General features: G+C 33.5%; 2 protein-coding genes across 3 annotated transcripts; both read left to right on the forward strand.

The window, feature by feature from the left end:
• The first annotated feature begins 31,937 nt into the window (after nucleotides 1–31,937).
• On the forward strand, nucleotides 31,938–107,336 carry LOC127848766 (cys-loop ligand-gated ion channel-like). Of its 2 annotated transcripts, XM_052381367.1 has the most exons (11): nucleotides 31,938–32,516; nucleotides 34,389–34,509; nucleotides 73,410–73,547; nucleotides 76,501–76,695; nucleotides 79,069–79,326; nucleotides 80,742–80,897; nucleotides 81,840–82,019; nucleotides 98,341–98,388; nucleotides 100,583–100,601; nucleotides 103,634–103,702; nucleotides 104,676–107,336. In XM_052381367.1, exons 1-11 carry the CDS (start codon nucleotides 32,365–32,367, stop codon nucleotides 104,783–104,785), a joined length of 1,446 nt encoding a protein of 481 aa, XP_052237327.1. In that variant the 5' UTR covers nucleotides 31,938–32,364; the 3' UTR covers nucleotides 104,786–107,336. The 2 variants fall into 2 exon arrangements, with proteins under 2 accessions (XP_052237327.1, XP_052237328.1); XM_052381368.1 differs by lacking the exons at nucleotides 31,938–32,516; nucleotides 34,389–34,509 and adding an exon at nucleotides 49,161–49,732.
• Nucleotides 107,337–119,412: 12,076 nt separating this feature from the next.
• On the forward strand, nucleotides 119,413–121,562 carry LOC127848507 (somatostatin receptor type 4-like). Its single transcript, XM_052381008.1, has one exon. The coding sequence runs from the start codon at nucleotides 119,872–119,874 to the stop codon at nucleotides 120,943–120,945; it is 1,074 nt and encodes a 357-aa protein (XP_052236968.1). The 5' UTR covers nucleotides 119,413–119,871; the 3' UTR covers nucleotides 120,946–121,562.
• The last annotated feature ends 7,753 nt before the right edge of the window (nucleotides 121,563–129,315 follow it).

A 129,315-nucleotide genomic window follows, 5' to 3' on the forward strand; every position in this document is an offset into this window, starting at 1 on the left:
CTTTTTGAACTTTTTTGAGTCCCCTCACACTTTATACTGACTGGGGACTGTCTGGCAATATGTACCGATGTATGCGTGAATCTCTACAGTTTCATTCAATTATTTTCATCTCTTAAACAAGGGCTTCCATAGACGTTGACGATTTCTAGTGTGTAGTTATTTTGTCAACTTTAACAATCGTTAATGAAACTAAAGCACATGATTTTTTTATAGAAACGAATGCTCTCAGGATTACCATTAACTAAATGACTTGCTAAACACGTAGACTTTGTAATAATTATATGGCTACGTATGCAACAATAACCTTCGCGGTAGATTTACCTCAATGTTTATGTTATATACACACATGCATACGAAGTCAATTGAATCGTGTCGATGATAATAATGAAGGATCACTTCTTAGAGTGGAAACGTATGCCTGATAGGTCTATAGAGGCAGCTTTGACTACTAGGAGCTTTCTCCTCGTTACTCGAACTTGTTTATCTGTTTCATCTTATGCATTTGGAGTATTTCCAATCTAACTGGCGCAAGTTTATGCATCTTGATTTAATCCTGTTAATAACATGTATGGAATATCATTGATTTGATATGTCGTTAATGTCTATAAATACAACACACAATTCTATATAGGATCACGCTGCACACATATGTAAAGTTCAAAGCTTTGGTTTCCAGTGAATACTAAGTATAAGTAATTATTGCTTGGAATGATTTGAATGTTGTTTCGAATGAAGTTTAAAACTAGAAAATCTTTTCATTTATTGATACTTTAATGTACATCACAATGCTATAAAGCAGGGATATATAGTCTTCACAAATGACATAACATTGCCCTTATCTACGTTCATGGTTGAACCATAAATCAAATTTATTCCTAGACGACTTGGCTGTAATATCACTTGAAAAGCAACACATATGCATAGGTAAATACATGCACTGGCTTCAGTGAATTGGACGTCAATAACATGTAAATTTGCTTTCGAGTATGATTTGTAGATTGACACGCTTTACGCGTTACTTGCTTGCATTATTGTTTACATGTCAGAACTTAAATTTTTGACCTACGACTTTATTATTAGCTTCTAGTCAGTGCTTAGTAACAACAGCAAACAATAACAACGCATAGCATTTTAATGCATAATAAAATACGTACAAATAATGCGGCTTTAAAAGTTTATTTAAAAAAATACAAGTTGAACACGGAAAAAAATTCAAAATGATCAATAAAATGTTTCAATTAAGTCCAGAGCTTTTAAACATGGGAATCGTTACTGATATTTTTCTCACTGAAAATCTGACGCTATCAGAGTTTATTTAATACGTGGTTGTGTTTTCATCATTTTCGCAACTACGTAATTTACTCAGATATGCAGGATTCAACACTTGTGTCCATATATCTAATTTCTTTGGATAGTTTAAACAAGTATGGCATGAAAGAAGTGCCAGAATGTTTTATGAACAATTACCATATGCTATTATGTGCAAAAACGTTAACCAGGTGAAATGTAAATATGCTTCTATATAATACACAATGCATCTGTTAGTCTGATGTTTATTATTGCAGTAAATCTGTTTGCCATGAAAAGCTTTCGTTAAACTGGACTGCTATAAAAGTGTTAGTTTGTATCAGTGTTATGTTTACAGAGGCTGAATGCGAAGATGGACATTGCTCTTCGATGAAACAATGTTTACCATACCCGAAAAGAAAGCAAATAATAATATTTGTTTACCCCGGTCAATGTGAAAATTTAAAATTTAACATTTATGTTAATCTTTTATCTATATTGTTTTATTCTTGTTAATACTTTTAATGCGTGGTTATTTTATCTAGAAATGACTATGAAGACCATAAGGCTTACTTACAATAAATGTAATGAAGAGGGAGCAGGAAATACAATGGGGAACAACATATTTTTATTAGAACACTGTAATATTTATCTCTTTACATGTAATGTACGAAAGCGATTGATAACGCTATTGTTGTTTTTGTTCCTGGCCACTTAAACGTAGCATTATTGGTATCGTGCCAGTAAGCATTGTTCGTGTCAAATCAATGTTGGTTAAAATGGTAGTGCAATTTATTAGTCGAAATGCAAGAAGCAAATTAGTTTAAACAAAATTAAAGCTCATATTTTACGACATTGTTTATAAATTAAATCCATGAATTTGTTTAACTGAATTTATTCGTTTTTATGCATTCCCTTATATGATTGCATTATCATTAGTCTTTCCAATTTTTCTGTTATGCTGTTTAAAAACTAGTCACGTGAACGGATGCTTAGTCTTGTTTTATACAGTTCTTAGGCAAATGTGTAAAAGAATGAATATTCAAATGAAGTTCATCAGCATGTATTGTCTATACCTTTTAAAATGCTCGGCCTTACTACCTAGGGAGAAATTTGAACATTATTTTGAATTTAAGCACCTTTTACAATCAACGCCGTAACTACAAGGGCATAAATACGAAAATTGTTGTAAACATTTTTTATTGATATTTAAGTGTAATAAAATGCAGTATTAATGGCACCTCGAGGACATGAGAGATGGAAACGTGGTCCAAGTTAACCAGGGACATATTTCTATGCCATTTTTCAAATGGTCGACGGATAAAGGGTAGAGGATGGAGCTAAAATAATTTAATAGGTTGTAAAACACCGGCTACGAAATATTATTTGAAACCAGAGATAATGTGTTATCATGATTTCAATAGAACAACAGTAGAGATTTTATTTGACTTCAGTGGAAATCAACGGACAATAGAAGTGCACTTTCTGAATTGTTCTTTAATGGCTGTTTATCAATAACAATCGGTCAATTCAGTGTTTCTTTAACCTGTAAATTCGATAGATGAATTAAACTCATGTCGAAATTTATGACAAAACTGGATATGAAATCTAGTTGTACTTGATTATCAATTGTGTTACATAGCTAAGTTCAAAGCAAGTGATATTTTCACGATTTTTTTACTTAATTTAGTTCATTAATATTTCGAGCAAAAATAAGTAAGATATATTTACCTTACGTTTAATGCACGAAAAGCATTCGATAAATGAAACACATCTGGTACTTGTGCTTTTATATCGTGGCTTGAATATTGTGTGCGAAAGATTCCGATGTCCTGAATATTGATATATTCAATTGAATGATTCTTTTTAGAGTCCCTTTCGCATTTTTAGCAATGAGAAATGATCTTGTTTGTTCTGTTTAACATGAGTTTTTCAAATTTAAATATGTTTAAAGAAAATAAATACCTATGCAATATAATATTTGATATTTTTTAAGAACATTTCTACTTGTCCCCGTGCATAAAAAACATGTATTCAATCAATCAAGACAAAAATGTTTTGAAATCAAAACATGGTATAATGTAAAGTGTTGTTGTATATTCTACATTGCTGTCATTAAAACAGGGAAAATGTCCAGTACCAAACTGATACACTGTAATTTTACAACAGTAGTATAATATCCCTGCACATATTGGGCTCTAAGTACGTGATACAGTTCACGAACATGATCAAAGTACAATCGTGTTACATTGACTTACTCCGGGATTCTCTGTATGACAGATTTCAATCGTGATACATGGCCTTACTACAGAAACTTCCGTAAAATCAATATTGAATAAAGGTTAAGGGTTAAATAAATCAGCGAAACACACCTAAGACTAGTGTGTTAACGAAGCGTTTTAAAACAGAAAATATATGACTTGCATGGTATGCGTGTACCTGTCATATGCTGATTGTTATTGGCCGCATAAAAACTAATTTCAAACAGTTAACACCTTCCTGATTCGCATTACGTATGTTACCAAATGTAAACGAGCATCGCAAGAACTGACAAACCCTCATAAAACTGACAGGATAAATAATTATTCAGACATAATTATGTACATTTCCGGTAAAAAAAAAATCTTTGGTCAATTGTATGTGTCAAAGCAAAGACATGTTTTGCATACTTTGGGGACATTTTGTTGTCATGTCGATGTACGGAATATTATTGTTTAATTTATCAGTGTCTGTTTTTCTGATAAAATATGCTTCTATCCTGATGTGGGAATCCAAAAATTTGGCAGTCAATCTCTTCGTGTTCTACGAAGCAAACTGTACTATTATGTTTGTATGTTTAATGACGAATTTTATATCGTGCGAAAAGCTCACGACGCCGAGTATTTAAGCCTCGCTCTGCGAAAATTGGTCACAATGCATATCCGTGTCGTCCCAAATCAGCCTTAGTAGTACGTACAGGCTTTAATCAGGGGCTACATTTAATATTTTCCGCATAGTATATTTCGTTTAAAAGAAGTCTCCTATAAAGAAAACCTCATTCAAGGCGGAAAATGTTGTCCCTGATTAGCATGTGCGGCCTGCACAGTCTTATCTAGGACGACACTTTACGAACACACATTTAGCGCAGATCTCAAGAACGAGGCTCATTTCCACATCTCTTAAAGTACTGTTTCGAATCGGTATCTTACCAAACGAATTTGCAAAAGGTGCGTTGAAGCGGCAAAATAACAACTACATGGTAATTATCAATTGTTAAGCTTTGTACACACAGGATAATTATTGTTGAATCATGATTAAGTTGAGCTCGTGAAATACTGTTGTACCAAGAGTCGATATAACATATTCTATACGCTCTAAGTGCTATCGAACATTAACATACATAAATGCCGTTCTTACTAGTCAAAACAGTTTTCAGTAATCCTTCATTTAGTTTTAGAATAAACTCCTTTTTTAAAATGCATGAAATTATTTTATGAAACTTTGCTTGTAACAATTAATTTGTACTAAACATAGCTTCTGGTATAATGAGACTGCTTTATCTCCTTTCTGTTGATCAATTACTTGAACATGACTTTTGTTAACCTTGCTTTGATTGAAATTGTTCATTTACATTAAGGTAATAGTTCATAGCACAAGGTAATCCATAAGTGCAATATTAATGGCTTTATTTCCAGTAAAGTTTAGTATTCATAATAACAATCATTTTGTTTTCCATGAACGTTGTGATAAATGGGGTGTTCATAACATTATTACATTGAACGTTATTTTTTGTTAAATCAAGTACATTAACATTGATAGAATGTTATGTTTATATGATACAAGGGGTGTTAAATTAGCGTGTGCGATCTTTAATGACCTTCAATGAAACGTTGATTCTTGTTTTGGAAAGCAGGCTGTCTTTTTTTATAGTATTATAATAAGTATCAGCATTGCTCGCTTACATGCACGTGTCACTTTGTGCCCTACATCTGCAACCCAATTCATAATGACTTTTATATGCACCCGTTGTTGAACGAGTTTGCTGAAAGGCGTTTGTGAATCGAACGTCAGTTAAACGATCTATTTACGCCCCACTTTCTGATAAAATCGCTAGTTTCTGTAGTCTATGTCAGCACCGGTTTATCACAAGCTTGTGCTTTGCTAGGTAATATAATGTACAGAAATATCTCTATGGCCTCTCAAAAAATGTGGGGGCGTTTTTAAGGCCTGAAAAAATGTGCTTTAAATGCAATTCAATTTCCTTAAAGAAGCAAAATTGCCCAGTTGTCATTTCATTTGAAAGAGCAAACGTGTAACTTTTGAAACAAAGCACAAGAGAATCAAAGAGACTTTATCATAGAGAATGAGACAAAACGTACATTTTAAATGTACAAGTGCCGAAGAAGTCTTAAATGTACTAGTTCAGGGATGTTCGTGTTTTATCGTTAAAAGTATTTACTAGAACAACAACATCACACGTATTTGCAATAATCTTAAGATATTCTTTAATCAAGAAAAAAGTAGTTAAAGTAAACGTTAGGATTAGCCGGGAATCGAATACGTATACTTTTTCATTTAACTCAAGCTAAAATTACAACTTTGCCATCAATATTTCCAACATTTTAACTTCCAGTATTTCATCAAGATATTTTTGCCATAAATTCGAACCGCCGATTGTCGTGTACACCTATCTATATTATGTTTGCATTTAATCCTTGAACAATACGATTTTTTATGGCCGCTGTCTAAATTATCATAAAAAATTGAACAAGTACACTGTGAAATCGATAATTTTAATCAACCGTAATCATCTATTTTGATTGTAGACGTAAATGTCACTTGTTTTCAAATTTGAAAGTTACATATCTCACATATGTGGTTGCACATGCAAAATATTATAATAAACTAAGTATATACAACTTAATAAATATATACATGTTTCAGGTTTAAAGCCACACACCTTGAAATGAACTACATGGCATAGTAAATTTAAGTATAAATGAGAAACATATTTTATCTATGCCAATTAGAATATATCGGTGGTTACAAAGAAGAAATCCGTCTTATTTTGCGCTTTAAAACTTAAAAAAATCGCGTTTGGCAAAATGGACGTATACGTCTAGAAATCCTACTTTCGGTTTTAAAAGCGGTACCGTTTGAAAAATAATAAATTACTTGCTAACTAGGCTATAGATTTAATTATATCTATGACAATTAAAATACATGTATATCTGGTGGTAACACGGTAGAAATCCGTCTATTTTGCGCTTTAAAAGCTTAAAAAAATCGCGAATGTCGAAATATACGTATACGTATAGAAATCCTACTTTCGGTTTTAAAATTAAAAACAAAAGTAAATTCCTTGCTAACAAGGCTTTAGATTTAATGACAATTTTGCACACTTTCAAATTGCATCTATATGTATTGATTAACACGTATTTGATTTCAAGGTGTGTGGCTTTAAATCTCCTTATGTCTATTATTCATGATGTAGAGTTATGTTGATCTAATAACAAAATGTTATATTATAACGGAATAACGGAATAAACAGACTACACAGTGTACATGCATATGCATCCATACTTAAATGTAGTCCTCGCCGACGAACAAATCACTAGTTGATAGACCTGTATCGTATTGCTTTTAAGGTTGAAATCACCACGGATAAATGTTTTTCAGTCGTTTTTAATTTTCGCTCGTTTAATACGCGCATGATTAATATTCCAACTTTGATGTCTTATTTATGTTTCAATCGCATAAATAACTACTCACTCCCGATTCATTATTTTATATACTTGAAATGCACGTTGCTAATATGTTGAACGATTGCAACATCAGTGTTCTAAATTAAACTAGCATTTCGTCGTACACACGTTTGCAAATTCATAATATTGCGCTGGCGAGACCTTTTTTATTAGAATTCTCAAGATAATGTAACTTCAAATAAAACACTTCTTCATATTGTAATAATGATAATTAAAATGTATATGATATGATGATGAAACTCGGCTTGATTTTAGATCTTTGTCTGTCTGTATGCATGTCTTTATCCTTTGTCTTTCCGTCAGTCAGACTGTCTGTTTGTCTGCATGTGCTCATGAATTAAAATGGCACGAAAAATACATCATATATATATATGGTATTCCGATTTAACGTTATGCAATGATAATGCGGGATGACAATTGAATTTAGATACGTGGAATATATAACTGAACATAAAGTTAAATTAGCTGAATTAACTATGGTTTGTCAGACTTATTGCACATTTCGTAATTCATAACGTTTTGCAAAGTCTGCGCCTTGCACGGATGCGCGTTTAAAAAAAGTTTATTCAACAATCTAGGCTTAAGAATTATATTCAAATGACAAAAAGCGTTGAAAGCAATGTTTTAAACGAAAAACATTGATCAGTTAACGTCGCGGCTTTGATTTATATAAAAAAAACGTACACCATAAAATCTATGTACTGCGTTAATGAGTGTTCATTGATCATTCATGAATGTTACTCATTACTACTCGTTACCTGTTATTGATTCTTGCCATTATGTGTAGCACTCGTGGCATTATGCCCAAGTTTCAGCATGGTTAAGATTATATATATGGAACACTAGGTTAAAATTGTACTGAATTGAAAATCACAATGCAATAAATCAAAATAAACGTATAAGTAAACGAATTAATTATAAACACTCAAAACATTATTCATCAATTATATTATCGATCATATGTGTAAAACTTGACATATAAGTTACAAGTTTAAATTTAAACCAACATCCTCTTGAATACGATATTCTTCTTTGTTTACTGTAGCGTTGCGTTTGAAGATATCATATTTCATAGTTCAAAGTTAGAGTTGTTTAATATGCGTACAAGCTTTCGTGATCGTATTTATGCTGAATGTATTGCTAAAACTGGTGTGTTGTGTAATCAGTTGAATGCAAATAAAGGTACGAAAAGCTGATTCGTTAGCATTGTTCCGATAAGCGTACACGCTATCGTAATCGTATTTATACATAGAGTATTGCTTAAACTGTTGTTTTGTGGAATCAGTTGAATACAAATAAAAGTACTTAAAACTGATTTGTTAGAATTGGTTCAATTGCGTAAAAACTATCGCCATGGTTTTTATCGTGAGAGTGTTTGTTAAACTGGTGTGTTGTTTAATCAGTGGAATGAAAATCACAGTACGAAAAGCTGTTTCGGTAAAATATTTTATTTAAGGAAAAAATATAGACCGATGTGTATTATCAATTTGTAGACTCAGCGGGGGATTAAAAACGTCCGGGCCAGCTCTGTCGTATGTTTTGTCTAAGTTTTATTGGCAGATCGTGTGCGAGGGATATGTTTACATGGGTAACCCGCAATTTATGTCTAGTTGTATGCGTAATTGTCACTGAGTCAGTGTTCAGCAGAGAAACAGCATGTAAGCGTTCTACTAAATGATGTAAGGTTGTTAAAGACAGACTACTTGGTGCAGAACATTGTAGGAAATCCCCTGATGACGGCAATTGTTTGCACTACACAGACTCGAAGCTCATTACTTAGACTGCTAGCGGTAGTCGTGCAATGTTCTAAAGTATGTTTTTAAATTCCAAACGTATGTCATCTGTAATGCATAGCTCTCGATCGGGCTGCACATCGTTTCTCTGCATTATATGCAAACGCTTACAACCGCTAACGAAAATTATCACTGCTTTCGGAACATAAATTTATTTGGTAAAGTCAACATAATTATGAACATACATCTTTGTCTTGATTTGCTTAGAACATGAATTGTCGATTAAATGGGCGAACGGTATCAATTAGCAATGTTAAGTGAAAGAAAGAATATTGGAACGAGCAGAATATAAAAAGATAAGCAAGAAAATTGCGCATGGTTAATGCGTTTGAAGGATAAGCCTGTGAGTTAAGCAAGACAATTGCGCATGGTTAATGTGTTTGAAGGATAAGCCTGTGAGGTGTTCAGACCAACTCTAAATTTCTTACCAGTTTTTCTGTGAGAAGAAATCTTAACAACTTTCTGCTCTTAATAAGAAGACATCTCATTGTGTATGAAACTAACAAACTTATCATAGGCTTCATTTAGACCAACCTGTGAAACTATTGTACTTTGGTTGATTAGTTGAACATGACTGGTCGTTTTCGATTAATTATGCCATCTACTTGATGCATATTAATCCACAATAATCTATATCGAACAAGGTTAAGTGGTACATACCAAAAAAAGTTAATGCTTCATTGTGTTTCTCAGTGTGTATTCCACGAAGTTGGAATTAATTATATAGTTGAACGGCATTTCAAATAGTCGGGTATGTTTAAATTAATGAATTAATGAGTTTGTGTTGAATGAGAGCATATGCTATTTGTTAAAAAGCTACATTCTCCGTTTTAGGCGACTAACGTATGTAATCATATTGTCATTTTGTCTGTACTTAAATAAGTACCTCATAGGAATAAACGTGGATTAGACAGAACAACTGTACAAAACAATACAATGTTACTCATTAATATAAAGGTATAACGTTGTTCTTCACAGCACAATGATCCTATTCATACCCAGACCATACGCACCTATTCCGAGAAGAACGTATGGCGTACATGCATTGTATGTCGGTTGAAAAAAGCTATTTACGTTATACTAACTTACTGATAAGCTCTCCAGTTAATGTTGTATATACGTCATTACAAATGCCGCAAGCTTGTGCTAGCTGATTTATTTTATTATCAGATATATCTCGGTGACGCTTTCACCATTAAGTCGGAGCGCTTTTGAGTTATGTTTGATTTACATGTAATAATAATATTATTATGCTTCAACATATACACATCATTGTTACGTGAAGAAGTTAACTTTCTAAATCACAATATCATACTTTCAAAAGAGCACGTGAGAGACGATTTGGACTTTGTACAGAGAACAATTAGAAGTTTAAAATGAAATTGTTCACAGATGTACGTGATTCTTCATCGAATGTATTTACCGCAAAATACTACAACATATGGTTTGCAATACTCTAAACATCTGGTTTAGCCGGAAATTGCACCAGCGTCGTTTGAGAGAATAATTTGATGGGCTAAAACTCGGTCATCTAGGTGTAATCGTCTGTGTGTGTTTTATAATTTGTTACTGAGACGGATAATTGTATATAACCGATAAAAAGCGTTCCTTGCTCTTTATATTTGTATCTATTTTGGACCATATTCTCGGACGATATTATTGAAATCAATAATCTTATACAAAATGTTAATGCAGAACAACTTTGTGTTCGTTTACCACCATGCATAAACGGTAAATAAAGTGATGTCTCGAATAAGTGATATCAACATAAATTGTATTGCCAATTATACTGATTTACTTGACATGTTCATTAACTTGTCCTGGTATTATTGTTATTAGATTTACATCCCCTTACGTTCGCAATAACCTTGAGTTATTTATGTTTCTATTAATGTCATGGGAGAGGAAGTAAAACATTGAATACAAAAGATGTAGGTGAACATAATTAACACAAACAACAACTAATGTTAGCTGTACAACTGCATTATGTATACGTTGTGTTTTAAACTTAATCGTTTTTATCTTTGGTAATTTAAACATCACTTATAAATATATGGATCGAGTGCTTCATTGCCATGTAAAACATCCATTTCGAACGGCAATGTATTAAAGCTTTGAATTGGCTGCAAACGGTCATCTTATATTTTAGTGAAATGACATCGTCGTCAATACGAAATAAGACCACAACATGTTTATGCTTGTTTCCGATTCTTACCATATTTAATTATTGTCATCTCCCTCATATTGTTTAGCAATTTATTTTGGAAATGTTCAAAGGCTAACCACAAACACACAATAAGCACCGTAAGTGAAAATTATATACGCATATTTTATAAATAGTTTAAATAACATATAAGCAGAAGGAGTTGTTTATGGAATAATTATAATAATTGCAGAACTAATTGCAGAACAACAAATCACTTTTTTCAAATTTATGCTTGATATTTTACAGAATATTATATTCGCCTACAAACAATGCAATCTCCATAACATTTCTGTTTCTTTGTACGTAGAATTCATAAACGTATCAACCCAATCAATTAGAACAAAAAACGACAACAACACACACACACACACAAAGAACAACAAAACAAACAGTGTTTGTGAATATGAAATGTACCAATGTTGAATAATAACTATATGATGCATTCTACGAAATCACTGCTAGTTTTATCATCTGCAAATGCAAAGAGAGATGGAAATTAAATCTTAAAGTAAAAATGGAACAATATTATAAATTTTGATATCAAACGTCGAATATAGTTGTGTGCCGGCAACACATTGGATCCATTTCCAGCAACTATGTGTTAACGATGCACTTTGTTCATTTAGTTTGATACACTTCAAATACACATTGACACTACCATTCCTGGAGAGAGCTTCGTTTGCTACACCACAATTATACATATACGAACACACCTTGTGAACACTAAGTTTGCTACACCACACCTATGCACATACGAACACGCTTTGTGAACACGAAGTTTGTTACACCACAACTATACATATACCAACACGCCTATGATAACTAAGTTTGCTACACCACAACTATATCTATACGAACACGCATTGTAAACACTAAGTTTGCTACACCACAACTATACATATACGAACACGCCTTGTAAACGCTAAGTTTGCTACAGCACAACTTAACATATACGAACACGCCTTGTAAACACTAAGTTTGCTACACCACAACTATACATATACGAACACGCCTTGTTAACACTAAGTTTGCTACACCACAACTATTCATATACCAACACGTATTGTGAACACTGAATTTGTTACCCCACAACTAAACATATACGAACACGCCTTGTGAACACTAATTTTGCTACACCACAACTATACATATACGACCACGCCTTGTGAACTCTACGTTTGCTACACCACACATGCACAGATGCGGCAATTCACGCAGACCGCTTAGTTGGATATACCAAAAATACACTCTGAAACCACTATGTCTTGAAAGCACTTACTTTATACACCACAAATACATATTGAAACCCCCATTTCATGGGAGCACTTAGTGTTCAGCACCACAAATACACACCGATTCAACCGTCCTTTCCAAGCGCTTAGTTTGCTACGCTTCAAATACACATTAACACAACCATGCATTGAGATCACTAAGTACACAGAAATACACATGCTCTGAGAGTACTTACAGGGCAAGCCTATAAATAAACACTTTTGGTCGAATTTCGTATCAAGACGTGTGCTCTAAATGTATTCATCTATGTAAAACACACCAAAAACCTTAGACCAAAAGTTTCGAATCAATCTATACATATCGGGTCGATTCGAGTGATAATAGCACTTTAAAACAACAAAACATGCTATAATGCAAATTGTGTTCGTTAAGATTTTTTTCACGGAAATTATATGCAAGAATATTATATAGTTAAGTCCGGTAATCTTGCGCGTCCGGTAATCTTGCGCACTTCGCATTTGCGAATCTCGCAGACGACAAATGGTTTTCTTTAGTGTGGCAAGATGGAATTTCACATTTTTAATAATTTACGGATTTAAAAGGTACGTATTCCATGCAAAATCAAATTCGATCATTACATTTAAACGACGGTTGCGTCATCCCTATGCATCGTAAACACTGGCCCACTTACGAAAAATTCGAAATGAATCACAAATTCCCTGCAGTCTTCAGCGTTTTCATACTTTAAAATAAGAATTCATAAATCCAACGTGTAATTTAGCATTCCATTGCACAATATCCGATCAGTTATGGTATTTTTGGCCATGAAAATATATCGCATCAGACCGACATAGTCCATTATTTCCCGTAGTAATTATTTCCCGCCATTCTGTCAAACCAATTTGGTATGATCTCCGCATGCGCAATGGCCTAGTTTTGATATTTTCTGTAAACTATGGAAGCATGATCGTGATACAATCAAACCCGTTATGCATAAACTTTTTTTTCACGCATACCGGTTCTTTTCTTATTAACTGTACACTATTACTAGTGACTATATTATTTGTTGATTTGTAGTGAACAAAAACTGCACTAGAAATCCACATTTAATTTCAATGGTATTACAAACTGATTTTAAAAATATTTTTCTGGAATGTTTTTTGTCAATAATTGGACACCATATGTCTACAATTTTGCCTAAACGAGGTCATTACAGAAAGTGCGCAAGATTACCGGACACTGTGATAATTTGAAAATGAGGTGAGTCATGTTTGTTTTGAAATCAAATCGGACAGTTCGTCACTGAATTAATCAGATATTTTTGTGTTAATAAGCACATCAATTTATTATTTCCATAATAAATTTAGATATTATGTTGTCAATTTATAAAAGACCATGTTTTTAAACCAATTGACCCTTAACTGCGCAAGATTACCGGACAGCATCGTATATATTCCATATTTATTTATTGGCAGGTGTCCATTTCGTCGGTTTGATAGTGAAGTGTAGTATTTTATGACTATTGGCTGCTCATTGTTGAATAAACTTTCAGAAATTGGCGCTGTGAATACATAAACATGCCAATAAGAACAGATGGCAACCGATACATGTTATTTCTATTTATTTCTATTTGGCGTAGTTCTGTTATCTAGATTTCGACTGTTCGTTTCCTTTACCTACAGGCAATACACTGTTGAACGACTTTTTCCTAGAGGACCAAAACAAAAACTGTTATACTTCTTCATTGGTTCAATTGAAAATTATAAGGATGCAACATTGATAGTTAAAATGTTGCCGAATGTACACAAGTTTAACACTCAACTTTCGTAGTCAGTAGATCGGGTTTGTGTCACATTATTAATAGACATAGTGAGCATACGTGTAGGCTATTGTCTAACATTTAACCATTATTTTCAAATTGCATTATGAGTACTTATATTATGTATATTATATATATATATATATTGCTATTGTCTTATTTTCTACCATGCATTATATACTAGTCATTGCAGCCATTTTGTATTGACATACAATTTTTCTTAAATGTAATGTGCATAAGCCAACGTTTGAGTACAAAAATTAAACACGTCCATAACACATTTCATCTCACAGGAAAATACGGTAAGTACGTAATCAGCCGGTCCGGTAACAGTCATTGGAAGCCAGAATATGCTAACGACTTCAACCCGTTTGCTATATCAACACAGTCTGACTTATTTCTTCTCTATACAAGTTTCGTGGTCAGATATTTTTTATGAACAAGACGTAATGAGATATTAATGTCTGATTTGAATGTGTAGACACAACCTAATGAAATACTAGAAGGCATTTATTTCTATCTTGAAAAACAAACTATTAAAACATACTATGCCATGAGGGGGAAAATCATATGATCGGATGTAGCGTCTTTTATATCTATGAACACAAGTGTGCAGTTAGAATATACGTGTACATTTACGAAGTGGATATTTTCAAAATGGCTTTTATGTTGCAAATATTGGTATGTATATGTCCACAAAAGTGCCTTGAAACTGTGACATTTACTATGTATTGAATTTAATACTGTGTTAGTAAGAATTAAACATTTTAAACATTAATATTCATGCACTGCATAAAACACACTTCATGTGGTGGTTTAGCAACACACAACTGAAAACTGAAGAAATAACATAAAACTGTGTTTTCTTGCTAACCTCTTCACAAGGTTGTTCAGTGCTGAAACGTGATCTGTTGTGTTAATTAATAAACCATCCTCCGTCTTTTGTGGTCGCATTTTCGTCGGTTTTTGCCGTTTTCAACCTAAGATGATATGTATGTTCCTAGAGTGATTCTTGTCATTTTGTTTTAAAGCTTCAGATAGAATCGGAAACTAGTCTTACTATGATAACAACGGGCTAGAAACAGCGTGAAAAAACTTTAAGATTTTTATGTCGGCGGATTAAAGATGAAAACAGGTTGCAATATATCACTTTGTAATGTATGCGACTTCAAATTGTATCGTAAAACCATTGTTGAATTTTCGAAATAGTGTATCGTACATTCCCATTTAGTGATCGCCATCTTATATTTGGAATTCTGAATTAAATGACCGTTGAGGCATCATTGACTATCTTTATGTCAGAAACCACTTATTTTATTTTAAAATAATTTAACAAACGTTGTTCCGAGGTATGAAACTTGTTCCCCCAATTGCAAAACAGGCAAAATCCCAAATCAAAACAGCTTTTTAATAATTACATCGAACTTATGTAAACGCGAATCTCTACCATTTCATTCAAATATTTGCATCCCTTGAAACAGGGCCTCTATTAATCTTGACGATTTCTATTGTGTAGATATATTTTCACACATTTAACAAATTGTATGAAAGTAATCACCTGATTTTCAATTTAATTGAAAATTATATTCTCAGGATGACCATATACTATACTCGTTAATATAGATTGCATGCAACACCGACCTTGGCTTTGTTAGAAGCCATTGTGAGTTCGCTTAAGGTTTATGTCCATATTAATATTATTTTCACGAATGTATACCAACTTTATTTCAATTATGCTGTTGTTAATGATAATGAAGGATAGCTGCTAAGGATGGATACGCGTGTCGTACAAAGCTATTTAGGCCACTTAGACTACTAAAAAAATTTTCTCGTTACTTCAAATGGTTATTCAGTTACTTAGTGTGCGTCCTAAGCATGTCTTTTCTTATTTGTACTTGTTTTTCATTTTATTTTATAAATTTAATTCAGCGATTTATATGTATAGAATATTGTTCATCTACTATTTTTCAAAAGTCAATACAGGATTCAAAGGGTTCTTGATATGATCATGTTGCGGACATGTGTAAAATTTAAAGGTATGGTTTGCAAGGAATTCAGAATTTATGTGCAATTATTCAATCGAATGCTTGGAATGACGTTTCCACTGAATTTTGAATAAAGAATAGCTCAATGTATTTGTGTCACAGTTCTCAAATGAACAACATACTAGTACTAAGTGCGAAGATCTAGTTAACAAAAGTGATAAGTGTAAATTTCCCTCATCTACGTTCATAGCTTAGCTTATTAGTCAAATCTATTGCCACTCGACTGGGTTGTGATATCACTTGAAAAGAAATGTATCCGCAAAAATATGCAGGGAGTATTGGAAATTGGGCACATATCAGTGTCTTTTTGGTGTATCTTATTGTTTAAACACTGAACGCGAATCATGCTGCTTATTTCAAAAGAAATGATAAGATGAGGCTGATATGTTTTTAAATTCTGCACTCATCGACTCACTTTCGACAATAGTATATCACATTTTAAGCAGTCAATTGGTACAGCACCATGGACTACCATTACAGCGCATATTCATAATAATAGAGTTGAATCCTTCTCGAAAAGTATAATCATGGGATTGTGTGTTTCTCACGGGGAAATACATTAGTTAAAAGCGCAAAACGACTATGCCAATGACGTTCAGACAATCACGAACGATAGCATGTTCACATCCTGGTTTATCACGTATACCACTATGTTACCTGAGGGTTTCTGATGGTAATGGTATGATGTGTAAAGGTAACGCTGTGAATATGCACAATCATTCTTAGCCGTACAATCTCATTTTTAAAAGCTTACATATCTCAATAACAACTATGATACGTTTTTTTGCTTTTTTCCCCCGGCTAGGTAACCTGACCTGGTGGAGTTAGCTTTTCTAGATAATATATACTTTGTACAGGTATAGTTAGCTTCGTGGTTTGGGTCCTTAAAAAAACGTTATGGTGATTTTCCCATGTTATATTTTGCGCCACGATTACAATCATGGTCTATATTATCGTGGTGATCCTATCAGATTGTATAGGGTATTATACGCTCTAAAGTAATTTACTTAAGTCAATCGTGCATTGTTTAGCGGTCCAATAAAAAGTTTTTCCACATCGTGGTGATCGAAGAAGATCTTATGCAATAAAACAAAACGTCACGTTATGTAACAATTTTTCGCGGTCTTTCGAACAAATGAAACCAATATTATATCGGGATGTATTTATGTTATGTTTCTTATCGTTAATACAGTCGTTAAAGATATCAAACCATTGTCCGATCTTATCGTAATCTAGAATTTATTATTGATACACGTAGGGTAACGTATCATCATCGAAAAGAGCGCACTATTTCTGGGAACACTATCTTTTCGATCGTGTTGAATTGAAACCCATGCTTTGACAATTTCAAAACACTCCAATCGGGGGACATGTAATCGTACTTTAAATGGAGATCAAATATTGTCAGACTGTGGCAGTGCCAACTGTACTTATCAAATCGTGAACAGATCGCAACATATGGAATTCAAGCTTGCAATTCAGAGAAGTTCAACGAGCAGTTACGTGTCATCAATTGTGACGCTTGTGTCGGATTCCACGACAGTTAAAAAGAAGCAGGTAAACTATAAGCATGGATTAATGAAATGTGTCTCAGAATTGTTTGTGAAGACGTGTGTTGTGGAAAGCGTAACTTATGTACTGGTAAAGTAATCGATTATTCTTATTTCTAGCGTTGACAAGACTGTCGTTCTTTTGTCTCCAAATGTATTTAAACTGCGCTTCAGTCATGTTTTTGTCTTATTATTTTAATTCGCACAGAAAAGGTTATCTCTGCAATTAATGACCGACGCACTTGATGGGCCTGTAATAAAGCCTTAAATCACCGTTAGTATGCACGCTAATATGACATCAGATCTAATTAAAGAAAAAAGACCATAGTGCACTTATTCGATTTTCTTCAGATAATTTGTTTATCCATTTCGTGTTTAGAACGTATACTATTAAGAATAAATTATCTTTATTATATTACCCATGTTGTTGTTCATTGTATATTTTCGTCAGTAAGATGGCCATAATCAACAACTTCTGCATTTATTAAAATTATATTGTGTGTGGGGTGTGGGTCATTTTGTCCAATGTTAGGATTATGTCAAGCAATCAAACTGGTAAACTCTTCTGGAAATTTGGTTCTAGCAAGGACACCATTACTTGTTTGTCAAAGTTAGTGTCCTTCCTATATAGTTCTTCTGTTCTGTTTAGATTTTCTCTAAGATTGTCGTTGCATTTAAACAGAAATGCCTATTGAAGCCGTTATGATTGTCAGCTGACCGAAAATACATAAAAAGCATGCATTCACTAACCCAATTCTAAGACAAGAATAAATAAACTTCATTCGGAGACTTAAGTCTTAAAAATGTTTGATGCTAATTATTTCTAAGTAGGATGAAACAAGAACATTTCTGTCGGCTTTTAAATGCGAACACAATTCGTTTACTGTTACACAAGTGGTCCCCCACCCAAGCATGTGTTCTTGAAGAAGCTGGCAAATGTTTGCTGTGGCACGACTGGTTGTTTGCCAACCAGTTATAATGTACGAGTGCACGCTAACAAACTCTTTCAAGACAATACCGTATTGCTTTAAATCAAACAGGCAATACTATTTGTCACAGAATGTGTATTTATTGTGCTCTTTGTTTTCCGATTTTCTGTGTTTAACTTCGCAATGAAAATATGTTCATGATTTATTTGCCAGTCATCCATTAGGGAAGTCAATGACATGTTTCCATACGGTTTAATGCTAATTTATTTTTGTCTAGCTGAATTCTCGCGTGCGTACTTTCTTCTGACAAAATGGGACTTCTGACGATTTTTAATGCCAGGAGAATAGTAAATAGCTGATAACATAAGTATTGTAGGTCAAAGCTTGGTTTACCTACCGTATTTCAAAATGAAACTTTTAACCAATTGACCTATATGAAAATAACATGAGCAACCTCCAATAAGCAATCCAAAATTTTATTTTAGAATACGTTTTCAGATCAATTTTGAATCTTTTTACGTTTGAATTGTATTTTTCAACTAACTAAATTATGATTCGTTTTCATTCGTATGTTATAAGACAAACCTCAAGTGCATTTCACATTACACAATTCATCTTTGGATATCACATTGCATTTCTTCTCCTTTTCGTTGATGTATTTGTGAAGTTATGTTATAAAATCCAGACGTGTACTGGTTAATTATGAGACAATGTTTGAAATGGTTGATTCTTGACAATAACCTGTAGTCAATAATCGGGTATAATACTAACCATTTTATTTTAAAAGGGGCCGTCCAACAGATAAAGTGTCGTATCGACGAGATTCGATACTTTGAGAAACTACGAGGATTGCTTATATAGCTAAACAATACATCTGCTCTGAACATGAGCGTGGATGGTCGAGTGCTCTAGGCGGGAGGCTTTTTACTCCAGGACTCCAGGGGTCAGTGGTTCGAGTCCTGTTGAGGGTTACTTTTTTCCTTTAAAAAAAATTGTATTCTTGTTTTTTTTTGTTACTGGAGATTTTTAGTTCAAATGTTTAAAGTTATCAATATAAAGCATTTTAAGCATTTAATGACAAGCTTCAATACATGCCAAAATATGTTGGACGGCCCCTTTAATTGTAGCTATAAACCCAATGGTTATAGTATAGTGTTGAAGCATCGTTATTACTTCAAAGGAATACTGAGGAAGATGGCTATACTGAAATACATATACGACATATGCATATAAATTGTGGCTTGTTTGAACTCAGCCAAACAAACGAAGGGGTTTAAATAAGAATACCCAACACATTATTTCAAATTGTTTTTAATCTGAGTTCTGAAAAAGGTAATCTCCATATGTTTGGAGTCAACGTCTATAACGAGTGTTTAAGTTAAAATAAAAACAACTACATAATGGTGTTTTTTTTGTTAATTCATATTATAATTACAAAAGTGTAAGATGCAATTAAACATTGAGTATCTTTACTCCTATTGCTTTCCCTGACAATTTGGCACTATGAGCGCTTGATATTTCTGGATTGAGACATTTGTTTGTTTTTTTCACACTTTTGCAACGACATATTTTCTGAGATATATAGGCTTTGACACTGGATTTCATTCCATTTAATATTTTATGTACATTTAACCAGGTACGCAATTTCATATAACTTGTTTCTGAGCGAGTTTAAAGGCGCCTTTTCACGTTTAGGGAAATTGACAAAATTGAAAAAAAGTTGTTTCAGATTTGCAAATTTTCGTTTTAGCTGTGATATTTGTGAGGAAGCAGTAATATGGAACATTTACTATGCTCTAAAATAGCCATTTTATGCATCTTTCGACGAATTAAAAACCTGAAAATTAGAAAGCGTTTCAACGCGAAACGAATTAATAATTTGGAGAGTTCTGTTGTTGTCGTTAAACTACGAGGATTGCTTATTTAAATTATAAAATACTTACGTCATTGTATTCGGAAGGATGGCTGAGTGGTCTAAGTAGAAGGCTTTTTACTTCTGGACTCCGGGGGTCAGTGGTTCGAGCCCTGCTGAGGGTTACCTTTTTTTTCTTTTTTTTAATAGTATTCTGGATTTTTTACATGTATCAATTTAAATAATTTAATGACAAACTTCAATATATGCCAAAATCTGTGAAACGGCCCCTTTAATCAACTGTGTCATGAAGCAAGTGTCATCCTGTTTAATAAATTATAACATTGTGCTATGTTGGAACTCAATAAAAGGTTACATAAAAGTGTGCGTCTGTATTATACACATTATACATGTACTCTGTCATTCTGTTGTTGCAGTAAATCTGTTGTTGTTGAGTGTTTTTTGCAGTGAAAAAGCACCTGTTTAAATGGAATGCTATGAACGAAGCCACACATTTTTTGTCGTTTTGTGTTGCCTATTAAATAAAACAGTTCTATTACAAATGTTATACAATTGTTACAACGTTTCATTGCCCTAGTTTTAAGAACGTATTTATCTGTTTTAGTTTTTATTTGTGAGGGTTAGTTCACAATTAATGCAGACGCAATTTTGCAAATCAGTTTGGACTTAGCTACGCAAGGAACCGTAACCCTTGACTGCCTGTGCGGATAACTGCGGTAAAATTTAGCAGACGACAGAATGCTAAAAGCGTCTGCTCTAACCACCGCATCTGCCTGTTCTCACTGGTACAGTACATACTGTTTATTTAAAAGCTTGTAAGACATCGTTGGCCAGTCTAGTGTTTATCATTGAAATATGTACATATTGGCTGCTTTCAGGGAAAACGGGGCTTAATGCATGTCAAATAAGATTAGCCTGTGCACACTGATTAGCTATATCAATGATTTGAAAAAAAAAACAACACATCACGACCTGTGTTTTAAGACACACTCTTTATAAATTTGAATGGGTTGTGGTCATTTCAAACTTGCGATATAAAACGGTATAACATAATTTTGAAAACTGAGGTGCGTCTAAGATTATACAACAGCGAACAAATTCATTCCCTTCAGCGCTTTGATTAAATTACATTACCAAAGGCAACCGTTTTATTAATTGTTTTACACTTGCATACCAATACAATTATGTCCTTAATTCTACAATGATTCTAAAGCGCATATATTAGATTATTACTTGCCTCTTTAATTACTAACAAGTATGCCAATAATAGGAGCTTTAAACTATGAACTACAAATCCGAGTTAATTAACTAATTGAAAGAAGTCGTATAAAAGACATAGATGTCGTGTAGACATTTGATTTATTACGCGCTTTCTCAAGAATTTCTTTCACAAATAATATTGTTATGGAACTGTGTGTCTGGCGCATTCGCACTAAACAAAGAAGAGTTTAAACAAAAATGGCCTTAATTTTATATAAAAGGAATGCAATAATTTTAAATCGATATCAATATTATGACATTTTTACTTCGCAACGCGATCAATATAATATATATTTTTTGCAATGCGATCAATATTGTTACACATTTTTTGCGAGGCAATGAACTTACGGACTCGTATATTGCCTGTGCTTTGTTGTTTATTGCCCTGGTCTTTCTGATCTTACCCGTCATAGTCAACTGAAAACTGTCCATGTGAAATGTGAAAACAGATTTGTCGCCTTTTTATTTCGTACAGACGTTTACCTCTTTGTTTGTTATGACAAGAATAGTCTACCACCCAAGCAAGTGGTCTTGAAGTAAATGCTAGAACTTGTTTCCTGTGGTTTAACAGGTTGTTTATGAACCAGATTTTTACATGTGTATGTTAACGAGCTTGTCAAATTCAATATTATAATTTCCAAAACAATCAAGAACTAATATATCTTCCACATGTTTATTGAACTCCTTTTTTAAATTTATGATTATCCTGAGTATAGTCGAGCGATATGATACGTTTACATGTGTTGCTTTTAGGACACATCCGTTTGGAAATTAGTAACAAGGTTTCAATCGATTTATCGATCTTATGCTTATTTAACTTGTTCTGGATAATTGCCAGGTACGTATGTTTCATTGAGAAACTAATCTTTCAATGATTGAATAAAAGCAGAATAGTGCTCACTGCAGATTACTGCTTGGTATATAATGGTATGATTTCGTTGTAAGATTTTTTGCAAATGGAAAAAACAACATTGTCTGAGGCTTAAAGCCACATACCTTGCCTCTGACTTTGAAATGAAATACATGTAAATCAATACATATAGATGCAATTTGAAATTGTGCAAAATTGTCATTAAATATATAGCCTAGTTAGCAAGTAAATTATTATTTTTCAAACGGTACCGCTTTTAAACCCGAAAGTAGGATTTCTAGACGTATACGTCCATTCATTTCGAAAAACGCAATTGTTTTTAAGTTTGAAAGCGCAAAAAGACGGATTTCTACCTTGTTACCACCAGATATATTCCAATTTGGTATAAATAAATTACATGTATGTTTCTTAATAATACTTAAATTTACTATGCCTAATTAGGTGTGTGGCTTTAAGAATTGAAAAGGTTTTTTACTATCATTTTACCGATCTTTGTATCTGTGTATCCGTTTAAATTAACTTAGTTACATCTTTAATGACAATTTATTTAAGTTACATCTTTAATGACATAATATATTTACAAGTTTGCATGTGCGTGTGTTTATTTTCCAGTGAATATGGATTCATCATTCATTCTTATGTGCCAATAATATGCTCTAGTTTGTTGTTAATGCGTATACAAATCACATCTAACCACGTTGTTAAATAAACACAAGTTCTGTATATTTATATAAAGTATGAAGCAGATGCGTTAATGGTTTACGTGCATTCACTGTTTATTTAACCCCTTTAGTGTTTTTCTGCTGCAATGGGAGTATATAAAAATACAGCCGATCATGTTTTGGTCTCAGTGTATACATTATGTTTCCACCTGAATAATTGCATTTGTGCGTGTTTATGATTGTATTGTAATGTCATACGTTTGCCTAACTACTGATTGTGATTACAATTGATTGTTCAAATGTATGCATAGAGTCTTGTTCACAATACACAAAGCTTTGCGAATGATCGAAAACTGAATATTGCTTTCTATAAATAATTCTGAGTGGTCGACGACAATTTTGTGAATTTCAATGATTTTATTTGTAAATGTTTTTGTTTTTATTTTTTGTAATACAAATTTATTCTATGCTTCTATTTTATATCCTTATTGCATGTTTGTCTGTTCATGTATGGCATATGCTTATGGCATTGTTATAGTTACTAATTCCTTAAACTATAACTACCTTTAATTTTCTGGTGATGTAAGCGGAAACACACTATTTGTTTCTCTTAGTGCTAAATAAACCTTTATAATGCTACAGTATAACCTATAAGTCAGATACTATATTTTGACAGCAAAGCTTTTTGGCGACGAATTACACATATGCCGATTATAAACCAGTACGTTTGTACAATAATTACACAGTTCGCTTATAGCATCCAATTTAATGTGAGTATAAAACTATGGGTTGAACACTTAGGTTCAATGAACAAATAATCAAATGCCAAGTTTATCATGGACAGTACAAGTGATGCCGAGCGGATCAATCTTTCAAGCCCCGTATTTAAAAAAGATGGTAGTGGAAAACTAATGGGAATTTCTGGAATTAATCAAATTCATCACGAATTAGATTGGGTCGTTTTATTGGCGTCGCTCTGGAGAGCGGCGACTAGTATGTAATGCATTTTTTTTTCGCTTATGGGAGGAGAAGTTATTTTACAGATCAATGTATATATTTTTGTTTTAAGAATATCTTGCATAGTGGTGATTTTTTGTGTAAATTAGTGTAAATAAGTACTGCATTTGTGCCTTTTACATTTATTACAACATTTATTGCCAATAATGCAAAGCTAATTGTTTTAATTAATAACTGATCCACAACTGATCACAGGGGAAAGATCACAGGGACTGGGCAAATACGCGAAACTTTCTGGTTTTGTATAAAAACAAAACATAATCAAAATATTTTTTTGTGGTTTTTCTAATTTGATTATTTAGTCGAGAATCGATGTAGTACGATATTTGACGACCTCGCGCAAGCAAGTTTATTGAAAAGCGTAGTGGTACGAAAACGCACAATGTATTAGTTTATTAATAGACATATAATAACGATCGCTATACACAACTTCACCAAATAGCAGTACATAAATGATGTCAGCCGGAAAAGCTCAGTTGGGAGAGCGTTAGACTGAAGTTGTTTACGCACCAATCATCTAAAGGCCCCCGGTTCAATCCCGGGTTCCGGCACGAACGGAACAGTTCGGCGGCTGACATTTTTTCAGTCAGGTTAATAAATATAATAAAGCTTTATTTTATGTAGACATTTTAAATCCATTTTACTACAATTGGACATTTTTATTAAAATTAATGGATGCCGCGTGGTGACAACGTTAATTAAAATTTCTTACATCACTTAAATATCTTATAAAAAAATACACGTGTTTTTATATTAACAAATAAATGCAAACAACACATCTATTATCCATGTATTTGTATGGTTGTCTATCATAGGACCTAAGTACTATCTCTACCACATATTGAGCGCAAAGCGCGACACGTATTATTGATTGTAACAATGAGTTGCGATAAAGGAAGCAGCCGCTTATCAAGGAGGAGTTGTGTCCCAGCAACCCGTTTCCCTAGAGTCAAGCACTCCTCGGTGTTTTTTTTTAAGAACCACATATAGAGCGCGAACACGTATTACTATCCAGGTGGTATGGGCCCTTTAGCATTATCCGACCATTACGTCCATAGTTATCTTCCTTAGAATTTGAGAAATTTTGAAATCGTTGTTCGAAGTCCAAAATTTTCATCCGATTGTTCCCAAACTTGCACAGGTTTTTTTTTTATCAATGCGGACCCAACCCAAACTCTCTATATGAGCAATATGGGACCATAAGTCCAGAATTATGTCTCTTTGAATTTAAAAATAAAAGTGAAAAACAGCTTTGTTAGGTGATTATGTCAACATTTATCATCAGATTCTTTCCAAACTTTCAGTGTCTTCATATCAAAGAGCATTTTTACCTCATTAAAAATGAGAAACATCGGGACAATAAGTCCAGAATTATTTTCTATTCAATTTGACAAAATAAACAATTTCCACTTGTTAAAAGATTTCACAACTTTCGTCTGAATCTTTCCAAACTTGTTAAGTGTTTTTATATCAGTATTACTCGAACCCTATTGAAAATGATGAATATCGGAGCAATAAATCTATAGTGATCTTTTACTGAATTTCAAAGTATAGTGAAAAGCAGCTTTTTTATGCAATTCATAGTTTGCATTCAATTTTTTTTCAAACTTTTACAGTGTTTTCATATCAATGAGTACTCAACCCCTATCGTAAATGAGCAACGTAAGAATAAGTTCAGAATCATCTCCCCTTGAAGTTGAGAAAAATATGAAATTACGCTTACATGATGAAGCAGATTTTTTAAAACCTACACAGTTCTGTTCCATTAATGAAAACTGCACACGGATGCCAGTAAAAAAAGGAAACCAATGTAAATAAAATGAACTATGAAATATTTGGGGGTTACAACACAACATCATAAATAATGGTTATTTGGGGGTTATAACACAAAATTATAGATAATGGTTATACCAGTATCTTTTTTTATTTTGTTGAAAATAATCGACCAATATATTATTATTTACAGTAGAAAAAAAAATCGTTCCATGTAACTTCATTGAGTGCCTTTAACACTGAAATTCCCGACGCCCTTTGATGCTTTGCATCAATACTTATCTTGTGGTCATCTTCAATTAAATGCCGTAAGCAAGCAAATAATGCAAAATTGTGAAAAGTGTATATGACTAAATAAACAAATGTTTCATTGTAAATTAAAACTGGAATTTTCAAGTGCATTGTAAGTTAACATTTTCTTGGCAGCTGTGTTTATACCAGCCCTAAAACCGACGTGACGTTAATGTGATAAAACGCCTCGCGCTGGACATGATACTTACTATATATCGCCATACGTTCTCAAATTACAGTCAATATAATTATACAATAATTATTATTACTCGATTAACTTGATAAAGGCTAGCATCATTACCGTTGCCATTTATTAAAATCGCGGTCCTATTCGTCCTCACAATGACCTGCCCTCGTTGTAAGAAAGTTCCAGTGTTGGTTGGTAATCATATAATCAATCGCTCCATAAAAATGATGTGAGCGCAATCTTTTCATTGCAACTAGGAATACTAAGATGACAACCTAGGGTCGTTCAAAAATGCGACTTAGACTAAAAACATCATATCAGTAAATATTATTGTAACTCTTACATTAAGCATATCCGGGAAGAACAAGAGTACACATCAGTATCAATTCCTTTTAATTACTCTAAATATGCTACCTTTCCAGAGTCGATTTAAATCAGCACAGTTTACTAATATGAAGATATTTTAATATTTTTTTTTTTACTAGACAACGCCTTATCTTAATTAATATTTAGTTTTCAATCATTTATCATTTTAGCCACAGTTATAAAGGAATTTTTATTTACCAACTTATGTATCCAAATCAGGAGATGAGAGGACACTTGGTTGCTTTTGACTGACTGTCAATTATATGTCGAGTATTTAATTTACACACTAACACTTAGTAAATGCGTTTGTATTCAGCGGGCGGAATTAAATCGTTATGTAGCCTGGAAGTATATGACTTATTTGTATTAGAAGTAAGTCTAGACCACATATGTGTTTTGACAGACAGATGGTTTATTAACGTCTCACTTTCGTACATGATATTACAGATACACAAATACAATATTTGATGAGCTTTTATACCAGATGAATACTTTTCCAATTGGCGTAACACTTGTCGTTTCCATGTTTCGATGCTTCACTATTAAACAGCTTGGAGCTCCAAAAGGAACCAAATACTACGTATTCCATTAATTAGGAATACATTGTTCAATAAATGGGAAAAAAGGTACGTGTTTGCAAGTTTTATGCATTCCGTTTGTTTTACATATATTATATTGCCATTTTTAATCTGTCCGACCGTGTTAAATCGATATTTGCACCTATGACATATATTTGAATTATACGATTAAATTATATCATCATAAATATATTTTGCTGGTTAACATTTAAGTAACACAATAAAATACGATCTCCTAAAGTATTGCAACATGGAATCAGTAATGGTTTAACTGAATTAACTCGTTTTGTTGAATTATAATTAACTATACAATTGTGCAAGCTAACACTATTACTTACCATTACAATTACATTCACACGATTTCTCCGCAAAAACAAACCTGCGTGCAAATATGGCAACACTATTGTGTTTTAAACTGCACAAATTAATCTTTAATTACCTGTTAACTTGAAGCATTTAAAGTAAATATTCTAATAAATCTGACTAAATTGGCACGTTTATAATCAATAGCAGAAAACGCCGAAGTTTGTAATTAACTTTTATATCTTCTTAAACGAACATGTGTTATGTTTTCTCAATTGACGTCATTGGAATAGAAATGGAAACACATTACATGCGATATTTATTCGAACGCACCAACGTCAAGCAGACCTGAAAATACATTTAAAAAACACTGAGGTTACTGGAACTTTGTATCCTTACCATTTGATTAATTAGATGACGTTTTTTTCCTTTAATGCTTGCTGCAACTTGTTATATTCATAACAGGACAATGTTTATCAAATAAGCCACGATAAAGTCACACACATAAATCAAACAGAACGTGTGTGCTACAGTAATAATGCTTGTTGACACCAACACATAAAATTGCCGAATACTATGAATTAAGTAAATTATTGTTTTTTTTTACCCAGTATGTTAAATCCCAAAACAACGTGCCAAGCAGACCCAACGAGCCTTATAGAAATCCTAATCGCATCTCCGCTTGTCGTACGAGATACAAACATACGTTAGAAGCCAATTAGAAATGTCATTAGCCTCAGCTATTTTTTTCCAGTAGCGAATATTGCATTTCAATATTATCATAATGATTAATCGCGTGTGACATAAGGTGTCAATATCGTGATGGTACTAATTGACGTCATTTAGTATGAGATGAGTCTCCGACATAAGGTGTCAATATCGTGATGGTACTAATTGACTTCATTTAGTATGAGATGGGTCTCCGACATAAGGTGTCAATATCGTGATGGTACTAATTGACTTCATTTAGTATGAGATGGGTCTCCGACAAATGCCTCTCAAGACCGAAGGTTGATGGTGTGCTTGCTATTCTTTGCTCGGTCTTCAGGCTAGGTTTGACAGACAGACAGACAGACAGACAGACAGACAGACAGACAGACAGACAGACAGACAGACAGACAGACAGACAGACAGACAGACAGACAGACAGACAGTCAGACAGACAGACAGACAGACAGACATACAGACAGACAGACAGACAGACAGACATACATACATACAGACAGACATACAGACAGACAGACAGACAGACAGACAGACAGACAGACAGACAGACAGACAGACAGACAGACAGACAGACAGACAGACAGACAGACAGACAGACAGACAGACAGACAGACAGACAGACAGACAGACAGACAGACAGACAGACAGACAGACAGACAGACAGACAGACAGACAGACAGACAGACAGACAGACAGACAAGCAGACAGACAGACAGACAGACAGACAGACAGACAGACAGACAGACAGACAGACAGACAGACAGACAGACAGACAGACAGACAGACAGACAGACAGACAGACAGACAGACAGACAGACAGACAGACAGACAGACAGGCAGGCAGGCAGGCAGGCAGGCAGGCAGGCAGACAGACAGACAGACAGACAGACAGACAGACAGACAGTTTATTCAGACTTATACATAAGTACATCGTCTTAATACACAAATATACACATATTATTGTCTGTCACGTAAATAGGTACAACAACGTTACATTACATAACATAAATGGTCATTTAAGAAAACAAATATAAATAAACACAATCAATTGCAAGAATACGTAAATTCCATCAAAGCGCTTATGAAATCTTTTAAACATAACATAAACCAAATGGTCATTTAAGAATACAAATATAAATAAACACAATCAATTGCAAGAATACGTAAAATTAACCAATGCGTACTATAATACAATATATCATTATATATATTTCGCGCTTGCAATTGGATTTTCTTCTGAAAGCATTATTATACATATTTACACTCGTGAGGTTTGCTATCACAATGTGATGCAGATGCCGTGATTAGTAATCAATACGCTGAACGCCTCTTATTTATCCAAAGCAATTGTGTGCAGAGAGAACAAATTGTTTCTGTCCATACAAGATTAGTCAGCCTTCAGGATGTTTAGTCAGCACTTCAGGTTCAATCTGGTTTGAACTAATCATCATAAAAAATATAGATCGAAAACTGTTTTTCCCGTGGGCTAATTAAACAGGTAACAGGTAAATATCGCGTATATCAGATCATATCTGCGTTAATCTTCACTGCAAAGCAATGTCAATTTATACAATTTTACGGAAATTACAACAAGTTGACCTTTTATGCACCCACGACGTATTATATAGCTTCATTTATTATTGTCATTATTAACTTAAAGACGGCCTATGCCGTTTTTGACGCAATTCTATTAAAGTTATTTATACATTTTATTTTAACAAAATTGAACCTGGATTTGTTATTGTATGCATAGTAATGTATTACTTATTTTGTATATAGACGGTCAAATTTGTTAACATACTCATTTGAACAGTTGACCTTCATGTTTAACGACGATTATAAAGATGCACACCTACGTGTTATTGCATTTCATGCATAGAATGTGTTCGAAGTTTTCAAATACATATTCAATATATACAGGTATTTTTGTATATTGTTAAATGTTTCACAATGTTCATCAGGAAACGTCATCGTGTAGAACTAAATTAAAAAAAAGCCATGCTGTGTCTTTTTTTATTATATTTGTTGAATACAAAGGCTCTAGGGACCTCAACAGAGGTTTTCATGATGGTTGTTTATAAAAGCACAAGTTCTTGTATGGCTTGACTTTACTTTGAACCTCCCGCATGTTCTGTTCTTGGAAATATTATAAGCGACGTTCGATTATAATTATCGTCATGTACATTTCCTCGTTATAAACTGTAACAAGATTTATATGAAGTAAAAGATGGTTAAATGAACCGAAAGAAGATTTATCTAAACCGTAATATCAATTATAGTGAACGGTGGTCTCGCAGCATTGTAATCCGATAACTAGATAAGAGATATTATATAAATTGAGACAGGAACATCAAGTCGTTAGAACGTATCTTTAAAACATTCAGTATACCATATTCGATTAATAAGATATTATTCAGATGTGCAGATTTGCCACATCTTATCATCGTTTAAGTGGGTGAACTTAGATGTATGTATATATATATATATTTATTTATTTATTTATTTAGACCACATGGTTCATTTTGCCTGTCATCCGACTGTATGGATGAATACATGTATTTTTTTGTTTACCCTTAATATCTTTTCTGTAAGGAATTAATAGTTTTCGTATTTTAACCATCGCACTAGTCGAGAACAAACGCTTTGCCGTATTTAATTCAAAGGAACCTTTAACCAATATCTTAAAGTTTGAATGCGTTGTGCATAAATGGTATATGGCATAAATAAATATTTAGTACTACCTGCTATCAGAGGGGGTAATCACGTGATAGTCAAGATGGCGACGTCCATGCCGAGACAGTTATTTTTCCTCGTTGTGTACCATTTATTACCTTTGTTTATTTTTTTTAAATGACGCTCACTTTCCAGCCATATCAGTAAAAAGGTGATTAGCGTTTATCTCGTTTTTAAATTCGCTTTACATCTCGACTTTACTCCCCGCAAACTTTCTTAGTGGAGCCTTAATTAGGGCATCCCGTTAAGAAATTTCGCAACGAGTAAAGCCGAGATATAGAGCGAATATAACGATGAAATAAACGCCAGTAACATTCTTGCTTATATGGCTGGAAAGTGGGCGTAATTTAAAAACTTAATACAAGTAATAAAGGGTATAAAAAGGCAAATACTACCTGCCTCGACATGTACGTCGCCATCTTGATAATCACGTGATTACCCCCTGTGGCTATGTTTGTTTATATTGCTTGTTTTGCTCGAAATAGGAAATAGAAAAAGGAAGAAAAAACATGTTTATTTTGCACTGTTTGTTTCTTTTTTTCCGTCCCAATTCTTGCAATAAACAGATCAATATGTGATGGCAGTATCCCCTTTGAATACACATCGTCATCGTCACCTGATTAATTTTTCTTTTCAGATACCTTCCATTAGCAGCGCTGCATTTGTAACCAACTAGGACAGTCGGGAGACGTTCAATAAACCTGGATAAACATTAGACATGGACATATTGGCGTTAATTATGTGTGCATTTTAGATCTATTCAATCTGATGAATCGATTAACTTTATGATAATAGTTGATCATACTAAACGAGTTGCCATTGAAACAATCGTGCATTCACGAAGTGTGTTAGTGAGCGTAGTTTTGAATGTGTTTAGATGTGGCTAGCGGGCTTTACATATTAAACTCATACGTTATTAATAAAGTGTTTGGCAATATCCGATACGAATAAAATGGTGGACAATATTCCGTGTCCAACGAAGTTTTAAAACGATATAAATATTGCCTTCACTCACTGTATTCATTCCTGAATAATATTGAAAGAACACATTTCGGATTATTAAATATTAACCTTTGAAGGATTATGGTCAGTGACTTTTGACACTGGAATAATGCGCGATGCCGATTGGAAACGTATCCAAGGGGATTTGGATCATCGCGAATAAGATGTCTACAGCCATCGCCTACAGTTTCATGGCTGTCGATGCCCGGAGGCAGGCACAGGCCGACAATGCACGTCGCGCGAGCGTTATAGCGCAACGGGCAGAAAGGTACGGTCAACTTACGGAACATTTTACTAATTCATTAATTTACACATGTTTTCTTAAATAAATCCTTGCGTTTTATAATTTTGTTTTTGTCTGCTCAGAAAATCACATCCGTGTATCATACTAGAATACGTAGCCGACCATTTATCTGTTTAACCCATTTATGCCTATCGTCTAGAAAAAAGGGCTTGGCAAACAGCGTAGACCCAAATGAGACGCCGCATGATGCGGCGACTCATCAGGGTCAGCGCTGTTTGCTTAAAGTAATTTCTGTAAGAAATATTCTAAACATAGAAATAAATATACCAGACATCCCTAATTTTGTAAATAAATTGATCCAATTTAGAAGGATGGGAGAGTCCACTAGGCATAAATGGGTTAAAGTACATGTATCATAAATACTCAAAATCAACGAATATTTCGCAAAATATTTCGTAAAATTAAGTTAACCCATAACACAAATCAGTGTTTTATAGCAATTGCCACAATGTCAACACTAGATGTGGTATACGTAGACATAGATTAAGCGAAGCACTTTAGTGTTCGTTTTTATTTTCTGTGGCACAATATATTCCATTTTAATTTTCCGCAATGATATTTATTCATAAGACAAACGAACACTAATACGGAACATGCACATGCGTTGAATATACTTCTCACAAAAACAAATAAAGAGCATTTCGTTTCTTGTACAATCTATGCTACCAGACCACATCTAATGTTAACATGTTTGCAATAAATATATAAAAGGAACAGTGATTTTTCTAGTTGTTAACTTTATTTTTTGAAATATGGTACGAAATATCCCTTGATTTTGAGTGTTTATGGACATTGAAGGCTTCAACTCAGTATTTACTGCAATCATAAAATCTACATTTCTCAAAGTAAGCATTGAACAAAATAATAATTTTGTTTTTCAATTTGAAATGGAAGTCGCAATGACATGTTCCAAAATTATTCGGCCAACAAGGCTATCCACAAACACGTCTTGTATATTGAATTCAAGTAAGCGAAAATATGCTTTCAAACACGACAATCAGATCGCTTCAAACTAACCATGTCTGTTGACATGTGATCGTGGTGATATAGAACTAACTTCCGGTTCGATTTAATCTGGTACAATTGAAATATCGAACAGTTCCACAATGGGAACACATGACTCGGTGAGCATCAGCCACAGGTGTACATGCGGTATTGGAAGTTAGTTGTCCTAGATTTACCTGTTTCATACATCGGATGATTGAGGGTTTTTATGCCATCTCAATTGTCTAGAAAAACTAACTTCGTTAGAAAAGTTCAACAAATAAATCATTTAAATAAAATTATATAATTATTAATTGTATAATTATGATTTCATCATTATGAAACGCTCGAACAATATTGATATCGTTCTTTTAAACAACAATCAACTATTAACATTGTGATTTATAATTTGTGTACGGAAAAAAAGTATTTAAACTGATAAATAGCGAGATTGTTGATAAATAAGAATATAAATCAACTAATGATGCTATGCTTGTATACAATATATTGAAAGTTATACAATTCACAAACATGCGCGCGATTAACTTGCGATATGTTTTCTTTCTTATGGATTCGTAGCGCATTTTCAAACTTTCATTCACGTTTGTGTGTTTAATTATTTTTTAATGTTCATTTGATGATTTTATAAAGCAAGGACTGTCTTAATAATGTGTTTATGATCTTGACATCGTTATCCTCCAACATTTAGCTTGTTGTTCGATTTGGTTGTCCGATAAAGTACTTTATAGTACAATAATTTGTATACCATGCATATACTTGATGATGAAGCCACTGGTAACCGTGACATTAATGTTTGAATGCTCAAGATAAAATAAAAAGTTTGTTTCACAGGTATTCCAATGCAGGATATGACAACAGCAGCGAATGTGGTACCGTCGGGAGAACAAGCAAACGACGCCCTAGGAAAAGGTCATCTTCAAGTACCAGAGCATCGAAAGCCTCACAACCAAAGGTAAGTATCAGAACCTCGAAAACGCCACAACCAAAGGTGAGTACCAGAACCTCGAAAGCCCCACAACAAAAGGTGAGTACCGGAACCTCTAAAGCCTCACAACCAAAAGTAAGTACACCGATTTCTACGATTTCCATTCATTGTGGATACATGTATTAAAGTGGAAGGGATTGTATATTTTTGAAAGTGTTTGCATTTTTTTTTAAATAGTTGATTCGTTGCAAGGTTTCTTGCGTGTATACCAACCTTGCATATCAGAAAAAAACATCAACAACTAAACGACAAGAACAACCAACAAAAACACTTCGGAAAAAAGCACGTATCAGCAACGTTATGTAGTTGATAGATAGATCAAGTAAAATAAATAAATTGTGTAAAAGATTAAATAGTTGTAAAGTCACACGAAAATCGTCATTGCATTTGATTTGAATTTCATAATGTAATGCTTTTTAAAATACGTTTTAACCTTTAATGATTTTTTATGAAATTAATGTATATTTGTTTGTTAAAACATACAATCAAGAAAAAAAGTAACTATTTTATTCTATACACGTTATAATGTTAAATGAAGAAACGAGTTAATTTATCTGCAAACAAAAATAGTTGTTCAATAACCTGCTCTGCTTAACTGTGATATGTTCGTGTTCTTTTATCAAAGACTCGTATTTGCACGTTCCTCTAATAAGAAACACGATTTTCCTTGCGGAATGTATTGTGTGATATTAATAGTTATTATGTGTTTTTGTACTGGGTAAGATATACAAAGATGCTATCTCAGCTAAATAAGAACTTCATTTCATATCTGTTAATCACTATTCGTAAAATAGGTTGGATACATTTGTTTGAATGTGATGTTATAATGTGAAATATTTTCTCAGAAAAGTATATTACAAATATTACAATACTTTACCATGAAAGATAACACGTTCTTATTTTAATAAATGCGTGTGATTAGTCTTCTGAGATACGTAACTATTATATCGTTGTTTCCAAATTTTCTAATTAATGAGTAATGTACGTATTTGGTTAATATATAAATACGCGTTGACCTTTAATGAACATGTTGCATGGAATTTAAACGTAGGCACAACACATATAGCCGTTTTGCCAAGAGTCGTCTTGACCCGAGCTAACACGATGAAAATTAATGCATCCAACAACAATGTCATTTTCACCTACATTAGAAACGCAGATGTGTGTTAAAAATACAAAGTACACATATAATACTGGTTTAAATACAAAATTGTCAAAGATGTCGGTGGAAAGGTATTTTAACTTGTCCTGTCTTTTAATTTCGAAATGTCGACGTTATCGACCAGGAAAGGTGGTCTGAAATACACAATTGCGGATAATAAAACAATAGGCGCAGAGTCGGATGCAAAGTATTTGGACTTTACATGAAGTTTGTATCCGAATTACCAGATTATATGCCTCGTTCGTTTAGCCAATGTCCTCTAGACATTACCTGGTAGTCACCTTTGCCCAACACGAATTATGAAACCCCATAGCAAAGATAATTGATAATTGTTACGAATGTTATTATTGTAATATGTTTGAATGTGGTAATGAGAGCTGAAAAATATGCGTTACTGTTACCTGTATTTTTTATTTAAAGTAACATTTCTACTCAAAATCAACGAAAATTGTGTACAATATTTTGTAAAATAAAGCTTAACAATTAAAAATCATTGTTTCTTATGGCAATTGCCGAAATTTCAACGCCGGATGTGGTCTGGTAAAATAGATGTTTGTGGATACAAAATGCTCGTTTTTATTATGGTTTTAACATGGTACCATTTAAGTGTTCGTGTGTCGTATGAATAGATATATTCGCAGGAAATTAGCATGTAATTTATTGTGTCCACAAATAAATAAAAACGAGCATTTTGTATCTAAAAAATCTATGTAATCTAACCACATCTAGCGTTGAAATTGGCTATTGCTATAAGGAACACTGATTGTTTAGGTGTTAACTTTATTTTTCGAAATACTTTAAGAAAATTTCGTTGATTTTGAGCGTTATAGAGACTTTAATACTACTGATCATAACTTCCTTTTATATGATGTACTATGATGAACAAGTAAACTTGACATGCAACACAATTTTATTTAAAATTAATTATAATTGAATATGTTTTTCATATTGAAGCTAGAGAGAAAGAAATATGGCATTATTTGCCTGATAATGTTCAGTTTCACTCACCATTAAATAAATATCAGTGAGCAATTGAAGCATTGACTTTTTTATTTAAACAATTGAAAATGTATCGTCCGCTTGTCTAATATTAAATGCATATGACAAAATGCCTAATCTGAATACTACAATTTACCACGCAACCAAATCAACAATATTATTGATCTTCTAGTAAATCACAAATTGAACCGATTATGCAAAAATATTCATGCAATGCTGAAGCCGTAAATCATATTATAAATTGCAAAAGATTCAGAGCCAAATACTTTGGCAAAGACACATTTTGTTTACGAACAAACAACCATTTCAATCTGATGATAGAGAAGGCACACAGGAGATTCATCAAACACGGTTGTCAAGTTTCAATAGCGGCAAAATAAAATATTTATATTAGCAACAAAAACAGACAACACAAGTAAACTATTTTTTACTCCTACCGGTGATACCGGAGGGGAGTTATGATTTGCGCTCTGTGCGTTAGTCTGTCACACTTTTCTGGATCCTGCGATAACTTTAAAAACACTTAATATTTTTTCATGAAACCTGACACATGGACAGATGGCAATATGGAGATTATACACGTCATTTCGTTTTGTTCCTATGTTAAGAATTATGGTTGCTATGACAACAAATAGACTAGAAATATTGCTGAAAATGGTGGATCCTGCGATAACTTTAAAAGTTCTTCATATTTTTTCATGACACTTCAAACATGGACAGATGGCAATATGGAGATTATGAAGGTCATTTTATTTTGTTTCTTCGTCAAGAGTTCTGTTTGCTATGGCAACAAATAAACTAGAAATATTGCTGAAAATGGTGGAGTTTCACCGGTAGGGGACTTTTATTGCCTGGAAATAGTCTTGTTAAAATTGGAGCATCCTTCTGTTAAAAGTCTATTTTTATTTTCCCTTTACACAAAGTGAAAAAAACATGAGAACAACCTTTGACAGCCTGTAAAATACATGTAAACAATCGCATGGTTCAACATTTGCACATACATGCCCGCGAATAGCTAATATCATGCTCGACAGTTACGCAGTAATGTTTGTCTTTACGAGGAAAATATGATAGTAATTCAATACCTAAACCGTTTGATTTAAATTCAAGGGTGTGTTTTTTTTCCCAATTGTCCGAAAGACTTAAACAATACCTGTGTCAATGTTTCCTTGTGACGTAAATGGCACGATCGATGGCACGTATTGCATCCAGGTATCAGATCAATAATTCACTCACTGGCAGAGACAAACCCATCAAGAAACAGGGACATGTATAAACATTAATTGAACCCGCGCAACATGTGAACAGAAACAGATATACACAGTTTGTATCGGGTCTCTACACTACTGAAGATACGTTATATCTTATATCGCACCTAATTTCGGGGCCTGCTAAATTCATTAAAAACACTCACATTTGGGATAAAACGTTTCTTTGACGGCAAAAACCTTTTCATTTTCAAAAAGGGTAGTCGGTGCATAGTGGTCAAGACTTCCAATAGTGACAATAAAAATGAAAATATTGACGAATAGGTGTGAAAATTTAGTTATATAAGTTTGTCGCCTTTACCTGAAGCGTCATGGAAACTACGCACCTTTTTTCATATCAAAATTGCAACGGACGCGTAACCATGGTTACCAATTAAGCCTTCTTTAAGTAATCGGCGATCTGAGCTGTCCTCATAATGAGTGGCTCGAGCGGATTCGTCTGATAATGAATCAAAATGCGAACTCTTAATGGAAAAAACAGCACGAACGAACGCTGACGAATATGTGTTCTGAACAAATCTGGATTGCTAATGAAACTATTGTAAGGGCGAATCTTTGCTCATTTGAATATTGGCATATTGATTCGTAAAATGCATGGATAGTTCGGTTTCCAGTGTTTCTAAGTTGGGATTGTAAGATAAGTAGTTGTTTTTAACGCAAATACTCATTTTTATGTGTACATGCTCTATGACTGGCGTTATAAGATCGCTCATTTCCTTACATAAATAAATGTGACAAAGCGATGAGAATTGTTTGAATGACAAAAAACAACATGAAAGGAGACCTTTTAATGAATGAAATGTGTTGTGTGTGAAAGGAGTTTTTATAATTTGTACAATTATATGTTTTCGTGTTTTTACTGAAAGGTAAAATTTGTATGGTATTACACCAATGTTTGATGTGGGTTGTTACTGGGTTGTTTTTAATTATAACGAGATAATAATATATGGTGATATTAAAAAAGGTATATGGAATTGATATTACATGAAAGTGCACAATCTAAGGACGAGAGGTGAGGAATATGTAAATTATGAAACTAAAATATCTTTACCGATGGAAAATGTATCGATTGCAACATAAATCAAACAATCAAAAGTTGTGTGTGTACACGGGTTTTAAACAGTACATGTAAGTTGGGCGTTCACACACAAATGATTGTGTTGTAGTAACAAATAAACCAGGTAAACTTGAATCCATGTAATGCGACAAATTAAACATTATTACAACGAAGTAGTGGATTTGTGGTTTTGTAATATCGTTATCATTAGTTAGTAGTAATACAAGACACCACGATGTTTGGTCAGGAAATGAACACGTTTACCAACTTTCTCGCACTTCATCATGGTTCGTCGCGTACCTATGGAAGACCAAAATCCGTGGCCGACCTAGAGAGTCCTGATATAGTCCATAGGTCTGAGAAGGTAATGAAATTACGCGTTTACAATATTGTATATTTGATATCGTTTGTTTTGGGTAAATCACGAATCTTAGGTTATAACAACGTATGCCTTCGCTCTATCCATAAAGAAAGGACATGTAATTTTAAACTCATGAACTTTTAAAGGGATCTTTTCACGATTTGGTAAATTGACAAAATAAAACAAAATGCAAATTTAAGTTGAAGTTATGATATTTGTGAGGAAACTGTAATACTGAACATATACCATGCTCTAAAATAACCATTATATGCGTCTTTTGACGATTTAAATATCTGAAAATTATCAAGCGTTGCAACTCGAAACGATTGGATCTTTGGAGAGTGATATTATTGTCGTTATATTTTGAAACAGAACTAGGATTGCTTGTATAAAGTATATAATACATCCCTGATTGCATGAGCACGGATAGTCGAATTGTATAATCGTTAGACTTTTACTCGGGAGTCAGTGGTTCGAGCCTAGTTGAGTGATACTTTTCTTTCTTTAATTGTATTGTTTTTGTTAACTAGTGCTTTTCAGATCCAATATTTAAATGTATGAATATAAAGCTCTTAATGACTGACTTCAATATCTGCCAAAATCGGTGAAAAAGTCCCTTGAATATATAAGGCTTCTTAAGAATAGGTATCTGTAAGATTGTTTTATAATTGTATGCATATTTGAACATAAAAATAATGTATGGCCTAGTTGCAATTTAATTCTTGTATATTTTGATTGGCAAAATGCCAACGATTATTTATCAACAATGAGAACATGTTAACATTTTCACAAAGAAGTTCATCATAGTAATATTTAAGTTTAATAACAGTTTGATAACAAATCACAACATATTGTATGATTATACATTTAAATTTAAATAACATCAACACAAATCTTCTGAATTGTAATCATAAGACGATGTTACCAATTAAGCCTTCTTTAAGTAATCGGCGATCTGAGCTGTCCTCATAATGAGTGGCTCGAGCGGATTCGTCTGATAATGAATCAAAATGCGAACTCTTAATAGGAAAAAACAGCACGAACGAACGCTGACGAATATGTGTTCTGAACAAATCTGGATTGCTAATGAAACTATTGTAAGGGCGAATCTTTGCTCATTTGAATATTGGCATATTGATTCGTAAAATGCATGGATAGTTCGGTTTCCAGTGTTTCTAAGTTGGGATTGTAAGATAAGTAGTTGTTTTTAACGCAAATACTCATTTTTATGTGTACATGCTCTATGACTGGCGTTATAAGATCGCTCATTTCCTTACATAAATAAATGTGACAAAGCGATGAGAATTGTTTGAATGACAAAAAACAACATGAAAGGAGACCTTTTAATGAATGAAATGTGTTGTGTGTGAAAGGAGTTTTTATAATTTGTACAATTATATGTTTTCGTGTTTTTACTGAAAGGTAAAATTTGTATGGTATTACACCAATGTTTGATGTGGGTTGTTACTGGGTTGTTTTTAATTATAACGAGATAATAATATATGGTGATATTAAAAAAGGTATATGGAATTGATATTACATGAAAGTGCACAATCTAAGGACGAGAGGTGAGGAATATGTAAATTATGAAACTAAAATATCTTTACCGATGGAAAATGTATCGATTGCAACATAAATCAGACAATCAAAAGTTGTGTGTGTACACGGGTTTTAAACAGTACATGTAAGTTGGGCGTTCACACACAAATGATTGTGTTGTAGTAACAAATAAACCAGGTAAACTTGAATCCATGTAATGCGACAAATTAAACATTATTACAACGAAGTAGTGGATTTGTGGTTTTGTAATATCGTTATCATTAGTTAGTAGTAATACAAGACACCACGATGTTTGGTCAGGAAATGAACACGTTTACCAACTTTCTCGCACTTCATCATGGTTCGTCGCGTACCTATGGAAGACCAAAATCCGTGGCCGACCTAGAGAGTCCTGATATAGTCCATAGGTCTGAGAAGGTAATGAAATTACGCGTTTACAATATTGTATATTTGATATCGTTTGTTTTGGGTAAATCACGAATCTTAGGTTATAACAACGTATGCCTTCGCTCTATCCATAAAGAAAGGACATGTAATTTTAAACTCATGAACTTTTAAAGGGATCTTTTCACGATTTGGTAAATTGACAAAATAAAACAAAATGCAAATTTAAGTTGAAGTTATGATATTTGTGAGGAAACTGTAATACTGAACATATACCATGCTCTAAAATAACCATTATATGCGTCTTTTGACGATTTAAATATCTGAAAATTATCAAGCGTTGCAACTCGAAACGATTGGATCTTTGGAGAGTGATATTATTGTCGTTATATTTTGAAACAGAACTAGGATTGCTTGTATAAAGTATATAATACATCCCTGATTGCATGAGCACGGATAGTCGAATTGTATAATCGTTAGACTTTTACTCGGGAGTCAGTGGTTCGAGCCTAGTTGAGTGATACTTTTCTTTCTTTAATTGTATTGTTTTTGTTAACTAGTGCTTTTCAGATCCAATATTTAAATTTATGAATATAAAGCTCTTAATGACTGACTTCAATATCTGCCAAAATCGGTGAAAAAGTCCCTTGAATATATAAGGCTTCTTAAGAATAGGTATCTGTAAGATTGTTTTATAATTGTATGCATATTTGAACATAAAAATAATGTATGGCCTAGTTGCAATTTAATTCTTGTATATTTTGATTGGCAAAATGCCAACGATTATTTATCAACAATGAGAACATGTTAACATTTTCACAAAGAAGTTCATCATAGTAATATTTAAGTTTAATAACATTTTGATAACAAATCACAACATATTGTATGATTATACATTTAAATTTAAATAACATCAACACAAATCTTCTGAATTGTAATCATAAGACGAGTAATGCATGTAGGATACTTTTTATCATACCACCGCGTAGATATCTTACTGATATAACGTTGCCTGATATATGTTTATATCATGGTCAACACGAAGTTCTTATAGCAGTCATGTGTGGAAGATGGTCATATTACTCGGAATAAACTATAAAGTAATCATTTTTAGTAAAATCGAATCAGATTCAGCAAAACAAACTATTTTATACCAAGATGTAGTATATTTTAAACACAAAATGCAACACAAACAGCCAAAACATTCTTTTTACAAATATAAAGAGCGCGTGTACGTCAAATGACACAAGTAATATTCTTTCCCGCTGAAACTGCAGCTGTTAGCGATTTTTAGTACTTCTTTAAATTCTGGGACGTACAGGTATGATACACAGAAAAACAGGTTACCGCCTGATCTTTTTGTAATATATCAGGCTCGGCACAATTGTGTGATCACGTTCATAATTATGACGTCTTGACGTAATTTCATGCTTATTTGTTGCATGACGTAAACACTGATTCTTTTGTTAAGACTCGTGCAGACAATGCACACGTTAAGGTACACACTTTTAAAGAAGGCAAAATCAACATGTGAGAAAGTGTGAACTACTGTTCTATTATGCGCTTTAAAGGTGTGGATGTAAAGCGCTTACTGATAACGTACGTATATATTTGCATTAAAGGGATCTTTTTACGGTTTGGTAAATTGACAAAATTGAAAAAAGTTGTTTCAGATTCGCAAATTTTCGGGTTAGTTATGATATTTGTGAGGAAACAGTATTACTGAACATTTGCCATAGTCTAATATAGCCATTATATGCATCTTTTGACGATTTAAAAACCTAAAAATTATAAAGCGTTGCAACGCGAAACGATTGAATAATTTGGAGAGTTCTGTTGCTGTCCTTTAAATTTGTGAAACTACGAAGATTGCTTATATAACGTATACAATACACATCCTATCTAGTCTTGGCAGGATAGCTCAGTTGGCTAAAACTTCAAAACATGCCAAAATCTGTGAAAAGGCCCCTTTATAAGACATGAACAATTGAACATTACTGAAGACATATGTTACCTATATGTTCCGTTGGTAGATGTGGATTTAAAAATAATGCTTTCAACGAGTCTTATACGAAATATCATACGCAAATGACATTTTATTTACTTGTTTGATGTATGCCACTTTAAGCATCTTCATTTTCATTGCTTATAATCTAGATTTGAGAAACATTTATTTATAGTTGTGTGTGCATTAAAATGTAATAAAAATGTAATAAATAATTAAGTTAATAAACATAGCCGTCATATGATGGAAAACAAATTGTGTCTGTTAGAATGGTTTATTATATAATAAATATTTGGAAACTAATATACGTTACAACGTAATTGCTGGATATTTTATTTGGCAAACAATCAACGTTCATGTATAAACACTAAATAATGTGTTTTACATAACTGTTTGGGAAATAAATATACGTATAGATTAGAAGGCATTTTTTTAATTGTGCAAAGGAAGAATTTTATTTAATTGCAGTTTTATAGCGAGTGCATTATTTCCTTCACCAAGTGACTTGGGACTTACAGTTTGTTTGTACTTGTAAACTTCCGTCGGTAAGCATGTGTCTATTTGTTGGCAACAAAAAGCTAAATGTTACAAAAATTAGCAATACGTCGTTTAAGCAGACAATACTCCGCTAATGAACCGATTGTTTATGTTCGTTGATGGATAGTTGTTTAGATCGATGAATAGAGGAATAGTATTCCAAGATTGAGTTTTAATAGTAGGTTAAAAAGTTATAGTGTAATATCAGATTGAAAACTAAATCACACAGAATAAATAATTAATACACATTCGGAGCATTTCTAGTTGTATATTTGCTTTCAAAATTATTATTTCATCTGAAATGTATGCATGATAAATCAATAATTAGAAACCATCAAAGTAAGGTTTACAGTTGTTTAACAATTATCAAAACGATTGTCAATTATCTGAGTGTTATCGTATTGTAAATATAAAGGTGTTGCGACAATTTCAGTCGTGTTCTGAGAAAACTGGGCATAATGCATGTGCGTAAAGTGTCGTCCCAGAATAGCCTGTGCAGTCCGCACAGGCTAATCAGGGTCGACACTTTCCGCTTTAATGGTATTTTTTGTTTAAAGGAAGTCCCTTTTTACCGAAAATCTAGTTTAAGGTAGCGCAACCCTAATGATTTCCCGCGATTTATTTTACGATCATTGCCGATCTTCAATGATCGGTTATTTTCGAGAGATGCATTTTTTTTTTTCAAACTTCGAATTTTGATATATGGTTACGTAATTCCTTTAGAATACATTATTTTGACAATAAATATTGACTTTGATCCAAATATCATCTGAAAAATACGATTTCGCGATTTCTTCAAAGATCGAAGAGACTTTATACCTGTTAACTTATGGATATCTAATTTAAGCTTGCATTAATGTGAAGTTGTCGTGGCCGAGTGGTTAAGTCGATGGACTAGAATTCTTTAGGGATCTTTCCGCGCAGGTTCGAATCCTGCCGACATCGCATACTTTTTGCTGACGCGTTTTATTTCTTTTCTAACGTATTTTGATTTAATATAGCATATAAGCTTTGTTTATTGTTAAATATGTTGAAAGTTTTATGCACATCCTTCAATTTTTAAAATTAAAACAACGTTATGGCTAAATTGGGTGTTTTACTGCTGAAAATACGAATGATGCATGTTGCATTTTTATTTTTATTTCAAAAAGTAAACGGTAAATCTGTCTATTTCTTGGTATTTTTGCTGTATATAGCGTTTCTATAAAAGCTAAGTTTAAAATATAACTTAAATGATACTATTTTGAGTTTTATGACACTTTGTTTTTAACCGACCCAATTTTTGCTTGGCTGAAATCACTTACATCTTTCATGGCGCTCTTCCATAGATAAAAATTTGTAAAAAAAAATGTCTGTAAAAGAATACTTATTTCATCTTTTTTAAACTTTAAACACCTTTACTGCATCTGTACACACCAACTGCATGCCTATATTTGGAAATTTGAATGAATTATGGAACTTTTATATACCCCAGGGGTGAAAATAAACTGGACAAAAGCCGAGCGTGGGAGTGCTTTTGAAAAAATCGGTATATTTTTTTAAAAAGCATGGAAAGCCTACCTACAAATTTGCATGTAGTTCAGTGAAATGATGCTGATTAAGAAAATAATTAATTAGATTATATTTGGATATGTGCCCATTAGGGGTGCGCTACCTTAAGCGGAAAGTGTCGTCCCTGATTAGCCTGTGCGGACTGTGATGTAATAAACGTTTGTATTAAATGAGAGATTACAATTTAGCACTAACATCAACTATGGCTTACCATTGCAGTGGTTTGCGCCTATCAACGTATTAACATTGTTTTGCCAAATTATGAATCGCATTAAGCTATATCACCAGCTGATTATGATTACAACGCTGCACAGCTTGTAAGTCATTATCATGTGTTGTATATTACGGTCAATCAAGACCGAATGCTAATTTGAAGGTTGTATTTGTACCGATGCGTCGTTGAAGCTGCTTGTTGGAAGATGGCAATGGTTGCTTTGTTAAGGTTCAAACCACATGTCAGTCGCTTGATCCGTCTTCGCAATTATGAAACCACTATACGAATATATGTGTTCCTGATTTGATATTTCACTGATAAAATCGATGGATGTGTGGACTTGTTCTTCCATTAAGCCTGAATATCGTCTTCAGCCTTGTGCAATCAATACATGCACATTGCACTCTGCGTCATTAATAGTCAATGTAAATGTGATTTAAGTCGATTTATCGACTTTATCGGCACTTTAAATGAGGCTTATTTTACAGGACCGCGTGTGTTGAAAACAACGGTTACCAATCTATCTTGCTGACGCTATCGATTGTTAGGCTTAGTAATTGCTTCTAGCATTATTTTACATTTATTGGATAGATTCTTAATTAATACAAGATGAACCCATAGCTTTGTACCACTGTAGTGACTTGAGGAGTAATATATCACTAGCGTTTTAATCCCGTGTAAACTCATTATATATTATATTACAGCTTGAAAGGCAGAAGCTCATATAAGCACGCTACTTAAAGTTAATTGTTAAACATAGCTCCACTATTAAACATTGTTTTATATCTTATAATATAAAAACGGTGGTGGGGATGATAATGATGATGATAATAATGAAGAAGAAGAAGAAGAAGATGATGATGATGATGATGGTGGTAATGATGCTGGTGGTAATGATGATGATGAGGAGGAGGAGGAGGAGGATCATGATGATCGTGATGATCATGATGAAAATTATCGAGTATAACAATCGCGGAACTATTGTATATTTTATAAAGTTATGTTGTTGTGGTTATATCTTGTTACATTACGAGGATTGCTTATATTACGAATAAAATACATGCAGTATAACATCAGCACGGGTGACCGAACGATTTAAAAGCTAGAGTCTTACTCCAAGGTTCAGTGGTTCGAGCCCATGTGTTATTAACGTTTTTCTTGCTCTTTAGTTCCGATGTTTGCATTTATCAATTTAAAGCATTTAATGACGAACTTTAAAACATGCAAATATCTTTGAAAAGGTTCCTTATAGCTTTACCATAACATTTTCGATTCTATTATGATTGAATACATTTTACCCGATTCATATGCGTCTAATTAATGTAATTTTGCAGTTTTCCTCAATTTAAATGGATAAATGTGTTATTTTGTTGAATACATAGAGGGTATTTGTTGGATTCGGTGGAATATCGATTTTATTTCACGAGTGATCATAGAAAACAATATTTTAACGAGTGGTGCAGCCACGAGTAAAAATATATATTTTCTATGATCTCGAGTGAAATAAAATCGATATTCCATCGAATCCAACAAATTTTCTTTTTATTTTATGCTTTTTCCACCGTTTATTTACATTGTAAATGAGTTAAACTGGATACTTTTGCTGCATTTATGACGTCATTTCGTTGAAAAAATGACGTCATTTCACAATAAAACAGTGACAAATATCGATATTTTTCACTTTTATTTTTCACTGTTTAAAACAGTGGAATACCAGTTTTATTTCACTGATATTTCTCTATAAACCACCGGAAAGCATAAAATAAAGCTCCCCATATAATTGATTACATACAACCGCTGTACAAGATCAAGACCGTATACTTGAGAAAGATAATTATGTGGTAATGTTTGTAAACTAAGTGATTATGCGAAGATATTTTTGGACCCGTTTCTCACCACGAAACAAAAGAAGGTCCCAAAACTTGCAACATCCTATGCCTCTTATCGCACCTGCCTGGTCTTGCCGACGCATTCTAGACAGAACCTCCACATACCTACACAGAAGAAACAATAGTGTTTAACGTTACATACGTAAATAGATAAGAAGTCACGTCATGATATGAGATTTTAGCTCTAACATTTATGTTATGCATTACCTTGCTGCGTGTTGGGTCATACCGCTTAAATATATATAATTTCAACATACTATATAAACTTAAGGATTTTTTAAACCAAAGTTGTCCTCTTATTTAAACACAACTGAAAATGCTTACAACATATATTTACATTAAATAGATTCAATTAAACAAACGTATTTAATATATAGACATATGGTTTATGCAAGTGTGTCTTATATTAATGCATATATTTATGTAATTATATAATGTATATAACTATGTCAGACGAGCATGATTGAAACGAAGAGTGAATCTTTAAAACAAAAGCGAATCATCACTAAATAAATTGGAAACATTATTGACACAATGGCAATAGTGAAAACACCAGTTGAATAATGGCTACAAGAAGTAAGGAAATTGATACTAAGAAAATAGTTATTGTATGAACTTTCACCAAAAAGAACATGGCAAAACTGACAGAGTCTTACATATAAACCCTTTTTGTTATTTTTTATCCTTTACGTTCTTCATTATTTATGTCAGCAACGTTATAAAAATTCAATGTTAGTTTGTTAAAAAAGGTGCTTATAACAAATTGTTCGAAATAAAGAATAATGTAAACGAAATACACTTCAAGTTCTTTTCTGAAATATCAGCTGTAAAAATAATACGTATTTTGAAAGACTTGTTTCTATGGATCGGTTCTTTAATACGGACCATGCACGTAGTTACATGTAGCTCGTATTTTCTAAGTGATCTCAGTGTCAGTCTTCTTAAGATTAGAATCCCTTTGATTGACAGGTGAAAGTGTAAGCGGCTGCCAACGCGTCATCAAGTAGAATAGGCATACTTATTTAGATGCCGGTTGCGTTTTCCGGGTATTATATATATGTATATATATCTTTGTTTGCTGAGAATTGTGCCAGATATCAAACAAAACATAATTTATCGGTAAACGTTTTGGCTAGATTTGTAAGTGTTTTATTGAAAATCATAAACTCTGTAAGGTTTTGGTTTTATTGAACAGTAGTTGAATTACAATGAAGCTTACATTGAAAGGGAAAAATATGTCCATGACGTCAGTCTAATACATGTGCTATAATTGTTTCAATAATTCTATTGTCCAGGATATTTCGAAATCATATAAAAGAAGTTCAGTAAGTGTCCATTTGAAGTTTTTATGAATGTACGATATGATAGCACAGGAGAAACTATTAAAAGGGAACTAAGATTTGAATGACTTCCGTTGTAGCAGTTGAGATTCCACTCGCTTTTATATTTGAATTATTAGATAAAAAAAGCAAAACATGAAAGCAGTTTTATGCCAATGAAAAGGCAATGATCCCAAATACCCAATGCGACTATCGTTCAAGGAGAGCACCAAGGTAATGTACACAACGCAGGAGTTAACCGTATCGTTTGAGGATGCAGCGATCTTTGTTAGCACAGTGGGAAATCTTCATCGTTGAGAATGTTGTTTTGGTGTTGATTTGTGTGGATATTTATTGCGTTCGAAATAGAGGTGTGGAAAAGTAATACTGCATACAATATTGTCTGTTCTCCTAACGAGGTTTTGGGATTTTATGTTCAATAAGAAAAATGTCTCAAGATTCTTTTAATTAGACACGTTACAAAAGATACAGAGGCAATAGCACCGGAAGGCTTTTAAAGTGTTATATATTTATTGTTTTGCCATCACCTTCAAAAAGGTATATGATTTTCTTAAGTTTATTGTAAGGACATCCTGAGTGCATAATCGTTAAAGAGTGTTAGTTTTAGCATGTCAAAAGGGAGAAATAATAATTGTGTAGTATACTCCCTGTAAATAAATAAGTGACTGCGGCGTCAATACCATACGAATTAATAGTTGGCCAAGACTGGCGAATCTGTTAAGGTGTCAAAAATGATGTTTGGACAGGAAATAAACACCTTGCAAAACTTTAATACAAGGATTAAGGAACGGTCCAATGGATACTGTCGACAAAGGTCCCAGGGAACACTGATCATTCATGATATTATTCATAAGTCCGGGAAGGTACGTTGTTTAACGGGAATGTATATTATTATATAAGTTGTTGTTTTTGTTATAAAACAATAACGACTATTTTTAAAACAGTTTTAAAATCAAATTTTGTTCTTTCTCATTGACTAAAATGCACTTTTATTGGCATTATTTTCTAAAAATGACGCCGTGAACATTAAACAAGAAAATACGATATCCGCCGTTTATCATGAAAATAAAGTTTAAAATTAACATTTATACACATGGTTAATATTTTTGTTTATATAAAATGCTGAGTTTCAACTACTTTTTTATATCTGTTTTCCACAACTATGTAATTATACTAATTGCATATACATGTATATGCATTTTATACCCTCAATACTCGCATTATGGTCCATGTAACGTTATGTCAGAAATACATACTTATGTAATTTATGTATGTATGTAGACCCTCGCCGTTTTTATAAACAAAACCCACAAAAAACATACAAACAATAAGAACAAAATTAAGAAATATTCGTTCAAAACATACAGCAATGTGAATATATACGACACACATATATTTTTAATAATGGACTCTTAACGTGGCCTGCTATACTAATATGCTGTTTGTTCTTAAGTGCAAGTATATGCCTTTTACTGGGATTTTGTTATTTCCATAGAATAAACACAATCTCATCAAAAAGTATAATTTTGTTTACATATGCCAGCCAGATTGTGGTACCAGAATACACCCATGCTTGTATCGATAACACATTACGGGTTATATTTTCCGATTTTTTTTTGAAAAAACATACTGACCAAACAGTGACCCTAAAATTTAAGGTACTGTGTTTAAAATACTGTGTTTAACATAATATCACATCAATGCAGTGTAAATAACATTTGTGAATTACCACTTAAATGTTTAAATGTTAACCTTAAATACGTGAAATTGAATTTCCCAGCGATTATCAAAGTAAGGATTTAAATGGACAACCCACACTCAGGATAAATGATATGCATAACGAAAAAGGTATTCTTAATACAACTGCGATTCCGCCACGGTTATTCGTATTTGTCTCAGAACGATAAGTGGCTTTAAAGTGTCTAAGTGGGGATTTCTCAACAGTGAGTATCCTTATCAATTAACGTCAAAAGAAAAATTGTAAAGAAGGTTTTTTTATAGTTTCATTTGCCACATGTTGACGAAAAAATAAGATCGTTTTTATATGTTTCTCAATTTACCAATTTTACCCAACGCAACATTTTTTTGTATTCATTCTGATGGCTGAACATTTCTTATCATTTCATTGGATATTAACACATCAACAAAGGTCGATAATACACGCCAAATGATGACTTTGTTTATATAAGATGTTTGTTGCTTGGGTCTAATGGAATAATTATCTTGATCTGTCTAAATAATACATCGGTGAAACAAATTAGGCATTCACATTCGGTAATTGGGTATTATGGAATAACTCATAAGTCTGAATTACCGGGTATGAATGAAAATGAAATAACCGCACACATAATGTAAAATAAATATTGTAAAGCGTAGTGATTCTCAACCTACTTAATTGCCACAACGACGAGGAGACTTGCGATGCATGAAACCAATATTCTTGAACATATGTGTAGTTTTTTCACCGCTAAGTAGATTCTTACCTTGCTTTCTTTTGCTTGAAATTACAATACTGTACACATTTTAATATAGAAACAAATATTGCTGTTGTTTGTGTGATTAATGCCCTCCAATTAGGTTAGAGTGCATACTCATATTTACGTTGTTGTCTTATTCTCGATCGGTTCTTCATTGTAATTCCGAAAGCAATCGCTAACGGGTAGCCACCGCCTGCCCGTTTAACTTCATTTGAAATCTTATATTGTATAGTATGAATAACAAACATCAAATGTGTCATATGGACTTATAGGGAGACAGATTTGAAAAGCATTGTCGCAAGAAACGGCTCGCTGCCTTGGTCGAACATTTTTTTTTTATAAATGATTGAACGGAATTAAAAGCATTCATTGAACACGTATGCATTAAAAAGACTAAACGTTACTGTCTTAGCGTTTTGCAATACTTTACGTGAGGCTTATGATAAAAAGCTTGCGAAAATAAGCAAATAAAACGATCAATTAACATACTTGTAATAGTACGTGGAGAAATAAAGATAATCCATTGTATAAAAAGCACATGCATCTTATAACAAGTAGAAAACGTGCATGTTTAAATTTATAATTTCAAAGTCTTAAGATTGAATCCACAATTAGCACTTATCCACTTTGATTATGCTAGTGTCAATCAACTTTAAGCTGGTGTTCCCGTTCTGTTAGAAACAATGTAAAACATTCAGAGCTTTCTTTAGCTCAAATTGAGAGGACGCCAAAGTCCGCCATTAGTGTGAATAATTCCACACGAATGATGAAATTGGAAAAATATATGGGAAACCTAAAAACCTAGGAAGGTCATTTTAAGAAAAAAGAGACTAAATTGGAAATACTGTGTTTAACGAAATAATTAAGATTTGTCTAAATACAATATAATTTTGCTTTCTAATTAATTATTTATTGATAACATACAGTTTAAAGACTCATAGTGCAAATTTAAGAAAATGTTCAGCATGCTCACTTTACAGTTTTAAACAAGTACCATGTATATAGACAGTACTCACTCTATGAAAAACTGCATATTTGCTACATATTTCACATTTGTCCAAACAATTAAGTTATGCTTCATCATATAAATATATAAATGAAAACACACTTTTGTAGGTGTTACGCAATATATTAAATATAACTCTTTTATTAAAATTCTATTTTAGATATTAAATAATATATGCATAGACTAAATACTGTCCATGTACCTTTTTATGAATATTTTGGCAAAGGGAGCAAAGTATTTACTTCATAGAATAACTTCTCACTACATTGAATTACTTCCCTTCCCTCAGGACTAAACATAGGAATTCTTCAGTTTAAACCATGCCTCTGCGTAAACGTGCAACACAAATAATCTAACATAGTGTTATCATTTGCAAAGGAATTCAAAAATGCATTTGCTATGTACACTTATGCATCGCCCATCTGATATAAACATGAACATAACTCGTCTTATACATAGAGACTAATAGGTTAGTGTTGATTAAGATCAGGTTTATCATGCGAGTCTTAGAAAACAAAAAGCACGAGCCTTGGCGAGTGCTTTTTTGTTTTCGTGCCGAGTATGATAAACCCGATCTATAATAAACACTAACCTATTATTCTATTTTTTCCACTTTTTATTCAGTAAACTTTTTTTATTTTAACAAAATAAGTTTTCGTGAGTGTTTGTCGTACTTTGATAATGACTGTAGTGTAACCAAGGTCAGTGTATTACTCCGCTGATCAAATAACCATTTTTTTAAAATCAGAATATCGTTCTGTAGCAAAGAGTCGAGCGTTATTAAGTAAAATTTTAATCATATTGAATTGCAAATCTTAAAGTTTTATAATATTAATATAACATTAAGTTGTTATATACAAGGAACTACATTGTTTTAAAACGTAGCCTAACACCACACACAATTCACTTTCGATATCAAACTATCAAGTCGATCACGAGGTGCACAATATTTGCTTCTTTGTTATAATACACTGTATGTGGTTATTTGGTGACGAAATAACAAAGATTACTTGGATTTAAGCTAATTATATACATTAACATTTTGAATGTGAAAGTGGCACCAAAGAATTGTGAGGCAAAGTTGTTCGAACTAGAGAAAGACATTTGCTAGTGAAGTGACTGGGTGGGGCGAACATCAAGATCAACTTGTTCGACGGTAGACAGTGGTTGTCTAGGCTACATTTCGGCCATAGTTTCGGTGCATGAAATAACAATAACAAATAACAAAACGGTGATAACAATGTATAAATCCGTTTTTTTGCGCTTTAAATCTTAGACGTTATCGCGTTTGTCGAAATGGACGCATACGTCTAGAAATCCTACTTTCGAGTTTAAAAACGGTACCGTTTGAAAAATAATAACTTACTTGCTAACTAGGCTATAGATTTAATATTTTATCTATGCCAATTAGAATATATCTGGTGGTTACAAGGTAGAAATCCGTCTTTTTTCCGCTTTAAAACTGAATAATAATCGCGTTTGTCGCAATGAATGCACGTATACGCATAGAAATCCTACTTCTTGTTTTAAAAGCGGTACAGTTTGAAAAATAATAAATTACTTGCTAACTAGACTATAGATTGAATGACAATTTCTCACCATTTCAAGCTGCATCTTTATGTATTGATTAACATATATTTTATTTCAAAGTCAGAGGCAAGGTGTATGACTTGAACATGGGCATAATAGCTAAAAACAAATTATGAAACAAATATATTTCCAATTGCTTCCTTAAATTATTATGCTTTTATATGATCAATATTGTTTACGTAATGAGTTCTTCTAAATTTCAATACAAACACGCATTACACACGCCATGCATTTCTAAATGCAATTCCTGAAAGTTTTATTCTCCGAACATATACTCATCCGTACATGTTTTGTAGTCATCGTCAGTATTTAAATATGTAATACATCATATCATGGAGTAATCAATGAGAGACGTTCTTGTTAAGAATTAGAATTGCTCTGATAATGATAACTTAGAATCCGTTTGATTCAACATTTTGTTTTTATCGAGTATACAAAATTTGAACCCAACTATTCACACAGACAACTCAACAAAATTTAGTTTATTAATTAAATAAAGGCTGTTGGCCCAAAAATACACAGTATTTGACACAAATAACACAGTTAGGTAGTTGCGAACACATCATCTTACTTATAAAATTTATCAACGTATTACATTCGGTCCATGTTACATTTAAATATATCAGCTTAATCAATTTTGTCCAAAAGATGATACACATACTAACATTATTTCAATAGTTTGCATTATATGTCTGCTGTCGGTGTGAGCTGAAAGTTATAGTGCATTTGTAAATTGTTCAACTGCACGACAGGTACTTTTTTTCGCTTCGATGCTTCGTTCATTGATCAACTATGTGCGAAAATATTATTATTTATGGCTTCATCTAGAAGTATTTCGTGTGCGTATTGTTTATCTAGATCTCAAAAAGAAGTGTTCATTTGACAATGTGTGCAATTGTTTATAGTAACACATACTGTTTATAGAAAAGTTACAGTATAAACATAATACATAGTTTCTTTCTTATAATAACAGATTGATATCGGACTAGGATGAATATTGACAGAAAAGTCTCGGCAGTCCTTGTATTCTCTATTCGTCCGACGTCAGTATGTTATTATAAGACATACACCATGCATTCTCTGTCTAGAAATCATGTGCTCGAAATACCGATTGAGCTTTAGAATAATACAGTTTGTTGTTTATTTGGAGCCGATCCTGATGTCGAATTCTTGGCTTAGTTGAATATGATTCAGTTTTTACTTTAAACATCGACAACGTATTTGATTTCGAGTATTATAACGTAGACCCAAACATTGACTAAAATAAACATCTGATGTAAACATTATATGAGGCATTTTTTAAGGTTGATATCAGCGTATGGTTATGATAAACGTTTGAAACACCAATTTTTTAATCAATAAAATATTAATAATTAGGAAGGGTGTCATAGGAATAAAATAGTTTGTGAAATAGTATGCTTGAAAATAGAACTGAATTCATAAATATGTCCATTTTTCACCTATATTATGCAAAATAAGCTATTAATGTAAAAAAACTACAATATAAGGATAACTTTAAACATAATACCAATACAGAGTGGATTTAAAGGAATTAAATGAAGAACAAAGTCTACATAACAATAAATAAACACGTAAAATGACAACTCTAAATGATATATGCATACAATTTTATGAAATACTTTGAATACAACTGTTTGGTAGTGCACTGCATGTTGACATAAATGCTGAGCTTAATTTATAAGAGACGCTTTTATTTATAAATTAAAAAAACTACATCTAATATGATCAAATACTCAGGCATATTTCAAGTTGTGTGTCATGGCCTATATCAACCACCGTTATGTTTAGTTTATCCATCGTTTATAATTCGACACTATAAAACACGAAACCATCACAGGCTACTCTACCAAACTGCCACTGGTTTGAACAAAACAATCGGAAACCCTTTTTTAACTCTGAATTATTTCATGTATTGAATTTGTTTTGCTTGTATTGTAAATAATTGTGTTTTGTTGACTGAAATCAAAGGTTTTGTTATATGTCAGCATACAAACTTATTTTATTCAAAGGTTATTTGTGAACATGTCTGCTTAAATCGTTCACCATATTTGTATATTCTTGAATGAATACGTTATTTAACCTATTACCAAATGAAAATCGATAGTATAACAACGATCGTATAAACTTTAGCTTTCTACTATCGCTATTTTAAGATCAGATTTGTTGTTTTTTTTCCAAAAATTGGAGAATATGTTTTTGTCAACTGCGGAAAGATAAAATCGTCAACAAATGCGATATATGATAATTATTATTGAAAAATAGGGAGGAGATAATAGGATAAATATAATATTATGTGAGTTTTGGATAAAGATCAAGTTTATCATGCTCGGCTCGAACCATGTTAGCGCTCGGCAAGCCTCGCGCTACATCGGTTCTAAACATCGCATGATAAACTTGATCTTTATCCAAAACTCACATTATATTCTCTATGTATATAATTTATGTTTTATTAACTGGTAATTGTTACAATCATTGACATTCGCTGCGCGGTATACGAGAGCAAGTGATAACATAATTGAAATTGAAGTTCTTCGCTGCAAAATGATACCCTGGGATGGAATGCGTATTTATGGCACACTAACGTAGGTTATCTTCTCCTTCGGGATAACTAGAAAATTATCAGTGCCTCTGATGTTGACCGTTATAGTTTTAGTTATTCATATGCAAAAATGTTATCTTATATTACGTTTTGTGATGACACTTGATCTGTATTCCCAATCGAATAATATACTTAAGTCCGAAAATAAAATAAAAATATATAAAAATATATAAGAATCGTAATATTCGCATAATATATACTGCGTTAATGGTAAGTAAAACATTGCATTTGTCTTATTACGTTTACTTTTTTTTAAGAACGATGTGTTGATGACGTAAGTGTTTTTGCAACCCTATATATATTCAACCCTTAAGTGCGATTAAACGGGTCCAGGTCTACTCTGGATTTTCCAGAATAAAAATTTGTCGGTAAATATAAATTATGTGTGAGCTAAATGGTAATGTTTGAATATGAATAAATGCTGATCAACATATGTGTACATAAACTTACTGCTTCTATTACTGACTTTCAAGCGAAAGCGTTGCTGGTTGTTTGATTTGCCCCTTCATTTTGTTGAAACTGTTAGTATTGTTTTAACTTTATTTGGCATAAGGTTCGCTATCTTATGTAAAAATGTTAGTATGTACACCGGTTTAAAGCACACATTTACTGCCCAATTTTCTCTAACTGTCTTGAAGTTATTTTACAAAAGGAACACAAGGAAACCTATTCTTATACGACGCCAACCAGTTGCAGTCAAAATAATGTCATAATAATATACGTGTTGTTTACAAATTGACATTTAAATAAAGACAATCATTGTGCAAAAGTCATAACAATTTATTCAATACATATATTATTGCATCAACTCTATTTATAATGCCCTCTGGCGGGTTACACAAATTTGGCAAAAGGATGGCTTGAACGGGAGAAATCGTGTATTAACAAGGCGATTCACGCGCCGTTCAAGCCCTGTTATGTGTTTTTCATATCTATAAACTGGTCCACGCGCTGTTGCTTCCCTTAGTGGATTTAATGAAGTCATTATGAACTTTGTTAATAACTCCAGCCATCGACGACTTTCCAAGCATGAATGGGTAACTGAATAAACACCAGTTTCCTCATGCATGCAGGGATAAAAGCAATGAATAGTTCAACCTACGTTTCAAATTATACCATATGCACTCTCTTGACAACAGCTTTATTTTATTGGCAACGTCAATGAAGTTAAGGTTATTTACCCAACGTTTTCAAAAGACTATGCTGTAAATGTAAGTGTTTATGTAACTTCAACGTTCTGCTTTATGCTTGAAATACTTTAGTGACAATATGTTGGCAGTATTAATTTTTTAGAAAATTTAGTTGGAACGAAATAAGATAGACCCTACGAAAGAAACATCTATGAGAACAATGACTTATTCTGACGATATATTTATCCGTCACGACCAGTAAATTCCAAAATAATTCCTCATTTCTTACTTTGCGTGGCTGCATTTCAAATTTGCATTAATCCACTGTTTAAACACATTTTGAATCCAAAACTGCCTATCCGAACGTAAAGGCTCGTCATTTCTGATGATGACCGAGTGAGGCATATGTAAAACACAACCTTGAACCGTATGACGTCATATGAAATAATCGAATTATTTTGTCGATGTCGAATGAATGAGACATATTGTTTTCACTGTTATTTAAATTCATTTTGTATGTGTGATTTGTTTATGCAATAATAGCGAAAATACACATTTTCTCGAACTGATCATCTGCGAGCGCTCTCAAAATCCGTTCATGCCCTCGTGCTGCGCTCTCGGGCAGGTACGGATTTTTTTTTTTATAGCGCCCGCAGATGATCATGCCCTCGAAAACGTGTATTATCCATATAATGTAACTGAAAAACGTTGCTAAATAATATTTTAGCATCACATTCAGCGCATATACAATTCTGCACAACTTACACTTGTAATCAATAATACGTCTGTAAAAGATACGTCGGATGACTACAATTGATACAATATCATGCATGCAGTCGTTTTTAAAGTTAACATGCTCATAATTGAATTATTTGAATTTTGTTATTGTAACGTAACGTACATATTGGGCCATATTGAATTAATATAAGTATCGAAATGTGTACGCAACGAACTAAATTTCATACATTCTTCAAAAGGCAGTCACTAGATCAGAATTGCACACGTAATAATCAAAAGTTTCGCTATGTATATATGCATTAGTTAAAGGAGTCTCACGCCCAAAGCCGGATAGAAAGCATACATTTTTTTGTTTTCGCGGGGCGGTCTGCGGTCGTTGCACCGTACGTAATGTGTAGTTCAGAATATTTTACGAACATTGGAAAACGTTGTGTTAAAAATAAATCAGTAGAAATAAATCGTTATGAAAGCAGCATTGGACTTTGTCAACGTTTATGTTATTGCGTTCTCCACAAACCATGCGGCGTTCTCCACAAACTATGTGACATTATCACATGGTACACATACAAAAATACCTTGCCAATCTACAATTTTCTGTTCATTTATACCATCTTCACCCCATCCAAGACAATACTAAAATTGACTATGTCATTGTTTACGATAAACTGCCTACTTCATTTCTATTCACCTTTTGACACACGAAAAAACTACTTTTACACAAATTCCTAAATCATACATGAGTTATATTCAATGTTTGAGTTACGTCGAAGTAATTTCATAATAAATATTGAAGCTAGTGTCGATATATATATTTTGGAATGTCATAATAGCCCAACCTAGATTAAAGTCTCTATAACGCTCAAAATCAACGAAATTTTCGAAAAGTATTTCGTAAAATAAAGTTATCACCTAAACAATCAGTGTTCGTTATAGCAATAGCCATAATTTCAACGCTAGATGTGGTATGATTACATAGATTTTTGTGGATACTAAAGGCTCGTTTTTATTTATTTGTGACTACAATAAATTCCATGTAAATTTCCTGCGTATCTATCTATTGATACGACACACGAACACTAAAATGGTACCATGTTAAACCATAATAAAAACGAGCATTTTGTTTCCACAAACATCTATTTTATCAGACCACATCTGGCGTTGAAATTTCGACAATAGCCATAAGAAACAATTATTTTTAATTGTTTAGCTTCATTTTACGAAATATTGTACGAAATTTTCTTTGATTTAAGTAGTAATGTTACTTTAATATTCAAGAGACAATATTAACTGGTAACTTTTTTAATACTCGGCCCATATACACGTACTCAATTAATGTAACATAGGGCGTTAGACAATATATTAGATGTATTATTCTGAAAACTGGTTTCGTTTGCGAGTGTGTATTATTAATGTTTAGGTGAAAACGCAATATGCATTATATACGCTTGGTACCAACGTAAAAGAAACACTTCATGTATATTTCGGTCGACGATTTACATAGGGAATCGCCAAATATCACATATTCCGAAATTTAAAGATAGGACTCGTTACACGTTTGATTCAAATGTGTCTTGTTTGCATTGTGGCAATTAAGTTGTCCATTTTAACGAGTTATGCATATCATATCATTTTAGACGGTTGTTGACGTTGACCTTAATTTAAATGTGTTAAGTTATGATTTACAATAAAATGCTCTCTTGTCGAGTTCGTTATTGACCATGAATACACAATGCAATGGTGTATTTTAATCTTTCATTTTATATTCAAAATATTGAAAAGTAAGAGCTGCATCTTTAACAATTTATCATATTGTATTTTATTTGATGTATGAATTCAAAAATGCTGCCACGAACTATGTTTGCATCAGCTGTGGTCTTTATCGAAGTGTAATAGAAATGTTGCTGTTATTTTCGAAAAATACTTGATATAAATTTCGTAACCCAGGAACCTGACAACTGTTTTAAAAACAAAACCAAAATAATATTAATTTGTTAACTACCAACCAATGCTATGTATTCTTAACATGTTATCGTTTGGCAATATATTCATATCTGAGTAATATCTATGATAAAGAGCTCTGAGTATCGATTAACAAATATATTATTGGCTGGATAAAAACCCATACAAATTTCGAATTGTCCTTAGTGCTGCTATGACATTTTGTTAAATCTGAGATGAAACAGATGGCTTCCATAAAACTGCTTGATTGGTCGATAGTGCTTAAGAAAACAGATGATATAATAAACAACAAGTTTGCTTTGAACTTGAAAATGTTGGATTATGTTACACTACGTTTGAAACATGATTAGTGCATGGTTACGAGTACACTCAAAGGATCTGGACTCTTTAAGATTTATGAAACTTACACCAACTATGACCATACAATTATCAAAATATGGACGAACGCCTCGGACGAACAAGAAAGTTTAGTTTACCATGTAACATAAGTTTAACTTCGACACGTTATAATCTAGTACTAGCCATTATTGGTTGTTACATATTTCGTAACGCATATATAAAAAGTCGTATACATGTTGGTAGCAACCTTTTACACGAAAACATTGTAATTAAATTTACTCGCACACTAAACTGTCGTTTTGTCATTTGTGCTGCTATGAACAATCTGCAGTCATAATTACTTATCGAAGCATCGATTATTTATTACCAGATTCAACAATTACAAGTTGCCGTACGTTTACATTCTACACGCTCAAATACAGATACCTTTAAACCGAGGTCACCATTAACATCGAAACAAACCCTGACTGTTCCTGTGTCCCTTTGTTTTCCCTTACAACAACTATGACCATACAATTATCAAAATATGGACGAACGCATCGGACGGACAAGAAAGTTTAGTTTACCATGTAACATAAGTTTAACTTCGACACGTTATAATCTAGTACTAGCCATTATTGGTTGTTACATATTTCGTAACGCATATATAAAAAGTCGTATACATGTTGGTAGCAACCTTTTACACGAAAACATAGTAATTAAATTTACTCACACACTAAACTGTCGTTTTGTCATTTGTGCTGCTATGAACAATCTGCAGTCATAATAACTTATCGAAGCATCGATTATTTATTACCAGATTCAACAATTACAAGTTGCCGTACGTTTACATTCTACACGCTCAAATACAGATACCTTTAAACCGAGGTCACCATTAGCACCGAAACAAACCCTGACTGTTCCTGTGTCCCTTTGTTTTCCCTCGTTCATATCGCCTTATGTCGTTTTTTTTAAATTATAATATATAATGTTATCCGCGTATTCTATTAACACGAGTCAGTGATATTTTGTCAATCTTGCCTCATACGCATACACTCGTCTATATAAATTATGTTTAAATACTAGAAGTAATATGAGTCCATGAGAACAACGTTGAATCACAAACTAAAATGGTGTTTGCCATTCGTGTTTCAATGCTCAAGCTCAGCTTACGTTAACAGTCGCTTGCCAAACGGCTTTGAAAATGTGTTTCGTACGTTCCTTTTTAATGGTGGCTTGAAGTTGGATAAAATATTATAGTGTACAAAATTGAGCGAAAAAATGTGAGTTACCTTATAGATTCAATGAACGTATCTTGTAAAGCCTAAAGGCTAACCTGACACCTCACACACTCGGGCACGCCCTACCATGAAAATCTTTTTTGCTTGACTTCTATTACGGTGCCTGACTTTCTCAGCAATTTTTGCTGATTGCACATGTAATATAATGCAGCTGAATTAAGTTGGTTGTGCATAAGACACTAATGATATTCGATAATATCAACGGTATTAATATACTAATTGATTCTAGTTTGATTCTAGTCGTATTTTTATGAGTTGAATGATTTATTAATGCAATTTCCTGTGGGTATACAATTTTTTAGGGATGAATATTGCAAATTAACTTTATTTATTCTGCAAGTTATAAATTATACGTCTCTGTAAAGCATTGTCATACTAGTGGCTATTGCAATTGAAATTGATATCCTAGCAACAGATTTTATGGAATAAGATTTTGATGTAGTGTTGAAAGTACTGAAGATTTAATATATAATGGGTGTTAGGTAATATACTCATTAGTGTAGTTTTGACTGTTGTATGACTCGCATGGTGAATGGTTGCTATAGAAATAGAGAATACTGTGAGATATTTAACCTGTTTATGGTGACTATAATAGCTGTGGTCAGTGTACGGTATTTTATATACAACACAAATGCCGCGCAGGAGTTATTCATAACGAAACTGTTGTTACAACGAGGTAATACAATTAAGTGATTTTGGTTTACATTCTTACAATATAATAGTGCTTTGAATTGCAATATGTTACAATAATAAATGAATATATGGATGTTAATAGACAATAGAAATAGATGGTGACGCAATGTCGGATTAAAGACTGTTATACTATAAGCATTATTGGTCACGCAAATTAAAATGTTTAAAATTAAATGCATTTGCCACACAATTATATGAATCACATTAGATGAAATAAAGTTGCATTCTGTTCTCAAAAATATTTTCCCGATTGAATTCTATAATATTCGTGATGTTATATTGCGTTAGTCAAGCTGAGGGATTATTGTCATGGTGACAGAAGTTGCACAAAACTGTAGTGTTACGTCGATCATATCTATGTAAACGTTTGCTAGGTCGACAAGACTTAAAGCAGGTAATGTCTCAACGAAGCAGCAACATATATATATATATGGTGCATTCAGTAAAGACCGCCGGAAACGAAAATAATAATCGTTGACAATACTACAGAAACAATTATACTTATGAATATTATTACTGGACGTGTTATTGGGAGAAGAACCACACTATCTTAGACATGGCGAATAATACACATGTTGGAAACTATGATATGGATTTGACGGAGATAACCCTCTATGATGGCGAAAACAACGCTAAAACGACGTCACCCATTGACGAAAGTGTAGCTTTTATATCGTCCAACATCGCATGCAAGGTAACTAAAACGCAACAAACATTGTACTGTACGCTAGAGCATCAGGTCAGTATATGCACTTCACAGAGTTATCACTTTTAGAGTCTTTGAACAGTTCTTATGATTGGGTTATGATTTGAAATCGAAAGTTCTAATTTGAATCGACAGTATGACTATGGATCGATAGGGATGATATAAGAACCTAATTCTTGTTGTGTTTCGCGCCTTCATGGAATGACCATGAATGGAGTGTTGATTTATGTTGTTAACACTTTACTCTTAGAAACGGTTCTTAAAATGTAAAAAAAGCGAAATACCGTATCTATTTCTGCGAGTTATGATAATTTTAAGAAGCAGATTGTTATTTTGATTTGTTTAGTTGTTAAATATTCGTTTATTAATGTTACCGACTGGGACACACTGTCTTTTACATTACATCCGAACGGTTTAATAGTTTTTAGTTTTTTTATTCACACGTTACGTCATTTATTTATATTTTTGTATTTACTTCCGTTATGATCGACAGAAGAAAACGCTATGTAAAGTTGTCTTGATAATCGTTTACTGAAGAAGGCCTTTGGCCGAAATATTTAATAAAAGAGTAAATGTATGAAGTTTTATTTGAATGATTTTTGAAATCGTACCGAAGCATCGGAATAACAACTTTCTGTGGCACGACTAATATACTAGTAAATACAAATATTAACTAAATCATTGCTTATCGACAATTATTCCGAACGCACATCATTTATTGCTGCTTCGTAATGCTGGCTTTATTTCCATTTTAATTAAATATCATACCCTAACATGAACGATTCTTAGACTTGCATTAGTTTATGGCTGGTTTATATAGATTTTATACTCTCATATGTCTGGTTTTACTCATTATGGGAATGTGTTTATGTGGTGTATTGTATGTTCTGCATTGGTACAATTCCATTTGATATGTTTTTTCTGTCTTCTAAATGCTCGACCATAAAACAGTTTTAGGACATGCTGATAAACAATTTAATACCCATTGTATTAGTTTGGCAAATAACGTCTTTTATTCCTTTGAAAAACATACGTGTTTATTTTTGTGAATGATTTTGCAATACTTTCTACAGCTGCCTCTGCTACATTGGTGAATAACGTCTTTTATTCTTTTGAAAAACATATGTGTTTATATGTGTGATTAGTGTTGCAATAACAACCTACAGCTGCCTCTATTGCAATATAACACCCTTGCGATTTCAATAGAAATCAAACATCAACAACACATATGTTTTATAATTAACTTTTTACAGCTTTCCCAATAATTCGGTGTTGATTGTTGTCTGTGGTGTTAAATGCCAAAGGTACAGTTGTTACTCGGAATGCAATTAAAGTACGCACTTGTATGCACGAAGTTTAAAAAAGGAAATATTGTTTCTTGAGCTAGCACGTTTATGACTACGATGCACTAGAGATAACAGGGATCGAGGCTTGTCATATTGAACGTAAGAAAGTAAGTCTGCTTGACAATCAGTTGTTTTCAGATTAAACAATCGGAAATCAATCCACATGTTAGCTTTGAAAATGACGCATCAAACAAGTTGCTAGGTTGTTAGGTCGTTGGTTGGGCGTGTACAGCTCTGTTTATGTTTATAGCCATAGCACGCCGATAAATGCTTTTACTTTTAAAACATTCCAAGACTTCAATAGTATATATTAAATCCGCAAACAATTTGCTGTATCGATTCCTTAACTCCAATTACTGTATGTCTGAATGAGCCGGTTTTCTCCAGAGTTAGGTACAGCAATACACAGGTACACATGTCTGCAAATAACAAGACAAGAAGCAATCAATTGAACAAAATAAACAAGTTTATTTTATTCAAGGATACTTAAGAACATGTTGTTGTTTGTATATTAACGGTTTGTTTTAACAGCTCTTAGTTTAAACCTATTTATTTTAGCTCGATTGCATCGAAAGCCTTAGGCTTATATAAACGCTCTCGAGTCCGTTTCCTGGGCCTAGAACCAGTACTTGGTGTCTTTGGGGGAGATCTAAAGAACGCTCTCACGGTGGGGATCGAACCCGTGACCTCCCGGTCGCTAGGCGGACACCATATCCATTACACCACAGCTCTTAACCCATCAAATGCAAATAAACTACTATTCAATATCATTTGGGGTATCATTTAGTTTTTAATATTTTATTTATTTTTGTCAAATCTCCTTACACAAATATGTATAAGGGCAGACATTTGAAAAAGAAAACACAATCATGCCGTGTGTTGGTAATTAACATGAAATGTATTAAAACTGAAAAAACACACCATGTCTTTCATGCACACAAAAATATATCTCAATTTCAACATTTGTTTTTTTAATTGCCATAGTGATTGGAACAAGCGATGTGCTTTCATTTTATTACATATTTATAATATCATTTAGAATATAAAACATATTAAATATTTGCTTTACACACCACAAATGTGCGTTCTTATGCGTTTAAGGTCATTAAGAAATAAATCTTCATTTTAATTAGTCATCGGTTTGTGTTCAGCTTCTAAGTGTTCACATATTCTTTATAAAACAGTTCATGATAAAAAGCTTACTGTAATTTTGTTTATAGATGCAGGTAAAATGCAACATGATTGGATTTGGATCCTCAAAACAAAACAACGTTATAAGTGACAAATCGTTGTGATTTGTTGAAAGACACGCGCTCAATCCCACCCATGCCATTATTTAATGATTTGCTTTGTTTTCAAACAGTTAAACAATGTTCTATGGTTATAAAACGGCCTTTTGGGATGAAATGTCATCTTCATTATGCTATTTCAAATACATTGTCAACAAAGTTTCATAACCTTAACAATGCGTGTCATTTATAACAGTAACCCTTTTTGAAATATTAAGGTCAATGGTAAATTTTTTCCATCAACAGCTTGTCCGAAATGCAACTTAATAATTCATTACGCATGTGTAAAATACGTCTCCACACGTGTTCATCATGGGGAGAATTTACATTTATAGTCTTAGTTAAGGCTAACTGTGAATCTTGTACATTGTGTTAAATAATTGAAAGCCTTACTGACAGGGGCCAACAACATCTAGTTGAAATAATACATCTTCTGCTGAAAAAATCATTTTGTCGACTTAGCATGGGCTAGGCTTCTTTAAATACTAATCAAAACTGAAATTATTAACCTATCGCCTTTGCATAACATCCAAACTGAAGAAATTGTATTATTACATTTTCTCAAAAAGTGACGTTATCGAACAACTGATGCAGTTTGAGTAACTATTATATTTGTATGCCTCCGAAGGGCATATAGTGATCGCACTGTCCGTCCGTCTGCCCGTCTGTCTTTCCGTCACACTTTGCGTTTAGCTTTCGAAAAGTGCTCATAACTTCTATGTCGCTTCAGATGTAACCTTCTTATTTGGTATGCATGTGTATTATATGGAAAAGGCCTTTTCATACGCACACAAATTGTGACCCCTGTTGCTCGACCTTGAACTAAGGGTCCGCGTTTAGGTTTCGAAATTTGCGTTTCGGTTTCGAAAAATGCTCATATCAAAGCGTTTTTCGGGGGCATATGCCACCCTATGGAGACATCTCTTGTTCAATAATTCAAACGCACTCCATGCCTGATTATTTAGCAAGCGATATAAAAGTATGGCTTACGGCTGTTGTTGTTAAATGAGTGCTGGGCACGTTGCTGACCTCGCAACATTTTCAGTGAAGCAAGCAGTAAAACATGGTGTGTATGTTGAATTTGTTCAATTACAACGAATGTTAATTTTATCTATGAACGTCAGTATAGCAGGATCAATGTGTATACAATGATGTGTCTTGGACAGTTTGGCTATTTAATTAAACAAAATACAAAGAATTGAAGAAACAACGTGTTTTTTGTACATTTTTACATGTATTTTATATATTTTATACAGTAACAAAGAAATGTAAAGTGTTCCGAACATACAAATATCGTTCTTCATATATTTGCGGAATATTTCCTCGCAAAACCGTTTCGTTCAGAAAGGGTTTTTCTCAAGATGAAGTGATATTACATCGCTTACAAACCAAAAACGATGTGATATTATATAGTTTGTAAAAATAGAAATAAGTTTTAAAAGTATGAATAATTTTTTGGTAAACTATTTAAAGAACTTTGAGTCATATTTTAAAATAAATGCTTTTTTGTATTTCATGTTAACTAGAAATAAAAAAGATACGTTGTTCCGTTTTAACATAATTCAATTATCTCATACACTTTTAAAACGACTTTGCAGTTTCTAATGTATTAGCACATACGATATCTACAATATTTTCCTACGTTCTTTATAACGGTCATTAATGTTCTTTTAACGATGGTAATTGCAAGAATGAAAAGAAACGAATTATAAATGTTTCTAATTTTTTCTTTATATTCTGTGTTGACAACTATATGAATATTGAAAGACACGTATGTTCCTTTTTGACGATGCTGGAACAGCATCGTCTAAGGTTAGATAATCAGTAAAAATAATTCTTCACAATGGCGACCTATGTAAAAGACCGAGCCAGTCCGATTGAGATAACTCGATTTTTCAGTTACTTCCCTTGGCATTCGCCACTTCGTAGGAGATTGCTCGTTGATTTTTATTGATAACATTCTCCTAGCAGAGTTGTCGTTCGTGTTGATAAAGGTAAATATTAATCGAACAACATATCCTGGGGAAACAGATTCAATAAGTGTATCAGAATTTAATTTCAAATTAGTAATTTTACATCCATTTTATTTTTATGGACCAATGAATCAACTATATATTTTCTCTATTTTGTTTGATATTTGTTTTCGATTTAGTAAATAAATTGCGAATAAAAACATGTAAAATTAACTTTTTACGTGATCACAAAACTAAAGAATGCGAACAATTTCGACCCTGCAAATTGTAAACGCTGCACTGCTATGATATATATAGATAAAACAACATTTTCGCATAATTGTCCGTCCCGCTAGCGCAGAGGTAAGGACGTTCGCTTTTTCACCTTTACGACACCGGTTCGATTCCCGCTCCCGGCGCAATGTTATATTTTGTCTGTTTTGTGGTCACCATTCCGGACAGGTGTATTTTTTCCGGATAATCTCATCCCCCCGCAGCATTTGACCATATACAAAATTAAAAAGTATTTCAGTACAAAACAAATAGCTGGAAATTGCAGCTATCATTCAAAATTTGTCCCAACTGTCGTCAATCTAATCTTATTAGGTACGAGTGCTGGACACACTCCGGGTCCCAACATTATGCAGCCTCAGCGCGGAGGTAAATCATTACCCTGGAAAAACACAAATACACACACTGGGTGCAGCCTAGGCGCGTATAGACTCAAACAAGGCAACAAACTCAAGTGCGGGCACAATCATTTAAAATTTACATATTGAATACGATATTCTAACAGAAATTACACAACCACCAAAGTGTAACCATGTTTGATATTTCGTTCGATTGTTAGATTTCAGCATATACATGTATAAGGTCATTTCGCTATTAGGTTAACTTATCCATATGTTCTAGGGCGAACTCGGATAGTCAAGTGCTCATACGAATGAGCTCACATGGTCCGGCCATGTGCTCATACCTACTTTCGAGAATCATCATGAAGGTATTGCCATACTTAATGAACAAGAATGTTACCCGCCTCCCAGTTTCGCTAAATGGGTCAAGTTACCCACGGGTACTACTCCCCCGTACCCCTAAACTTTTTTTTGTACCCAAAATGTTTCGTACGCAAATTTTTTTCCTACCAAATTTTTTTTCGTACCCAAAGTTTTCGTACCCAAATTTTGTATCGTACCCAAATGTTCGTATCAACATACACAATTGTGGTGATATAGATAAACTTAAATTGATGTTTCATATCCATCCTCTTCAAAAGCATCGTCACACCAGTACTGCCAGTACTTTGATTATAAGATAGTATTATATTGCCTAAATCATTTAAGTACGATCACAAAATGCCATAAAATGAACCCAAAACAGACACCTATCTGAAGGGTGTGACTTCGAGCGGCGGGGGGGGGGGGGGTCGGATAATGCTTTTAACATCTCATTATTAATCGATGTCTGGAAACCTTTAACAGAAACTGTTTTCTTCAACAAATGCTGTTACGTGCCTTTCAGCTAATGGAGAGAACAAAATGATTCAATAAAGATGATAATATAGATCGATTAATAAATATGATATCATTGTAAATGTCTACAATAGACTGATGATTACATCACCTGACTACTCAAACGAACGAAATATGTGTTCATTATTTATTAGTAACATACTATTAGCACCATATCTTTTTCATTTTAGAATATGTTTCAATATTCGTATATATCTAAGCATCTTTTTCTGCTTTATCTGCAATATAAAATTACATATATGGCCAAATGGATATTAATATTATATGCTGATGTACGCGTAATTATGTTGTGGAATTTTGCAAATGTTAAACGGGTTATCAGTATGCCATGCATTATGGTAATATCAATATATGATTGAATGGTTGTGTTTATAACGAAGAAAATACCATTTCCTTAATGTAACGTAAACGTTATATAAGATATATTAAACATATAACCCTTTAGAAATACATAATGCGGTCTTTTATTTTGAATGGTACACCTACATGCGTATAATTGTTGTTTTATTTAGATAATTATCCGATCATCTCTGCGACTTGTAGAAATATATTTGTGCACACGTTTTAGGCTGAATATACATTTTATGGGTTAAGTTCTCGTTCTATATGAATGAGTGCCGCACTGATATTCACACGTTTAACGTACAGAAATCCCTAGAAGACGACTCTAATCAATCGCAGACGAGAAGTTTACACTTGAATGTTCTATATAAATATTTTTGTAGATTTTGTCTTCGAATAAAATATACCAAACATTTTTGAACTTGCATGCGTAATGTTGCTTAGCTACTGTTTTTATAATTCAAAACAACTGTATACTGTATAGGCATTTAGTGGTTTTGTCGATGCGCTGTTTCATACATCATTACGTCATAGACATGTACATCATGACATAAATTGCACGTGTATCGAACTGCCAACTGATGATAATTATAGAATAGGATAGCATAATTAATTGGCCAACATCTGTTTGCAAATTGTCTATGAGGTTTACATCATTCTATTAGGATTTGACATCCCTCATGCACCTATGTAGCATCCTTTCAACCAGAATGTATGACTGTTGTTGCCAACATTCTCGCAAGCATTTGTTGTCAATGCTTCACGTGTCGACTTGGCGAATGTTCATAATCCAGTACAAATAACTGCTTAAACGATTTATGCCGCAAAACCAAAAAGAAAAGATGCATTTGGAGAAGAGTGTTTCACAAGAAAATGGAAATTACATTGCTGGATTGTTTATGATGTTAACTGGACAATTTTGTTTTAATAAGGAACGTTGTCCTGTCAGTTGTGTCTGATATTATGCCTTATATTGAACATGTCGCAAACTTGACGTCTTCATATGCTTTTATGATGAACGGATGCATACGATTGTTCATATTATTTATTGTATATATTTATATATACATGTTGTTTTTATTAAGATAAGTATATATATAAATGTTTTATAACATATCTATAAAGTTATAATGTTTAACAAATATCTATGTTATCTATACACTCAGTAACGGCGGTGTTTAATCTGGGAATGCTTCTGACGATGGAAATTATTCATAATGGACATAATGGGAATATTGGTGGCGGTTGCTTGATTGAAAACAATGTTACCAATGGGGAATGTTCATCGATGCAGCAGGTATGACAATTCGGCAGGTTCATAGATGCAATATACGATTATGTGCTGCGCATTATGGCGAAATAGTACTTGTTATGTAAAGGCAACTGAAAAATATATAAATATTTATTTAAAACATACATTGATTGAAATATATTCATATGATTTTTAGTTTTCTAGTATGTGAGTTGTTTTTATAATATAATTTCTATTTACACATGAAATAGACAGTTTCGACTATTTGTTTCAGACTATGGCATACAGACAACCTACTAGTATATATATTACAGATTAAATATATATTACAAATATATAAACTGCATAGGAAACGTCAATGAAAGTACACGTTTATCTTTAGTTTTGCTCTCAGCTCCAACAATTAAGTTAGATTTTGTAGCAAATGCTTAAGACACATTGCTTTCTGACACGGATCATTTAACGGGTGCTAATTAGTTACGACGTTCTCCCATTACTTACACAGCTTAATACGTGGAACGTTAGTGTCGTAATAATACTGGAATGTGGAATGCTCGGTGATACGGCACGTATCATCAGAATATGTTCATAATATAATAGTTTTATGACTTTCACCATTTCAAATAGTATTTTCTAAAGTGTTTAAATGAAATGGTTACAATGTACAATAATAAGCATTCGCGTTACAACTTTTAACGAGTTAGAAATGTATGTTTGCAGAGGAATTGTCGTTTAAGAGTTGTACAACGTTCGCTTATTTATTCACGGATCATCGACCGAATATAAAAGGATTGCAACAGTGCTTAAGCTCCATGTTACATTTATACCAAACATATAAGACATGAGTTGACATCAAGAAACTGACCGTTTGGTTTTGCATCGTGGATATGCGATGTAAATAATTACATTGGTATTATTTTTATTTTTATCAGCCTATTGAATTTATATGTTTCTTGCCGAATCGTCCAATTTTTTCTCGTCAAATAATAAGCATATTTTAGTCTAATGTGCTACAACTATTACGTGTTCCAAATGTAAATTCATCCTAAATTTCCATTTAGCGGTCACAGTTGTCAACTTATTTTTTTGGTTATTAAGTAAACTACTTTTGAAAAAAAGACAAAAACATATGTTTTGGAGTTGATAATCATACTAAACCGTTACTATAGAATCTTACCATCCATTAAATAAAAGACACGTATTTAAGTGATTGCATGCATAAGTGGCTGCTCCTTAAAATATGATACCGCCCTAATGCATGAGATGTTCTTGTTAAAACTGTAACAAATATTGTCATGCAAGAATGAAATCGGATGATTATGCGCAAATGCTTGGGCCATTAGTAATTTATAATGTTTTTGGCGTCGCCAACTTCCGCACATACAATACCCAGTATAGTCTTACTGTTAAAAGATATACCATTGATGAACTCTTTTTCTTTCTTTACACCAATTTGTATAGAATTTTTAATAAAAATGTATGAACATTCTCGGTGATATTTAAGCGGAGTATGGTTATCCTTTTTAATCATCAATCTGTGTTACCCCCAGCCTGATTTTGTCACTCTGCATACATATTGGGCAGAAGTCATTGTCTCACATACGACTATACTTATTACACATATGTAGATGACAATGGCATCCGTTCTAATAGTACTGGCCTTTATGCATGACTGTTCTAAAAGTATAATACCATGATTGCATTTGTTTCCGTATTTGGAAGCGATTAAAATCGATTAAGAATTTTCTCCCTAAATATAAAGGTATAATGTTATCGTCTCATTAAACGCTAATAAACCTTGTACGCACACAACCATATGAAAATATAGAAACCAACCCAAGTGTATAGTTTATACTGGTCGATCTATATTAAGCAAGTGCTTTGTAATTGGACAGACAATAGGTTAAAATGAAGACATCTTTTTTGTGATTGTTTCCAAAAAAAGTATTTTTTCAGATAAGACAATCATTCGAAAACAAATGCAGTAGTTGATGATTTAGTATTACTCTACACTGAATGTATCAACATAAATCAGTATACAAACACGAGTATAATAACTAAAGTCGGCAACATTGAAAGAATGATATATATATGTTATCCACATTTCGAGTAGGTTGAATCTATTTCAAATTGTCGACATCTCAACATCGTTAAGATTGAATCAAATGTCAAAGTAATTTAAGTAGTATTCATTTCACAGCGAATGCTTTTTAAGGTGAGCAATATTAACAACAAGGTAGGAAGTATTGAATGGTTTGCAAATGAATGCAAAACATTTTTACTATTTTTCAGGTGAAGGTTGAAATTGTTGTCCAGTTTTTCAAAGTCGGCGAGATTGACACACTGAAGGAGCAGTTCAACGCTGACGTCATCGTGAAGGCGAAATGGCGGGAACCGACGTTAGACGGACAGCAGGGGCAGGCCGTCGTGGTAAGACGGTTTGCTTGAACACGACACCTTTATGGGAATATTTATTCTAACATAATATTGCAATTACTCCAGATAATACACACAAATATTGTCTCGATGTTTGAATCAGTATATTATTAGTACGACCTTAGTACAACGTTAAAAGGGTGTCGATGATACAATCAAAATAATATAAGGACTCAAACGCGATTAAAAAAGCATGTCGATGAATATATCATCTTAATCGTTTTGCTATCTACAGCTATATCTATAGCTGTTGAATAACTATATGCGAAAAATGAAGACATACCAAACAAGTATGTTTTCGTTTAATATTAAAACATAAACATGTTATCTGTTCGCTTGAAAAATCTCTACATGTAAGGAAACATTTTATCTAAAACGAGACCTGTCCATCCTCAATTTATAAATAAGCACAATTTGTACTATGCGCATGTTACTATAAAATATGTATTTGTTTAATAGTACATATCTCTAATTAAAGCAGAGTCCATTGGGTTTTATTTCACTTACTATTTATTTATTGAAATATTATTGTAAACTTTATAATATACACATGGGGTGGTGGGGGTAAAATAAGAACAACATGAGGCCTGTTCTATGTGTTCATATGTTGGACAGGGTTATTCACCAAGCATGATTGAGCAGTTGGTAATAGCGACGTATTTTGTTGTTGTTTTTATCAAATTTCTCAGTTTGATACCAGTTTTATTTTTTATTTTTCCTTTCTATGTACTAATTTGTTTCTTGCTATCTCATTTTGTATTTTAATATGACTAACTCAAATGTCAAATATATTTATGTAAAACAAATTGCAGTTGGAATCCAGTTTTCTTTGCAATTGTCTAAATCGTATATACTCGTTGCAACAAGACGGTAAGGTGTTAATACTTTATAGATATGTCGATTCTCATGTTGTCGAGTCTGTTAATTCTATGTTCGTGTCTCCCGCTTAACTCCGATACCCTCTATTGTTGTCTACAAGCTGTCCGAAAACCCACATGAGCCTTGAGATTCGCAGCAGCCTCCTGAAAACTCAGAAAGAGCCTGATGCAACCATTAACTTTTTTAAAGGATTGCGTCCAACTGATGCTTTCAGTTCATAAACACATTTTTATAACTATTGATCATAAATATAAGAAGACGTTGTAAAAATATATACGACCATGCATCCAGTAAGACTAAAAGTGTTAAAACGACTTATTGTACAGGAGATAAACTATAATTACGATGCAATTATGTTATATTTATTCAGTTGACGAAAAGGGATATTTATTTCCTTGTCCGTTGTTGATTTATCATGTTTGCTCTGCCAAAATGGTACATATATAGTAAACTAATGCAACATTCTACGTGCCGATATATGCCGTGGGAATAGCTGCCACCTACGGAAAATTGATTTAAACATCCCTAAATTAGTTAATTGGCAACAGGCCGATGCTCCGCTCTTTAACACTAATAAACATTAAAGATACAAAACAAAGGCAAAATCTTAATAATAACGGCTGCTTTTGAAATTACTTTTACTGACGTATGATAAACAAACGTTGAATAACCATGGTTCGTGTCAAAGAATTAAACAACGTTAGGTGATTGAAATCACCGGCAGCGGTATCATAGATTAAAAAAAGGTCACCTCATTTCCCTCGGGACACCCGTCCCGCGCCATGTATTTAAGTTTACAATGTCATATGGTGATCTTTACAAAAATGTACTGATTGAAAAAAATAATAAACAATGTTAATATTGATTATATATGCACATGGCTAGAAACGCAGTATTTGCCTATTGCTAGAAAAAAGTGGAACACCGAAACCGCATTTTCAAATGTTCATACAATCTCATGAGTGGCGTCATGCAAGCATAACTTATCTGGCAAACAAACATTAAAACGCACGAAACTCGGCAAGCTCCATGAATCATGCACGTCAAATTTTGTCTCTGTGTACTTATTGACAGAAAATTAAAACGCTACGTCATTAGTCATGTTTCTGAGGATTTAGTGTAGTTCGATGCTCTGACCAAGGAATTCGCGACTTGCTTAAGGGCAGTTCGAAATGCAAATGTTTATTCACATTAAGTTTCGTGTGAGAAATACCAAACATTGGTAAATACCAAATACTGTATTGATGTTCATATACGGGATCTTAGTCTGATCAGGTTTGTTTGTTGTTCGTTGTAAGATACTGTGCGATAATGCCATATGTTTATATTCGTGCGTTTCTGTGTAAAATCGAAAAAAACAACAAATGCGTGTTTGACAATTATCGTTCATCACAATTGTGTCGTATTTGGCGTTTCATACCTTCTGTATAGATAATAAATATTACCGATTAAAGAAAATAAAATGTCTGTCAACATAATAAAGACATTTGGTCCAAACATACGTATCAACATTGCCCAGCCATTAAGAGAACTGGGACTTTTAGAATGGGGTTGTGATGGGGAGATGGAGGTCCTGAAATGCTCATTATATTAAAGAGATTGCTTGGTCTACTCAGCCTATGGTTAGGAAGTTGTAACTGATCTTAAAGATCCATCCAAAGAAATGCTGTTTTTTTCTTTCTTTTTTATTACAATGTATTTGCAGTTGTTTATCATAAACAAATAGTTGCTTTGTAATTCTGGAATAAGCGTTAAATGTGGCATGGCTATTATTGGTATAAGCTTTAATTGGTTATTTTTTTTACCATGTTTGTGTTTCATATTTTTTATTTAGTGTTCTCTTGTAAAGGTTATTTGGCATTTGTCTGAATACTCGACTTGCGGATTTTGACAATAATTTCTCAACTTTCTCTACTATGTTTCTTGACGCCTTACTTGGGGATTTCTTTAATAATTTATCTCCTGATTATGTTTTCGGACGTTCATTATTGCTTTATTTGATGGTTCAGGTCAGCCAATACAAAATTATTATTTCCTTTGAGATGTAGCTTTTTTTTTTTATTTGCAGACGGACGAGGTGGACTTTGCTCGCCTGTGGAACCCAAAACTGTACATCGAGAACTCGCTAGGCGATCCAAAGGAGCAGATACGTCATAGGGTCATGTACAATGACAAGGGAGAGGCGTTCATTTACGAGAAAAGGGTCGCCAAGGGAACGTTTATGGAAAATCTTGAACTGGATGATTTCCCGTTTGACGTGCAGGTAAGATCGTAAGACATCTTGAACGATCGTCAAATCAAATTTCTCTGGAACTTCTTATCAGCCGTGTTTACGCTCATGCTTTTATGTCATTTTGCGTCTCAAAAGACGAACCTTCTTAAAGAAACATGAAACAATACTAATCCTTAGTGAGGCTCTTAAAATAGTTCGTTGAAATATACACTAATTGCCATATTTATGCATGAGTGACACACTGCATATACAGCTTGCATGAGTATGCATGAGTGACACACTGTATATACAGCTTGCTCAGTGAATGAGTGACACACTGCATATACAGCTTGCATGAGTATGCATGAGTGACACACTGCATATACAGCTTGCTCAGTGAATGAGTGACACACTGCATATACAGCTTGCTCAGTGCATAAGGGACACACTGCATATACAGCTTGCTTAGTGCATGAGTGACGCACTGCATATACAGCTTGCTCATTGCATGAGTGACACACTGCATTTACAGCTTGCTTAGTGCATAAGTGACACACTGCATATACAGCCTGCTCGGTGCATGAGGGACACACTGCATATACAGCTTGCTTAGTGCATGAGTGACACACTGCATATACAGCTTACTCAGTGCATGAGTGACACACTGCATATACAGCTTGCGTAGTGCATGAGTGACACACTGCATATACAGCTTGCTTATTGCATGAGTGACACACTGCATATACAGCTTGCTCAGTGCATGAGGGACACACTGCATATGCAGCTTGCTGAGTGCATGAGTCACACACTGCATATACAGCTTGCTCAGTGCATGAGGGACACACTGCATATACAGCTTGCTCAGTGAATGAGTGTCACACTGCATATACAGCTTGCTCAGTGCATGAGTGACACACTGCATATACAGCTTGCTTAGTGCATGAGTAACACACTGCATATACAGCTTGCTCAGTATGCATGAGTGACACACTGCATATACAGCTTGCTCAGTGCATGAGTATGCATGAGTGACACACTGCATATACAGCTTGCTCAGTGAATGAGTGACACACTGCATATACAGCTTGCTCAGTGCATGAGTGACACACTGCATATACAGCTTGCTCAGTATGAGTGACACACTGCATATACAGCCTGCTCAGTGACACACTGCATATAAAGCTTGCTCAGTGAAACACTGCATATACAGCTTGCTCAGTGACACACTGCATATACAGCTTGAAAAAAAATCTTGAACTGGATGATTTCCCGTTTGACGTGCAGGTAAGATCGTAAGACATCTTGAACGATCGTCAAATCAAATTTCTCTGGAACTTCTTATCAGTCGTGTTTACGCTCATGCTTTTATGTCATTTTGCTTCTCAAAAGACGAACCTTCTTAAAGGAACATGAAATAATACTAATCCTTAGTGAGGCTCTTAAAATAGTTCGTTGAAATATACACTAATTGCCATATTTATGCATGAGTGACACACTGCATATACAGCTTGCATGAGTATGCATGAGTGACACACTGCATATACAGCTTGCTCAGTGCATGAGGGACACACTGCATATACAGCTTGCATGAGTATGCATGAGTGACACACTGCATATACAGCTTGCTCTGAGTGACACACTGCATATACAGCTTGCACAGTGCATGAGTGACACACTGCATATACAGCTTGCTCAGTGACACACTGTATATACAGCTTGCTCAGTGCATGAGTGACACACTGCATATACAGCTTGCTCAATGCATGAGGGACACACTGCATATACAGCTTGCTCAGTTACACTCTGCATATACAGCTATCTCAGTGCATGAGTGACACACTGCATATACAGCTTGCTCAGTGCATGAGGGACACACTGCATATACAGCTTGCTCAGTGCATGAGTGACACACTGCATATACAGCTTGCTCAGTATGAGTGACCCACTGCATTATACAGCTTGCTCAGTGCATAAGTGACACACTGCATATACAGCTTGCTCAGTGACACACTGCATATACAGCTTGCTCAGTATCTTACTTAAAAGCTGTTATCTCACGCAAAAGCATACTGCGATGAGACTTATGGATATAACATGAATATCTTTCTAATATTTAGGTCCGAGTATTGAAGTTCATTTTAAAGGTAGAGTTAAGCTTAGTTTGAATAGGGGGATTTTGGAATCGCTTTTTCAATCGGTCTGTGTCAGTTGGATGATTAGGTTATCGGCATGAAATGTAATGTTTGTAGAGCAAATTTTTTTTTCACATTCCTAACGCCATATTTGAAACGTCAAATATGTCACAACCATGACATAAGCCGATTGATCCACGCATTCATGATTAATTTCCCCAGAATAAAGCTGACAAAGCGTGGCATTGTTATTAGTCACGCATGTTACAAGGCTGTACTGTTCAATTTTTAGGACCTGACAATCACGGTAGCCTCGGAGTTACCGATGAGCGAGTGCGAGCTAATCGAGGATAAGGACGAGTATCACGTTGTTAACAGGCACTCGTTCGTGGACGAGCAAGAGTGGCACCTATATGTTCACACGGAGTGTAACAAGAAAGAACTTGTCATTGACCAAGTAGACAATTCCGTGAAACGTTCGGCTCTTTCCGTCAAATGCCGAGCTGCTCGCCGACCGGGATATTTTGTGTGGAATATATTTATGATAACGGTATGATATTGTTTGTTTGAGAAGTATATTCACTTTTCATATTAGCGAAATAATTATTTAGGTAAATCAGATAAGAAAAGTCATTTTAAATGTACAAAAACAATACCGATAGACTTGAATTTGCATATAATTTGTCCTGGATGTTTGAATGAAAATGTAGTTTGTTGTTGGCAATTGATTCCCGTATGATACATTGAAAAACTGTTATGCCGTACTTAAACAGGAACAATGTTGAAAAGTCGTGGAATTATTCTACATTGTGATATTCATGTAAACAAAACAATTGGCATACATGTCTAACGTCATGTAATATTGACTTACGTTTATATGTATATTATTCGCTAAATCTCCAATTAAATTTATGTACTACGCGATCACATTATTAGTATATGTATACAACTTGCATATACAAACGTGTATTAATACTACCGCTATGAGTGGGCGTAATGAAGTCACTTTGCCTTTCTGCGGCTGTCCGCATACTCCAGTATTGAGCCGACAAGTGTAGAGGTGCAAGACACTTATTTAATTTTTTCTTTTGTTCCTGAGTACATGTAGTTTGCCTTTGAACATATTTGGCATATATAACGTTGAACTAGTAAGTGTTCCATAACGTTATATGCGGTTTGTCGTTCATTTTGTCGTTACATGTTCCAGTCCCTTATATGCCGTTTGTTTTTACTATGTCCCTATATGTTCCAGTTCCATATATGCCGTTTTTCGTACACTATGTCGTCATACGTTTCAGTTTCTTATAATCTTTTTGTTTTAACTTTGTCCTTATATCTTCCAGTTCCTTATATGCCGGTTTTCGTTAACTATGTCGTCATACGTTCCAGTTCCTGATATGCAGTTTATCGTTCGCTACATTCCAGTTCCTGATATGCAGTTAATCATTCGCTACATTCCAGTTCCTGATATGCAGTTTATCATTCGCTACATTCCAGTTCCTGATATGTAGTTTATCGTTCGCTACATTCCAGTGCCTGATATGCAGTTTATCGTTCGCTACATTCCAGTTCCTGATATGCAGTTTATCATTCGCTACATTCCAGTTCCTGATATGCAGTTTATCGTTCGCTACATTCCAGTTCCTGATATGCAGTTTATCGTTCGCTATATTCCAGTTCCTGATATGCAGTTTATCGTTCGCTACATTCCAGTTCCTGATATGCAGTTAATCATTCGCTACATTCCAGTTCCTGATATGCAGTTTATCATTCGCTACATTCCAGTTCCTGATATGCAGTTTATCGTTCGCTACATTCCAGTTCCTGATATGCAGTTTATCGTTCGCTACATTCCAGTTCCTGATATGCAGTTTATCATTCGCTACATTCCAGTTCCTGATATGCAGTTTATCGTTCGCTACATTCCAGTTCCTGATATGCAGTTTATCGTTCGCTATATTCCAGTTCCTGATATGCAGTTTATCGTTCGCTACATTCTCCGTTGACAAGAAGCTACCACAGAACCGGCTGCAGTTGGCGTTTACACTTGTTCTTACCGCTGTTGCTTTCAAGTCTGTCGTCAACTCCAGTCTTCCTAGAATTTCTTATTTAACATACATGGTGAGTCATTTCGGAATTAAATATCTCTTAGAACTTTCTATAAATACGTTGTCTACACTTATTTGCCAGGATATTATTAATTATGTTTTTATCTAAACTATTTTTAAGTGATGTAAGCAAATGTTGTAACTTAAGTTTAAAATGAATCATTTTGTTAATGCTATGCTTTGCTGAATGGTCACATCAAATCATTTCTATGAATTGAACTTTTAATAATATTTTAAATTATGTATCGAAGTTTTCAAAACGCATTATGGCTTGTGAGAAAATCAAATTAAGATTATCAAAATTTTGCTTAGGTTTCAATTAAGGACTTGAATAAATAACAGCCCTGCATTTTAAAGTTATTGATATATTTGTATAACATATTGTTCTGACATTTGTTATTCGTAGTTCACTATGAACTTCTATTTTTGTGCTTTTAAATCTCAAATTTATACAATTTATCTTAACGCACTAGAATTAAACATATAAGATTTCTATGATGTTTTGCGATGTTCACACTTTTCAAGTATATCATTTGTACATGGTAACAATTTGATATTGATAAAATCGTTAAGAATTAACTATATACAACTTAAAAAATTATATGTGAATAATTTGAATCTATCAAACGCCTACCAAAAAGCCTACTATAATAAATGTTTTCCACCCTTAAGTCCCTTTATTAGAACTACGCAAAGCGGTACTTCATATACATTTAATTCATAACGAGTTTACAACTTCTACTATCTTTCCCGGGCACATTTGTTGCATTATTAACACATAGTGGTTCTACTGAGCGTTTGTAAAAGCGAGGCATATGTTTCAAGCACCCATTTAATACCAACTTAAAAAATATTATGTAATTTATGAAAAAAGCCACACCGTTTTATCGTTGATATTATTTTTCGTTCAAATTCAAAAATGTTTTCAAAGAAAGGTGTTCAATCTCGTTTCCAGGACAAGTACTTGTTGGTTTCTATGGTGATGCTATCAGCGGTGTGCGCCTGGCATGCCCTGGTGACGAGGCTCCTCTACAACCGCGCTTTCGCCGACAAGATCGAGAACATCGTCCTTACAATCCTCAGCGTCCTCTACATCATCTACAATATCGGCTTCGTCGTCATCATTTACCTTTTCGTAAGCATACGTACTTGCTAATCTTCATTAATCGTTTTAAGTTATTAAACATGTGTTATGTCTAATATTATATCGTTGCTCTACGTAACAGCGCTGCGTCTTTATCACTTACCTTTGGTTAACATTGACCAAATTTGTCTCTTGCCTTAATCATATAACGTTTTTATATATTAATTTTACCTTCTTTGACATTGGCTTTACTATCTTCAGCGTTCTTTGCGTCAACTACAATATCGACTTCGTCGTTATCATTTACATTTTTGTAAGCATATTTTAATTGTTAATGGTCACTTCAAATCGTTGAACATTATTTGACATTTATAATTGCAATGATCATATTTTTGGCACTTTAAAAATGGCTGTTTTTTGTTTTTTACTTTTTTGAACAGTGGTTATTTATTTTGTCGCGCTGACACACAGCATGTTCTTTGGCGCTTATGAATAGTATCATTTATATAATCGTCTTACTACTTTTTACTACATCACGTTCACTTTTTGCTACGTCTTTCATACTTACCTGTTCGGAGTAAACATGTCACATTTATTAGGGCATGTATAACTTCGTAAATGTGTTATTTACCATGTTGCGAGCACATGTCATTGTTTCCTTATTAAATAATGCCGTTCATTAAAACAGTAATTGATTTTACTTTTACATGCTTACACGTAGACGTGTCTTTTGATTCTCTTCAACTGTCAACACCAGTATATGATTGAAAATATGAAATTAACAAAAATTAAAAACTTAAGCATGTATAGTTTTAACAGTATTCTTTAGTATTTTACCAACTAACGTTTTGAATTCTGGTCATATCGTTTGCTTAAGTGCGTTTATATTTATGGAGTATGGATACAGCATAAACTTAATCATATCATACTCAAGACTAGTAGTATAAAAGTAGGGCTTCGCGGCCATCTTGGACGGATTATACCGCCATCTTGGACGTTCCAAGGTTCTGATTGGTTGTAATGGAGTGAGATCAGCCTTCTGATTGGTTGATAGGTTTGGCGGCCATCTTGACGGTTTACAACCGTCGTTTTTTTGCGGTTTGATATATGATGAGTAAGAATGTTGGCGGTTTGGCGGCCATCTTGACGGTTTCCGTCGGTTTGAAATATAATACGTGATCATTTTAGCGGGCGGTTCGAATAATTGCCGCTATATTGACGATTTCACTTGTGTCGGTTTGAAATATGATAAGTGAGCATTTTAGCTGTTTCACTGCCTTCGGTTTAACATTTCATGAGCGAGCATGAAGTCTAATTTTACAGACCATATTTTGTAGGGCTGAAACGAATCCAAAATTTTTGTTCGAATCCGAATCCGAATCCAAATATGGTTTCTTACAGTTTTTCGGATCCGGATCCTTCATATAAGAGAAAATTAGAAGTTTCTGTCTAAATTAAAGAAATCAATGGCTTTAGAAGTATAATTTGACTAAAAAACATTAAACATTTTTTAACAAAAAGCATAAAGTTCTCGTTTAACATTGTAGAAATGTCAAAATAAAACGAAACCTTAACAATTATTCACTTAATAGTTTGTTTGTTAACATATGATTTTCACTGTTCATACAGTTTGATGTTTGTTTTTTCAAAAATTTGCATTTCAACATTGTCCGGGTCCAGGCAAGCCCTATGAGCACTGGCGAGATCTCCTGCTGTGCAGAAGATTCTCTCACTGGGCACTGAGGTCCCTTGCATCACAAGATAGCATTTAAACTTAGTAGATGATGCTTTCAAGACATTACAATTTACATGATGCAGGAACTCAATTGGACAGGTCGCGAAATTATGCAAAATTTACCTGAATAACATTCCAGACACACTGGATCCACTACCGTTGTTTTTAATACAACTCAGAAAGACAATAAGGATTGAAAACTTACTTATTGCCATTATGCATTGCATTTGTAATGTGTAAATCATCAATGATTTCGAATTAGTTTTGCTTTGTCGCAAATGACACTCTTACACAATAAAAGCCGAAGGATCTCGAATGATCTGCTATTTGAGTGTCACACGTCAATAAATATCGACTATTATACGTTTCTTTTATCTTTTAAAGGGAACCAGTCTGTATAAAAAACAATACTCGTGAAAACAGCGCTAGGTTATATACAACTATCAAAATAAATATTCGGAACCGAAATTTCCAGGAGTGGATCCGTACCCGCGAATCTGAAGTAGGATCCGATATATTGCAGCCCTAATATTTTGTAAATCAGTATGTGGCAAGAAGGCTTAGGTATGGTAAGCCTGTTGCAGCAGACGATAAATTCCATTCTCCTAGCAGAGTTGTCGTTGATGCCTCAACATAATGTGATGAACCGCTGTGTATTGGTACACTATGCAAAGGGTTTATAAATATGACTCAGTGTTTAACAGCCTGTGAAATGAGATTGGCCAATCTGGTGTTTATCATTGAAGGTAACATAACCCCAACCCGGAACTCCTGTTGTTAGGGTTACATGCAGTCAGTTTGATACTTAGCACACTTTGTTGAGTGCATGCTGCCTAGGATTTGTAAAATACATTGCAAATGGTTAGTTTTGGTATCAACTTGAAGGTATATATGTAAGCAATAAGAAAATAAGCCATTTTTGTGCTCTACTTTATGTGTTGATGGTTCCCGGCTTTGAAAGTAGGTCATACTATTTGAGACCAAAATGGTTGTCTGCACAGCTGCCAAAACCGGTTTGCCTATTCTAAGGTAAATATTTTGAGTTAGCACACATAGAATTTAATGACATGCATTTTTTCAAAAGATTATGCATTAATCTTTACAATGATGTATGATGATATAGTGGGTATGCGCTTGATCATGGTAAATATTGATATCGAACTTCAACTATTTTATATGTAATATAGTTGGAAAATAATTGCGCATGCGTAACCTGAAATCTGTACATATTGGTTGCTTTCAGTGAAAACGGGGCTTAATGCATATCAAATAAGATTAGCCTGTGCATATTGATTAGCCTGTGCATGCGCAGAAGCTAATCAGAGACATTTTACAACAGCGAACACGTACAGTGCCTGTACATCGATCTAACGAAGCATTTTCGAGTGGTTATTCTTTTCAAGCCAGTCCGCTAGTATAAATAAGCACTTGTCTTTTACCCAATAAACTTTATGAGTTGTTTTGTTGATTGTATTAGTAATGATATAATGGTTATTGTGAATAGGAGATAAAACATGAAAGCATTTTTCTTCAAAATAAATATTTACCCCCGCTCTGAAATAGCATTCAAATGCACCTGACGTTGTTAAATACTTAAGCGTTACAATCATTGGGGTGTGATTTGTAGTTAATTTAGTCAAGAGACTTTTAAATCTGTTAGTCAGCGTTTGAGGTATAATTACACTAACCCCCTTTAAACCGAGCGCATTTTTTGTAATTTCGAGTACAAAACAGAAATGAAGCGGAGTTCATTAGAGAATATTATCTAAAAACGATGCATTGAAGCGGACGAGACCAGTTGTCTAACACACATTGCGTGGAGATTATCAAAATAGCAATTGACAGACGTGTCTGTGCTCCGACAGAATTATTCAATTATAAACAAAGGTCAATTTAACCTTTAATTTAGATAGTTGTTGGGTTTTTAAATTAATATAAGCCCGGAAGACCGATTAGATTTGTTACACATTAAGTTATTATTTTTGTTTTTAATTTCAGGGTAGCAAATGCAATTAGAAGTAGTTAGAAGGATTTATTTTCTGATAACATCACCACAAGACCAGTTGTAAGGATAACTTCACAGGAAATACTTAAATTGCCAAAGTCATTACTTGGCTTAATCTGAATGTCAGTTGTAATAAGTTAATACGCGAATTCAATGCTTGACCTCAACATAACTCCAACAGTAAAGGAATTCACCACACACAAAGTCCAAGTCCATTTACTGGTAAAACTAATGAAAAAAGCGTTTAACCTCCAAAACTTTATTTATTAAAACAACAAAACATGTATAACAATTAAGATACATATATAAATATTTAACATTAGTAAAACCTTGAAAAAACATGAATGTAAGAATTATAATAAATCTATGAAAAACATAATAATAATAAAACATTGCAAATATTAAAACATTACAAACAAAATAACTATTTCTAAATTACTACTGAAACAATAAAAAATAAAAATAAACATTTGTAAATCACAACTGGAAAAAACATTTATAAGCACAGGCTAGTCAGGGACGACACTTTCCGCGTGTATGATATTTTTCGTTTAAAGAAAGCCTCTTCTCAGCAAAAGTCCCTGATAATACTGTGTGGATTGCACAAGATAAAGTCCCTGATAATACTGTGTGGATGGCACAAGATAAAGTCCCTGATAATACTGTGTGGATTGCACAAGATAAAGTCCCTGATAATACTGTGTGGATTGCACAAGATAAAGTCCCTGATAATACTGTGTGGATTGCACAAGATAAAGTCCCTGATAATACTGTGTGGATTGCACGTCCCTGATAATACTGTGTGGATTGCACGTCCCTGATAATACTGTGTGGATTGCACAAGATAAAGTCCCTGATAATACTGTGTGGATTGCACAAGATAAAGTCCCTGATAATACTGTGTGGATTGCACAAGATAAAGTCCCTGATAATACTCTGTGGATTGCACAAGATAAAGTCCCTGATAATACTGTGTGGATTGCACAAGATAAAGTCCCTGATAATACTGTGTGGATTGCACGTCCCTGATAATACTGTGTGGATTGCACGTCCCTGATAATACTGTGTGGATTGCACGTCCCTGATAATACTGTGTGGATTGCACGTCCCTGATAATACTGTGTGGATTGCACGTCCCTGATAATACTGTGTGGATTGCACAAGATAAAGTCCCTGATAATACTGTGTGGATTGCACAAGATAAAGTCCCTGATAATACTGTGTGGATTGCACAAGATAAAGTCCCTGATAATACTGTGTGGATTGCACAAGATAAAGTCCCTGATAATACTGTGTGGATTGCACAAGATAAAGTCCCTGATAATACTGTGTGGATTGCACGTCCCTGATAATACTGTGTGGATTGCACGTCCCTGATAATACTGTGTGGATTGCACAAGATAAAGTCCCTGATAATACTGTGTGGATTGCACGTCCCTGATAATACTGTGTGGATTGCACAAGATAAAGTCCCTGATAATACTGTGTGGATTGCACAAGATAAAGTCCCTGATAATACTGTGTGGATTGCACAAGATAAAGTCCCTGATAATACTGTGTGGATTGCACAAGATAAAGTCCCTGATAATACTGTGTGGATTGCACGTCCCTGATAATACTGTGTGGATTGCACGTCCCTGATAATACTGTGTGGATTGCACAAGTTAATCTGGGACAACACTTTACGTAATGCATTAAACCCCCCTTTCACAGAGAACGGACTAGTAATACATAAAGTTGCTCAAAACCATATATGTTAATGTATTTATTATAAATTTAATTTGATTATAGAAATGTTTTATTCATAAAAGTTGACGAATCATACCGATATGCGATCATATAATTGATCATTTATACAATTTTATGAATAACATAAAATAAGTCATACATATATGCACGCCATACGTTTATGCATATTATATAATTTAATTAATACATGTAATTTTTCTTACAATCGATTCACACTAATGCCAGTGCACAACGTAGTACCATGACAAGTGTTTTCTATTAGCTAGCAATGCACGAAGATCATTTGCTTGTTCTACTTAACGGTTGGTAAATAAATAATGTATACACAACTTGGGTCGGTAATTTGTTAAAGGTTCCGAATGGGCAACAAATTCGAACTTGGAAATGTTCTTTTGGGACTAGTTTATTTTCAACATAATGCAGTATCAAAAGGTTATCTTATTTTGTATTACTTAATCCATGTCAGTCACACATTTGTCGTTTTCATAGCAAGGAATTTATATATCGTCAGATAAATTAATGGTTTACATTACACAAAAATAAATAATTAAGATATAACAATTGCTGCAATAGCTTATACACCATTTTATCAAGTGTGTCTATTTATACCTTAAATGTATTTGGACCACGCTCTGTGAAAACGGGGTTTAATACATGAGCGTTAAGTATTTGGGCCGATACTTAACGCACATGCATTAAACCCCGTTTTCACAGAGCGCGGCATGCTTCGCGCTTAATAAAGATCTAAAAAGCGCGCACAAAAGATTTACATCTTCAGATGATTGTTTGTTAATTTATTTAACTCAATGTAAATAATAGCATTAAGGGTAATAATCGCTGATTCCCCAATTATTGTAGTTCATTGTACTCAAAAGTTTACTTTTATTGTAAATGGTCTTACTATTATTTCAAGTCTATTGGGGTGAAGGTAGTGAAAAACTGTTTTGAGTTAGGTGTGTAAAACATGATTATAAAGTGTATAGATAGAACCAATGGTGTACTTAAAAAAAACAACAACATGTAAAGTGTCAATCAATTTCAAGCGCTCCTATTAATACAAACAAATCTATCAACTATATCTAAATAACCTAAACTTTAAATCCCCGCTTGTAGAAATCATGTGTTGAGTGGTTGAAAAATATCGCGTGTGGTTTAAAACAACGGCGTTGGGGGAGGGGTTTCAACTTTGTACAATTAACCCCCTCTATGAGTAGTTGAGGAAAAGGCTTGTATGAGCAAAAATATAAATAAAACGGTTATTCTCATTTCAATCCCATTAACATGTTTGCTGAAAAACGCAACGCATACGGAGAAGAAGTGAAGGCCTCGACGGCCTTAAGCGAAAATAAAGCTTTATCCGTAACTCCCTTTAGGGGGGTTACGTATGTGCACATTGTTGATAATAAAAAGAGTAAATTTGTTTCTCTGAGCATTCACAAAGTTTAAGCATTAATGGGATCAGTACCCCGCATACATGGGTACAATGCCTTGTGGCATGGGGTAAGTTATATACGTATATTGGTTCTTTCTTGTATGTGTTTAAATAAAATATAATTAAAATAAAATTCATTCATATTACAAGTTTAATATTTAACATGAACATTGCGTTTATTCCAATTTTAGGACTCATCATCAACACTAGCACCACCAGTGCAATTACCACCATCATCACCAGCGCCACCAGCGCTATTACCACCAGCGCTATTACCACCATCAACAACAGCGCCACCATCGCTATTACCACCCGCTGAGGCATCGCATTTCGAATTGATTTCGGATATAAGTAATTTGCTTTTATCAAATCGAAGGTTTTCTTTATATCAAATCGAAGGTTTTCGATATATATAACCTTGATATATATATATATATATATATATATATATATATATATATATATATATATATATATATATATATATATATATACAACGTGTTTTTTATATAATTAATTTAGGATGAATCTGCAGAGATGTTCTATGCATATGCGGTAAGTGTTTACATTTATACATTTGCTGCTATAATAAAAACTACTTTAACAATTTTAGAAACATAGTTTATTGCTGATATAGTAAAATACAACAGATGATTATATTCAACAAATAACAACAAAGTCATGACAATAACTGATATTATATAAAGCCATAGCAATAACTGATATTATATAAAGTCTATGTTTATTTACAGATTCTACAATGAAAATGAATATTGATAGACAGACGAAACAATGTTCATGTCAATACAAATAAATAAATAATAATAATTATACATGTATTATGTCTGTTGCATTTTGTAGTGACCATATGCATAACTAGCGATTCCATTATCTAGTAGATACCGTTTATCATCAAAACAGGATAAACCTATTTTAGTGATTTTCTCAAGAGAAATTTCATGATTGTGACTGCTTAATGAATGCATTTTTGATAATAGCAATGACTCTTCAAATAACACTTTTTTATAATGTTGTAATCTTAATTCTTTTTTAACAACATGTTTTGAAATTCCTTTCGCTCTTTTGTCTTCTTTGTTATCAAAAATATATGCGTACATTTTTGAACGCAAACCACAATATTCCGATATACTTTTATTAATTGTTTCACTTTTCATTTTGCCCATTACCTTTTTATTTACATTACTGAAAAGATAATGATCTTTAGGGAAATCAGAAGTATCAAACATATGGGAATATGTCATTAAACAAATTATTTGTTTCACAATAAAACAAAAACGAATCGGTATCAGTCATTTGTAACTGCACTTTTAAATCATAAAGCTGTTTCAAATGGTTATGATAGAAGTCATACATAGTATATTTTGATAAATCTAAAACAGTCATTCCGATATATATGGGTTTATTAAGTTTCAATTTAAGACGATTTAATTCTACTCCAACAAGATCTTCACAGAAAAATCTATGGAGTTTATAGGTTGATTTTGCAGCGACCTTCTTCAGTCTTTTTCTGTGTGAACCAACTCTACTGAACGATGCTTTCGAAGATTTTCCATTGTTTTACCTGAAATATAATAAGAAGTATGTATTTTTATTTTTTCTATAATTGTTGAAATACATGTATCGATTTTTATGCAATCGCTGTATGCTATCCTATTTACTTTCAGCTCATTAGTACTAAAATTCTCTTTCGGTTAAATAAAAGGAAGTGACTACAGGTACGGATCCGTACCTCTAGAATCTCGTTCTAGGAGTACCGATCCATACTTCTAGCCCAAACCACTAGGGTTTTGCTACAGGTACGGACCTCCCGTTTTCACATATTATATGCCCTTTTTCATAGTTAAATTGTTCCACACGTATGTTAGATTAATAGCAACAAAGTATTAACATTAATTTTAAATCAAATGCAAGTTATCCGCTCGGCAGGACTCGTTTGTTTACAGTGTTCAGGCCAGCAATAATAACCGAGGAGCACCGGTTATGGTATAATCTATAACTGCTTCTGTACATAGTGAAAGCGTTGTCGTCTCGCGGATGGGAGCATTTTTATTTAATAATTATTTAAAAAAAATCTTATGATAAGACAGAAAATATTACCTTTCTGTATTTCAATACTGAATGTATTATACTTGTTAGATAAAATGCCCTGCCTCGAACTTTATCATTTCAAATTCAATTGAAGTATTTGGAGGAATTGCTGATTGAAAGAACTTTCATATTATAACTTTAATTATTTGTATTAATTGCTGATTCGATAGAACTTCAAGATATTAAAATGAACAAAGGCAAACTTTACACGCGGTAAGGCTTTACAACTTCGGTAGTTTGTACGTGCAAGTACTCAGCGTGTCAAACTGTGAAACATCTACCGAACTGAAACAATGTCTGTTTTGCACGTGTTAGTAATTGCCTTGATGGAAGTTACTTTCTGCAAACCATTTAAGCTAAGTGTGAACATTTTAATTGTCTTCAATAGGACCGACAATGTCTTTAATGTGCTTTCTGACGTGCGTTAGCGCATTTTTTGGAAATGGTAATTACATTTAATTACAATTAAATAAAAATCTCTTTCCTATAAATTATTAACATGGGGTTCATTTCATCGACGACCATCTTGTTGAAAATTAACATCAACAAATCTTCTGAAACTTTAATAACTGTTATTTATGGTTAATACATTGTTAACTCATCAAAGGGGGAGTGTGTTTGATTATTGTACTTTAAAGATGAACCAAATAATGATTGCAATCTTGATGGCTTCAGTAAATACTGACTGAAAACAAAAAGGTTATCAAACATGTTTTCTTTTAAACTTAATTTTAAACGGAATGATATAGTCTTATACCACATAAACCATTGTATTGTTATAAGTTAAGAACTAAAACATACATGATACTGAATTATTCATGAGTTTGTAGAAGTTCTGTTCAAAGCTTGCTTTGGCTTGCTGTCTCAGCTGTGTGTTGAGTTGTACATATTTAGCCATGAAATCATCTTGTTGGAATTCTAATATTCTATGATTTTTTTTTCAAATTTCATTCCCAGCTGGAGATAGAGTTGCAAGTTTCGATAATGGAGTATGTAGTCTCTCTTGTCTTCTGGAGTGGTAGTAATTTTTGAGCTTTTGCTCTGGGTGGTAGTTGATCATTTACATTTAAACTTTGATGTTTTGATTTTGGATTTAATGTTTTAAATAATTTTTGTGCATAAGGTGACAATTTCTCATTGGGCATAAACTTTCGTTCTGGAGCAAGACAAAAGTCATTATGACTATCATGTAATTCTTTAGGGTATTCAAGGTCAACTTTCAAAATATATCCCTTGGATCCATCCTCTCGTATTGTTTGTACATTAAAACAATCAATTTCTTCTTGAGATAAAAAATTAAAGAATCCGACAGGTAACTTTTGTGACATGCTGTAACTATACAAGTTGTTCACATCGAAATAAGCAAGATAAGATGTTGGTTCAGAAAGGTCATAATCATCTTAATAGGGATTGTTTGCTTTTTTATATCAATTTGAAATTTGACTAATACCTCCACGAATGCCCATTTCAATAAACAGAACCTGATTTATGTCTGTCATCAGTTCTAATGTCACCAGTGTTTTTTTGCAAATAGGGGAATGGTGGCGCGGCCCGTCCAAAGGGGAAAAACGCGTCGTTTTTTAGGAAAAGGGGAAAATTAAAAATTCACTCTTTTATATGTTATGATATTTATTATATGAATACACATGTATGTATGAATGTAATATTCAGAGCTGAATTTCTCTGTCCTTTTTCTTTAATATATATTAATGATTTTTAAACATTAGTTTCAGACAGTTCAGCCTTCATGCACAGTCTCAGTTTTCCTAGCCATTTTGAGTCTTATTGGGATTTTTTAATCGATACAATAGCAAATTTGAGCATTTTTTATCAATAAAATGGACCATATTGGAATGTTTTTATCAACAAATATTAACACAATATAGATACATAAGGTCTTTTCCTGGCCATTTTGGGAAAAATGCAATTCATATGATGTGGGAGAAAATAATTTAATATAACTCTTTATAATAATTCAAAATCATATTAATTTTTTATATACTTCGTTAGTTGTTTATGAAATAAATTTGAGATATATTTATCATTATAGAGTTCTTTCTAATAATTTTTTTATATTTTTTTTAAAACTTCTGGAGAGGATTTTTTCTACAATATTGGGGAAAAATATATACTCTTTTTTTAGGGGAATGGGGCCGAATATCGGCCCCGAAATTGCAATAAAACACTGCTGTCACATCAGTAATTTTCAACATAGCTTGCCAACTAAGTCCAAGACTTGTATAAAAAGGACAAGGGTCAAGATCATAACAATTTTGAGATGTGTCACGAAAATTCTCAAAAACATCAGCTAAGAGCAAAACATCTGTTTTTAGGTAAAGATCATGGTATTCGCCCAATGTTTTTAAATTGTGGACTTCAAACACTTGTTTTGCATGGTTATAATCATCCTGAGAAATGTTATCACTTGTTAGTGATGAATAAAATTTGTCAATTGAAGGAAGTTGAGATTCATCAAATGTTTCCCATTAGGTCATGTTCTCATAGGGATAAACACCTTTTTCAACAATAGATTTGCATTTTAATGTATTTCACTATGGAGATGTTTAAATGGCTGTACACTTTCTTGAGATAGATAATCTACAAGACCTTCTAATGATGTGTTTAAAAATCCAAAAGAATCAATAAATCTTAGTTTTCCCACACTGAAACTGATATACTTTTCCATAGTTTGTGGAATGCATTTTAATTTGTAATCTTTAAATGATCCAATTCTTTCACATAACATATGACCATCGAAGTTTTTCAAATTATGGAAGATAACGGGCACAAAGTTAACTTGTTTACATTGCAAGTTACAGTTCATATGTGTGGCACATATAAATGCTCCAGTGGTATGATTATGATGGTCGTGCCTTTTTCTCTTCATCTATGAATACTTGTTTGCATAAACAACATTGTTTAGACATTTGAAACATTCTTTCTTCATAATCTGTCAAGTTCAGTGGTTTAATGTTTTTAAAATGCTTATTTATCTCTTCAGCTTCATGCAATAAACATCCTAAAATTTTTTTAGAAGCATCAAACCCTCGATACACAACTGTATCCTTAGTGTAATTAGGGTCATTGCATACCACTTTATACCCAAAATAGCAGGGTTCCAACAGCTGTTTTTCTAAGTGCAACTTAATTCATTGTCTACATCTAAAGGTGTATTAAGGGTTTCAAAATCTGCATAAATGACATAAGGAATGCGCAAAGTTTTTCATATTCTTTAAACTCAAGAAAACAGTTATCTCCTGATGGTAATTCAATTTTTTGGGCATCGTATAACTGACAATACTCTATATGATCTTTTAATAAAGTTTCATTTTTAAACCCATGAAAACAATATTGACAAAAATACAATAAGGTCTTTCCTTTTCTGAAATATGTCAACAATCTATTTATGTCCTTAATGAGAACATAGTGGGTATTAGTTTCTGATTGCAATAACAACAAATTAATGTGATGCTGTTTTTGCTCACATTTTGTAATACGTTATGGTAAAACATCATTATCCTCGTAATTCATATTTGACATATTTAATTCATTCTCAAATGGCTGATAAGTACTCACCAAAGGACAATTCAAGGGATGTATGGAAGCGAGACAGCCCCATAAAAAAAAAACATTTTTGATCCACATTTCTAATGTTTAACAAAGAATGTGAACGCTGTATATGTTTTGGTAAATCCATGAATCTATATCAATTTAATGGTGAAAAGTTTACGGTGTGAATGATTAATTTCAAATTTTTTCGAGAGAGTAAGTCCTTAGATATTGTTCATTTTTCGTTACCACCATTCTGATGTTTTTTTTAAATGTTTTTAACGGTAGTCGTTTCTTCTTAATTTACACTCACAGTATTCACAAGTGAAAAATGTGTTGTGAGTTAATATATGTCTATTAAGACTACTTTTTACATTGTTAACTTTTTCACGATTTTCACATCTAAATCCCTGTTTTTGTCGTTTTTCTGTGTTGATACACACATCACAATTCAATTTTCTTTTCAAAGTATTTAATCGTCTTGAAATTCTGATCTTTCATCTGGAAACATATTGTTTAGGCCATCAAAATTTATGTCTTCCATTGTGAAGATTTTTTCTCAAACTAAGAAAGTGGAGACTGTGGTCGCTTTTTATTGTTGAAGAAAGTCGGCCAACTTATTGTTGAAGAAAGTCTGCCAAATTATTGGCGGAAAAAATTAAAATTTTAGCGGAAAAAATATATTTAAAATTAAAAGTAAGCAGTTGATTTTCATACATTATAAGAAATCCATTTGATTTTTTTCGTGTGATTACCTTTTACTTTCTGTTTTTTTCTTATTTTATTATTTTCAGTGTTTTGCCTTTTTTCTAAAAACTTGGTAATTTTTCTACTGTTTGATGCTTTTTTAAAAATAGATTTTGCTCCAATATCAACAAAAGTTTGTTTAACAGTAAGTTTTCTTTCTGAATTACCACCAATTTGAACTGAAGACAGGTCTCTTTTTTCTGTTGTTTCTGATGGTTGTTCTTTTTTTTAAAATCCATTACCACATTCCATGTATCCGGGTTTAAATAGCAAATATTCATACTTTGATTTAGGGATCAACACTAATTCCTGAGCCATGTTTCACAAGGTTTTATGAGTGTTATAATTTGCTTAAAATATTTTAAGATAATGGCTCTCCTTCTCTTCTGTGATACACCTTTGGAAATCAGCTTGCGAAAGACATGCCTATATCTTTTCATCCTCTTTTTATTCTCATTAGGTATGATTAAATTTCCTAAAATGCATTGTAAACCACCTCTATAATAACATTCATTTGAGGTTTTGTTAAGTGTTTAATAAGTATTTTTTGTTGGTATTCACTTGTGTTTAAAAGAAAAAATAAGAAGTATTTTTCTTTTTGTAGCTTATCTGCCATAATTTTCCTTTTTAGGTCGTAACACAATCAAAGTTTGATGAGAGAATATCTCTGTTCGTAGTTTATATAACTGGTTTGAATGTGGACTTATATCAACCAGTAAGGAACTATATTTTTTATTTGTAGCTTTCCGTTATGCATCCATAAAGTAATTTGTTTCACCAGGGAACATTTGTTTTGCCAATGTGTGTATTTGTAATTAGATCTCAATGATTGTTAAACAATAAAAAATAGTGGCTATTTAAACTTATAGTGCGACAATATTTTCCACCTGTAAAAAGATTCTGAACCACGAAAAATTTCTTTGGTGACTGTAGATGGTGAATAAGTTGACTATATCCATACTTTCAGATGCTTTTTGAGCTAAATCATCAATGACTAAAATTAAATTTTGAAGTCAGATTCCATTGACCACACATCCATGTCTTATTTGCTTGGTAAACCCTCATGAAATTCAATTGTTTCTATTTGCTTTTTCATATTATCAAATAAGGGTTGATCAGTCGAATAGCAATAAATGATCTTTTTTTGGAATCTCTGTAAACATGAATTGCGCATTTTAAAACACATTCAAAAGAAAGAAATGTTGACTTTCCGCTACCACTTGATTCGGCAATAATGCAAGTTGCAGGGCATTCAAATTTAATGAATGTATCCATCATAATGTGTGTATTAAAGGTTCACAGGTAACATACTAATTAAAAAATAAAACCAATCACATTTAAATAACGTTAGATACATTTTATTAAAGGTCTACATATTCGTTTATTTACATTTAAACTGTTTACACAATATGGAAACATATTACTAATACAACTATATACAACTGAATCATTATAGTCAAAATCATTTGAATAGCTGTATATCATGAAAAGATGCACCATTTATACGTTGTAATAAGAAAAACAAACAATACATTCCACACAAATCACTATAATCACTATGCAACTGTCTAAAATTAACAACAATGTAATCAAAAACAAATGTATATTTACTAAAATAAGTCTTGGTCAAAATGGTCAATAGATTTACCAAAACTATCAAAATATTCAATTGTTGTTGAATTTGAAAAGTAACATCTACACCAATGTCTCCCGTCATTCAAATGATCATCAGTATTTGCAATAAATCCACATGGAAATCTCAAGTCGTTTCGTAGTTGGTCAGCAGCAAATACACCCAAAATAGATGTTTTTAACGCTGGGCTACAGTTTATACAACAGGATCATCTTCTTTCCCCCATTGGTGTAATCGTACTGCACACGAAAAACATTCTATTGTATCGTTTTTACTGTGTAATAAAAGCCAGCTGATGATAACTGAAACTTGTTCGGTTGAATTTGAGGTGACCATAGATCAAATGTTTTAAGTCTATCTTCATAAAATGTGAGGTGTTCAAATTTGAACTCGAGTTCTTGAGTGCATTCATGGTGACTGTCCCTCTAAAAATGAAATCAATAGTTCAACAATTTCGTTTAAACTACACAACGTTTCAAACATTGTCGTTGGTAAAATAAACTTGTTTTTTCCTTTTTTAAAAACCAGTTTTACTCGTGATCGTCTCTTTTTCAAAACTAAGGTAAAGTTATTGTCAAGTGTACAAATTACTTCTTTACACACTGGGGACCAGGTTATGTTTTCAAAACCATATTGCTTAAAATAAGATAGTGTATCTTCAGAAAACAGTGACTGTGTCTGTGCCATTATTCTATACGAAAATACACGCACGTTTTGTACCCACAAACGTCCACAAAAATTAAATAATGGATGAAAAGATAAACCAACTAATCCAACGGCACTATTAAACATGTTCGTGCATACTTGTACCTAAACGATCTTATTATAACGCATCAATATGAAGGATCCATCCTTTATTAAACCGACTTAAATCGTCAATATAGCGGCAATCATTCAAACCGCCAAAATGCTCGATCATGAAATGTTAAACCGAAGGCAGAGAAACAGCTAAAATGCTCACTTATCATATTTCAAACCGACACAAGTGAAATCGTCAATATAGCGGCAATTATTCGACCCGCCCGCTAAAATGCTCACGTGTTATATTTCAAACCGACGGAAACCGTCTAGATGGCCGTCAAACCGCCAACATTCTTACTCATACGAAACCGCTAAAAACCGACGGAAGTGAAACCGTCAAGATGGCGTCAAACCGCCAACATTCTTACTCATCATATATCAAACCGCCAAAAACCGACGGTTGTAAACGTCAAGATGGCCGCAAAACCTATCAACCAATCAGAAGGCCGATCTCAATCCATTACAACCAATCAAAACGTTGGAACGTTCAAGATGGCGGTATAAACCGTCCAAGATGGCCGCGAAAGCCCTACTTTTATACTACTAAGACTATCATAACATATTAAATTACGCACGTTTTATAAAACTGTATATCACCTTTGTTATTTGTAGCCATGTAAGAAGCGACGAATAATGTCACAAAAGGATAGAGAATATAAGGTATGTACAGTTGCTATGGTAACTATATTGAACTGTGGTTATGGAGCTTGCAGGGTGTCATTTTCTAGAAAACTCGGAGAGTGTTTCATTTTGCATATTTGTTATTAAAACTTCGTTTATTGAATACATAATTTCTAAGTATGCTAGTCTATGGGCAGTTTAATTTATTGTGCAATTTACTTGCCATGCATGTTTGCATTAACATTTTATTCTACTAAACGGTATTCTGCGTAATATTTAAATAATATATTAAATATACATTGTTGTATTTAAAATACCATTTTATGAATCTTTTTATCTGCAATGTATTTTTCTACAAAATAGGTTTGACAATCGTTTACTAATTGGTATTAAAGAACGATACGTTATATTATATTCGGCCTGTGTTTATATGTGTTTTGTTCTGAGAAAACAGGGCAAAATTCATGTGAGTAAAGTGTCGTCCCAGATTAGCCTGTGCAGTCTCCGCTTTAATGGTTATTTTCGTTTAAAGGAAGTGCCCTTTTACCGAAAATCTAGTTTTAGCGGAAAGTGTTGTCCCTGATAAGCATGTTCGGACTGCACAGACTAATCTTGGACGACACTTTACGCACATGCATTTTGCCCATTTTCTAAGAATAAGACACAAATATTGATGTTGTAAATTAAGTTCGTTTTCAATTGCGCATGGTTGACAAAATACATAGCAACACTTTGCTTTCCGTCTGTCAGAAGAAACAGGTAAAGTCTCGTGGCTTTGTTCATTAAATCACGCAACATCTCCTATAAATCACATCCGTATATACAGTATGTTTTCAGTGGGATTTTCTTTGAAATAGTTCATTATTATGTATTTGATTCAGAAAGACAGAAAGGTGTGTATTGTGCATTACGACTTTTATACATATTGTTACGTGGTGCAAATAATATGCGCTAATACTATTTGTATGCATCGGTAACATGAACTGCGAGCTACATTAATGGCTTCAAGCGAGTTAGACATGAACTTACTTCGACCACAGTAACATAATGTATACTAATTTAGTTATTGATCCACGTGTTCATCGAAAGCACTGATATAAATGGCAAGTATGATTTAAGACCAGGGGAGGAATGTGTTTCAGTATTATTTTTTTTAATCCCTTTGCTTTCATTTTGTTATGTATCTCTCACTGTTTATATGTCACCGGCTTTGCATACAAACGGGTACAAACTAATGGCTATGTATAGTTTGGATTCAACGTTGTTTCTAAATACGCACACTTTTGACCATTCGGTTAACAGTGTTAAATCTGAAATCATTTTCTATACGATTTGAATTTAAGAAAGGAAATACATATGTTAAAGACTATATCAGTGTTTTCGATTGAAATCTGGGTTATTGTTAATTAATCGCAACCTATCGCAGTTCACCTGATCCAACTGCTTGCAAGCATGTGAAAAAATTTAGCCGTCGCCCAATACACACAAACATACGTGTTTTATTTCTGTCAGTTATAGGTGTTTCATTTATAGTAAATGGAATTGATTTTACATTTTTATGATTTTTTTTCATATTTATATTAAAAAATATATATATCCTTAATTTCTTGATGATTAATTGATGATGATGATGATGATGATGATGATGATGATGATGATGATGATGATGATGACGACGACGACGACGACGACGACGACGACGACGACGACGACGACGACGACGATGATGATGATGATGATGATGATGATCATGATCATGATCATGATCATGATCTTGATAAGGAAAGTGAAGTTGATAATGATCATCGAAATAATGAATATTTAAACGACGATTGTGATGATGATTACAACGATGATAATGATGATGAAAGGTGGAATGTATTTCGCAATATAACTTATTTACTTTATCACGATGAATACATATAGGCAACTGTATTATTTCGACGGAATTCACAAAGACAAAGGTAACGCATGGCGATTAAATTTTCAACCACACTGTTGTGAAACATTTTTTGAAGAAATATTTTCAAAGTCCGTCTATCGCTAGTTTTTATGTCACTTCTTGGGAAAGCGGGGTTAACAGTTTATACTGAAAACAAATTTAATAAACAAAAAGGAAATACCATTAACACGATTTATATTATCTGCAAAATATGCGATGCATATTTTACGATCTTCACAAAATGTTTACATGCCTAGTTGATGCGTTTAATTTGTTTTCGTTTTAATTTAGTCCTCACTGGCAATGAACGGTATGTCATCTGTTACACTATGTTATTTGTATTTGGCATAGCACGACTGTGCGCTGATTGCTTACAAATGACTACATTTTCCCTTTTATGCTTGTTTTGCTGTTGTGAATACCCTTTATATTTATTAGTAAAAATAAATTCAAAATATTTACATTCACTATATTGTTTTAACTCGGTCGTTTCTATTGAATGTAAGAAATCTGTAACGTTTTAATTTATTATTTTCACAGTCCCTAATTGTGATATATGTTTCCTATTTGTAATTACCAGGCAATTGTCAATATATAAAGACCACCTGGAACTTGAATGTCTCATATTTTATTACATTTTTCAGAAGTACGCTTTCAATTACTAGACAAGTATTGAATCCAATATCTGATACTGTGTCGTGAGTCTTTCTCCTCTTTAGTTTATATTTCCTACCCCTCATCGATATTATACAGATAGTGTTTACATGGTGCCTATACCACGTGACATTTTCGGATCTGTGTTTGGAGAATAAAGCGCGACCCAGTTTACATTTTTCAGGATCTCTTTTTAAACATTTCACCATTTTTATTGGGATAAAGAGTTTTGTATAGGTATCATGATCTTTTTAAACAAATACGTATTTTTTCAATTAAGTCCAACCGCACGTTTAAACGGTTAGAAAAATGTCGGATCATTGTGGGGACTTAATATTACAAACGCGCGGTTGCACTTAACTGAAAACATACTTATTTGTTTAAAAAGATCATGATACCTATAAAAAAACACTCTTACGAATGAGCGGGCTCTCCACTTTATCCCATTAAAAACGGTGAAATATTTAAAAAGACATCATTAAAAATGTTAACTGGGTCACGCTGTATTCTCCCAACACAGATCTTAAAAAGTCACGTGGTATAGGCACCGTGGTTTAAAGGATGTGCAAAGGTTTAAGAAACGTATTCGTATTGTAGTGTGTTGTACTGTATGTATTACATATTTGATGCCTTCCTTTGTACGTCTGTTTCCAATCGGTGTGAAAGGTGTAGGGCATACTTGACTTAAATTATTTGAAATAAATTAAAAATTACATATATTACATATCATATTATTGCAAGCGTAAATAATTGTGTAGAGTATTATAATTCAAATAGAATCGCCTAAGATATGAGATATTATTATAGAGGACATTCGAACTTCACTAAAGAAGATGATATTTATTTGCTTTCGAGATAATATCATAAAGTATTCCTCATATTCTGATATCATATGTTACGGTATTATCACTATAAAAACACAATTACTTATATTTTATGCTTTTGATTGTTTTTATTTCGTCAGTGGATACTTTGTTTGTCGCACAAAAGCTGTATAGCTAATGTTACTTGTTGATTATATGCGACGTTAAATAAAGCTTCTTTATCTTTTATCTTTATCTTTCATATTTACTTAATTTTAAGACGTTTTATGCTTATTTTTTAATTGATATGTAGTAATTTGGTTAAATATTATACATTTCTTTGCCATGTTGGATTTTTAAAATATTCGATGTTGATTAAAACGTTATGTGTTAGGACTGCTAATGACCTAGTTAATAGGAAAGATGATTGATGTGTTGATTTGAGTCGCCTTGGCTCGAGCAGAAACGAAACAAAAAATGGCCTATACAATGCCTTACAGGCTAAGACAAACCATCAACATCAGTCGCAATAAAAAAAACTCGCGAAATTGAAACGATGATGCAGATGTATTGTCGTAAACAAGATAAATAAATAGAGTAATGCACCTTAAGATTTCGAAGATGTACGGTGGAAGAGTGTTCTGCAAAAGATTACAACTGTACTTATCTGTATACATGATTGTCTTTTATTTTTATTTCGAAATCTCAGCATAATTTATTAGGAATGTGGACTTTAAAACACGATGGTGGATAATTGAAGGCTGAGCATAGAGTAAAATAAAAAAATGTTGGGATTAAAAATGGGTTGTACTAAGATGACGAGTTCCAATTATGTTGGGTTTAATCAGCACTCTCCAGACATTCTCTTTTAGTAATCTTGGTCCAATACGAGCGTGGCAAAATCTATAGTAAGCGATAATAGTCAACATATACATCATTTACATATTTTCTAATTTAATTATTTGTATTTGGAACTTCAAGCTGTGGTATATATATTCACTCCTAATTTTTTCGGTTTGCTGATTCAATTAATGAAAGCTGTTAGCACATGCGTCAGCACTATATTTCTGCTGGATTTGAACTTCACAAACAGTCTCCACTCAGGTTGCTAAGAAAAATAATCGGATTTTTTCAGTCAATATTTTTCAATATTTCGTCAACATAGCATTACAAAATAATATATTGCGCATATGCACATGTTAAATATATTTTCATGAAATACACATACATTCCTTAAGTAAGTTTGAAATATGCAAAATATAATATGTGTGATCAACGCATATGGCGTATGGAGACATGAATTCAGATTCATTCAGAAAGCAATATTATCTAGAAAGGTATATCCTATAAACAGATGTGTACAAAATTTTGCTTTGGTGGAACTCATAATCATCGGTGTCGTCATTAATTTGTGTCGTTACCGTTATAAGAATTGTTGTACAGTAATTAATAGATACATCTTAGAGCTATGGACTTCTTACATGTCTATGTTATTGATGCTAACTACCACATTTATCAATAACAGTATTGGTGTACGTTTTTGTTTTCAAATGAACGTATGACTATAACCAAATTCAGAATGTATTATGAGCAAAACTCTTGCATGAATCATGCCTTTGACTACATTTTAATAAATATAGTCACATAAGATATCTACACAAGCTGCTTTGATGTAATGTACCAGTTCTGAAGAAAATTTTTTTATTTATTTTTTATAAATATTTTGAATTGTTTTTATCATTATAGAAACCTCCTTAACGAGGTTTCAGTTGTAAAATCGTAAAAGGCTAAAGCAAATAAGATAAATCCCCTCTCAAACCTAAACACTGAACAGATACGCCAGGGCCGTATTTTTGTTCATGAAAACTCTTCTCCATTTTTGCAGGACTCATTAAGTCGGACTCAAGTAGCGAAGTACAAGAGAAAGCCGCGACGCCCGGCCCTGGAGCGGCAAGTATGGTCGTAGTCACTGCAGCTATTTTAGTATAAGTAAAACCCGCTCTTATAACTCTATGCTCCTTTTTGCAGCCCTTCTATTTTTCCGACACTCGAGCAGCGTATGTTGTTTTATTCCTATATTAATTCGTCCAGACAAACTAAAAACCCATGTTATTTGCCTACTTGTAGTTTACCAACATGTATGTAGCTTTTGTTGTGTACAACCTCCATAGTATTTCATTCCAACATGCTTGCAACCCGTTTAGAATATTACCTGTAATATATTTTCGAGAGATAGTTGAAACCTTACATGCCCTTCCCTTTCATAGTTTATCTCCCCGAAACAATTGCTATATATTGTCTGTACCTACTTGCAATTTATTTCCAGTATTCACATACATGTATGGATTATATCAAAACCATCAATTGAAAACAATATATTTATTCTTTACCTTTGAATTTGGCAATATATTGTGTAACATGGATGTAAATACGACTGATGATTAATTGAGTCGTTTTCTGAGAAAACTGGATTTCATGCATGTGCGTAAAGTGTCGTCCCAGATTAGCCTGTGCAGTCCGCACAGGCTAATAGGAACGACACTTTCCGCTTTTATGACATTTTTTGTGTTTAAATGAAGTCTCTTCTAAGCAAAAATTAAATTTATGCGGAGAGTGTCGTCCCTGATAAGCCTGTGAAGACTACACAGGCTAATCTGGGACGACACTTTACGCACATGCATTATGCCCGGTTTTCTCAGAACACGACTCAATTTAAGCCCCTTAATTTTTCACAAGTAAGGGTATCATCTGTTCGCTTACTATTCTTTACTCAGTAAACATAGTTAAGGAGGTAACAATAAAATGTAAGTTATGAACAAAGAGTAACGCGTGACTCATTAAATCCTTATAAATGATTATTAAATGCGCAATAGTTCGCTTGACTTCTTGCTTGAGCAAATAATTAAATGATCATTTAAACATTTCAGGAGGTGATAAACATGCCGGCGGGAAAACACTGAATGACGTCATCAAGGTAGTTCCGGTCGAAGCCAATAAAAACATTCGTTCAACCCAGAACGGAAATACGCCGCATTAAACCAATAGCGAACTATGTCAGTGCACATAGCACAGCGACGTAATTATGGAACACTGTGACGTCATAATGTGCAAACATTCTTGTTCAAAAAGAGGCAAAGAGGTTTAGGAACCAGAACATTATTCAGATTTACCGGATTTACTGGAAGTTTTTAAAGCTGAACCTATGCATCGAAAGCTGTGAAATGAGACGTCTTGTGCACACCGGGATTTATCGCGCCAGCGAAGTTGGCATGACAAATGTCAAAATACTACTTGCGGTCCATGAAATCCACTTAAACGTGCGTTCATTACTTTTCTTTCCGTTTGAGAAGAATCTTGATGTTATTGATATTGAGCCCACTGCAGTGAAAGCTAATTATGTCAAGGGATTGTGCAGTGTTGTCTTGACTACCGACATATGATACCGGGCATCAGCTGCCGTTTTATTCAATATTGTTCAGTGAATTGCTTTTTATATAATTGTATCTGATAAAATAACGACGTGTCTCTAGATGTGATTATGTTATATGATATGTTGATTTTTTTTCAAACATCTGTTTTATACTGTTTTAACGATTACCCATTGCCGTCGTGAATATTCATTCCCACGTGTGTTTGCAAATCTTATATGGTGTATTGATGATGATGCAGTCCAAGACAATTGCAGTCAGAGTTGGAAAAGTTTTATATTTCGGTGACGTTTGAAGCAATTGTATTTTATCATATTTTTATTCAAATCGGCAACAAACTCACTCGAATTTAATACCCAATCCAAAATAATTTAAAATTGTAACTTAATAAATTAATATAAATAATTTAGCTTATAAAATATAAATTAAATGGAAGAAATAAGCATAAGTCGCTCGATCAATGAGATAAAACAATATCGTGTACTTCATAAGTATGCATGTAATTGTTCCATAAATAATAAGGCTGTGTTTTCATATCTAAATGTTATTTCATTGTGACCCATGCATAACAGAAAGGTCATACAGCTTTCTCTTTAAATGCTCTTTAAAAATCAATAATTTAAAACATAAATTTATTCCAAGTCTGACATGCAGTTACATTTCTTACGAACAAACACACTCGAAACATATTAGGCAATAACAATATTAATATAAAAAACACTGTTTTTTCTTAAACGATCGTTAACAGGGGAAGCCACTGTGATGAGTTTGAGAATGGGAGACCACTCTTATGTGATTGTAAGCATTGCTATATGAATGATGTCGCTTGGTTATGGTGAATAGTGGAATAAGCCATCTAGAATAAACATACCATGTTTCATTTATACAGGACCTGCAAAAGTTGTAGTGCATCAACATAAAGTGTTATGTTTTCGTCGCATAAAGTGGACTTTGTTGAAATTTCTTTATTTGTCGGAGTTATATTTCTGCTACGCATTGAGTTTAGCATATCGCAATATTAAAGCAACATTCATTTATTTACAATTTTGAATCTTTAAGTAAGAATTTAGTTATAGCTAACATCCTTTTGTTTTTCTTTATGTTAAAAAAAGGCTATTTCAGAATGTGATGTAACATAAAATGAGAGATACATGAATGTCTAGCCTAAAGGCATGCATGAACAAAAAGAGTGAAATTTTTAGAAGTCGGAAACGGCGTGTGCACTATACTGTTGTTATACGGCGTGTGCTTACTACAAGGTTACTCATGTCATTGGTTGAAAATAGTCGCTTGAGATCATTTAAATTCCCTGTTTAATTTGAAGCTCGGTGAATGGAATAAAATTCATGTTCTTTTTCAGAGTTTTATATCCGGACTGGAAAGAATGTAAACACACCGTTAAGAAATTTATTTTTGAAAATATCTCATGTTATTGAAGTACCTTTGCACAAATCTTTAGTGCATAAAACAGTATTTTATTGCAGTGTTGTGCCGATAACTCAAAATTAAAGAAAAAATCAGTGAATACGTCTGAAATCGGTGCCGAAATTTTACGTTTTGTGCTGCATACATGAATACCGAATAGATAGAATTTCTGGCTAAAAACACATGCTTATTATATAAAGTAATTAGGATGTATTTCACATAAAAATAAGCAGCATTAAAACTGTAGTTTATGCACTAGTTGATACCGTTATCGACTCTTAAATTACAAAGCTAACCTATTAATTGAGTGCCACATGCATGTAAGAGAGATCACGTGAATGTTTCTTGGACACTTAAAGCGTGACTTGCGACGTACGAGTCCATGGCGACGAATATATGAGTCATTGCATTGTATATATTGTTTATTTCCGGAAGCGCATGTTTTGTTTCCAATGAGAGTATTCAGGAAGTTACCTTGTGATACGTTTAAATGTAGCCATTACATGTTGTATTTTCATAAAGCTTTGTGTGTTAAATTAAAGTATGTGATTCAACGTGAAACTTCTCGATAATTTTCCTTTCATATTGTTGTTTGTACTTTCTTGAGGAAGGTAAAAAATGAGATTTGCGAATCCGTGTCAGTAATTTGTCACACTTTATTTCCATCGTTGTTGTTGAGCATTTCGTTTTGATGTAGAATGATCATATTTGTATATTAATAAAATTCCTTGGCTGTATTGTGTTGGTATATTCTAGAACTGCAACGAAATAAACAGACGTCTTTTAAGAAACGGATAAATCTTACATGAATGCTCGTGTATATGTGTCATACTTGTCTTTGATATATATATATTGAAGTATTTAACAAGGTTTTAATCCGCAATTAAATTTCACGAAGAAAAAGTTCCTTATGGTCAAAAACAAGCTCAAGTGCATGGAGTCCCGATTCGTTTTATTTGGATTGTTAAGAATCACATATATTTCTTGTTTCGTGTTGGCGACCTTCATTAAGCCCAACAACGAGGAAATTCCCACCATGCATAACGATGTTGAAGGAAATTACTCACCATGCATAACGATGTTGCAGGAAATAACCCACCATGCATAACGATGTTGAAGGAAATTACCCACCATGCATTACGATGTTGAAGGAAATTACCCACTATGCATAACGATGTTGCAGGAAATTACCCACCATGCATAACGATGTTGCAGGAAATTACCCACCATGCATAACGATGTTGCAGGAAATTACCCACCATGCATAACGATGTTGCAGGAAATTACCCACCATGCATAACGATGTTGCAGGAAATTACCCACCATGCATTACGATGTTGCAGGAAATTACACACTATGCATTACGATGTTGCAGGAAATTACCCACCATGCATAACGATGTTGAAGGAAATTACCCACCATGCATAACGATGTTGCAGGAAATTACCCACCATGCAACACGATGTTGAAGGAAATTACCCACCATGCATTACGATGTTGCAGGAAATTACCCACCATGCATTACGATGTTGCAGGAAATTTCCCACCATGCATTACGATGTTGCAGGAAATTACCCACCATGCATTACGATGTTGCAGCAAGCATTTAAATCATGTGCTAACTAACAACAAAAATATACAAACTATTTCATAAAGCATGGGGCCGGATTATTCTCATATGGATCGATAACATCGGCATCGTTTACGATGAAAAAAGAACGACTTATGAAGGTCACATACTTTTTGCTAAATGTAGATTGCGCTTACTAGATGCTTTTGTGATATTGAGATATGTTTTGTCCTTCTTCGGTTGTTCTTTTTTAGTTTTTCCATGAACAACCATACCATATGAACTTCTCTTTCAATTTTGTTGGAACTTTCCATGGCTATGCATTTTATAAAGCTCTTCCAAAAGGTTAGACAATAATTCGGTTCAGTGCAGAACCAAATCCCGACTTGAAAATGTTCTGGTACCATATTCTGGATCAGGAGACGATTTATTGCTTAAATCTGCTATCTTACGGAGGCGCCCAGAGAATTAGGATCAGGATTTCTGGTACTAATGTTCCTTGGCTTAAACTCTACCAATAATTTTCATATATTTTTTATTAGTCAATGAACAAAACTGCCATGGGATTAGGTTTTTTATACGAGAGAAAACCAAAAGTTGCATTAAGTGCATTAATTAAAAAAAACGTTTTTCAGTGGACCCCATACTATATATTCCGCGATATTCTTGCCTTATAAACTCCAGCCACTTGTGTTCTATATGATTGTCTGCAATTACCACAATACAAAGAAAAAGATTTAAAAAATTGGTTTACGGAAATTTACAAATGGATATGAAAGTATGATAAGATTGGAACTTAAAGTATTTTAACAGGAAGTATATGGTTAGTGCCGTATACGTAAGTTTCAATTTAATTATACACACGTTTTCTGTAGAAAAATCTCTGTCATGCGTATATGTCAGAGCATATGGCGAAGTGCGCAGAATAATCCTTGAAGAATTGTTTGTTTGAAGTCTGGAACATATAACATATAGTGAACTAAATGAATGACTCAATTGCTTGGAGACTTTGATTAATTCCCCTTTGAATGTTTATGTAGGCGTTCAGATTTATGCGCAGCGACATATGACACCTACGACTTATCGGTGGGTGGAAATGATGTAGCATTCACTATTAAATAAATAACTTTAAAGGAAAATCTGTTAGTGGAAATATTTTAAACCGCACTAGACGGCATATTCTTAAATAATCAGGAACTGCATTTTTCCGCATAGACTTTATGTTTGCGTAGAAGAAAATTTCTTTAAACGAAACTTTCTTAACAAGCGGAACCACCCCAGGAAACCCGATACCTTGTGATCAGCGTAATACCAATCGAGCAGCTTTGTGAATTTTAGCGTGAACTTACATATGGTAAGTAAATTTAAAAAAATAAAACATTTCAAAGTCCAATTTCAAACAACTGTGTATTAACATTCATTACAAAGGTATTGGCCTACGTGTAGAAAAAATCCTGACAAATCTTCTTAAAAAATGAGCGAAATGTGGCTCCCTGAAGAAGAAGATCGGGCAAAATGGGCCATGTTCAGGCATTTAGGAGAGAAAAACTTCTTTAATTTGCAAGCCAACACAATGATTAAAGGATTTATACAAACGTACACATGTCTGCCATAACCTCTAAGCAGAGTTTCTCAAGAAAACTATTTCTTGTGGAGAAATTTGCGTTTTTAATGACCATGTTGGGAAAACATGGATACCATCTAGAGAAGAATAGGAAACCTTATGTTAGTAGCAACTTTATAATTCTTTTTCGTGACAAAAAAACCTAATTTCCATCCATTTTGTTGCAATTTCTTTGCTTTGTAGAGGCCTATAATAAGTATATGTGGGCACATTTGCATACGAATGTTCTTTGAATGCTTTATAAAACATGCTATGATATTCTTTGCATTTCGTCCAACACCATTTCAGAAACTTGAATCCTTTGTCTGACATATAATGTGGTTATACCATGTCCACTTTTAATAAATATGTAAAGCTGATAGTTTTATCTTAATTGCTAACTCGTTTGCCAGTTTGTGCTAAAATTACAATTTATCACACTGCTAGTGTTGCCCCCACATTATTATACCCACACAAACTCTGCTTGGGGGCTATATAGGAATCAGTTTGTCCCGTCCGTCCCTGTCCCAGTACGTCACGTCCGTCCCGATTTTTTGTCCGTCTGTCCGTCCCGATGTATGTTCATAAAATAACTTTTGAACAAATGAACATACAACCTTCAAACTTCATATGTTGATGCACCCTTATGAGCTCTATATATACACTTCATCGTCTTTTAGGTCACTAGGTCAAAGGTTAAGATCACTGTGATCTCTTATAGAAAACTGTAGCATAGGTTCCAGAATTGAATAGTTGTTATTCTGAACTCTCCAATCTGAGTTTTTCCGATATTTAATCACGCGCAGTAGGTACAAACGAAAGCTGACTAGGATATTTTAAAAGAGCGTGAATCAATAATTTCTCTTATCGCTGAATAGTAAACACCACTTTTTCTGCTCAAACGTTCGTTATAGTTGATAAAAATGCCATGATTTAATCATTTTTCTTTGGATGAACTAATCTCGATCGTGTATAATTTGTAATAATACTACGTAACACGATATAATGCTGCATGTACATGTTTACAAACAGCTTCGGTAACGTAACTATGTTATTGCATATACTGTGCGTAGGCCTGGGCATACAGTTTTAATGGAAGTTTGTCAACGAAACTACCAAGACATTGACTCCATCGTATATATATTATACTATTCAAATATATTTTAAATCATACAGACAAGTACCAAACACCAAAAATCCTACTATCGTCAGTCCATTTGTAGTACTAGAACTAATATATCGTTTCATATCAGTTGGATATCTATTGAAATAGCTCTTTTGTGATGATTTTCTTTAATCTAATCTGAAAAGTTAAGAAAATTATTCGTTAAAGACTAAGACCTTAAGATTAAAAGGCACATCACTAACAAGCTTTACAATATACATGACTATTATTTGCTATATCTATAAAGCATGCCGAAAAAACAAGAACATTAATAATGTTTTGTAGAAGAAATATTGCATATGTCAAGCCGTTTGAATAGATTCCTTCATTACCATACGGCTGACAAAGTCTGTTTTTCATGTGTTAAGGATGTTAGCTACTGGACCCATTCATATAGAAGGTTGTACATCTGAACGGTGTATTTAGACTTTAATCCTGTATTAAACGTCTGACATACATGTATGTCAGTGTTAGATTTGTTATGTGTAATTATTAATAATAATGGTAATAGTAATAACAACAAAAGATTCGAATTTTGAAATTTAAACTAACCGTGGCCAAATTCGTTAAAAGAAGAGTAACAAGTCAGCTGATTGAAATTAAAATGTTAAAATCAACTATTTGGTTGATAGACAATTCCTACCATGGTCAGTTGGTGCCGATTTTTATATTACTTAAATACGCTAAACAGTTCAATCACAAAAAACGTTAGGCGATCTCAACAAAATTAAGCGCAAGTTTAGCGACGTCATTTCAAATGAGTTTTTCTCATTACTATGACGCTTGCCGAATTAGTACCAAAAGTCTCAGAACACGCCACGACTAAATAATTATACATACAACCCCCACATAGACTTATTAAAACATCAGTCTATGTACCTAACCAATAAATATATGTGACAAAGTAGTAAAGTCTTTCTTTATATTTTCCAAAATAGTGTTGGTAAAATGAAATAAAACTGGAGCATGTTGAAAAGTCTCTATTGATAATATATAAGGCATTAAAGGGATCTGTTCACGGTTTGGTAAATTGACAAAATTGAAAAAAATTGTTTCAGATTCGTAAATTTTCGTTTTAGTTATGATATTTATGAGGAAACAGTATAACTAAACATTTACCATGGTCTAATATAGCCAATATATACATCTATTGACGATTTAAAACCCTAAAAATTATTAAGCGTTGCAACGCGAAACGATTGAATAATTTGGAGAGTTCTGTTGTTGTCGTTAAATTTTGTGAAACTACGAAGATTGCTCATATAATGCATAAAATACTTTAACCAAGTATGCTTGGCAGAATAGCGGAGCGGGCTAATGCGTCTTTACTCCAGGTTACTCCAGGACTCCGGGGGTCACCGGTTCGAGTCGAACTGCGGCTACTTTTTTTCCTATTTTAAATTTTATACTTGATTTTTTACTGGAGCTTTTCAGAACCAATGTTTACATTTATCAATAAAAAACATTTAATGACTTATTTCAAAACATGCCAAAAACTGTGAAAAGACCCCTTTAAAAGTACATTCGTATGCAAATGTGCCCACATGCACTTACTATAGGCCTCTACAAAGCAAAGAAATTGCAACAAAATGGCTGGAAATTAGGTTTTTTGTCACGAAAAAGAATTATAAAGTTGCTGCTCACATAAGGTTTCCTATTCTTCTCTAGATGGTATCCATGTTTTCCCAACATGGTCATTAAAAACGCAAATTTCTCCACAAGAAATAGTTTTCTGGAGAAACTCTGCTGAGAGGTTATGGCAGGCATGTGTAAGTTTGTATAAATCCTTTAATTATTGTAGTGGCTTGCAAATTAAAGCAGTTTTTCTCCCCTAAATGCCTGAACATGGCCCATTTCGCCCGATCTTCTTCTTCAGGGAGCCACATTTAGCGCTCACTTTTAAGAAAATTTGTCAGGATTTTTTCTACATGTAGGCCAATACCTTTGTAATGAATGTTAATTAACAGTTGTTTGAAATTGGACTTTGAAATGTTTTAATTATTTTAATTTACTTACCATATGTAAGTTCACGCTAAAATTTACAAAGCTGCTCGATTGGTTTTATGCTGATCACAAAGTATCGGGTTTTCTGGGGTGGGAACGTGTCGTCCCTGAATAGTCTGTTAGGGACGACACTTCACGCACGTGCATTAATCCCCGTTTTACCAAAACGAGGCCCATTTTACGAGTCTGGCTAACGTCGACATTACTCTTCAATGTTTTTCATTGACCAATTAATCGAATGTCATGTTTAAAATGAAAGAAGAAAACGCCAGAAAACCATATATGCATATTTAGCTTTTATCTCCTGAAATGTTCAAATACAGCAGTTTATAAATGTGAATCATATACAATACACTTTCCAGATTCTGATTGTGTATGCCACTATGTCATATGAAAATGCCTTATTATATATTTTACTGGAAAAAGCCAGCACATGCTCCGAGGGAATGAATCACATGCCGGAAAACTGTTTCTTGACTGCGCACGCATTTTTAATACTACTGGGAATATTATTTATCCCGATTTTTATTTGATTACTTCAGCTCTCTTTTAGCTAAGAAAGTGACATTCTCTGTCACAGTTTTTCTTACTCTCTTAAAGACTTTGATTGGTTCGACCTGCTTAAACAGGTAACATGCATTTTAATGTAAGCTAATATTCTCTACAAACGCTTTGGAAATTAATAATTTTATTTTTAATGTTCTTTCATTGGCCATTTCAAACCTCTATTTTTATTTTTAAATCCCTGCAAGATATCCGTCAGGAGATGGATGAATTATCTCGAACAGCTTTACTGAAAACTTCCATTCAATGTCAACCCCAAAGATGTAAAACTTGGAGACGCTTTCCACTATATAACTCGCATATTGTGGATTGAACAGTCAATATGTTTAGCTTACGGATATTTTAAACGTACAATACGCATCCGAATAAACAAATACGGGTTATAATGTCTGCCTCTTGCTCCAACGACCCTTTGACAACACATATACAGTAAACGGGATTGTTTCATTTATAGTCGACACATGTATGTTTTAAAATGGGCCTTTTTCACTGATTTTGGCATGTATTGAAGTGTGTCATTAAATGCTTAAAATTGATAAATGTAAAAATAACATATAGAAAACAAAAGTAAAAACCAAGAATAAAATTAAAGAAACAAAAAGCAACCCTCAACTGGGCTCGAATCACTGACCACTGGAGTAAAAGGCAAACGCTTAGACTACTCGGTCATCCGTGCTCTTGCAATGGGAGATGTATTTTATACTTTATATAAGCAACCCTCGTAGTGTCACAAATATAACGAAAACAAAGGAACTCTCCAAATTATTCAATCGTTTCGCGTTGCAACGCTTTATAATTGTCAGGCTTTTAAATCGTCAGAAGATGCATATAATTGATATTTTAGAGCATGGTAAAGGTTCAGTATTAATGTTTGCTCCCAAATATCATAAGTACAACGAACATTTGCGAATCTGAAAAATTCTTTTTTCAATTCGTAATTTTCTCATCGTGAAAATGTCCCTTTTAAAGGTCATCATTCCTCAGAGAGTAATACACTAGCTACTTAGCTGTTAAATAAATAAATTATTTAAAACTCGCCAATAAGCTGCCATTCTTTCGGACTTAGGACTACATGTTACCTTTTTATAAGCTTCCAGGCTGCCGAACCGCTGAATTTCGGTAACACAACTCTTTGGTGCGGAACTGATGAGTTCCGGACTGATATGCTATTTACTTCGCAGGAATATTGCTGCAATGCTTGTTACGCTGTTGAATTTGCAACACAATTTGTTACGCTGTTGAACTACGCTGTCGAGCCTGACAGTTGACAGAAATCCGCCTCGTCTGATAAAAAGGTGTCGTAACGATGATCAATTGTTTATTATAATTGTTAATAGTTCAATATTTTAATATATCTGATCGTCCTATAAACACACGTGAAATAAAGGTCTCACTCCCATTATAGATTGTTAATACAACCCATTATTGAAGATATAATTATCTAGTTTTCTGTATTAGTAAACAAAAATGCATCACTTTGAACTACTCATTGTACTGTCATCGTCGCATTGAAATGATATTGAAAAACCTGCATCTCTTTATTGACTCAAATCAAATCAAATCAAATAAATTTTATTTTGAGTCGGCAAGACAATAACAAATAACATAAGCTGTGAAGGTTTTGAACCGACTATACAACAAATGTAAACAGTAAAACAAGAGTAAAGAAGCTAGATAAAAGAAAGACAATTACTTGGGTATTAAAATACAAATACATAATCAGAAGAAATACAAATACACAAACAGTCGATACAATTTAAGGCATACAACACAAATTCGACTACGGTAGACATATTCCTTACTTTCCTGCTGGTATTGCACTAGGAGGGGCATTTTAAGGCGTGATATTATCATCATCGTGGCACGCATGGGGTTAAATATGTTTAAAACAAACAAATCAATGTAAGGATGTAGATTAGCTGGACCAGCAGCAGAGTCAGTGCAAGAAGTTATTTATAATGACCAGGGAGTAATAAAGCATCGATGGAAACCAAAAGCAATATAAAGCAAAAATAAACGTACATTTGCAACCACAAATAAAACAATATGAGAGTTTAAAAGCTGTGTAGGAAGCTGCTGATCTATTCCTGTGGATAGGACTAAAAACTGCAATAAGAGAAAAGGAAATAAAAAACTGAACACAAAAAGAAACACAAAAGTGCGACCCGATAAAACTTATCTAAGGACGAATATCATCTCAAATCAGATTTGGGGTGAACTGATCAGCAGCTTTCTCACAATAAAACAAGTAACATAGCGAAAAGCAACACAACTATGAGCAGGCACAGGCAAACTAATATATAAAAGCAAAATAAAATACAAAAGCAAAAATAAAATACAAAAGCAGAAATAAGGACAGCACAAGCTGCCGAAGAACAAAACAAAGGAAGCAGTGTGGCATGCCGCTCCAGATCTGTGTGACTTGAATCTTTTGATTAATGGCCACAAGCGTAACTGTCTTTGCGCTTTAATAAAGTTAACGTTTCATCTGATGAATAGTCTGCAATATGAGCGGTATATGAATTAATATTGCAATAGAATCTTCTTAGATTCGTTTGTTACAAAACTTAATTGAAGATGCAATATTTTAAAGATATAATATGTTTAAGATGATTTTGCAAGTACATATTTTATCACATGAAATATATTGAAAAGCGTAGGAATCTCAATTTGTTTAATACGTGTCTAAAATAAAAAGAAAAGCAGTCGACACATCCTCTACACACACAAGAAAAGAACATTTCCCAGAGGCGGAGGCAGTCGCTTCCGTCAAAACTATAACGTATCGTTATTCAGCCTCGCTCTGAGAAAACAGGCTTTAGTATGTGTGTCCCAGATTAGCATGTGCAGTCCGCAGAGATTATAAGGGACGACGTTTTTCGCCTAAACTTGATTTTCGCTTGATTTCCTTTCAACAAATTATACCATTAAGCGGAACAATTAACGCACGTGCATTAAGCCTTGCTTTCCCAGAGTGAAACTTCATTCAATAACAATTTTTAACTTTTGCTCGTTCAAAATAAGCTTGCATTTGACAGTAAATTTTACCAAGGATATGTAACTATAAGGTAAAGTGAAAACGATTTGTTTGCTTTATTATTGTGCGTATTGTGTCAGCAGTAGATTCTCAGAGATAAAAATTAATCAAAATTCCAGATGGCAACCACGCATGTCAGAGATCAATGGTTTATCTACTAAATAGCTCTTTGAGCCAAGTATCAAATCTGCTATCTAAGATAACCGGCATTTGACGTACAGTACACATGGCGGTTCAACAGAGAAAGACGAGATCCCAAAGAATGATAAGCAATATAGTAGAAAACCCCAACTGATTGTTGTAACGCACAGGTGAGTTAAGACCAGTTTCAGCGAGCGCATCAACAATCCTGCTGCTGGTCTCAGAAACAACGAAGGCGTATATTGATCTTTTAGCCACCTCATTTACGAGAAACTACATGTATTTAAATGTTTACGACATAAATACAAGCAAATAAGGTACAAAACCTGTCTGTTTCACATTAATGTCATTGGTATATATATATATATATATATATATATATATATATATATAGTCATGTCCTGACAAAACTGGGCTTAATGCATGTGCGTAAAGTGTCGTCCCAGATTAGCCTGTGCAGACCGCACAGGCTAATCAGGGACGACACTTTCCGCTTTTATGGTTTTTTTAGTTTCAAGGAAGTCCCTCCTTACTGAAAATCAAGTTTAGGCGGAAAGTGTCATTCCTGAGTAGCCTGTGCGGTCTGCACAGGCTAGTGCGGTCTGCACAGGCTAGTGCGGTCTGCACAGGCTAGTGCGGTCTGCACAGGCTAGTGCGGTCTGCACAGGCTAATCTGGGACGACACTTTACGCACATGCATTATGCCCTGCTTTCACAGAACAAGACACATTATATATATATATATATATATATATATATATATATATATATATATATATATATATATATATATATATATATATATATATATATATTTAATTATACATTTTATATACATATTTACACATGTATTTATAAATTTGTATATACATATTGTTCTTAATTTGTTAATGTATTACATATTCTCGTACATTAATTACTTTTTTGAGGTTATGACAACAACAAATGACATGTCCGCAAACAATATAAAGTTAGATTTGATAAAAATCATATATGACGAAGTTAATAACCAGTGTTTTGTCGTCGCGTGTTTCATTTTCATTTGCATGCTCGATCAAGCAATAGCTTGCTGTTGATTCTCACCTTATAAATGTAATATTAGAGTGTTCTGTTACTGAGTCCCTATCCAAATAAACAAGTCGGACAGTCCGTAAATGATATCGATAAAAATCACAAGCTGCGCCTCAGTTATACGGTAAATTGAGCGTTTAATGATCAACATTTGTAGCCAAGTAGTGTGTTGTAGATGTTTTCCAGACCTCAACGCCATAAATTACTCTGTTTATATACGCACACTATTTCAACATCTTAACGCATTTGTTAACACTTCAATACGGCCATCTGACATGTTATACAAATGAAAAACCTCGTGTTTATGTTTTAACATCCATGTAGACCAAACTCAATCAAACGCCTAACAGCATCTCATTGTTTAGATTCAAGACAATGTATACATTACTTTATTCTTCGAGGTATTAAAGTGAATGTATGCATTTTTGAGAAGTCTGCTTACGCATGGGTCCACAGATGCAGATATTGCCGTGACGTCGCAGGGTGTATGCAGTGCAAATTTCATTCAATAAACAACAGTGTAGACTGGTGAATAAAACTTGTCGTTTATCGTATTTTAACTTCAACAAACAAGATATTACACTTAATACTACCGCGATACGGCCTACAATATATACAATATAAGTGGTACTTATAGCAGCCAACACTAAGTGTCATGCTTTAACTTGATATATGTACAAGGAAATCGACGTTGTGTGAGTCTTTTGTTTTGATGTCTCATTTGTGTTTGTACCATTTTTAATTTAAAAAAAAAACAGCATTTAAACACATTTACAACATGGCAACTACAACTAAAGCAACACATATATCATCACCCCTTCAAAAATGAAACTAAAACAAAATGAATTAATACAATCCCGGTTAAAGTTAAAGCATGCAATGTATTTTTTTTATATCCGCTATGGAACTGTTACTTTGTAAATACCTTGTCATGCTTTTGAATAATAAACATGTCAACCGAAAAAACTCGGAACACTCCATTTAACTAATGCCGAAAAAGATTTCGCGTTTTCAAACGTTAATTGTTTACGTACTTAAAGTAAACAACAACAAATGATACATGTCCAATCTTAAACCATGATGTTATCAATCAAAATGGCAATTAAAATATAAAATAAAAACATACATCATGGAACAATGGTTAAACATTTTTATCATATAAATACATTATAGTAAAATGGTTTCTTTACATTTAATACGCTTTAATTTAAAATAAAGACATTTCTTAAAAAATATTTATCGCATGTTAGTACCGGTATGCATATACACACATAGTATTTTTTATGATCGCGGTATGCTTGTTGTCGGTATATAACATATTGTAAGAGCATCCGAAAAAAGATGTTCGTTAAATTAATGTAGTAACCATCTGTTTTCTGTTTAACATTCTTGTGGAATTCATTTGGTAGACGCGGATTTGAAGTAAATTTCTGTGTCTGCACCGCCAACACGAATCTTACCAGCCTGTTTTGTATCATCGCAAAGGTGAAAGCCGAGCAATCTGATGTTTTTTCTACTGTTTATGATTTTTATCGCGCAGAAAAATTCTTTTGACCTAGTAATAGCCTTGTTTTTTATGCATACCAACGAAAGCACGAGTCGTTATTATCATAATTATGCATATTAATAGGCAGAATTCAACAATGATGCATTCATAACAACCGCATGTACGTAAACACTTGACGTTAACGAGTGTTGCCTGTTTCTAAACCAGTAAGTGTTCAGCGCTGATAGTTTCAAGTTGAATCTGGACAGTATGTGTTATTGTTTAATTCGTTTTAAACTTTACTTTTAACAATGATAACATCAGAAGCACTGGAAGTGCTTTTATTAAAGGAAATAATAAGGAATACACATTGTTAAAGCAGTTTTTCGAATGCTTTTAAAATGTTCTCATTTATAAAGCGGTCATGACAGCATATGGAAAAATGTTGAACTTCGTTATTTAAAGTATTTGTGTGAAGTTGTGCCAGATAAACACATAACCAAATGTTGAAATACAGTGATATGTTTTGTCACGTGACGTTAAAACTCAAGGATTACATGCAAATCGTTAGCTCAATGGTTTACTGTAGTTGTTTTTTTTTAAACTAAGCTCTAGAACACACTCCAAGGATGAACGCAAGCAAACTGAATGCATCTGGCGGTTATTCCGGACCGGCACGCGGAGGGAGTTCGTACGGCCCCAAAATAGAGTGCGGCGTCTGTAACACCAGCTGCGTGTACAGCGCAATCGAGTGCGGCTTTCTTGTGGGGATCATTGCCAATATCATCGTCATCGTCAGCGTATGTCGGGACAAAAAGCTAAGGGACTCCACATTCGTCGCCGTCGCCTGCCTTGCGTTTGCGGACGCACTCTTCATGGCGGCAACCATCTCTAGGTCAGTTGACTATCTTGTAATGACTGCGGAATGTTCAACGATATCCAACGTTCTGAACAAACCTTACTACATAATATTCTCAGTCGCATGGTTCGCCGCTAATTCCCACGTGGCGCTGCTTTCCATATTGCGATACGTGACGATCACATACCCTCTGAGATCGCACATAATTCTTACAAAAAGGCGTGTGATCTACATGTCAGTGGGTGTGTGGATTTGCGGAGTGGTTGTCATCGGGACTTTGACTATTCTCATCAGCTACTCAGTTTTACTCCCGGGAAAATCCAACGAATTTGTCTTGATTTTATGGTTCATTGTGTACCTGATACCGCTGGTAGTCACTGCTGTCCTTCATCTCTTGAAGATATTTATTTTGAGGAAAACAACTCAAGAAACCGCCACAGATGCCACCCGGAAGTCGATTGCGCGCATGTCCAAAATTGTCCTGATAGTGATTCTGTTTGCGACCATCTTGCCGCTTCCAAGAATGATCAACAAGTTCGTGCGCGCGTCTGGAGGCGGCGACAAGGCCTACTCGTCTAAGGATTTAGGCGAACACTTTACGGGCATCTCGGAACTGCTATTCATCCTGAATAACTGCATTAACCCGTTTGTGTACGGTTTCATGTCCAAGCGCTTCAGAAAGAGCATCCTGAACCTCTTCCGGTGTCGCCTGAAGTCCTCCGAGAAGAAGTCGCAGGTTACCATGGACACGCCACTGTCGATAAGAAAGCGCAATATCAGCATGGACAGCATCGATCCCAAGCTTGCCAGCAAAGACAGTCTAGATAACTTGGACAGGCGGTGAATGTGATGACACAGTTATTGCAGCAACAACATTCTAGGTAAAATTGACAGGCGGGGAAATGACATGAAAACTGTCCTACCCGCTATGATTGACCTAAAAAGGTCGACTTATATGCATAATATTGTTCTCCATATATACTATATATACTATTGTTGTTTGTTCACATTAATTCCGTCTGTGCATACTATCGTTATTGAAATTCATAATCATTGCTTATTACTAGCAAAAAGTACATACTAGTTGATAATTTACTCATTTAATGCATGCTTTAACTCTTCAACGTTTATTATCTTGCTAATTATATACTCCGATACTTTGTTTTACGTTTTAATATAATGGAACAAGACAATTTATATGATTATTTTATCAAAATAAACCCGAATCTAATAACTTAGCTATGAACAAGAGATTACTTTGAAATTAGGCGTTTGACTTTATATCTAGGTAGATAAGAATACGTTATATATGCTTCATTTAGAGAAACATCATGTTAATATTATTCAATTAATGCATGAACGATAGCTCATCTTGTTAGCTTACTGTTACTGTATATATGTTGTAATTAATCGAAGATATGTGCCAAATTCTAGAAATAAAGTTCGGTTCTTGTGCTTTCATATTGTGTTGTTTTTATTTTACAAAACACAGTATTAAATGATTGACAACGACCACTTAATTTATACTGGGATCACATGGTTTAAATAGCGATGTTAAATGTAATATTGTCATTCTCTATTACGGGTAACATATTTTTGTTTATCTAAAAAAACACTTGATAAAGGCCAAGATATGGTTAGCGCTCAGTCGATACCGAGACTCTTAGTCGTTATTGTTTCTGACGGAAATGTTTATCTATGGTTCATAACAGCATCTGCTTTAACAAGTGTGGATTTCCCATCAGTGTTCATGTATAAAACATTAATACAAACAAAACTTAAATACAATTGTATAAATATCGTATTTCATTGATTGTTATTTACTATTTTCTTTAAACTTTGTATCTAGTTTTTTGTCAATCATAAATTTTCGTCTTTTTTTTCCAGAAAGATTGTATACACTATAACACGTACTGTCAAATCCGTATTTGTTAAATTTTATAAAATTATTGGTCGCGTTTAGTGTAATTCGAAGTCAGAAAATGTAAAATATTAATACGGTGCTAATTAAAAGTAATGTCTGTTATAGTTATGTGAACAACTTGTGTTTATATTGCAAGCGTAGTTATCTTAAGTGATTTTATAAAATGATTATTGAAACCGGAACGACGCCATTGAGTCTTGTAAGGAAATAAAACGACCATCCTTCATAATGTCCAATGTTCAATCGATATTCTTCCTGTGTCCAATATGAGTCAACAAGTATTTTAAGATACAAATATTTGTATGTATTGTTCCTACATACGTGAGGCACGTGTATAAGAGAAAAACGTATTAACTAACCATCTATGATTGTTCATAAGCACAATCATAACACAATTTAAAATTATTATATTTCTTGCATAAGGAGTGACGGTGTGTCAATGAATGCATATGTGTCTGTTTATTATTTTCGTGGCCAAAAAATGGACATTTCGATTCAATCCACCAGCCTTTCAGATGGTACCTTTCAGAATTGAAGCCTTCCGCCGCTTATCTTTGACATACTCTCAGAGTTCTATCAAAATGCCCGAAGCCAATCATCCTCTGGATGCGGATGTGTATCGAAGTCAGTTAGCTCTCCTATCTGTTAACATCGCATAAATAGGACACCCCAACTGTGCTGACCGATGGTCGACTAAAGATGTCATATAAAGGCTACTGATCTTCAATATTGATTTTACAGTAGACTTGTATGCTACAATTAAATGACTTGTAGGATTCAACATTAAAACACATTAGTTGTCACAATTACATCATATATCACTGTCTTTTATTTAATAATGATACCGCTCATAATGTGAAAGGAACTTTTTTATTTTTTATTTTCACTTTATTCATATAATACAAAATAGTTATGTAGAAATGAACATTAAGCGTATTTAGGACACATTGTTTCTGTGTTTAACCTGTTATGTTGATTTTGAATCTACTTGATCGGATTAACAATCAAGCGTTAGACACAAAGATGACCTGATTCCTTTATTATTTATTTTTCTACAAATATTCTTTCACAATACATATTACATGAATTAAAAAAAACAACTGAGAAACATCAATTGATGTTTTCTTTAGACACAAAGATGACCTGATTCCTCTATTATTTATTGTGAGACACAGTATTGTGACACACCGTCACCGTCAATATGTTAATGTATTGTGAAAGAATATTTGTAGAAAAATAAATAATAGAGGAATCAGGTCATCTTCGTGTGTAACGCTTGATTGTTAATCCGATCAAGTAGATTCAAAACAATCTAAATAATAGATCCTAAAGTTCGCTTAATGTTCTTCTCTACATAACTATTTTGTATTATATGAATAAATTCATAAGGAGTGACGGTGATTCGATTCGAACGAATGAATAATCAAATACGGGGTGGAGGTGCGGGGTATTTACAGTGAGTGGTGTATGTGTATAGTATAGATTCTTTCTTGGTCAGTATTTTGACAGAGCTTGAAATGCTTTTCAAATATTTACTTACTGAAAGTAATCGACGGTGCATCGCACTCATTAAGGTCATCGCTTTATATAACACTTAAAGATATCATACAAATATAACAATTCAAGCTATTTATTTTTTCTCGTATGTAAGTTTGGCCATCACAAAAACACAACTTGATGGCCTCATACCGCTGCAAATACAGTATATCCAATACAGCGTGAAGCACGTCTACACAGTTTTTTTCAGCAAAAATGGACCATATATAGTTAAAATCGAGAAGAAAACATCAGATGATTTTGTTTTGTTTTGGGCACTTCCCATTGACCCACACGCATAAGTACGGAAACGTATATGGTACACCCCAATAATGTGGTCATGCCGGAATAATTTATACCGACTTACTGTGAAATAACATGGTATGTTGACATAGTTTTGTAGCTTTTCCCACCTTCATTTTACTCGTCATAACGACATTAAGTTGAAGTCTCGACGTAAATGTTTCCGGCTTTTCCCGAAAATATATTTGGTCGACGTGATCTAAGTCGACAAATCTACATAATTTTTGACGTCATGCTCTTGTGAAAATGACTTGCCATCATAGTTTTAGTCGACACGATGAGTTAATTTTTTAACCCATGACACCTTTTTCATATCATGTCGTCATATAATTTTGACATCATCACATTATTGCAAGATTGGTTCATGACTTCCCGCGTCGAACAGATGTTTAGTTTCTGGTATATTCTTTTGAAACACGCAAGGCCTCAGACAGTCAATTTTTAAATCAGGAATGCTTGGTATAAAGGTAAAAATAACATTTGCAAACAATAAATATTAATGTGTTAGTTGGATTTTATGGGCATTTAGAGAGCTTAAATCTCGATTGATTCGTTTAGATATTTCTCTTTAGCTAATACATGCAAAACGTGTGTTTAACGACTCAAAACTTTGTTATATATTGCAGATTTGTGTCTTAGTGGCACTGAGGTTTTTCATTTCGGCTTCCTTGCGAATTGGAAACCATTGATTGTATTCAAGAGAGATACTTTGTAAAGAAGCCGCAGTTTGGGTGTAAAGATGACTTCATACCCGTCCTAGAACATGTGTGTGAAATGCAGCGGGAGCAACTGCCAGTTCCTGAATCGATTGAAAGTGCGACTTCTTTGTTATTGGCCTTCACTGAAATATTGGATGGTTACTAATTACATATGCAAAAATATATGCTTGAAAATTGGTTATATTTTGCAAATTTAATTGTTAAGTTAGTTTAGTTCAAGTTAGTTTCGTTTCGAGTTTTATTTACAATGTTTCGATAAGCAACACAAATTGATATTCTTGTTATTGGAATTGATCTTGAAGTAGTTAAACGTTGTTATTTTGTTTGCTAAAATAAATTAGCTCATATTGTTGTACACATTTACAGACATTGCAAACTTGGCAAAAACAGATTCACAATGTTCTTCATTTCATTGTTAGATTGCAAAAGAATGAATGAAACGTTACTAATTGTTTGAAAACATGGCGGTCATTTTGTTATGAAATCCTCGTTAATTGTGGAATGTTCCTTTTAAAATATGGTTCTTTTAAAAGATGTATTAACATTTTATTTCAAACTTCAGTATATTAAACAAAACGACTATTGTAAATCTTATATTTAATATTAACACTGTCGCAAATATATGATATGTTTATTTTGTATTTTCTTACTTGATTTTCTGTTCCTGAAACTCCAGTGTATATAGTACATGTTTGAAATAAATGTTCATACTGCAATTAGATTTTTTTTTTGAATGGTCAAATAATTCGTTTTTGAGGAAATGGAAAATTATTCAAATGTGACACAAAATTGGGTTATTTGTAGATTAATTTTAGGGCTAGTTAATGTGATCGGTCTTTCTTCATTGTCCGTCAAAATTTGCACTAAAGCGAAATCACCTACACAGCTGTGTCAATACTACCAAAACATGAACAGTCTTCAAAGCTAGTAAGGTTGTAGTTTGCTTTTATTTCCATATTATGTCCAAATCGCACATTACTTATCAAAATGTTTTCAAAAATTTGAAATATTTGTTTACGAGCCGGTATAGTTTTACATGAGTTGTAATACACGTACCCTTTGACTAGATCGGTCTATGGTCTGACCCTATATATATATATATATATATATATATACTCAACTCGATTATTGAAAGCGAATTATGCATTTAATCGCCAATTTTATGTGCAGTCATCATTGTAAAACGACAAAAATGCACGGCGAATATTTAAGTAACGATTGACTTTAATAACATTTTATTTTTCTTGCAGTTTATTACATAATTACAATTGCCCTATGTTTCACTAGTGTACATTATTCTGATTGGCTATAGTATATCATTTGACTGGGCTTTAATATTCAATGAAGCGAGTTGCTTCCACGAAGCGCACGAGGAAATCGAGCGTGGGGCAACTTGGTTTAATTATGCCATGTGCGACATGCACACAGTCAAAACTGCGTATTGTAAAAGGGGCGCCTACTAAATTCATGCACGAATAAATCCCAAATTATATTGTATTTGAGCCAAACCATTGAAAACATATGCAGAATGATAATCGTAATTGCATGTATAAGAATTGAAACGCGTTTTTCTTCGCTTCATCGATGTAAGTACGTTAGTTTTGGTATTTAATTCGGCTTTATGCAAATTAGTTTCTCACACAAAACATGCACATTTTCAACTAGAGATATGTAAACATCTTACATTTAAAAGCCCGGAAAGCGCGTTCAAGGTAACACTTTAATAGCTGCAGTGAAGTATCAAGCAGATACATAATGGTGAGCATTAATATACGATTCAATAAAAACTTTATTCAGATTTAACATAAGTTGACCTTCAAATCTTCGCATAGAAGCTGATAATTTAAATGATAAATCTCTAATTCTAAATATCAAATTTAAAAAGATGATTTATAAAACACATAACAGCTAATGAGTTTCAAACTGTTCATCAGTATTTATTCAGAAAAAACTAAGACAAATGAAAACAAAGTTAAGGACATATCACTTTCTGAAATGGTCAGAAGTGAGTGGGGTAATGTAAAACAATAATTCCTTATATTAACATTGTATTATGAAGTTTGGAACAATGTGCACAATTAAAATAACATATGCTTCAGTGATACATGAACCAGTTCTAATGAAATCTTTCAATAAGAGTATATAATAACATGTTTTCACCTTATAAACCACTTTCTTCTTGGGCTTTGGAAGTCCTTATTTTCTTGTTTTGTTCATAAATCCGTTGACACCAGCTGGAACCTACACTACTGTAGTAGATAATGTTAGAGTATTATTAAATATTACACACTAGAAACACTGAAAAAGGGATACTTTTGTGCAAGAAAAAATGTAAACAACTAGAGTAAAAAAATAGTAAACTTGAGCAAAAATGTGTTTGTCAGAAACACTATGTCCCCTTCTGCGCCGCTTTGAAGCTATATGTTTGACCTTTGACCTTGAAGGATGACCTTGACCTTTCACCGCTCAAAATGTGCAGCTCCATGAGATACACATGCATGCCAAATATCAAGTTGCTATCTTCAATATTGCAAAAGTCATGGCAAATGTTAAAGTTTGACGCAAACAAACAAACCAAGAGACAGCGCAAAAACAATATGTCCCCACCACTATAGTGGTGGGGGAAATTAAAAAGTAAGGTGGGCCAGAAAAGATAATTTAAAAATGATACATCAATGTGTTTGTTAAAGTGATATTTTACACTGTTTCCAAAAGTTTTAATCAAATTTATATTTGTCATCCTGGTCAACCATACTTTTCCCAACTATTTTAGACTCAAGTTGTTTACATTTTTTTTCTTACAAAAAATTATCTTGTTTTTCAGTGTTTTTAATGTGTTTTATTTAATCATACTCTAACATTATCTTCTACAGTAGTGTAGGTTCCAGCTTGTATCAATGGATTTATGAACAAAAAATAAATAAAATTAATAAGGACTTACCATGCACAAGAAGAAAGTGGTTTATTAGGTGAAATCATGTGATTATTTACTCTGTTTGAAAGATTTCATTAGAACTGGTTCATGTATCACTGAAGTATATGACATTTTAGTTCTGCATATTGTTCCAAACTTAATATAGAATGCTAATATGAGGAATTATTTTTTGACATTACTCTAACCACTTCTGACTATTTCAGAAAGTGATATGTCCTTAAACAACAAAAACAAGTAACACAAATAAGAGGGCCAAGAGGCACTGGGTCGCTCACCCGAGGGAATGAGATAAAATTAAAGACGAGTTTAACTCGTGTGCAAATATATCAGAGCATTTATATGACAAAGGCTGACTTCAAGTCGAGGTTAAGATCTTCCAAAGTATTTAATATAAGCATATATAGAAAATTACCCGACCTGGTTTTTAATACTGATTGACAAGAACCATTTTACAATACAAAAGTATCAAGGAAACAAACGCTTTGACCAAAGTTCATGAAGATTGGGATAAAAATGCAACTTCTAGAGTTTTTACATGTTTACATTATAAACGAAAAGGGAAAACTGCTCCACCCCATGGCGGCCATTTTTGCTCCACCTATCAGTACCAATTTCGAACTTGTCTGAAAAAAATCAATAATACCAATTTCATAATGAAGACAATCCGCTTCCGGCATCAATTTAAAATGTAATTCTAAAAAAAGCGTGTGAGGCACACAAATAACATTTGTGAGTGATGTGAAGTTTATTGAACAGGATGTGACATGTAAAAAAATAAAACGAGGTTTGTGACTTTGAGAAGGCCTTTTTTCAAGCTTTTGTATTTTTCTATTGACGGGTGGGGTGTGAGAAAGACCCTGGATATTGACATAATATTAGTATACACACATAAGGTCATTGTGATTGCCATTGTCATTGTCATTGTCTGGCGCCTCCGTGACGCATCAATGTTAATAGTTCACCGTGACAGTAGCTAAAGTGAACAAGAGTGTTTAAGGGTTTATTGTGAATACTGTCCCGTTAATCCCGTGTTAGTTGTGAAATCATGAACAAACGCCAGCATTCATCTTCTGCGAGCGAGTTAACAGACAATAGCTCATAAGACTCGTCTGTATTCGAAAGTTTAAAGGGGCAGACGTCCAAGAAAGACTCGAAAAAGAAAAAAATTGAACATGAAAGTCCCAAGCAACAATCTATGGAAGTTTATCAATTCGCTCAATAATATCGCGGCTCGAAGACTGTCTACAGTCCTTACGAAAGATTACACCTCCATTATTCGTACCATGATTAAGGAAACGTTCGATCAAGTCAAAGATAAATTTTTGAGATCAGTCGTCAAAAGGTTGGAAATCAATGAATGCAACATATTCGACCAGACAAAGGACATTGAATCGTTACATTGTCAAATAAAAAGCAAAGACAAAGAGCTACAAGACCTGAAAATAAAGCTGAATGACTCAGAAAAGCATACTGCAGAAATGTTAAATAAGCACGAGCAGTATAGCCGTAGAAACAATTTGCGAATTACGGGTCTACAAGGAGACGAAGAATTTCAGTCCTCAATAGCGTTGACTGAACAGGTGTCGTCCCTTTTAAGTTCCAAGCTTGGTCTGCGCGTTGAAAAAGAAGATATAGACATAGCGCATAGGATAGGAAAATATCACCGAGAGAAGATCCTACCGGTCATCGTCAGGTTCATACGGCGCCAAACAAAATCGGATGTAATGCGAAATGCAAAGCTACTCAAAGGTTCCGGTGTTTTCTTGAATGAAGACCTAACAAAATTATACGCTGAAG

This window comes from Dreissena polymorpha, chromosome 10 (genome assembly GCF_020536995.1).
Source record: "Dreissena polymorpha isolate Duluth1 chromosome 10, UMN_Dpol_1.0, whole genome shotgun sequence".
Taxonomy (NCBI): Eukaryota; Metazoa; Mollusca; class Bivalvia; order Myida; family Dreissenidae; genus Dreissena; species Dreissena polymorpha.

Bases quoted from the DNA above. Each gene is read 5' to 3' on its own strand.
- LOC127848766 (XM_052381367.1), top strand. From the start codon at position 32,365: ATGCCGATTGGAAACGTATCCAAGGGGATTTGGATCATCGCGAATAAG. The intron at 79,327-80,741 runs GTATGATATTGT...GCTATATTCCAG, and splicing joins GGAATATATTTATGATAACG to TTCCTGATATGCAGTTTATC. The intron at 82,020-98,340 runs GTAAGCATACGT...TGTTATTTGTAG, and splicing joins TCGTCATCATTTACCTTTTC to CCATGTAAGAAGCGACGAAT.
- LOC127848507 (XM_052381008.1), top strand. From the start codon at position 119,872: ATGAACGCAAGCAAACTGAATGCATCTGGCGGTTATTCCGGACCGGCA.